Here is a 144,179-nt window from a genome sequence, read left to right as displayed (position 1 = left end):
GACCTGGCACACATCTTCTTCGCTGATTTGAATTGTAGGTGTGGGGGAGAGAGGGGTTGCTGGAGGTGTGAATGGTTGTGTGGAGGGGTGTTCTGGGCGGGTGTGGGGTGATCGTTCAAAACGACAAAAGAACTCGTTTAAGTCGTCTGCCAGGTGTTGATTCTCCAGAGTGCTGGAGAACAGCAGGGTTCATTAATGAGCATTTATGATGAACTAAAATATTCTTGAATGTAATTTCTATTAAAACATATGTGATGCATTTCGATATATGACTTAAAATGTACTTTACAATACAATTTTTAATTTGAAATTATTACAAAGTGCACATTTTACAAGTTTACTTAAGTGTGCTAAGAAACAGTCATGAAACGGGTACACTTCAGTGCCATTGATAGTATATCATCTGCAAGGACCGTTTTTAAAAAATATATACTTTTAAGACTTGAAGTGCTCTACAAGTGCACATTCAGTACATTAAGTGCAATACTTTTTCACAAAGATCAAGCCCCTGCACTGTATTTTCTGGATATTTGAGGATATGATTTAGGCATGTAAAGGTCACTTACACTTGTTTTTCCAAACCCTTTATTTACTTTCTGCCATAGAAGTTAAAAGTTTTGAAGACTGTCTTTATGACCAGGGTCTATCAAGCTCCAAGAATATTATAGCACACAAGTCCTATGGACTTCAGAGGTGCCTTTCTTTATTCATTGATTGGTGTCTGGATGAATGTTTGTGTATTGTCCTGCTCTCTGTAGAACTGGGAGGTGAGGTATCAGCAGGACACTCCAGTCGCCCCGCGGTTTGATATCAACGCCCCTGACCTGTACATTCCCGGTATGACTCCAAACCATGTGTTTCATTTCATGAATTTTGGCAAGTGATGTGCTGTTTAGCAATGCAGATGATGTTATCGCATGGGAATGTGTACAGTCATGAGCTGTTTATTAAATGCATGTGTTGTTCTGACTCCGCAGTGATGGGGTTCATTACGTATATCCTGGTAGCAGGACTGGCTCTGGGCACACAGAACCGGTAAGAGCTCTGCACGCTTCTCCAGCGCTGATACTGTGAGAATGTATGACCTCTGACCCCCCATTGCCCTGCTGTTAGTGGACAAATTCATCACACATCACACAACACTATTCTAGCCGGTAAAGATGTGCCCTGCAGCCCTTTACAAAGAATTTCAAAAACAGGGAGTTTTATCTCTGATTAAATTTTGAGATGTTTTTGGTTTCACCGTTTAACTTGTTCCAAAAATGCCTTTATGCACAGTCCTTCGATCTGACTCGCTGTAAATGCTTAAAGAATGATTTAAATGTTCCATACAGTAAAACTTTAATGTGATATTATTACAAAGTGCACTTTTTAAAAGTCTGCTTAAGTGTGTAAAGAAACCGTCATGAAATTGTCTCTCTTCAGTTGCCTTATTATATTATCTGCAAGCACAGTTTTAAAAATATACTTTTAAGATTTGAAGTAGACTACAAGTGCAAATTCAACCCAATTAAGCACACTTCTTCTGAAGAAACTGAAGGATCAAACCACTGCATTCACTGCATGTTTGTTAGAATCAAGCATTTCTCTTTTTTTATTTATTATACACAGTTACGCACAGAAACTGCCATGTGACAGTGAATACATTTCCAAAATAATACTAACTCATATTTCCTAATAATACTAATAATTTGTTTTATTTATAATACAAATTTAATTAATAACTGATTATTCAGTGGTATATTACAATAATATATTGTAAATGTGTTTTTTTTTGTGCTGAATTCTTAAAAAAAAAAAAAAAGTCTGTAAAAAGAAGTAATGTGATTTCGGCTTTGTCCTTTTAGACTTTGATTTCTAAGCAGCATCAATTTGAGCTATTAGATATGTATAATTCCCAGTTCAGATGATCAAAACAATCAATTTTTTTCAAAGTATTAATTTTTTACTTAATCGTGAATTTTTTACTTAATGGTGCATGGGTTTCACAGGAAATGGAGGAAACTCTGAGACTTCCTGCGATTGTCCAGACTGCTCTTGACCACACTGTTCTCTGTTTTTTCTTATCAATTTTCCATCCGATGGGACCAGCTTGTCTAAGCCTGCTGTAGAATAGGTCATTCCAGGACAACACATGTTTTTAATACTAGGAGAAGGTCCACCCAAACTCTTTATCCATGAAGCATGTTTTATTCGATTTTACTGGTTTTTGAAGAGATATTTAACAAAGTTAAGCCAAATACAGTTTTAGAGTTTTTAGCAAAAATAATGAAGTTTCTCACCATGAAAACAGCCACAGAAGCTGGCATGGCGTTAAACGCAAACAAACAAACTCTGTTTTTGCTTGTTAATGACTGTTTTTCTGCCTGATTTTCTCTTCTCGGTTCTTGTTTTCAGGTTTTCTCCAGAGATCTTGGGCATTCAGGCCAGCTCGGCGCTGGTGTGGCTCATTATTGAGGTTTTGGCTGTTCTTCTCAGTCTGTATCTGGTCACGGTTAACACTGACCTCACCACCATCGACCTGGTGGCCTTTTCTGGATACAAATATGTTGGGTAAGGCTTTTAGTTATTCAGTTTTTTCCCTAGACTTTTACTATTTTAACACCTGCATCGATGTTCAAACTGGTCCTGACAGTGTTTTGGACTCTAGGTGGTGCTATTGGGTAGTCTATTTTGTGTATTTTAACGAAAGATTCAAATGAAACTGAAAAATTCGGTAAAATTATTAATTCACACACTTAAAGGATTAGTTCAACCAGAAATGAAGGGCTCTGCATTATTTATGGTTATTCTATTTGTTATTAATAGAGGGCCTGTTGTTGTTTCATTCATATTGTTTCTAACTTTAAATCAGTGTATAGTTTCATAACAGAATTATCCTCCTATTACTGCAATAATATTAGTGCAAGCCTAGTTTACTCTAAAACAGTGGTTTTCCAACCTGTCCTGCACATGTTGTATGTCTCCCTTATCTCCCTTATTGCACCACTGCTCTAAAACGTATTCATTGCCAGCTGTGTGCAGGGTTCCCACACTTCTTGAAAGTACTTGTATTTCAGACATATGGATTTAAGGCCTGGAAAGTACTCGAAAACAAACATGGGTCCTTGAAAGTGCTTGAATTAAATTTGAAGTTTTGTTTATGGCTCTATTTCAGAAATTGTCCTATATGTGCTGTCAAAGACAGAACGAAACGGCACTAATGATTGGGGTGGAGATGGGTATCAATATGCGGGGTATTAAAATCAAATTTGAATGAGCACTCACAGTTCACGTTCACTTTCGTCATCACACGCACTCTGTGTAAAGTGAGCACATCTTACACCGCGTGCATAATTATTCTGATCATATGTATTTCCAAGCACATTTTACCATTACCAAACCACATCAATCTTAATAACTACTATTCATTTTGTTTAATCATTTATAAGTGAGATATAATTGTCCATGAAGGCTGGAAGTGAAACAATCCTTATATTCAAGTGTGCACAATTATTAGGCAGGTTTTCTTTTATAGATGAAAAGAGATTTAACTCAGACCGATGATTAAATCCCCATGAGAAATATTCAAAACTAATGCAATACAGCAAAGTTAAGATGATTCCTCTAGGTCAAAGATGAAAAAAAAAGGGATTTATAATAATAAGTGATTTACAAAATAATTTTGAGTTTATTTATTAATGAGTAACGTCTCTTTTGAGAGAATGTGCACATTTTTACCATATTATTACAACATGTAACCACTTTTATTAATTTAAAAGTTATGAAATTCTTTCAAATTTAAATCTTGTACAAGAACTACAGCAAAAACCAAGTTTGATGCATATTTGGTCAATATTTTAGAAGTTGTATTTAAATATTACCAGTATTGACAATGGATTTCATTAAATTCCTTTGAACACGACTACTCAAAATGGTCTAAATTTATGAAACCTACACATTCAAAACATTATTTCTCTGAAATTTTGAATGAAAATGTTAAGTGTAAGTGAAATGCTTAGGTCTTTCATGAGACTACATATGCTGGGGTGTGAATTTGATAGGTGCTTGATATAAAATAAATGGTGCTTTAAAAAGTCCTTGAATCTGGTGTTCATGAAAGAGTGGGAACCCTGTGTGTGTTTTTAAAGGTATTCAAACAAAGTCCTTGATCGAGACAAAAAACCCTTACACGCTTTGTGTGTTTAATGAATTGCATATATTGTATTTTCTTTAAAGCAGACATCACTGTGTGAATTCCTGCTGTGTTTGTTTGCTCAGGATGATCGTGGGTGTGATAGCAGGACTTCTGTTCGGCCGGATGGGATATTACCTCTCGCTGCTTTGGTGCTGCGTCTCTATTTTTGTTTTTACGGTGCGTATTGAGAGATACAGTGCTGTCATTTCAAAGTGAAGCGTTATATGCTTCAGGTTGCTGTTCATACTACTTTCATTTAGACTCTCTGATTTGAATGTGCATTACACACTGCCGTAGCAATTTTCTATTTCGATAAAGCAGGAAGCAGAAAGCCTTTTGAATATTTATTTCTTGCAAGAAATGTGTCAACAGTCATACAGATTGGCTGTAGAGTGTGACAAAGAGAAAATACGTTGACTCAGCATTTATACCCTAATCAAATCAGGATGCTTCTACCTCGTCCAATCATAATGCATATTCAACGTGTCCATTTAAGGCAGGGGTCACCAAACTTGTTCCTGGAGGGCAGGTGTCCTGCAGAGTTTAGCTCCAACCCTCATCAAATACACCTCAACCAGCTAATCAAGGTCTTGCTTGGTATACTTGAAACTTCAAGGCGGGTGGGTTGAGGCGAGTTGGATCTAAATCGGTGGGCGTGGCTAAACAGACAGTGATGTCGAAGCAGGCGTTGATCATCATCTGTGGAGGCGGAGTTTAGCCACACTATTACATCATAGAGTAGAACATTCCACAAGCTGTCGTTTTTGCAGACTGCCTTCAGTATAAGCAGTTTTTAGATGAACGACAAAGTTTTGAGTTCTGAAACTTACAGGATGTTTTTAAAGAGCAATTAATATCTATAATCAAAAAACTACCCTTACACCACACACTATAAATTCTCAAGGAATTCACTGTTTATGTATCTCTCTTTATATATTTTTTTTAAATTTATTGAAAAAAAAAATGACATGTGGAAGTAAATAAATGTCCAAAATAATGATATCTGATTTTGTTTAGTTAAAAATAATATAAAAAAATAAAATTAAAAATAGTTTAGTTGTTTTTTTTTATCTGTTGTTTTTAGCAAATTGTAAATTAAAAACAAGGAAATTGGAAATTATACTAGCCTGATCCAAACCATATTTATATGTGGACTGTAATCTGATTCATTATTATTATTATGTTATATTTTTATCAGGGTTACATTACATTTATCAAAAGTAACAGTAAAGGCATTTATAATGTTACTTTTTTTTTTTTCAAATAGATGCTGTTCTTTTTTGCCATTCTTTCTTCTAGTTCCCACAAAAATATTCGGCAGCACAACTGTTTCTTGTGACACTAAAGACTGGAGTAATTATGCTGAAAATTCAGCTTTGATCACAGGAATAAATTACATTTTATAGTATATTGACATAGGAAACAGTTATTTCAAATTCTATTTTATAACTATAATTAATTGTATAGTATCTAAATAGTGCAGCAGATTTCAGTTTGAATCTGAAACTGATTCAGATGTGACGGATCTTCTCTGTGTTTGGGTGACAGATTCGGACTCTGCGGTTAAAGATCCTGTCTGAAGCGGCCGCAGAGGGTCGGTTAGTGCAAGGAGCCAAAAACCAGCTGCGAATGTACCTGACTATGGCCATCGCTGCGGTGCAGCCCATCTTCATGTACTGGCTGACCTTCCATCTGGTCAGATAAGAGCCGCAGGTGTCTAGAGGATCAGCCATATCGTTTGTACCGCAGCAGTCACAAACGTCTCTAGAGACATGAGCCTATTTGCACACACGTAATAAACCAATGGACACACATTGTGCAGCTTCACAGCACAATACGAATGATCTGAACTGTAATTGCCCAGCCGTCTTTTGTATGTCTTTGGTTTGGACATTTCTAAGAGTTTCTGTTGGCTTTTGTTTTGTATAATGTACAGTGTAATTGTATTTTTTTAATGTAAAACTGTGTTTATGTTTGCAAACAAAGGTCGTTGTCTAGATGCTATGGCTTGAGAAACATGTATGTGACTGTTTGGTGGCCGCAAACCAATGAAACGGGCTCTGTGTGATATCTGTTGTGTATGCGTGTTGATTTCTTTTAAACCAGTAAAGCAATCTGTCCTTGTCACACTAACAGATACATAAAGATACGGTCTTAAGGTTAGACGGCTTCCATGTCTCGTTTTTTTTTTTTTTTTTTTCCTCATACATTTCAGGGTCAATTGCAGTTTTATTCTTTCATAATTTGTAAATGAAATAAATGCTTATTCCCAAAGCTAATTTGTATATTACTCTGAGTTACTACTATTGAAGTTATTTAATATTAAATAATTGTAGATATAGTGTTTAAAGTTATAATCAATTTAAGAATGCTAATCTACTAACTCTTAAATACTAGCTGAAAACACCTTAGGAAAAAAATCCTTAGCCCCCCTGAAAACCCGCAGTCTTATTTACTAGGTCTTCTCCATTGGACACCCCTGAACTTTGACAGATGAAAATGATGGGTCGACGTCTGGAGAGACGTCAGGAAAAAAACTGGTCTATTTATTTATCATGTATACAGATCATCTTTTTTCATATAAAAGTGCCCTGACTGCTGCTAAGTCCTCCTATTCTGTTATTATTAGTATTAACGAAAATAACACTTAGACTCCATTCTCTACTATCAACAAACTATTGAAGCCTGCGGAAACTGCAAATCAACTTACCTCCATCACTCAGTGCAACACATTTAGAATTTTTAGTTCCAAATATCACAATATTCATCAACAGCTGAATTCTTCAGTTTCTGCACATAACTGTTCACCCTGGACTACCACACTGGACACATCATTCTCCACTTTATTGACTTTTCAGCCTCTATTAGTCAAATAAATCACTAGACCTCATTCTAAGTCCAATAACTCTGTTTACTTGATCCCATCCCTACTGCTCTGGTTAAAACCTGTTTGCCCTCTATTGCACCTATCATAACATCCATTATCAATACTTCCTTACTTACTGCCACCGTTCCTACATCTCTCAAAACTGCTTCTGTTACACCAGTTCTTAAGAAACCTCATTTGGATCCCAAACGACCCAATGACCCAAATAATTACCATCCCATTTCCAACTCCTATTGATTACTAAACTTTCAGAACAGACTATTGCAACTCAACTTCAAGCTTACCTTCTAAACAATAACCTCTACAAACCTTTTCAGTCAGGTTTTTGCCAGTATCATAGCACGGAAACAGCTCTGGTTAAAATTACTAATGATCTTCTGCTTGCAGCTGACAATGGCCTTTTATACATCCTGGTCCTTCTCTACCTTACCGTAGACTGACACTGGTAAGGTAGAGGCCATTAGTATCAAGATCTTTATATCTTCAATAGCAGCCAAATGTTCCAATGTTGGGATCACTAATAATGCACTAGCCTGGTTCAGGTCGTATCTACACAATATAAAATATTTCATTCAGGCAAAAAATGTTGCAGCAAAAATTGCTACAGTTACTCATGGTGTTCCTCAGGGTTCAGTGCTGGGAACATTGCTTTTTTATCATCTACATATTACCTCTGGGCAATATCTCCATCATTTTGGGATAAATTCTCACTGCTACGCCAATGACACAATTCTACCTTTCCACAAATCCGAACACTTCTCTTCCTCCCTATGCTCTCACTTCTTGTCTACAAGCTATCAGCAAATGGATGGCAATCAACCTTCACAAACTCAATGGAAATAAAAGTGACGTTCAAATTTCTCAATAGCGTGGTGGTAGCATCACTGTTTTCTGAACGAAATTGCTTCAGTAGTGAAATTCTTTTGTTGATCAAGTAGTGCGGTAGCATCCAAACCATCTACATTTTCCTGAAATCGGAAACAATTGCTACTATCATTGATCCTGGATCAGTAAGTGATGCCACCCCCATACAAGGACCTGCGTAGCGGACAGAAGTACTTCCGTATAAAGGTAGGGCTGCCAACTTCAGAAAAGGAAAATAAGGGGCAATCATGTTTTTACATAGAAAAATAAGGGACAGAAAATGGGATATAATGGGACTTATTGATCACGCCTTTCATCAGCTAGATATTTCCTTGTGTGGCTGGATTTTGGACTAATGAAAAATAATTGCGTTGTTTGCATTGATCCAGGACAAAGACTATATAAATACAAAGACAGTTCACTCCCATAATTATGAATGGGAGAAACTGCACCATGCAATATGGAGGAATAGTCCCGCCTTCTAAATGAAAGAGCCAACTGCTGATTGGCAGTCATAACAGCAGCCGTTCCATAGAAACCTGAGGCTAGAATAGCCAATGAGCACGCACAGTGCATTATGTGCATCTTAAGTGCATTATGACTGCGCATGCACATTGGATGGGCTAGCCTGAAAAACAATCCTTTTAAATACTATTTGAGCATTAGAAACAACATTCATGGGGCTGTTTATTTCAGGTTTTGTTGCTGATTTGAAATACATAATTTAATTGCGAGTTCAGCTAGCAGTTTTTGAGATTTGAGGATTCCCCCATTCATTTAGATAGGTCTTGGTCTTGTTTGAGCTGCCCAGATTTGTATATTAAATGTACCTCATGTAGAATTTTAAATCTACATATATTGTTAAGTCAAGTCTGCTTTATTGTCAATTCTTCCACATGTACGGCACATACATACAGAGAATTGCAATTGCGTTACTCTCCAACCCTTGGTGCATACAGTTAACATTAAACACTGACAGTAGATGTTCAAATAGGGGGGGGGGGGGGGGGGGGGGGTCGTAGTGTCAGTGTTCAGTGTTGCATGGGGTAAAAGAGGGGAGGGGGGGCAAGGACGGGAGGGAGTTCAGCTTCCTGACAGCCTGATGTATGAAGCTGTCCTTCAGTCTGCTGGTCCTCGCCTGGAGACTCCGCAGTCTCCTCCCTTATGGCAGCAGACTGAAGAAGCTGTGTGTCGGATGGGTGGGATCACCTGCAATGCGGAGGGCTTTGCGGGTGAGACGGGTGCTGTAAATGTCCTGGAGGGAGGGGAGAGAGACACCAACGATCTTCTCAGCTGCTCTCACTATTGTGTATTTTTATGATAGCAGTAACTGTAAAGAGCTATTGTAATGGTAAATCAAATGTAAGCTAATAGTCCCAATTAGGCTACTAACCTCAAATGAGTTAATGTGTGTTCCTCTTACCAGTTAAAATGTTTTTTATCATTTATTTTAATTTAGTGATTTTAACTTTTAGTGATTTTAACTTTTAATTTAGTGATTTTAATTCTTTAAAGATCAATTTTACATTGTAATGTTTTAATGCTCCACTTTTACCCACATAAGGTACAGCTGTCATAAAACCATAAAACAATGTTATTAAATCTTGGGTACAATACATGAAATACAGTCAGTTGTAGTCTATATTTATTTATTTGATTTATTATTTAAGTTGCATTTTCTGCATACTTTTCTTTTTGGACTGATAGTGGTTAATAAAGTCAAATAATGGTATGTAAGAGAGTCAGTGGTAATATCATTGTGTTCAGTGTTGGCTTTACGGCATTGCATCGGTGGTCACGGTCGCACGGGAGATAAGGAAAAAAAGATTGTCTTTGTGCAGACGTCCACACCAGGAGTGCGCGGTGGCCAGCTCCCCTGCATGCTTCAGCACTAAAAGAGCGACACGGCTGGTTGCGTCTTTTTAAAGATGTCTTATCACCCGTGCGTTTCTGGGTGTGGTCGTTTCCTGGCGCCTCAGGACGGTCACAGTCGCTGCCTCACGTGTCTGGGCATTCAGCACGGCCATGCTTTCCCGGGCCACTGAGAATGTCGGGCTCATGTGGAATCCTCCACCACATCCCGATCCTTCGAGGCTGGATGAATGGTTTCTCGTGGGGATTCGTGCTCGTTCTCAGCGCCCCCCCCCCGGTGCCATTCTTTCTGGAAATGCATAAGGAGCTTACAAGATCGTGGAAGGTACCTTTCACTGCCCGAAACAAATCTTGTGGCTCCTCCGTCCTCACCACCCTCGATGGTGGGGCCACTTTGGGGTACGTGGGCATCCCCTCGGTGGACCGGTGTGGCCATGCAACTGTGTCCAACAGCTGCTACCACCCTGCGGGGTGACCCGTGTCTCCCCTTACGTGCCTGTAAGTATTCATGGCAGTACTTATAGAGCCTGTGGGGAGGCGGGCTGAGCCCTGAAAAACCTGCACGAGGGTGGTCACGACCTGGCGGTTCTACATGAGCTGCATGCTGCAACGGACCTCGCGCTTCGAGCGACGAAGGTGACCGCACAGTCTCTGGGTCGTTCAATGTCCACGCTAGTGATCCAGGAGTGCCATTTCTGGCTGTGTTTTGCTGACATGAAGGAGAAGGAGAAGGTGTAGTTCATGAATGCTCCCGTACAGTTCCTACCATGCTTGCCCAAGAGCAGCCCATTCTTGGAACCAGGTAAGGGCGTTAGCACTCGAGTCCCCGCTTCAAGTCGGCACACGCCGGGCTGTCACAAGCCTCATGCCAGGTTCCTGTGTTTCCTCCCACACGAGGAGGAATCAGGTGAGTGTTACACTGCATACCCAGACCCCGCCCCCTGCCGTCACAGGCCCCAGGCCGGGTCCCTGTGTTCCACCTCGCTGCCCCACCATGGGTACGTGACTACTTTGCAGTCAGTCGAGTTGAAGTTTCTCTCTATGAAAACCCTACTCCTGACTGCGTTGGCCTCAATCAAGAGGGTGGGCAACCTGCAGGCATTTTCGGTCGATGAATCATGCCTTGAGTTTGGGCCGGCTGACTCCAGTGCAACACTGAGGCCCTGGCCTGGCTATGTGCCAGAGGTTCCTACCACTCCCTTCAGGCACCAGGTAGTGAACCTGCAAGTGTTGCCTCTGGAGGAGGCAGACCCAGCCCTAGCTTTTCTCTGTCCTGTATCCGCACTGTGACAGTACGTGAATAGAACTCAGAGCTTCAGTAAAATCTTCTCTGATGAACAAATCTCAGATTAGCTGCACAAATTAATCTGTGTGGCGAAGCAGTCATATTAAAACTGGGCAACGAAGAAATCTTGCTACAGTATATTTAGTTAAATGGTTATTTGAGCGATGTTCCTCATCTTCCCAGAGTTAAGGCCTTCTTGTAACCTTTGCGTATCATTGTAGGCACTGAAGTGATGCAATTGAATAGCGAATTAATTGTGTAATTCTAGCCTAGCTAACTAGTAATTGCCATTGTCTGTGTAGTGAATGTGCTGTTTTGATTTGTGAAAAAAGTTGTATGCGATGTCATAACTGACTGCGTGTGAGTTCCCATACATGTTTACAGCAGCACAAGTTCTGCTCCACTTGCGCGTGTTGTAAACTCGCATCGGTCTCTTAGAAACGTGACCTCGGGAGTTGAGAGCAGCCTCTTCCGGTTAATCTGATTACAGCACACACGTCACAGACCCTTGTGTAAACAAGCAACTGAGTGTAGCCAAAGCTAACTCTTTAGCAGCCGAGCAGGCATATAAGCTAACTAAGCACCTCAACTGTTAGCTGTTAGCATCCGACTAACTGACACTGTGTGAGTGTAAAGTGTAGCGTCTGAACCACTCCTCTCTCCCTCTCTCTCCCCTCACTCTTAGTTTCACTCTCCGTCAAAACCCATATACTTGGGTTTTATCTGGCTAGCATTCGATTTAGTCTACCTCTATTTTATCACAAGTCATTTACATATGTTTATTTAGCCTGAATATCCCTATTCAGCCACATGGAAATGAATTAAATTTGATATTTAATTGAATCAATGTGCTTATACACCTTTTGTGTATACACTCTACTTTAACTCTTCATTTTGACTTTATTCTTCTACTCTATTTTATCTCATTTATTTACCTTTGTTTCAGGCTGAATATCCCTATTCAGATAATATTAATTTAATTACATTTGAAATGTAATTAAATCAGTCTGTTACCTTTCCTTTAGTCTTCTAGAGCTATAAGGGAATTCTACCTTGACTTTTACCTTATTTTAGTAATTTTACTATCACCATCTTCCCTCTTTGTATAGAATTACAGAAGTTCTAGCAACTGTTGCTTCCTAATGTGTTGTACAGGTTATTAGTAGCCTAATCCCTGTTTCCTCTTTGCCCCTCCTCGCTCCTCAGTGACAGGCCTAGTACATTGAAGTGCAGTTACTGTTCAACACAATGTAGGCCCCAGATAGAATTAGAAACACTTCCCATTGTTTCTTTTTCTTTTTGACTTTGAGATATTTGGCGTGTCCCCTGCTAGCTTAGCTAATAGTCTAACCCTAGGTTTATGAGTCTATTGCAGCATCACCCACAAGTGACACCTGCTTAGCCAGATCTCCTAGCAAAACTAAATAGGTAAAATCCTCTTTCTTCCATTTTCCTTTTTGATTTAATTTTATTGTTCTATTTCAGTTTTGTTTTATTTGTTACATTAATAGTAACCAAACCTGTGAACCATCAGTGCCGTGAGTAATAGTTTGACCCCACGTATAGCCAGGTCATCAGCTGACCCCTGCTTACAGCCCCGTCAACGAAGATACTCAGAGTCCTTAGTTCAAATATTGTCAGGGAGGCAGATGCACACAAATGATACTGTCAGGACCATTTCTTCAGCAAATCAGATCCCAGAGCCATGCACTGTTACTAAACAAAGGCAGAAGCGCATGGAGGTTTATGTAGTGGACTCTAGTTGTGGAGCACTGAGTGACCTCATTGATGCAGAGAAGCTGAAAAGTAACCTGTTTCTACCTTGCCTTAACAGAATGGTGTCTGAGATGGAGCAACGTTTTTCATCTCTTAATGGCCAAATATTGAGAGTTGTTCAGGCCTGTAATCTTGGATCTGATGGCTTTCTTTGTGAGGAGCACCTCCGAGTTCTGGCAGATGATTGCGGTATAGATCTAAAACCGGAAGATGTTTTAGTGGTTAAAAACTATCTCACAAAAAGGAAAGCCTTTTAATTAAGGATATACAGTAAAAGCTGTGCTGGCTGTACACCTGCGGCACAACCCGAAATACTCTTTTGCTCAATAAAAAGGTTTTCCTCCTCTAATATCTGAGCTGATTCCTCTTCTGCTGTTGACATTAACACACTGTTGAAGATCAGAGGTTTTACAGCAAACTGCAGACAATAATGCACATGCGTCCCAACTCAGAGCTGGGAGTTGCAGTTCTGATCTGGATGTTTTTGTGTGTATTTTTGTTTTTATTTTCACATGTATCTGTGCCCTTGGCACACTTCCTAGATGCACTGGGAACATTTTTATTTATTTTAAATGAGAACACTTGTGTAAACTTTTCTCTCTTGCATAACCCTGCAGGTCGAGCGGGGAGAAACAACACGTGGGGCACTGGATGAACTAGTGCGAAGACTCAAACAAGAGAACTTCCTTTCTTTGAACATTTTGATTGAATCCCACTCTCCCCTACTTCCATAGAAGATAAGGCAGAAGCAGGCCTTAGAAGAGTGAGGGAGTGCCCACTCTTATAAAACATCTACAATAAAGTCTGAAATTATTACAGAGTGTGCTATCTTCTCTTTCAATTGTATATTTTTTAACAACTGGAAAATTTGTATTAAATTTGGGCCACTGCCCCTCAAAATGTCTGTGCACGGCCCTGCTTGTTATTATATTATAAGTGTTTGCAAACTAAATGTTTTTGCACTTTTCTTCATATAGCAGTACTTTTGAAAGGAAAGAAGTGCACAACACACTTCTTTTGAATTCATTCTTGAATTTTGTGCATAATGCGATTAATCACGATTAATCACAGAAAAAAATCATGCGATTAAAAAATTGGAATCGTTGCCCAGCACTAGTAATAAGTAAAGCCCCTCTTGCATATTTAAAGAAGATTTCAGAACACTTGTACTACAAAACAGTTGTCCTAATGGACTGTGATTAATCAAGTATGTCTTTCAGTTAAAGGTGTTTCCCTATTCACCTTTGGTGTCTTGACTTAAACCCTAACATTTAGTTTTTAGTTTAATTTCCATCGTCAGACAGAAATATGAAATTCATGACAAAGTATGAAAACTGATACCTTAGTGCTCTATAAAGGCCTCTTAATTTCTCTCTGTCTATATTGACATTTTACTATTATTTTAAAGCTTTAGTGTCAGTTTGAAATCTACTCAGTGCTGGAAAAAGAAAAACAGAAAGAAAAAAAAAAGCTTAAAGCAGCCAAAGGTGGTTTGTTGGTCTTCCTGGCATTATACAAATCATAGTATATATATATATATATATATATATATACACATTCAATGTCATGAAGAAATGCAGAACAAGGTAATGTTAAAGAAAAATATCACACATGCAACAACAATCTGTGCTTAACCTCTATATATTTCATATTGAGTTATTGAATTTGTCCTAATTTTGGAATGAAAAACATTTTTAATGGTAACTTATAATCATTTATAGACATACAAGGTTGTTAATTGATGGTATTTGCTTCTTTTGAAACCATCAGTCTGCATTATTTCAACTTATTTTACAGAAGAATCAGTGGTGGAAAACTACATTACCCACAATGCTGTACAGAAAATCCCACCAATCAGAGAGTCGAACAAGCAAAACATGCTGAAAGCAGGGCTCTTTATCTCCACCCACTTCCATCTATTATTACGAAAGTGGGCACGATCATTTATAAACGTAATGTGCACGGCTTCCAGTGTTCCAGTGTCTGCTTACAGTTATATTTGCTGTGGAAAACAGCTTGTTATGCTGCTTGACTTTGCAAACTGGTGTGTATTTGTTATCATATTACTTTAATGTATTATTCACGAGTTCACTCTTACATATAATAAATGGAGTAAACTTTAAGCATATTTGGCATGCTGTTCTCCGAGCTTGGAATTTTGGCCCGAACCCAGAGTAGCCTCCCCTGCAGGTTAGGACAGGAATAGTTGTAAATGTGGAGAAGGGTTGGCGGAGGGATGCTGGAAAACTGTCAAGGAACAGTGCCAAGTCTGCTTTGTATATACAGGTCCTTCTCAAAAAATTAGCATATTGTGATAAAGTTCATTATTTTCTGTAATGTACTGATAAACATTAGACTTTCATATATTTTAGATTCATTACAACACAACTGAAGTAGTTCAACCTTCAAATAATTATGTTCAGTTATGCACTCAATACTTGGTCGGGAATCCTTTTGCAGAAATGACTGCTTCAATGCGGCGTGGCATGGAGGCAATCAGCCTGTGGCACTGCTGAGGTGTTATGGGGCCCAGGATGCTTCGATAGCGGCCTTAAGCTCATCCAGAGTGTTGGGTCTTGCGTCTCTCAACTTTCTCTTCACAATATACCACAGATTCTCTATGGGGTTCAGGTCAGGAGAGTTGGCAGGCCAATTGAGCACAGTAATACCATGGTCAGTAAACCATTTACCAGTGGTTTTGGCACTGTGAGCAGGTGCCAGGTCGTGCTGAAAAATGAAATCTTCATCTCCATTGTAAGGAATGGTCTGAACGCACACACAGCTAACACCAGACTTCTTGACGCCGTATAGACGGCCCTCCCCTAAAAACCTCCTGAGACCAGAAAAACATATATTTTGGGTTTTCGAGAGCCCTTGTCATTTGGAGGAACCCCACAGAAAAACCCCCCCTGACTTCATGCAGTAAATTCAAGGACATATCGCAAAGGATGACGTTTTTACGAGCGACTCGAAATAAAGAAAATTTCCAGACTTTCCAAACCAAAGACTTTTACGACCCTGCATATCACGCACATTCCAAGGAAACGCTCCTTTTCTGTGGTGCTATCTAACAAAGAGAACCACACCTTTGAATTAGAAACGAGTTTTAAAAAGGGAACAAAGTGTACTGTGTCTGCTATTTGAAGCAAAATATACTCGAGAAAAGAAACACTATAGACAGATTATCTATACATGTATTAAGAAGTGTGTGTTTGTGACATTTATAAGCTGTTGCATTATTTTAAACCTATGAGTGTCGTAATCTTCCAGAATGTATAAGTTACCTGATCACTAGATGTTTAGTTCACCTGCTATTTGTGTCGTTTAGAATTTGAGGATCTGTTTATCAATGTATTTAACCCTGTAATATCCTCTGTGGTCACGTGTATTTTTGGTGCATATCAAAATACAAGTGTTTGGTTTCTTTAGAAAGCTAACCTTATGAAGAATATTATGGTTGAATGAAAATGATCCGCTTTATCAACCCGTGGTTACAATAACGGATAGAAACTTGCTTGCAATAATTTGTTTTATGTGATGAATAACTGACCAGATAATGTATGCGAAACACGCAGCTACGCAGGGCGGGGCTCTGCCCACAGAAACGCTTGCGATTGGACCACGCGCCCAAAAAGGCGGACCCCAAATCGGCCCGTTAAAACGGATGCTCAACCATGAAAGTTGAGTTGGAGTTGAAAACAACAGGAGGCCACGCACGCCTCGCTCGTCTCTCGTTCTGCTCACGCTGCAAGGCGCTTCTGGCCTCTAACATCACGGCGGGGGCATTGCACAGCGATCAAAGTTAAACTTCTAAGACCTGAATAGCCTTCCTGAAAGGTTCACCACGTCAGAACGAGACGACCAACCACTGAAGAGCAACCGCGTCACACGACCAATCCGCACGCGATCCGTCTCAAGCTGAGCAAAGAACGAACTTCACCTGAAGGAAAGACTTTTGAACCTACAGAAACACGAACAGTAAGGCAAATGAACTTCTCTTGAATCTACTGGAAACTGGTGATATATCTACCTGTTGTTTAAGAGTAAAGATAAAATACTTCTTTGTCTATGAGTTCCCTCAGGTTGAAAAGCTAGCATTAAAACCTAAGTCTCTCTCTCTTCAGATATAAATAACTCGCTCCCATTGCAACGTATGTGTGTGTTCATGTCTGTTTGTGTTGTCAGTAGTGTATTAGAGTTAGTGAATAAAACTTTGACTTTATTAAGAAATTTTTGTCTGTGTTATGCGATTTAACATGTCGTAACTATTTGCCAAAAAGATCGCGTTTTACCTACGCTCAGGAGCTAACTAAGTTGACTCAATTTAACTATTTGATTTATTTTAATCGTTGGCCACGAATGAAATAAACAACGTGTTAAAAGATAACTTGCTGTTATTAATGCTTGCTGGACAAGTCGTTAACAAGGCATAAGCTGTACATTCTGATTAATAACAATTAATCATATGAAGATCAACTCTTAAGAGTGATTCCCTAAAAGCTAAATAATAAAATAAATATATTTTTGTAGAATTCATTTTCTACACCATAAAGCTTTTCAGCAGATGGAAGCATGAAGTGCTCCAAAATCTCCTGATAGCTAGCTGCATTGACCCTGCCCTTGATAAAACACAGTGGACCAACACCAGCAGCTGACATGGCACCCCAGACCATCACTGACTGTGGGTACTTGACACTGGACTTCAGGCATTTTGGCATTTCCCTCTCCCCAGTCTTCCTCCAGACTCTGGCACCTTGATTTCCGAATGACATGCAAAATTTGCTTTCATCCGAAAAAAGTACTTTGGACCACTGAGCAACAGTCCAGTGCTGCTTCTCTGTAGCTCAGGTCAGGCGCTTCTGCCGCTGTTTCTGGTTCAAAAGTGGCTTGACCTGGGGAATGCGGCACCTGTAGCCCATTTCCTGCACACGCCTGTACACGGTGGCTCTAGATGTTTCTACTCCAGACTCAGTCCACTGCTTCCGCAGGTCCCCCAAGGTCTGGAATCGGTCCTTCTCCACAATCTTCCTCAGGGTCCGGTCACCTCTTCTCGTTGTGCTGCGTTTGCTGCCACACTTTTTCCTTCCCACAGACTTCCCACTGAGGTGCCTTGATACAGCACTCTGGGAACAGCCTATTCGTTCAGAAATGTCTTTCTGTGTCTTACCCTCTTGCTTGAGGGTGTCAATGATGGCCTTCTGGACAGCAGTCAGGTCGGCAGTCTTACCCATGATTGCGGTTTTGAGTAATGAACCAGGCTGGAAGTTTTTAAAAGTCTCAGGAATCTTTTGCAGGTGTTTAGAGTTAATTAGTTGATTCAGATGATTAGGTTAATAGCTCGTTTAGAGAACCTTTTCATGATATGCTAATTTTTTGAGATAGGAATTTTGGGTTTTCATGAGCTGTATGCCAAAATCATCAATATTAAAACAATAAAAGGCTTGAACTACTTCAGTTGTGTGTAATGAATCTAAAATATATGAAAGTCTAATGTTTATCAGTACATTACAGAAAATAATGAACTTTATCACAATATGCTAATTTTTTGAGAAGGACCTGTATACACGCCTCTTGTCTTGTTAACTGAGTTGATTACTGATTGTGCTCCTCTCATGTTAATTAGGTTAATTATCTGAACGTGCGCCTCCTTAACGTTGTTAATAAAACATTAATTTATTTAATTTTCATTTATTTACTTATAAAGCACAAATAAACACAACAAGAGTTGACCACTGTGCTGTACAAAGGAAGAGAGGAAAAATAAAAAAAGAAGTGATAAAAGTGATAAACTAAATATATGGTAGAGTGGGCGAACGGTGATTCATGGTGAAAACTTTTACATCACTATTGTCAACGTAGTGCATAGTTACAATAAATATTCATCTTGACTTTATCTTGTGGTTATTTTGGGGAAAACAGTAGGGGGCGTTTCCCCCACTCTGCCCTAATTAATTAAATGCAAGAGTAAAAAGACGCGACTGTAACTTAGATGCAAAGTGGTCCTAGTATGCTCTTTTGTCAAAATCAAAGACAAAGTCTTGATTTTGTTTTGGGGGTGTACTAGAACATGCTCTCATGCTTGGTGGTTCGAAAATCGTTATTTTTCACATAATTCACATTATTACAATACCTTTCTCCCCAGCCTGCCACAAACGGCTCGATTAGTTCCGGGTTTGATGAAGGCCTGCCTTCCGAAAAACAAAATGTCTGGCTGGTTGGTTGCTGTCTCAGTGCGTTGTGATTGGCGAACAGCTTAGACGGTGTTTCAGTACTGCCAAAGCAGCAAGTTCATCAATATTGCCATATCAATTCAGACCCAGAGAATATTGAACAGGAGGATCCCGCAGAACCTTTGCACGCATGGATATTACAAGACATATTATAGTGGTAGTGTTATTGTTGTTTTTTTTGGGCTAAATCACGTTTTAGACAGGATGTCAACAACAGCTTAAAAATAACTGCATTGACTATGTGTAATACCTAGTCAATGCAGTTGTGTAATATGTAATACATATGTAATATGTATTATGTTTATTGTTCTTTAATTCTAACATTATAACATCAATTGCAGTGAAACTTTTATACAGTTGAATTTAATAATACCATAGTCCCACAGACTTACAATATTCGTGGCCGCATATATATGCAAATTAATTCTCTCCTAGCAGGAGGTGCTGTTGGAGCGGGAGAGATCCAGGTTTCCCCGGTAACGCTGCACACAAAGCAGAGCTCTGCTCACATACGCTGCTTTATCAGACATTACATGCAAGATGAAATTAAAATGATATCCAAAATTGTCTGAAGACAGTCGTTTTCCATCAGAAATACAGTGATATAAAACACCTGCACCGGGTTTTGATTTTGAAACGTGCAGTGCTCAACCAAGCGTTCTCCCCACCCCCCAACCATTCAAATTTCCATCGACAGGATTTATTTTAATGATATTCTAATGGACCGCTTTGTGATACCACAAATACAAGAAAACAACTTTGTAGTCCAAACAAGCCGTTCGATCGTTGTAGTTCTTGAAAAGGGATTTTTTAAAAACGAAATATCTCCTTTTGGAGTAGACTTTGAGATTTGTAACTTTGTAGATCTTTTTATGCACAACATACACACTACACATTGATTAAAGTTCAATTTTTTTTTAAATAATATACAGAAGATGCAGATCATACATCATTAACACTAAAGCCCAGATACCAGTGACAGACAGTCCTTCATTACAATCATTTGAGCATAGAAACACGATGACTCTTTAAATCTAAGCCTCAATGAGTCCACAGGCCTGTAGCACTTTAGAAACAGCCGGTATAAGATCACTGGCATAGTCCCAGAGATGATCATCTCTTACAAGGTTTGTGTCGGGTGAATATGTAAAGTTTTTAAAGTGGTACATGCGAGCGATGGCATTATTCACCCGGAGAGTGGGCATTCTGTTCACACTGGCCAGCAAGCCATGGACTGTAGCTCTCAACACCAGCTGAGGATTTACTATAATCTTGTAATTGTTGAAAGTATTAGGGCGGTTGGGTTCTCGGTCGATATAATTTAAAATATTCACTCCCTGTAAGTTTTTCCATTTGTTTTGCTCATAATCTGCATGAGCCTTTGCTGTGAGCGGGAACTGGTTATTCTCAAACTCAAAGCCCACATCAGAACCGTACATGCGCTCAAGCTCAGGCAACATCTCCGTCCAGGTTTTCACTTTGAGAGGCAGAATGAGTTCATCCATGTCTTGTAGCGCCACATAGCGACTTTGGTACATGTAACGATGAACGCAGTCGTTAAGCGCAGGGATTTGCCCAAAGTACTGCAGCTGACCTGGCGACTTATTTATATTCCAGCCACGAGACACTTTAATGTGATTTTTAATCGTCCACGGAATGATCTCCACGAAACCAGTTCTCTCATAATAGTCCAGAACCTTCTGTGTGTCTGAATCACAGTTGGTTTTATATATCACCACCCTTTGAGCACCAAGCAGTCTGAACATCTCCATGGACTGGACTAGATTCAGCACACTCTTGTAGTCATACATGACAGAGATGCAGATTGTGAACTCATACGGGAAGGTTGTTGGAACATCTCTGTTTCTAACAGGTTGGAAGGATGTTATACTCTCTGAGACTCCACTGGCTGTGATTGCAACATGCGTCGGTGTCAAACATGTGCTTTTGATTTGGCACGTGATGGTAGCAGTGCCGTATTCAAAGTTAAAGTGGTCGTCATGAATTGAGTATTGAGCTGATAACGTAACAGTCGTCCCGTTGCAGCACATCACACAGCTGAACGTCGCCTGCTCACTTCGAAGAACAATGGCAATCGTCTTTATTTGTTTCTCATCAAAACGATGGTCCATGTAAGAGCCGATCACGTATGTGTTAAGGTGGTCAACTTTAATCACAGGCCCGTCCTTCACTTGAACACCACATGCCTTTGCAGACGGAGGACTGGTGGATGTGGAGATGTGTGGTGTTTGGAGGGTTGGTAAATGAGGGAAGGAAGGATGAGTTGGCGGGCCAGAGTATTCAGGTTTGCCTTTATAATGTGTTTTAAAGTTATCTTGTAAATAAATTAAGAAAATAAGTAAAAACACAATTAATAAGCAAAAAATAAAAAAGATCTTCAATGCACGGGTCGTCTTCTTAGAAGGCTTTGCTTCTGATTCACTCTTTAGTCGTTCATATTTCACATCGCATTTCCCTAAAGAAAGAAAAACACAAATTGTATGGTTGTTTCTATTAAAGCAACACAAATGAAAATTTGATCACAATTTAATATCATTACTTTCAATCCACTTACACGTGTGAAGGTTTACTTAATCCATTTGTGTTGGGACTGTATGAATAATTTTTATTGAATTTTTATTGCGACTAAAACTGAGCAGTGCATTTTTAATTCCAAGCATGCTTTACATAAGAAAGAATTGGAAGAGTAAATCTGCATCAGTAATCGCATACTTCCCTACTAGCCTATGTGTAGTTTCAGAGTACAGTAGGTGAAAAGTACCTGGATGACCTACAACTTCCATGTGTATTAGATGAACACTTTACTATAGAGGATTTATGTATGTCAGTGAAGTGAAGCAACTGATGTAGGTCATGTGACAGTAAAAAACTGGCGGATATAAGTATGTCCAAATTTCATATATACTAGCCGTGTTTATACGATGTAGAGCACACTTTTTTAATGGTTGTGAAGTAAATTCAAATTCAAATGTATTACCTACTCGGACAGTGTGTGATTTTGGACACACTATCTATGTTGGAATAAAGGGTTATTTTATGTTTTTAAGTAAAGGTGTGCATTTCTGTAAAGCTACGACATCACACAAAAATGATGAATAGTGTTATGAAATGTGCTTTTTTTATTTTCAGAATGATCATTTGGAAAGTAAAGAACAATCCCTGCCAGGGCCAAAGTGGGACTCATTTTCAACCCTGGAGTTTCATGCTTTAGACCGGCCCACTTTAGTTCATGACTGACTATATTAATGTAATGTAATTAAAACCTCAGTATATAAGTCTGTAATAGTGCACTGTTCTCTGCTGCCTTTGTAATTCATTGTATTTTTCTAGAGCTTTCTTTTTTTTTTATTATGACCTTTTTCAGCGCTGCCTTTGCACTTTCTATTATCCATTTTTAATCTATTATTTTTTGCTCGCACATCTCCAACAAATTACATGCTACATGTCAAACTAACGTCCACACCTACCACAACCCTAACCCTACCCTTACAGTAATGCAAATGCAGTAATTAGGTGTTATTAACATACCCCAACCCTAAACCAACCCCTTGTATTAATGCATATACATTAAATATTGTTGTTCAGCATGAGAAAAAAAAATCCATATTTCAACCCAGCGGCATGACAACACCGGCCCTCGCAGCCAAAAAAAAAAAAAAAAAAACAGACCGCCCTCACCCCAGAAAAAACAAACAAATAAATAAAAACAATAGAAACCATCACTGAAATTCTAATGGTTTACACTACAAACACCATTACAAACTTTTAACCATTAAAAAACTGTATTCTGTAGTGTGTTTTGGGACGTATTCCATTAGGATTTAGTGGTTTTAACAAGCCACCAATAGAAGGCGACCAATTACCAGCATAAACCAAAAGAGTCTATTACAGTTTCCATTAAAACCAATACAAGTCCCATTATAACCAGTAAAACCATTACAAATTGTGTGATGGTGTGTATTGTTTTATAGCAGGGATGTTATTAAGTTAAACCAAATTTCTCAGATCATATCATAGCCTAAATTACTTTATACTTTAAACCTTTTGTAAAAACAGCAACAACAAAAACACTGAAAAATAATGTTTTAAAAGCACTAAAATGTATGCATCTTTTTCTCTCTCTCTGGCAGCTAATGGTGTTATTGTGTGGTTATATGCTTGTTCACGTGGCACTGAATTAAAAAAAAAAGAAAAGAACGCAAATCTCTTCTTGCCAGATTGTGCTCTTATTTCCGTGTTTTTATTAATGTTGTGGATATTTGCGCAAACTTCGTAGATATTTCTTCCTATCTAGACAAAACCATTGAGTTGCGGGCAACTTTATCACTGCATCGATACACATTAGGCTCCGTTCTTGCTCCGTTTGTACAATAAAAGGGTGGAATCGCATAATTTTCCAGCCGCCCTTCGTGTTGTTTTGAAGTGTTTGAAGGGGGTTAGGTCTCATCTGACAGGACAGACCCCCACCACGCTTAAACATTTTTTGATATTAAAAAAATAGGATAACCAAAATAGCAAAACTAAATAAGTAAATAAAATAAAATAAAATAAAATGTTCCCACTTTTAAACAAAAGAAAACGTCAAGAGAAAGAAAACAACTTTCGCCCAGTTCAACCAAACTCAACCCTAAAGTAAATCAGTGTTTTTAAAACAGAATAGGCCTATAGCCTAGCCAGCTGTACTGTTACACACGCACTTAACGGTCCATGCAGTTCTGAGCGGTTTTGATAAGAAATATTTATGAAGTTACTGCCGCCGTATATTTTTATTTTATTTGTATTCTGTAATTGATTATTAATGCAAGAAATGGTATTAAAACAATAAGCACATAATCCGAAAATAATAAAAACTTAAACTGAAACTGAAAGTAAGCTATTTAGGCAAAGTGCAACTTATAGGCTATCTAGATCAGGACAGTTAGGCTAAAAAGGAAATGTCAGACATAAGATAACAAAGAGACATTTACAGCAGCTACCTACCTCTCGAAAACATTCCGGCAGAACTGAGAAGCGTGCATAAAATCCGTGAAGCTTGTCGGCACGAGTGGTCCGAGCTGAAGCATTTCACTACAATATCCTGCGCGAGTTTACAAACAATCTCATCTGCCGTCAGAAGTTTGCATTTGCTTCTTCTTTTGCCCTGCTATGTCCTTTTATATATTTAACGGTCTTGAAGTGGGCGCAGTTGAGAAATGTTGCTCCAGTTTGTCTGCTATGATGTGCTTGTGTTGATTGAGCTGGGTTGAGCAACACAGGTCTGACTCAATCAAATATAAAAAAAGAGAGGAAATGTACAGTAGGCTACAAAGCGCTCCATGACTTGCCCAAATGTACTGAAAGAGTTACTGATTTTAACTAGATTAAGTGTTTTAATAAATTGCCTTTTTCTCTGTGCTTATTCTGCAAAAATATATAGAGAGCCCATGTCCTGAATTAGCCTGAATTCACCCTCTGAATAAACTTAATTTGAAGATCTGTATTTTCCATTCAGATTATTTTAAAGTGTTCCAATTATTTTATTAAACCTTAACCTGCCTGTTATTAACTGGCCTTTAGAAAAGTGATTGTTATTCTATATTGTCCTATTTGGGATTAAAATGACCTAGAAAATACAATAAATAAATAAATTGATAATAATAAAAAAAATTACATAAGAGGCTGGTGGAACATTTTTCATGAAGCACATTGGAAGCATGTTATTAAGGTGTACAAATTAATTAAGGTTAATATTAAGTTTATTGAGAAAAAAAAAAAAAACATGCTAGTGACATGCAACAATTTTGTAATATTTAGAAAAAAAAGTTTGTGTAAACAATAATAAACAGCAACTTTAAATAAGAAGTTTCTATTTTTTATTGACCTTTTCATTTTCAAACATCTGCAGGTTACATCACTGAATCATTGAACGAAATGTCACGGTTTGATGGCAGGAACTAGGCTATTTCACGGGTGGAGCAAAAACAAACTTACTGTCAATATTGTGTCTAAAATGTAAATTGCTTTATATTAACTTCTTGTTCATTTAACTGTTGTGTAAAAGCAGTATCACAGTAATGTCATGATATAATTGCACTGTTTTTCTGAATAGCAGCGCGGCTGGGATCATCACCTGAGACAGCATCAGCCCTGTTGCTCATTATTGCTTTATGTGCTTCAAGTGAGGTCTTAAATATCGTAATTATGATTTTCAAGTAAATAAATGACCCAACAACGTCGTATTTACAAGTGGGAAACTCTGAGTTAATAGCTGAGTCTGAAACTGTACGTGAAAAGAGTAGTAGGCCTATGTCTGAAACATCTTGGTGACCTATGTAACCTTGGTTTCCTGAATAGGGAACGAGATGCTGCGATGACGTCATCGCTATGGGAACACCTCCAGTGTGACGAATGTCTGAAGCCCTTATACCATCACACCAATTCATTGGCCAAATAGCACTTAGCACCACCCCCCACGCGTATGTACGTAGGCTTTATCAGCGTGTTATTTTCTCTGATTTCCACATGACGAAGGATGGAATTTCCACGATGCATCTCTGTCCAGACTCCACAGACTGGGCGTCTTTGATGGACCGCCCCCAGCCTATAAGGGATGCGTCCGTCGTGATCATCTTGTGATGACAAAATGCCCCCAGCTGGACTCCTTCCCGAAGGAACTGGGGTCTCATCCACGGGCTCAGAGCATGAAAGCCTCTGCGAGTCAACGCAATTCTGCGAAGCAGATGACAATGAGGTGAACTGTTATGGCTCTTGGCCCACCACTGAAACAGCCGCATGTGGAGCAGGTCCAGTTGAACTACAGGGGATGGCGCTGCCATCAAACCCAACAGTCTGAGACACAAGCCTACGTGGACTAGGCGCCCTGTCTTGAACTGACTTAGACAGGTCTGTAATGACTGTACGCATGCGGGAGACAGACGTGCCCACATCGTGTGAGAATCCAAGTCCACCCCCAAAAAGTTTGTTTGCTGACATAGCAGCAGGACACTCTTTTGTAGGTTTGTCCGTAATCCTAGGCTCCTCAGATGATCGAGCACCACGTCTCGATGTGTCAGTGCTTGATTCTGAGATTGAGGTAACATTAGCCAATCATCCAGGTAATTCAAAATTCGGACGCCCTGGAGCCGCAACGGGGTCAGAGCTGCGTTCATACATTTTGTAAACGTTCGAGGAGCCAGAGCTAGTCTGAACGAAAGAACACCATATTGGTAAGCTTTGCCCTCGAAAGCAAACCTGACCAAATCCCCAAATAGGCCATCTTTAGAAATGGGGGCGTCAAATAGAAAAGTCCTGTCCTTTTCTTTTATGTCAGTGAGAGTGAGCCAAAGGTGGCGCTCAACTAACACCATTCCTGCCATGGACCTACCCTGCCCTATGTTTGGTAGCTCTAAGCGCCAAATCCATAGCTCTCCTGAGCTCCTTAGCATTACAGGCCTCCGGGGTAGGCCGCAAATCATCAAAGACAAAGACCAAGCATATCACGCACCTGTCATGTGCATCTCCCGCTGTGATGCCTGTCACACGGCTCGATACATCTCCTGTGACTCATCGTGTCCGCTGAGCGGAGTAAACTGCACTTTTTTCCAACGAAATAGCTGAGAACACGATGAAAGAATGCTTTCCTACAAGCAACAGATGATCTGCTTCCTGAAGGAATTAAAATCTGATGAAATAGCGTGCAGCACGCTGATATAGCATATGTACATAAGCGCTATTTGGCCAATGAATTGGCGTGATGGTATAAGGGCTTCAGACATTCGTCACACTGGAGGTGGTTCCATAGTGATGATGTCATCGCAGCATTGAAGTGAACCTATGAAAGGGAACTACACTACTCATAAAAGTGTAGGTGAGAAATCCCCAGATGTCCTACTGGTTCATCCCAAATTCTGACGTGCTCATCCAAGGTTAAAGCTAGATGGGATACAGCAAAAACTACTGCGCATGTACACATCAATGTAGCATAATTTTTCTCACACTTTACAACAATGACTGTTTTTGCATTATTGTAAGGGGTAGGTTTAGGTTTGGCGTAGGTGTAGAGGTTATTAAAAAATCTAATAAGCAAAATTTAATTTATTGTTAGCTTCCGGTTTGCGCTGCATCCCTTCTCGTCCAATGGACACTTTTCTATCCCAGGAGGCCACGGGAGAAGATATGTCATCATCGAACAGATCAGAGAAGCAATGTTGGTCAAATGTGAGTATCCTATTAGAAACCAAACCACAGTAAAGTTCCTTGTCTTAAAGAGGTCATCGGGTGCAAAATTCACTTTTCAAGTTGTTTGAACATAAATGTGTGTTGGAAGTGTGTGCACACATCCATCCTATAATGATAAAAATACACCCAGTGTTTCTTTTTTAAATCCCTATTTTAAAATCCTCTTTCTCAGATCAGGCTGTTCTGATATTCCTGTCAGAATGTGGTTGTTCTGTACAGGCCCCTCCCACGAGGGAGTGTAATGAATATAGCAGTCATCATTAATATTCATCAATAGTTGATTGACAAGACCGTCTTACCTTATATCCGCCCTGAGTGAGCTGTCATCCGCCCGCCATAGTGTCGACTCCGGTGCTGGGGAAGACAAGAATGTCTCAGATTGAGCGATTGAGGTATTTTGTTGTTGGATGTAATAATGAATATAGCAGTCATCATTTACTCCCGACATCTGAGCCGCTGAAGACGCAGAGGATTAACATTACTTTCACTTTGAAGTGAATGCTCCGATCCCTGATCTGCCTAAATGCATCTATGTTCATGCAAATCATTCGCGATCCAGCTTCATCTACAGAAGAAGTGAGCATAATGTTTTTTATGAATATTTGCAAATCGCCTTCCCTAATAACATGCTAGTTAGCCAGTTTCGTGGCTAAAGTAAACAGTATTGCTCATCACCCTAAGGAAGAGAGGGGCGGGGCGAGCAGAGCTCATTAGCATTTAGAGGAACATGCACTAAAAAAACAGCTTGATGAAAGCAGAGCTGATTTTGACAGGGTAAAGAAAGTGTTTTTTACACTAAAATTGAGAAATTTTAACCAAAGTATGTTATAGACTTTTCATTAAGACCCTAAAAAATCATATTAACTCAAAATGGGCATCCGATGACCCCTTTAAAATTCATTTGTTGAACTACTGTAGAGTAAACTGTTGAATTGTTAAAAGTGTAAAGACAGTAAAATATTTGTGTTTTTGCTGTTTTATTATGTATAGTAGGGGTGGCACGGTACATGTATCAAACCGTACGGTTCATGGGGCAAATTCCAAATGGAATTGATCATCCCTATCCCCGTGGAGTGGGGACTTTGGAGTGAACAGGGCAGGTGCTTGCTATTATTTAGTTGTTTGGAATGAACTTGGCAAAGGGAGTGATCTAATTTCCTCATCATCTTCAGCTGGGATGTTCCCATGACAACCCAGCACGGTGTGCATCAGCAGATTCGCTGACGGACACCAGCATAAAAAATATACATTTTATATTTTAAAAAGTTGTATACATATTAGTTTTTATATATTATATAACAAAAAATAAAAAATAAAAATGTTTTAAAATATAAAAGGTTTGTTAATTTGCAACAGTTATGCTAACAACAATAAAAAGACATTTTTGACATTAAAACAGCGACATCAATTAAACATCATAAAACATCAGACATTTTTTTGTGCTGGCATAGCCACGTGTGTTTCACTCTGCACACAGTGCTCTGTTGTTCTCGGGCATCCCCTCAGAGGAGCGGTGTGGCCATGCAAGTGTGTCCAACAGCCGCTACCCGTGTCTCCCCTCACGGCCCTTTAAGTATTCGTCAGGTCTAACTAGCAGTGCTTATAGAGCCTGTGGGGAGATGTCTTCTGCCCTCCACACCATGGCGTTACTGCATGTCCACCAGGCTGAGCCCTGAAAGACCTGCACGAGGGTGGTCACGACCTGGCGGTTCTACATGAGGTGTGTGCTGCAACGGACCTCGCGCTTCGAACCACGAAGGTGACCGCTCAGTCTCTGGGTCGTGCGATTTCCACGCTAGTGGTCCAGGAGTGCCATCTCTGGCTGTGTTTTGCTGACATTGAGGAGCAGGAGAAGGTACAGTTCCTGAATGCTCCCGTGTCACAGACCGGCCTCTTCGGCGACGCTGTTGAGAGCTTTGCGGCACAGAAGCAGACTGAAGCGATCAAGCACATAATTCGCTGGAGGAAACCTGCTGCTTCCACCCCGGCGGCAGCCCCTCAGCCTGCTCATCGCCGCGGGCGCCCCCCTGCGGCCGCCCCCCGCTCCCGCTCCCGCACAGCAGCCTTCCACCAGGCAGCGTTGTGGAGCCGGTCGCATGCAGAACACCCAGCCCGTCCAGGCCCCCGCCAAACCTGGCGGCAAGCGCAAGTGCAAGAGGTCCTGAGAAGGGCGACCCAGAGATGGAAGAGACTGCTCGTCGGGAGATGTTGACTGCACCACTCTCTCCCCCGGAGGAGGGCTGGGTGGAGAATCTTTTGTTTAATTTTGTTTTTGTTCCTAGCCAGCGGTACCCAAAACTTCAATAAAAGAGCGGTTTCCTCAGTCTCTGGGTCTCAAGAGGAGGAGAGTGCATCACAGGTTCGCTTCCCTTCTCCTCTCTCACCAGCGAGCAGCAGTGGGATGCCCAAGAGCACCCCTCCTGCCCATTCGTGGAACCAGGTAAGGGCGGTAGCACTAGAGTCATCACATGCCGGGCTGTCACAAGCCTCAAGCCGGGTTCCTGTGTTTCCTCCAACATGAGGAGGAATCAAGTGAGTGTTACACTGCACACCCAGACCCAGGCCCAAGAAAAGTGGTGGGTTACGACCGATTTTGGAGCTGCGAGTTTTGAACCGTGCACTTCACAAGATGCCGTTCAAGATGTTGACGTAGAAACGCATTTTCGGGTGCGTCCATCCCCTAGATTGGTTTGCAGCGATCGACCTGAAGGACGCATACTTTAATGTTTTGATTCTTCCGTGACACAGGCCATTCCTGTGATTCGCGTTCGAGGGTCGGGCATATCAGTACCCTTCGGGCTGTCCCTTTCGCCTCGCATCTTCACCAAAGTCGCAGAGGTGGCCCTTGTTCCCCTGAGAGAACGGGGTGTGCGCATCCTCAACTACCTCGATGACTGCCTCATACTTGCACAGTCTCAAGAGAAGTTGTGCGCACACAGAGACCTGGTGCTCAGGCACCTCAGCCAGTTGGGCCTTCGTGTCAATTGGGAAAAGAGCAAACTCGTGCCAAAGCAGAGGATATCTTCTCGGCATGGAGTTGGATTCGGTCACCCAGACAGCACGCCTCACCCAGAAACGTGCTCAGTTGGTGCTGAACTGCCTCAAGACTTTATCAGGCAGGACGGCGGCTCCACTGAAACTCTTTCAGAGGCTCCTGGGGCATATGGCTGTAGCTGCGGTGATAGTTCCACTTGGTCTGCTCCATATGAGACCGCTTCAGCACTGGCTCCATGGCCGAATCACAAGGCGGCTGTGGAAATGCGGTACTCACCGGGTTCAGATTACACCGGCCTGCCATAAAACCTTCAGCCCGTGGTCAGATCCCTCGTTCCTTCAGGCTGGAGTGCCCCTGGAGCAGGTATCCAGGCATGCTGTAGTATTCACGGATGCCTCGGCCACCGGCTGGGGAGCCACATACAACGGGGCACGCAGTGTCAGGGGTATGGACGGGTCCCCAACTGCGTTGGCATATCAATTGCCTCGAGCTACTGGCAGTACGCCTTGCCTTGCCACCTCAGAGGGCGCCTTCTGGGCAAGGACTTTCTGGTCCGTACGGACAACACTGCGACCGTTGCGTATATCAACAGGCAAGGCGGTTTACGCTCCCGTCGCATGTCGCAACTCGCCTGCCACCTCCTCCTCTGGAGTCAGAAGCATCTGAGGTCCCTTCCTGCCATCCACATCCCAGGAGTGTTCAATTGGGCAGCCGACGAGCTGTCTCGAGCAGCACTTCCAGGGGAGTGGAGACTCCATTCCCAGGCGATTCAGCTCATTTGGAGACGGTTCTGATCTGCTCAGGTGGACCTGTTTGCATCTCCAGAAACCACCCACTGCAAGTGGTTCTACTCCTTAACCGAGGCAACGCTCGGCACGGATGCACTGGCACACAGCTGGCCCTGTGCAAATATGCGTTCCCCCCAGTGAGCCTACTAGCACAGACACTGTGCAAGATCAGGGAGGACGAGGAGCAGGTCTTGTTATTGGCTCCATAGTGGCGCCTCGCTAGCAGACATCTGTGGAGCTGCGGGTTGGGCGACTCCCAACACGTTTGCTAGGTTTTATAGCCTACGCGTCGAACTGGTTTCCTCCTGTGTTCTCACCTCAAACGGGTAGTGGCACTGAGAGGCCCGGCTCAGAGTCGGCTAGCGGCGTTCTTATGCCTAATTCTCCAGAGAGTTCCTTAACCAGGCAAACCCTGTCGAGTCCTCCAGCACTCCAGCGTCCGGACGTGGCAGAGCGTCCGACGCCAGGCCTTCAGCCAATGACTTGAAATCTGGTGTGAGGCTAGTGCCCATATGAAAGACTCTGCCGGGATCCCATATGTGTATTCCACAGTATGCTTAATAGAGCCATGTTTCCCCTGGCACACCACGTTCTGCCATCTCTAATGGTGCAGCCTAAGCCATCTCAGAGACTAGGGCGCTACGGGGTTACTTCACATGTCTAAATGTCACTTAACCCGCTCTGGGAGGAGGTGACTCTGCAGTGTGCCTCTTCCAAGCGGAAGGGCACGCTTCCCAGTGTTATCCAAGTCCTACTGTTTGGGTTGCTCAAGGAACAACAGTAGTTGAACTTCTCTGTGTAGAGCCCGGTCCTATCGTCTGCCTTATAGGAAGGGTCAGGAGGCCTACACAGGGCACTGGAAGGGGCAGCTCCTGTGGTGCTTTTGTAGGGATCCCAATTTCGTCAGTCATCATCACCCTCGTTCCCTGATGGAGGGAACGGAGACGTCACGTCGCCACAGTCGCTGTACCACCGCTGAGCTGCCAGGTCACTGGCTCGGCTCCTCAGCGAAAGCATGAATTCATGCGGTGCACCTGCTGCCTCTTATACTCACGCTGTGATCAGCGGCAGCTGGATGCAATGATCGCATGCCAATGTCCATTGGCTCATTTAGTTACACTCGAAGTGGATTGGTCTCACTGGCGAGATCCCAATTTCGTCGGTCATCTGATGTGACGTCTCTGTTCCCTCCTTCAGGGAACGAGGGTTACATACGTAACCGAGACGTTCCTATTGGTCAGTAGAGGAATTCAGTTTAGCTTGACAGTTAGCCTGCCCCAGACAAGGTTAGTTTCCCAGCATAAGTTGCCAGAGTAACGTATCTGGAATAGGGCATCTATACATATCTATGGTTTTAACGGCAGCTGCAGTGACATGATGACTTTACTAATCAACGATTGGCTCTTACATGTAGAAGGTGGTGCTTATTCGCCAATCTCTCCCATTCGTAAGTAATACGTGTGAACTATCTTCCTATAGGCCTATATACACTCCCATCCAAAAGTATTGGGACAGTGAGGCATATTCCTTTATTTTTGCTGTAGACTGAAACCTTTTGGGTTTGACATCAAAAGATGAATATCAGACGAGATTTACATGCCGGGTGTTATTTCCAGGTATTTACATCTGGATCTGACACACAACTTAGAAGATATCACATTTTGTTTGAACCCTATTTTCCATGTGAGCAAAAGTATTGGAACATGTGACTGACAGGTGTATTTTGTTGCCCAGGTGTGTCCCATCACAATGATTATTCAAACAATAATTAGCACTGAATGTCTACGCTCAGTTTCAGATTTGGGTTTTGCCTGTTCAAACTGCATTTATAGTTAAGATGTGTAATCAACATGAAAACCAGAGAGCTGTCTATGGGTGAAAAACAAGCAATTGTGAAGCTGAGAGAAGAAGGAAAATCAATCAGAGCCATTGCACACACATTAGCCATAGCCATTTCAACCATTTGGAATGTCCTGAGGAAGAAAGAAGCCACCGGTGTACTAAGTAACAGACATCGAACAGGTAGACCAAGGAAAACAACTGCAGTTGATGAAAGAAACATTGTGAGAGCTGTCAGGAAAGACCATGCAACAACTATAAGTGAGATCAGCAAAACCTCCAGAGGGCAGTAGTGAAGGTATCACAATCTACTGTTTGCAGAAGACTTCATGATCATAAGTACAGAGGCTACACCAGAAGATGCAAACCACTCATTAGCAAGAAGAATAGGAAGGCCAGGCTGGAATTTACCAAAACGTACAGAGATGAGCCTCAAAAATTCTGGGACAAAGTTTTATGGACTGATGAGACAAAGATTAACCTTTACCAAAGTGACGGAAAGGCTAAAGTTTGGAGAAAGAAAGGATCTGCTCATGATCCCAAACATACAAACTCATCTGTGAAACACAGTGGAGGTAATGTCATGGCTTGGGCTTGCATGGCTTCTTCTGGGATGGGCTCATTAATCTTCATTGATGATATAACACATGATGGCAGCAGCAAAATGAACTCAGAAGTCTACAGAAACATTTTGTCTGCCAATTTAAAGAAAGATGCAACCAAACTTATTGGGAGATCCTTCATCATGCAGCAAGATAATGACCCAAAACACACTGCCAAGACAACAAAGGAGTTAATCAGGGGCAAGAAGTGGAAGGTTTTAGACTGGCCAAGTCAATCTTCAGACTTAAACCCTATAGAGCATGCCTTTTACCTGTTAAAGAGGAGACTGAAGGGGATAACCCCCCAAAACAAACAACAACTGAAAGAGGCTGCGCCGAAAGTCTGGAAAATCATCACAAAAGAACAATGCAAAAGTTTGGTGATGTCAATGGGCCACAGGCTTGATGCAGTTATTAAAAGCAAAGGATTTACAACTAAATATTAAGTCTTTTTCACTTTAATCTATGTTAATTCTATCTGTTCCAATACTTTTGCTCACATGAAAAAATGGGTGGGTTCAAACAAAAGGTGATATCTTCTAAGTTATGTGTCAGATCCAGATGTAAATACCTGGAAATAAAAGCCGGCATGCAAATCTCTTGTCTGATATTCATCTGTTGATGTCAAACCCAAATGTTTTCAGTCTACAGCAAAAATAAAGGAATTGGCCTCACTGTCCCAATACTTTTGGAGGGGAGTGTATATGTATGTATGTATGTATATATATATATATATATATATATATATATATATAAATATAACTTGGACCAAACTCAGACTAGTAACCAACACTTACCTAGCAACCACCTCTCTGCTCATTCTGAGACCTTTTTGTCTGAAGCGGTTTTATTTTATGACGCTCTGCTTGATGTTGAATAATGCAATTTTATAGCCCGTGACTTTACAGAGGTTTTCCTGAGAACTGGTGCCTTTTCATCTGATGTCTGTCTAAGACCCTACAGGTGGAGGAGAAGGAAGAAAGATGGAGCTGGATGAACAGTTGGAGGCAGGGCAGAGTGACAGTGAAGCACAGGCAAGAAACAAGAGAAAAACAGGAGAGGCTTGCAGAGGAAACTGAGGAAGAGATGAGCATAGTGACAGCAGAGAAAATTAGTCAGAAGGCAAGGGCAAAAACCACTGGTCAAAATATAGAGGCAAATATTAAAGCATTGTGGCCCAAAACAGGTTAAGTTGTCCCAATATCCCCAGCACAACTTTGGGTTAAAATAAATTATCTTTTAATCTGAACTGGTTTGGAAGCTTTCCTTGGTTGGAATATGCTGTCCCTAAAGATGCAGCTTTTTGTTTTTCATGTAGGATGTTTGGTAAAAATATGAAACATGACACCTTTGTTACCACTGGCCTAAGAAAAAAAAAAAAAAAAAAAAAAGATCTAGATCTCTTTAGGGAGCATGAGAAAACACCTGCCCATAAAGCAAGCATGCTTTCACAGCTTTAAAGCCAGTGCTGCTTATGGCTGTGCAATTGAACAACTACACACAGCAAATGAGGCAGAAATAAAAGACAAACGGGAGTACCTCACTTGTATTGTGGCTATGACACAATTCGTGGCCAAACAAAACATTCCCTTCCGTGGCCATGATGAGGGATGCTCCAGCCAAAACCAAGGGAACAGTTTGACCCTTTTTTGCAATCCTATTCAGCCACATCACGCAGTACTTACACAGTTTTGCTTTATACACTGCACAGTTTTGTGCAGTGTATAAAGTGAGTATAAAGCAAAACTGCACTCTATCTATTCTGCCATGTGCCTTTATCTCTTTTTTTATTTTTCTACAATGTCCTCAGATTGATAAGCTCTTTTTGCACTACACATATATCTGCACAGTTTTGTTTTTATTTAACTGGTTTGCACTCAATCTATTCTGCCATGCGCCTTATGCCACTTTATCTATTTCTTTATTTTTCTACAATGTCCTCATTTGTATAGCTGTATAGTTGTATGTACATATGTTTAAACTGTATTATCTGTATTTGAACGTGTTTAATGTTAACTGTATGCACCAAGGGTCTGAGAGTAACGCAATTTCAATTATCTGTATGTATGTGCCGTACATATGGAAGAATTGACAATAAAGCAGACTTGACTTGACTTAATTATCACCTGCATCTCAAAATGAGTTAACTGAGTGTTGTGCTGAAGAGGTTACAGAAAATATTGTCAGGGAGGCAGGGATGTTTTCGTTTATGGCAGATGCAGCCAGAGATGGCAGTACTGAACAGTTGGCCATATGTGTTCACTATATTGCAGAGGATAGTGAAGGAGTATTTGATTACAATGACAACACTAAAAGAGTTTGATGCAGAATCCATCACTGCTGCTATGGAAGAGCAGCTAATGCGTCATGGTATTGATGAGCTTAAGTGCGTAGCACAATCATATGATGGCACGGCAGTTATAAGTAGGGCTATAGGTGGTGTAGAAACCAGATTTAAAACAAAGCATGCAGAGACCATTTGTGTGCAATGCTACGCACATCAGCTCAGCCTAGTTTTATGTCACACCTGAGAAGCTGGTCAAGACAGTTGCAGTCTGTAAATGCCATCTTAGAAAATTTGTCTGCAGTTCTTCAGCGTCTCTCTGGCATCAACAACTCCATGGCAGAAGGACTTCATGCCAAACTCAGCAGATTCTCCACAGTATACCTTATGATAATGCTCAAGACTTTTCTGTCTGTAACTGAGAACCTGCAGAAATATCTGCAAAGTGAAACAATAGACCTTGCTAAGGCTCCTTGCTGAATCCCACTCTCCCCTACTTCCATAGAAGATAAGGCAGAAGCAGGCCTTAGAAGAGTGAGGGAGTGCCCACTCTTATAAAACATCTACAATAAAGTCTGAAATTATTACAGAGTGTGCTATCTTCTCTTTCAATTGTATATTTTTTAACAACTGGAAAATTTGTATTAATTTTTTTTTTTGGTTTGGGCCACTGCCCCTCAAAATGTCTGTGCACGGCCCTGCTTGTTATTATATTATAAGTGTTTGCAAACTAAATGTTTTTGCACTTTTGTTCATATAGCAGTACTTTTGAAAGGAAAAAAGTGCACAACACACTTCTTTTGAATTCATTCTTGAATTTTGTGCATAATGCGATTAATCATGTTTAATCACAGAAAAAAATTGTGCGATTAAAAAATTTTAATCGTTGCCCAGCACTAGTAATAAGTAAAGCCCCTCTTGCATATTTAAAGAAGATTTCAGAACACTTGTACTACAAAACAGTTGTCCTAATGGACTGTGATTAATCAAGTATGTCTTTCAGTTAAAGGTGTTTCCCTATTCACCTTTGGTGTCTTGACTTAAACCCTAAAATATTGTTTTTAGTTTAATTTCCATCGTCAGACAGAAATATGAAATTCATGACAAAGTATGAAAACTGATACCTTAGTGCTCTATAAAGGTCTCTTAATTTCTCTCTGTCTATATTGACATTTTACTCTTATTTTAAAGCTTTAGTGTCAGTTTGAAATCTACTCAGTGCTGGAAAAAGAAAAACAGAAAGAAAAAAAAAAGCTTAAAGCAGCCAAAGGTGGTTTGTTGGTCTTCCCGGCGTTATACAAACCACACAGTGTATATGAATGTTATACACATTCAATGTCATGAAGAAATGCAGAAAAAGGTAATGTTAAAGAAAAATATCACATGCAAAAACAATCTGTGCTTAACCTCTATATATTTTATATTGAGTTATTGAATTTGTCCTAATTTTGGAATGAAAAACATTTTTAATGATAACTTATAATCATTTGTGTACATACAAGGTTGTTAATTGATGGTTTTTGCTTCTTTTGAAACCATCAGTCTGCATTATTTCAACTTATTTTTAAAATACTCATTTTACAGAAGAATCAGTGGTGGAAAACTACATTATCCACAATGCTGTACAGCAAATCCCACCAATCAGAGAGTCGAACAAGCAAAACATGCTGAAAGCAGGGCTCTTTATCTCCACCCACTTCCATCTATTATTACGAAAGTGGGCACGATCATTTATAAACGTAATGTGCACGGCTTCCAGTATTCCAGTGTCTGCTTACAGTTATATTTGCTGTGGAAAACAGCTTGTTATGCTGCTTGACTTTGCAAACTGGTGTGTATTTGTTATCATATTACTTTAATGTATTATTCACGAGTTCACTCTTACATATAATAAATGGAGTAAACTTTAAGCATATTTGGCATGCTGTTCTCCGAGCTTGGAATTTTGGCCCGAACCCAGAGTAGCCTCCCCTGCAGGTTAGGACAGGAATAGTTGTAAATGTGGAGAAGGGTTGGCGGAGGGATGCTGGAAAATGGTCAAGGAACAGTGCCAAGTCTGCTTTGTATATATACACGCCTCTTGTCTTGTTAACTGAGTTGATTACTGATTGTGCTCCTCTCATGTTAATTAGGTTAATTATCTGAACGTGCTCCTCATTAACTTTGTTAATAAAAAAATTAATTGTGTTGTGATTGGTTGCTGTCTCAGTGCGTTGTGATTGGCAAACAGCTTAGATGGTGTTTCAGTACTGCCCCGCCACTTGCCAAAGCAGCAAGTTCGCCAATATTGCCATATCAATTCAGACCCAGAGAATATTGAGGATCATGCAGAACCTTTGCATGCACAGATATTGCGAGACATATTAAAGTGGTAACTTTGTTGTTGTTTTTTTTGACTAAATCACGTTTTAGACAGGATGTCAACAACAGCTTAAAGATAACAGCATTGACTACAGATAAGTGCAATGGTAATATGTATTATGTTTATTGTTCTTTAAATCTAACATTAACAGTTGAATGTATTTATACCATAGTCCTACAGACATACAATATTTGTGGCGGCATATATATGCAAATTAATTCTCTCCCAGCAGGAGGTGCTGTTGGAGCGGGAGAGATCCAGGTTTCCCCGGTAACGCTGCACACAAAGCAGAGCTCTGCTCACATACGCTGCTTTATCAGACATTACATGCAAGATGAAATGAAAATGATATCCAAAATTGTCTGAAGACAGTCGTTTTCCATCAGAAATACAGTGATATAAAACACCTGCACCGGGTTTTGATTTTGAAACGTGCAGTGCTCAACCAAGCGTTCTCTCCACCCCCCAACCATTCAAATTTCCATCGACAGGATTTATTTTAATGATATTCTAATGGACCGCTTTGTGATACCACAAATACAAGAAAACAACTTTGTAGTCCAAACAAGCCGTTCGATCGTTGTAGTTCTTGAAAAGGGATTTTTTAAAAACGAAATATCTCCTTTTGGAGTGGACTTTGATATTTGTAACTTTTGTAGATCTTTTTATGCCCAACATACACACTACACATTGACTAAAATTCAAAAAGTGAAAAAGCATAATAGGACGCCTTTAAAATAATATACAGAAGATGCAGATCTTACATCATTAAACCCTAAAGCCCTGAGACCAGTGACAGACATTACAATCATTTGAGCAAACGCTATGAATCTTTAAATCTAAGCCTCAATGAGTCCACAGGCCTGTAGCACTTTAGAAACAGCCGGTATAAGATCACTGGCATAGTCCCAGAGATGATCATCTCTTACAAGGTTTGTGTCGGGTGAGTATGTATAGTTTTTAAAGTGGTACATGCGAGCGATGGCATTATTCACCCGGAGAGTGGGCATTCTGTTCACACTGGCCAGCAAGCCATGGACTGTAGCTCTCAACACCAGCTGAGGATTTACTATAATCTTGTAATTGTTGAAAGTATTAGGGAGGTTGGGTTCTCGATCGATATAATTTAAAATATTCACTCCCTGTAAGTTTTTCCATTTGTTTTGCTCATAATCTGCATGAGCCTTTGCTGTGAACGGGAACTGGTTATTCTCAAACTCAAAGCCCACATCAGAACCGTACATGCGCTCAAGCTCAGGCAACATCTCCGTCCAGGTTTTCACTTTGAGAGGCAGAATGAGTTCATCCATGTCTTGTAGCGCCACATAGCGACTTTGGTACATGTAACGATAAACACAGTCGTTAAGCGCAGGGATTTGCCCAAAGTAGTGCAGCTGACCTGGCGACTTATTTATATTCCAGCCACGAGACATTTTAATGTGATTTTTAATCGTCCACGGAATGATCTCCACGAAACCAGTTCTCTCATAATAGTCCAGAACCTTCTGTGTGTCTGAATCACAGTTGGTTTTATATATCACCACCCTTTGAGCACCAAGCAGTCTGAACATCTCCATGGACTGGACTAGATTCAGCACACTCTTGTAGTCATACATGACAGAGATGCAGATTGTGAACTCATACGGGAAGGTTGTTGGAACATCTCTGTTTCTAACAGGTTGGAAGGATGTTATACTCTCTGAGACTCCACTGGCTGTGATTGCAACATGCGTCGGTGTCAAACATGTGCTTTTGATTTGGCACGTGATGGTAGCAGTGCCGTATTCAAAGTTAAAGTGGTCGTCATGAATTGAGTATTGAGCTGATAACGTCACAGTCGTCCCGTTGCAGCACATCACACAGCTGAACGTCGCCTGCTCACTTCGAAGAACAATGGCAATCGTCTTTATTTGTTTTTCATCAAAACGATGGTCCATGTAAGAGCCGATCACGTATGTGTTAAGGTGGTCAACTTTAATCACAGGCCCGTCCTTCACTTGAACACCACATGCCTTTGCAGACGGAGGACTGGTGGATGTGGAGATGTGTGGTGTTTGGAGGGTTGGTAAATGAGGGAAGGAAGGATGAGTTGGCGGGCCAGAGTATTCAGGTTTGCCTTTATAATGTATTTTAAAGTAATCTTGTAAATAAATTAAGAAAATAAGTAAAACCGCAAATAATAAACAAAAAATAAAAAATATCTTCAATGCACGGGTCGTCTTCTTAGAAGGCTTTGCTTCTGATTCACTCTTTAGTCGTTCATATTTCACATCGCATTTCCCTAAAGAAAGAAAAACACAAATTGTAAGGTTGTTTCTATTAAAGCAACACAAATGAAAATTTGATCACAATTTAATATCATTACTTTCAATCCACTTACACGTGTGAAGGTTTACTTAATCCATTTGTGTTGGGACTGTATGAATAATTTTTATTGCGACTAAAACTGAGCAGTGCATTTTTAATTCCAAGCATGCTTTGCATAAGAAAGAATTGGGAGAGTAAATCTGCATCAGTAATCGCATACTTCCCTACTAGCCTATGTGTAGTTTCAGAGTACAGTAGGTGAAAAGTACCTGGATGACCTACAACTTCCGTGTGTATTAGATGAACACTTTACTATAGAGGGTTTATGAATGTCAGTGAAGTGAAGCAACTGATGTAGGTCATGTGACAGTAAAAAACTGGCGGATATAAGTATGTCCAAATTTCATATATACTAGCCGTGTTTATATGATGTAGAGCACACTTTTTTAATGGTTGTGAAGTAAATTCTAATTCAAATGTATTACCTACTCGGACAGTGTGTGATTTTGGACACACTATCTATGTTGGAATAAAGGGTTATTTTATGTGTTTTTAAGTAAAGGTGTGCATTTCTGTAAAGCTACGACATCACACAAAAATGATGAATAGTGTTATGAAATGTGCTTTTTTTATTTTCAGAATGATCATTTGGAAAGTAAAGAACAATCCCTGCCAGGGCCAAAGTGGGACTCATTTTCAACCCTGGAGTTTCATGCTTTAGACCGGCCCACTTTAGTTCATGACTGACTATATTAATGTAATTAAAACCTCAGTATATAAGTTTGTAATAGTGCACTGTTCTCTGCTGCCTTTGTAATTCATTTTATTTTTCTAGAGCTTTCTTTTTTTTTATTATGACCTTTTTCAGCGCTGCCTTTGCACTTTCTATTATCCATTTTTAATCTATTATTTTTTGCTCGCACATCTCCAACAAATTACGTTACATGCTACATGTCAAACTAACGTCCACAACCCTAACCCTACCCTTACAGTAATGCAAATACAGTAATTAGGTGTTATTCGCGGTTGTGGCTAGAAGGGATACAGCTACAGCCAGAAACCAACAATAAATATTTTTTTCTACCTATTAGATTGTGTTTTATTAACATACCCCAACCCTAAACCAATCCCTTACATTAATGCATATACATTAAATATTGTTGTTCAGCATGAGAAAAGCCCATTGGCATGACAACACTGGCCCTCGTGGCCAAAAAACAACAAATAGAAACCATCACTGAAATTCTAATGGTTTACACTACAAACACCATTACAAACTTTTAACCATTAAAAAACTGTATTCTGTAGTGTGTTTTGGGACGTATTCCATTAGGATTTAGTGGTTTTAACAAGCCACCAATAGAAGGCGACCAATTACCAGCATAAACCAAAAGAGTCTATTACAGTTTCCATTAAAACCAATACAAGTCCCATTATAACCAGTAAAACCATTACAAATTGTGTGATGGTGTGTATTGTTTTATAGCAGGGATGTTATTAAGTTAAACCAAATTTCTCAGATCATATCATAGCCTAAATTACTTTATACTTTAAACCTTTTGTAAAAACAGCAACAACAAAAACACTGAAAAATAATGTTTTAAAAGCACTAAAATGTATGCATCTTTTTCTCTCTCTCTGGCAGCTAATGGTGTTATTGTGTGGTTATATGCTTGTTCACGTGGCACTGAATTAAAAAAAAAAGAAAAGAACGCAAATCTCTTCTTGACAGATTGTGCTCTTATTTCCGTGTTTTTGTTAATGTTGTGGATATTTGAGCAAACTTCGTAGATATTTCTTCGTAGCTAGACAAAACCATTGAGTTGCGGGCAACTTTATCACTGCATCGATACACATTAGGCTCCGTTCTTGCTCCGTTTGTGCAATAAAAGGGTGGAATCGCATAATTTTCCAGCCGCCCTTCGTGTTGTTTTGAAGTGTTTGAAGGGGGTTAGGTCTCATCTGACAGGACAGACCCCCACCACGCTTAAACATTTTTTGATATTAAAAAAATAAGATAACCAAAATAGCAAAACTAACTAAATAAGTAAACAAAATAAAATAAAATGGTCCCACTTTTAAACAAAAGAAAACGTCAAGAAAACGTCACCAAACTTTCGCCCAGTTCAACCAAACTCAACCCTAAAGTAAATCAGTGCTTTTAAAACAGAATAGGCCTATAGCCTAGCCAGCTGTACAGTTAGCTACACACGCACTTAACGGTCCATGCCCTGCAGTTCTGATAAGAAATATTTACTGCCGCCGTATATTTTTATTTTTATTCTGTAATTGATTATTAATGCAAGAAATGGTATTAAAACAATAAGCACATAAACCGAAAAGAACAAAAACTGAAACTGAAACTGAAAGTAAGCTATTTAGGCAAAGTGCAACTTTATAGGCTATCTAGATCAGGACAGTTAGGCTAAAAAAGGAAATGTCAGACATTTACAGCAGCTACCTACCTCTCGAAAACATTCCGGCAGAACTGAGAAGCATGCATCAAAAAAAAAAAAAAAAACACAATGCTTAAAATCCGTGAAGCTTGTCGGCACGAGTGGTCCGAGCTGAAGCATTTCACTACAATATCCTGCGCGAGTTTACAAACAGTCTCATCTGCCGTCAGAAGTTTGCATTTGCTTCTTCTTTTGCCCTGCTATGTCCTTTTATATATTTAACGGTCTTGAAGTGGGCGCAGTTGAGAAATGTTGCTCCAGTTTGTCTGCTATGATGCGCTTGTGTTGATTGAGCTGGGTTGAGCAACACAGGTCTGACTCAGTCAAATATTAAAAAAGAGAGGAAATGTACAGTAGGCTACAAAGCGCTCCATGACTTGCCCAAATGTACTGAAAGAGTTACTTATTTTAACTAGATTAAGTGTTTTAATAAATTGCCTTTTTCTCTGTGCTTATTCTGCAAAAATATATAGAGAGCCCATGTCCTGAATTAGCCTGAATTCACCCTCTGAATAAACTTAATTTGAAGATCTGTATTTTCCATTCAGATTATTTTAAAGTGTTCCAATTCTTTTATTAAACCTTAACCTGCCTGTTATTAACTGGCCTTTAGAAAAGTGATTGTTATTCTATATTGTCCTATTTGGGATTAAAATGACCTAGAAAATACAATAAATAAATAAAGTGATAATAATAATAATAAAAAATACATAAATAAATAAGAGGCTTGTGTATATTGCTTTGTGAACAACAAACAGAGGATGCTCTTTAAAATTCATTGCATTTTATGGTATCTAAGAAACATAAGTAATATACCATTTTTCATGGAGCACATTGTAAGTATTTTATAATGTAATTTAATTACGGTTAATATTAAGTTTATTGAGATAAAAAACAGCCTACAGTTTACTCTAGTGACTCTAGTCTTCCAACTATTTTGTAATATTTAGAAAGAAAATTGTGTAAGCAATAATAAACAGCAAACTTAAAAAAGAAATGTCTATTTTTCCTATTCATTTTCAAATATGTATCAGGTTACATCATTGTTTGCCAGTAGGTGGCGACGAGTGAATGTCTTTATGAGTGAGTCATTGAATCATTAATTTAAACGATTAATTTATTCAGGAACAACTGAATGAATCATTGAACGAAATGCTACCGTTTGACGAGACGGCAGGAACTATTTCACTGGCGAAGCAAAAACAGCCAAGCTAACTAGCAATGTGTTAAAAATGTAAGTTGCTCTATGTTAACTTCTTGTTCATTTAACTGTTAGGCCTATCACAGCTATGTCATGATCGCACCGTTTTTTGGGATCCTCACCTGAGACAGCATCAGCCGTTCAGCCCTGTTGCTCGTTATTGCTTTATGTGCTTCAAGCGAGGTCTTAAATATCGTAATTACGATTTTCAAGTAAATGAATGACCAAACAACGTCGTATTTACAAGTGGAAAACTCTTGAGTTCAACGCTGAGCCTGAAATTGTACGTGAAAAGAGTAGTAGGCCTATGTCGAAACCTCACGATTTATAAAAGAGTAGGTGAGAAATCCCCAGATGTCCTACTGCTTCAGCACAAATTCTGAAGTGCTCAAGGCTAAGGCTAGAAGGGATACACCAAAAATTACTGGGCATGTACACATCAATATAATGTAATTATTCTCACACAGTACAACAGTTAGAATTACTATAATAAATTGTTTTTGCATTATTGTTAGCGGTAGGTTTAGGTTTGAGAGCGTGAGAACAGCACCAGTTGTGTGAGTCTCAAGCTGAATGTGTGAGAGTTGTCAGCTCTGTTCAAATACACACTCAGCCCAGATATTAAAGGGATACTCCGCCCCAAAATGAAAATGAAAACTACCATGTCGTTCCAAACCCATAAAAGCTTTGCTCGTCTTCGGAACACAATTTACGATATTTTATTTGAAAACCAGGAGTCTTGTGACTGTCCCATTGACTGCATAGTAAATTGCACTATCAAGGTCCATAAAAGTATGAAAAGCATGTTCAGAATAGTCCATCTGCCATAAGTGGTTCAATCTGAATTGAATGAAGTGACGAGAACACTTTTTCTGCGCAAAAAAAACAAAACAACGATTTTATTGAACAGTTCGTCTCCTCTGTTCCTTCTGGCGCAGAAGGAACAGAGTCAAACACACTCAAACACACTCAGAGTCAAACACACTCAAATCTGGCTCGTGAGATCCACTTTCCTGCAGAGTTTAGCTCTGACCCTAATCAAACACACCTGAGCATGCTAATCAATGTCTTCAGTATCATTAGAAAATCACCAGTAGGTGAGTTTGATCAGGGTTGGAGCTAAACTCTGCAGGAAAGTGGTTCTCGCGAGCCAGATTTGAGTATCACTGCTATGACTGGGCAGGATTGTTACGCGTTCTCAGTGATTTGCTGGCCTGCGCGTGATTACATTACATCATTACATGAAAATTACATTTGTTTGATGCAAAACTAACTCGACGAAATCATATGAAATAAACATCATAATTGTATATTTTCATGCTTTCTCAAGCAAAGCAAATTTTGAAAGTCCACTAAAACAATGTTGAAGACGCTATTGTCAACATGCCTAAGTAGGCTAGTAAATAATAATAATAATAAAAAAAAAAGTTGATAAAAATTTATATGAAATTTTAAATAATAAACATCAGGAAAAAATAGGAAACAACGTTACTTGGCAATATTTTAAAGATATTATTATTATTATTATTATTGTAGTATTAGTGTCAGTCCTCTGTCGTGTGTGTCATGTGTTCCCGACCTCATGTTTCCATATTTGGTTTGTTTCCTGTCCTTGTTAAATGTGATCATTAGTTAATTCTTGTCCAGCTGTGTTTGTCTTGTTATCTATGATTATCCTGTGTATTTATAGTCCTGTCTGTTCAGTTTGATTTGGGCTGGTCTACTCGTTACTCCCCCGTGTTCCTGTCTGTATCAACCTTGCCTGGATGTCTTCAGTAAAGACTGTTATTTTGAGTTACACCCTCGTCTGTCCTCGTTCCTCCCTGCTGTGTGCACCGTGACAGAAGACCAGACCTAACAGTAAGCGGCGCCCCTTCACTCCGTTTTGTTTTTTAGTTTTTTTTTTTGTTCCTCTCTCTTTGTCCCGAGGCATGGAAGTCACCAGTGAAATTTTCAAGTAAATGAATGACCCAATAACGTTGTATTTACAAGTGGGAAACTCTGAGTTAATAGCTGAGTATGAAACTGTACATGAAGAGAGTAGTAGGCCTATGTCTGAAACATCTCGGTTACGTATGTAACCTTGGTTCCCTGAATAGGGAACGAGATGCTGCGTGTGACGAATGTCTGAAGCCCTTATACCATCACACCAATTCATTGGCCAAATAGCGTTTAGCACCGCCCCCCCACGCGTATGTACATAGGCTTTATCAGCGTGTTATTTCATCAGATTTCCACATGACGAAGGATGGAATGGCCCGCATCGCAGCATCTCGTTCCCTATTCAGGGAACCAAGGTTACATACGTAACCGAGATGATCCCTTTCATAGGTTCACTTCAATGCTGCGATGACGTCATCACTATGGGAACGCTATATCATAAACATCTCACATTAAACATGAAATAACAAAACAGCACAGGACTGCAGACACCAGGAGAATAAATAGGGAGACAAACGAGGAGGACACAGGTGAAGTCACTGAAACAATAATGAGATAACAAGGAGGGCGGGGTCAGACAATAGACAGGAGAGCACATGGCACAAACCACAAACAACAAGCCATGTGCTCAAACAAACACACAGTGACATCTGGTGGCCAATAAGGGCACACCAGCAGGACATGACAACCCCCTCTCTAAGGAGCAGATTCCAGATGCTCCACAGTAAAACTGAAATAAAAAATGTCTGGGAGGGAGGTGGTCCAGAGGTGGATCAGGGGGAGGGATGGTGGGCCAGGCCCGTGTAGCGGCAGAGGGCCTGGAGACACCTCTGTGCCAGGGTGGTCCCGGCAGAGCAGGAGGCCAAGGCGGGGCAGGCAGAGCAGGAGGATCATGAGCAGACACTGCCGCTGCCTTGGAAGCGCTGTGAGCGTGCACCGCCACCCCGGAAGGATCGTGAGTGGGCACCGCCGCCTCGGAAGGCTTGTGAAAGGGGCAACGCTGCCTCGGAAGCCTTGTGAGCGGGTAACGCGGCCTCGGAAGCCTTGTGAGCGGGCAATGCCGCCTCGGAAGCCTTGTGAGCGTGCAACGCCGCCTCGGAAGCATTGTGAGTGTGCAACGCCGCCTCGGAAGCCTTGTGAGCGTGCACCGCCCCTTCAGGAGGATCGTGAGCGTGCACCGCCGCCTCGGAAGCCTTGTGAGCATGTACCGCCGCCTCGGAAGCCTTGTGAGCGTGCATCGCCGCCTCGGAAGCCTTGTGAGCGTGCACCGCCCCTTCAGGAGGATCGTGAGTGGGCACCGCCGCCTCGGAAGCCTTGTGAGCATGCACCGCCGCCTCGGAAGCCTTGTGAGTGTGCATTGCCGCCTCGGAAGCCTTGTGAGCGTGCACCGCCGCCTCGGAAGCCTTGTGAGCGGGCACCACAGCCTCGGAAGCCTTGTGAGCGAGCACCGCCCCTTCAGGAGGATTGTGAGCGGACACCGCCGCTTCGAAAGCCTTGTGAGCGGGCACTGCCGCCCCGGAAGGATCGTGAGCGGGCACCGCCGCCTCGGAAGCCTTGTGAGTGGGCAACGCCGCCTCAGAAGCCTTGTGAGCTGGCAATGCCACCTCGGAAGCCTTGTGAGCTGGCAATGCCGCCTCGGAAGCCTTGTGAGCGTGCACCGCCCCTTCAGGAAGATCGTGAGCATGCACCGCCGCCTCGGAAGCCTTTTGAGTATGCACCGCCGCCTCGGAAGCCTTGTGAGCGGGCACCGCCGCCTCGGAAGCCTTGTGAGCGGGCACCGCCCCTTCAGGAGGATTGTGAGCAGGCACCGCCACTTCAAAAGCCTTGTGAGCGGGCACCGCCGCTTCGGAAGCCTTGTGAGCGGGCAGGAGGCCAATGCGGGGCAGACAGAGCAGGAGGATCATGAGCAGACACTGCCGCCTCGGAAGCCTTGTGAGCATGCACCGCCCCTTCAGGAGGATCGTGAGCGTGCACTGCCGCCTCGGAAGCCTTGTGAGTGTGCACCGCCGCCTCGGAAGCCTTGTGAGCGTGCACCGCTGCCTCGGAAGCCTTGTGAGCGGACACCGCCGCCTCGGAAGCCTTGAGAGCGGGCACCGCCTTGGAAAGACCACGAGCAGACCACGCTGCTCGCACCGACATCAGCGGGGGATCCTGCATGCTGTGCATCAGCCTGAGACGCTCTGGAAATGCACGCAAATTACTGGGTGCGGCAGATGAGGTCTCTGACACCCCTTGGCTCGCAGCTTTGTCAGCCCTCACAGGGTGTGCTGCAGCTTCGGCAGGCACTGCCTGAGGCACCCCAGCCACCCTATCTGGGGAACGTGCCAGGCATTCAACAAATTCACCAAACGTCAGGTGGTCCAGCCCCCTCATCCTCCACCTGTTGAGGGGCTCCTCAAGGGCACTATTGAAGAGGTCCTTGAGGGCTGCATCATTGTACCCCAAACCCTCTGCTGCACCACCGAACCACAGGGCAAACTTCCTCATGTCAGTGCCCTGCTGACGGAGGGAGCTCAGGGCCTGGAACTGGAGGATGCGTTGGTAGAGGGGGCTGCTGACGTTAGAGGCTGGTGGATGGTGTGAGCCCATTCTCCGCTGAGTCCTCATTTGGCTGTTTCATTCTGTCACGGATTTTGGAAGAGACAAGAGGCGAGGACTCAAGTGCAGGAGAATGGTGAGTTCTTTAATAATAAAATGAAATAAAAACTGAACAAAAACCACCCCGAGGGGGAAAAACAGGCAGGCAGGCCGAGACTGCAAACACACACACAACGTCAAACATCTCACATTAAACATGAAATAACGAAACAGCACAGGACTGCAGACACCAGGAGAATAAATAGGGAGACAAACGAGGAGGACACAGGTGAAGTCACTGAAACAATAATGAGATAACAAGGAGGGCGGGGTCAGACAATAGACAGGAGAGCACATGGCACAAACCACAAACAACAAGCCATGTGCTCAAACAAACACACAGTGACATCTGGTGGCCAATAAGGGCACACCAGCAGGACATGACAGAAGCTCTTTCAAAAAGGCACTTTGGAAAACAAACGCGTGATACTTACTTTGTCTGGAGCTGACATTTATGCATGAAGCGTTGGTATTGATTCCTAAACATTTAGGGGATGTTACCAGTTTTTTAAAGCTCAGGTGAGGGGAGATTATGACTCCTATGTATGTCCTAACAGAGGGAGAATATGAAACAGCTCGTTTGGAGAGACTGTTCATGATTTATTGGTTTTATAAATATACCGAATTGCTGACTTTTCATCATCATTAATCCAGTCTTCTGTGTCACCTGATCCTTCAATGTATTGTCAACTTCAGAAACAATTGTGCTGCTTAATATTTTGTATTAATATTTTAAAATATTAATATTTTAATATAATCTGAGATATTTTTATAGGATTGATTGACTGAATGCTGGCAGATTATTATTCAAAATATAGAAATATCTTTTCATTTTAACATTATTGCTGAATAAAAGTTTTTGTTTTTTTTTTTCAAAAAAGAAAGGAAAAAATAAATGAGTAATAAAATAAGTGCTGTTCTTTTATTCTTCAAAAATCTTAATATTATCTTTTAAACGTAAAATAAAGTAAAGAACAGAGGAGCTTGAAAAACTGAACGTTAATCAGGCATAATGTTGTTACGTGTTTGTGTCTGTTTAGTTGCCTGTTTGCCCTTTTTTGATTCTGTTCCTGTTCACGTTAGTTCATTTGTCTCCTGTGGAGACGTTCCATTACAAATGGATTTTACTATTATTTTATTATTATTTTACAGCAACAGTCTCAGATCTAACAGACAGATCAGTGATGTGCTGTAGGCTACATTAAAAATGTAAAAGATAAAAACACAATAACCCCCAAATGTAAAAAAAAAATAAAAAATGTTTTCATAAAACTAAATGACATGATTATACCAATAAGCAACACAAACTTCACTAAAGGATTCCTTTCGGAGACATTTGTTATTTATATGTTAGAGACTTTTTATACTTTATCTTTTTACTTTTACAAAGAGTGTGATGACAAAATTGTCTAAAAAATATGTCTAAATTATTATATTTATATTTTATGTGCACATAATGCATATTGTATAAGTTAGCCGGGAAAAAGACAGACGCACTAAAAACTGCACCAAAAAAAAGGCAGATGCAGATGTCATGTCTAATGAGAAGAGTGAATGAAGGTCAAGTAAATTGAGCATTCGTTCACACACTGCACTGGGCCTTGTGAGTAGCGTGTTATGATACGTGTTAGCAAAAAAAAGAAAGGAAAAATAAATTCACTGCTACACGTGAATCACACGTGACGTATGGCTGGACACTTCACTGCCACGCGTGATTTACATGATGTCTGCGTGACATCTACATCACGTCTACACCTCGTCTGTGTCTTAAATTGACTGGATTGAATAGCAAAACAAATGTCAGTGAGACCTTCAGTGAGACGAGTGCATGTTACAACGTCATATTAAAGAGCCGGACAGAACGTCATAGTTGGGATGCTTTCACACTAAAGCCTCACGTGTGACCCACATCTCTGAGTTTAACCGGTGTTGGTGTGTTCGACTAGCTATAGAGAGCAGACTGCTCCGTACGCTTTCAAATCGCTCTCGCAGATGTCAAACACTGATTGATCTGCAGCACGTCGCTTCAAGTTGAACACACCTAGTGCTGTAGGCATATTGGCTCACTGACGTTGACAAGATTAACACCTTAGGTATCGAATTTTGGTGCCTAAAAAGTACCGAACTTGATACCCAGCCCTAACGCACAGTATGGCTGAATTAAAATCCCATGACAGGCCTTCCTTTGGTCTTCCCTTTCAGCTGAAACAAAGATAAATATATACACATATACAATATAATGTGTTCAACAAAACCTCTGAAGGGTTAAACCTTTGAAGGACTTGTTCAGCCTCTTTGGCAGCTTCTTCAAGACCAGCATTGGGAGCTTCGAGTTCAAGTTCCCTGTTAATTCTAGCAGTTTTCTGACAGAATAGGTCAAAATTTGATTCTGAGTTTTCAAAATATGCCATGATGAACCACAGAAAGAGAGGCTACTATGTGTAAATGAATTACGGATTACAGTTTGGGAAAATAAGAAAGGAAAAGCTGAGAGAGAGACAAACTTTAAAAGAGATTGCTTCTTAAAAGAGCTGCTGGAGTATGTGATCTGATGTTACTGCAAGACAGGAAAAAAATATATATATGGTTACTGAGGTAAACTCATAGTAAGTATTGTGCTTTATCTACAAATACCACAGTACACTTATGGTGGGAGAAAGGGGGTAAGGTTGGGGTAATTTGACCCGAGTAGAGCCAATAGTTAAGATGCAACATCTGGATGTAAAATGACCATCTGCGAAATAAAATAATAATTTAAAAACTAATTTAATAATTTCCTTTTATATAACATATCTTTTCATTAATTTAACTTTAACAACATAAAACCAACCAAATGAAGTTTACATTTCAATATTTAATTGTTTGCATTTTATTTGCATTTTTGCAGAGAGTTTATTGGCTATTAGCAACTACAGGTGGAAATATACATCTGATTATAATTTGATGAAAAGCATTGTCTGGTTCTAATCAGAGAAGGATTTGGCGCACTTGTACACTGTCCCTATCAAATAAACTACAACTAACATGTATACATGATAAACTAACTCACTAAATATCACTTTTAAATACCAGTTTATAATTCAGAGATTTAATTTAACTACAGTGCCTTATGGTGGGGTAAGTTATAGTTCTGGCTCAATTTACCCCACAACATGTGGCTTATTTTGCCCCATAGATGCTATTTTGGAAAAAATAAGATTTCAGGCTAATATTTAGCTAAACAATTTGCATGGTTTTATATGTTGCTAAATCACCTATATGTATCATGACTATTTTAGACCTGGATAAATTTGCTTTGATTTAACAACCATTACATCTGTTATGAAAAAATTACTTTGACAAGCCAAAAACAGTTTTTAAAGTAATTGGGTGCCTTTCATTCCCCCCATGTGTTTCTCCTTTTCACAGTCTGGCAGAAATGATGGGTGGTTCCAAATTACATGGTCACATGACAGTAAAAGTGTACAGTTGCCAAGATAACGTGGGTGGGTCAACTTACCCCACTCTCCCCTACTTCCATAGAAGATAAGGCAGAAGCAGGCTCAGAGAGTGAGGGAGTGCCCACTCTTATAAAACATCTTAAATAAATAAATAAATAAACCTCTTAAAGCAGCCAAAGGTGGTTTGTTGGTCTTCCCGGCGTTATACAAACCACACAGTGTATATGAATGTTATACACATTCAATGTCATGAAGAAATGCAGAAAAACGAAAAAAATAGATATCAAACAATCTGTGCTTAACCTCTATATGTATATTTCATACTGAGTTATTGAATTTTTCCTAATTTTGGAATGAAAAACTTTTTTAATGATGACTTATAATCATTTATAGACATACAAGGTTGTTAATTGATGGTATTTGCTTCTTTTGAAACCATCAGTCTGCATTATTTCAACTTATTTTTAAAATACTCATTTTACAGAAGAATCAGTGGTGGAAAACTACATTACCCACAATGCTGTACAGCAAATTCCACCAATCAGAGAGTCGAACAAGCCAAACATGCTGAAAGCAGGGCTCTTTATCTCCACCCACTTCCATCTATTATTACAAAAGTGGGAACCATCATTTATAAACGTAAAGTGCACGGCTTCCAGTATTCCAGTGTCTGCTTACAGTTATATTTGCTGTGGAAAACAGCTTGTTATGCTGCTTGACTTTGCAAACTGGTGTGCATTTGTTATCATATTACTTTAATGTATTATTATAAACCCTAAAGCCCTGAGACCAGTGACAGACAGTCCTTCATTACAATCATTTGAGCAAACGCTATGAATCTTTAAATCTAAGCCTCAATGAGTCCACAGGCCTGTAGCACTTTAGAAACGGCCGGTATAAGATCACTGGCATAGTCCCAGAGATGATCATCTCTTACAAGGTTTGTGTCGGGTGAGTATGTATAGTTTTTAAAGTGGTACATGCGAGCGATGTCATTATTCACCCGGAGAGTGGGCATTCTGTTCACACTGGCCAGCAAGCCATGGACTGTAGCCCTCAACACCAGCTGAGGATTTACTATAATCTTGTAATTGTTGAAAGTATTAGGGCGGTTGGGTTCTCGGTCGATATAATTTAAAATATTCACTCCCTGTAAGTTTTTCCATTTGTTTTGCTCATAATCTGCGTGAGCCTTTGCTGTGAACGGGAACTGGTTATTCTCAAACTCAAAGCCCACATCAGAACCGTACATGCGCTCAAGCTCAGGCAACATCTCCGTCCAGGTTTTCACTTTGAGAGGCAGAATGAGTTCATCCATGTCTTGTAGCGCCACATAGCGACTTTGGTACATGTAACGATAAACACAGTCGTTAAGCGCAGGGATTTGCCCAAAGTACTGCAGCTGACCTGGCGACTTATTTATATTCCAGCCACGAGACACTTTAATGTGATTTTTAATCGTCCACGGAATGATCTCCACGAAACCAGTTCTCTCATAATAGTCCAGAACCTTCTGTGTGTCTGAATCACAGTTGGTTTTATATATCACCACCCTTTGAGCACCAAGCAGTCTGAACATCTCTATGGACTGGACTAGATTCAGCACACTCTTGTAGTCATACATGACAGAGATGCAGATTGTGAACTCATACGGGAAGGTTGTTGGAACATCTCTGTTTCTAACAGGTTGGAAGGATGTTATACTCTCTGAGACTCCACTGGCTGTGATTGCAACATGCGTCGGTGTCAAACATGTGCTTTTGATTGGACACGTGATGGTAGCAGTGCCGTATTCAAAGTTAAAGTGGTCTTCATGAATTGAGTATTGAGCTGATAACGTCACAGTTGTCCCGTTGCAGCACATCACACAGCTGAACGTCGCCTGCTCACTTCGAAGAACAATGGCAATCGTCTTTATTTGTTTCTCATCAAAACGATGGTCCATGTAAGAGCCGATCACGTATGTGTTAAGGTGGCCAACTTTAATCACAGGCCCGTCCTTCACTTGAACACCACATGCCTTTGCAGACGGAGGACTGGTGGATGTGGAGATGTGTGGTGTTTGGAGGGTTGGTAAATGAGGGAAGGAAGGATGAGTTGGCGGGCCAGAGTATTCAGGTTTGCCTTTATAATGTGTTTTAAAGTAATCTTGTAAATAAATTAAGAAAATAAGTAAAACCGCAAATAATAAGCAAAAAATAAAAAAGATCTTCAATGCACGGGTCGTCTTCTTAGAAGGCTTTGCTTCTGATTCACTCTTTAGTCGTTCATATTTCACATCGCATTTCCCTAAAGAAAGAAAAACACAAATTGTAAGGTTGTTTCTATTAAAGCAACAAAATTGAACATTTGAATTTAATATCATTACTTTCAATCCACTTACACGTGTGAATGCTTACTTAAAGGGTTAGTTCACCCCAAAATGCAAATTCTGTCATTATTTACTCACCCTCGTGTCGTTCCAAACCCGTAAGACCTTCGTTCATCTTTGGAACACAAATTAAGATATTTTGATGAAATCGGAGAGCTATCTGACCCTCCATGGACAGCAACGCTACTGAAATGTTCCCAGGTCCAGAAACGTAGTAAATACACCGGAAAAACAGTCCATGTGAAATCAGTGGCTCAACTTCAGTTTTGCGATGCTATGAGAATACTTTTTTTGCACAAAGAAAAGAAAAATAACAATATACTCAACCATTATCCTCCCCCGAGTTATGTCTTCCGCCATTTAGGAGAGTACCCAAGAACGTATTTGATGTAATCAGCGTTGTTTACGTTCAGGGGGAAAGTGTGCGCATGAACGAAAGCTGCATAATAAGTGTTGTTTACGCTTAGGCAAAAGCGTGCGTATGCATTGTGATTCTCTCTAAAATGACGACATAACTCGGGGGAGAAGAAGGGTAACTTTTCTGGACCTGGGAACATTTCAGTAGTGTTGCTGTCCATGGAGGGTCAGATAGCTCTCCGATTTCATCAAAAATACCTTAATTTGTGTTCCAAAGATGAACGAAGGTCTTACGGGTTTGGAACGACATGAGGGTGAGTAATTAACATAATTTTAATTTTGGGGTGAACTAACCCTTCAATCCATTTGTGTTGGAACTGTATGAATAAATTTTATTTAATTGACTAAAACTGAGCAGTCCATTTTTTAGTTCCAAGCATGCTTTGCCTAAGAATGAATTGCGAGAATAAAGGTCACTTCATACTGAGTCCAAAATTTTCACACGTTAAAAAAGAAATGCTACCTCACATTGTGTTAATCACGTTTGCACACTGCCTCCGAAACTTCCATCCATCAAAAAAAAAATAGGATCAGGTTTGATTTTCTGCATTTTCACATCCGTAGCCTGCATTTGGATAGGAAAGGATGGGGAATACGAAAGAAACACCTCGGAAAAAGCGCATTAAAAAATTTTGGACTGCAATGACCTTAAAGCTGCATCCGTAATCGCATACTTCCCTACTAGCCTATATATAGTTTGCGAAAAACAGTGTGCAAGGCAAGTAGTATATCCGAGTTCATAATATTCAAAGTACAGTAGGTGAAAAGTACCTGGATGACCTACAACTTCCGTGTGTACTCGATGAACACTTTACTATAGAGGATTTGGGGAACAAGTGGTCTAATGGTTAGAGAGTCGGACTCGTAATCCAAAGGTTGCGGGTTTGAGTCTCGGGCCGGCAGGGATTGTACTTGGACAGTACGCGATTTTGGACACACTATGTTGGAATAAAGGGTTAATAGGGACTCATTTTCAACCCTGGAGTTTCATGCTTTAAACCGGCCCACTTTAGTTGATGACTGACTGTATTTACATTTATGCATTTAGCAGACGCTTTTATCCAAAGCGACTTACATTTGCATTCAAGTTACAGTTTTTACATTTAAACCTCTGCATTAGCTTTCTTTTTTTTATTATGGCATTTCATCACTGCCTTTGCGCTTTCTATTATACATTTTTATCTATAATTTTTTGTAAAAATCGCCGGCCGAATTACCTACTGTTTTTTTTGACAAACACCAATGATCGTGTGGCAATTTAATTTCTGTCCGAATCCACATCTCTGAGTTTACAAGAAGACATAGATTCAAAATTCAGTCTTTTTGAGCACTCCAGAACACCTTGTAAGGTAACATTGTACTTCGGTGTAATTTGCATGTATATTTAGTTCTGAAATGCTGGAAAGTATTTAAAAGAACAATACTTAATTACTGCTCCACCACAGCAACTTGGAGCAGAAAGAGAAGAAAGAGCACATCAACATTCGAAATGGGTCTTTATTATGGCAGCTGCAGTATATATATATATATATATATATATATATATATATATATATATATATATATACACACACACACGCGCACACACACACACACACACACACATATATATATATATATATATATACACGCGCACGCACACACACATATATATATATATATATATATATACATATACACACACACACACACACAACTATAGCGCGTCAATTTTCCTATTTTTAAACATATATAAATAATCAAATAACAAATTGAATTATTTATATGTTCAAACATATATGTTTTATTACTGAGGTGATATGTAAATTAATTTTTTACAGACATCCATATGAGAAACAATTACCATCCGAATCGGCCTTCTGTCCCTTCTCTACAGTATCTCTCTTGTGGGTAAGCAGTAACTGAGTACTGATAACGCCTAGTAAAATAGAAGTAATTCAAATTCAAAATACATTTATTTCATACTAAGTATAGTTCAGCTCTGTTAATATCCTTACTGACATATTGCTCAAGACTTACTGATATAAAAATTATAATTAAACTTTATTTGGACTACTGCTTGTGCATTATGCACATTTCTCAATATTATGCCTAAAATGTTTTAATGTCACTATTAATGAGGATTGTATGATCTTTCAATAATATCGGTCTTTAAATGCAATATATTTAAAGTGTGTATATTTCAGTATATTTTTATTTGGACTTCAGCACAATTAAAGTGCATTAAGCAAAATTTAAAATTGTTCCAATTTTAAGTATACCAGTTTAGTATACTAAAAGTACATTTTCAGGGTATTTTCATTAAGTACATAAACATATAAATAGCATGAAAAATACATTTTAGTATATTTATTTTTCATTAGGGACATACCATTAGAATGTAAGGTATTGGCAAACCCACTAGCTAGCTACACCTCACTGACCATGAATTCTGGATATGTCCTTTTCTCCCTCATCATCCAGCTCTTTGTCACAAAATAAGATTAATAGTACATCTTCAGCAGTAAAAACCGTTTTCTTCTCATGGTGTCAGCCATTTTGACTCAATTGCTATCCACAGGCTTTAGACACAATACATTTCTCAGTTCCCTGTACTTGCGAACTGGCTTATGTTCAGTGTTAAGTATTTTGGTTTCTAATGAATACGTCCAAAATTATTAAGAATTCACTTGTGTCCTTTTGGCAGTAGAAAGAGCTCGTCAAGAGCTTGAATTTATAGACTATAGCCTATAACCAGTTCACCCAAAATGTCATTTAAGGGTTTCTCACCGCTAGAAAAAAAAAAAAAAAAAAACACGTCAAGAGAAAGAAAACGATAGCAACTTTCGCCCAGTTCAACCAAACTCAACCCTAAATTAAATCCTTAAAAAATGACATAACAATAAAAAAGAATATAGCCTGCTGTAGCGTAAGTTCTGCAAGAAGGCACACACTTAACGGTATGTGCTTCCTGTTCTCAGAGGGTTTATAAGAGATATTTATAAAGTTACTGCCGCCATATAGCAAGCATATATATATATATATATATATATATATATATATATATATATATATATTAATTTGAATTCTGTAATTGATTATTAGTGCAAGAATTGGTTTTAAAACAATAAGCAAATAAACTAAAAAAAAGAATGAAACTGAAAGTAAGCTATTTAGGCAAAGTGCAACTTTATAGGCTATCTAGATCAGGACAGTTAGGCTAAAAAGGAAATGTCAGACAAAAGATAACAAAGAAACATTTACAGCAGCTACCTACCTCTCGAAAACATTCCGGCAGAACTGAGAAGCATGCATCAAAAAAAAACACAATGCTTAAAATCCATGAAGCATTTCACTACAATATCCTGCGCGAGTTTACAAACAGTCTCATCTGCCGTCAGAAGTTTGCATTTGCTTCTTCTTTTGCCCTGCTATGTCCTTTTATATATTTAACGGTCTTGAAGTGGGCGCAGTTGAGAAATGTTGCTCCAGTTTGTCTGCTATGATGTGCTCGTGTTGATTGAGCTGGGTTGAGCAACACAGGTCTGACTCAGTCAAATATTTTAAAAAAAAAGAAAAAAAGAGAGGAAATGTACAGGAGGCTACAAAGCGCTCCAGGACTTGCCCAAATGTACTGAAAGAGTTACTGATTTTAACTAGATTAAGTGTTTTAATAAGTTACCTTTTTCTCTGTGCTTATTCTGCAAAAATAAATAGAGAACCAATGTCCTGAATTAGCCTGAATTCACCCTCTGAATAAACTTAATTTGAAGATCTGTATTTTCCATTCAGATTATTTTAAAGTGTTCCAATGATTTTATTAAACATTAACCTGCCTGTTATTAACTGGCCTTTAGAAAAGTGATTGTTATTCTATATTGTCCTATTTGGGATTAAAATTACATAGAAAATACAATAAATTGGATTGGATTGGATTGGATTCAATTTATTGTCATTGCACATGTAGGTACAAGGCAACGAAATGCAATAGAGAAGAAGAATACAGCACAACATGAGGAAAGAAAGGAGAAAAAAAAAATCCTCACACTATGCTCCTAAACGGCAGTACAGTGTGAGAACAGACAAAAACCAAAGCATAGAGCACAATCAATACAGGAACACACAACTTGCAGTAGGGTGAGAGTAATCCAGTTCAGACGAACAGCCATCCGGTCTGCAGCCATTACAGCGCCAACACAGACCCGTTTATCAGACTGACGGGAAGAAGCGGCAAAGGAGTTGGATGGGGGTAATGGGAGGTGAATGAATATCTGTATGTATGAGCGTATGAGTGTGTGTATGTGTAAGTTCGTGTGCCAAGAGATCCGCCGCGCTGGCATTCCAAACAAGTTGTCTCAGTCCGCAGATTTTTGGTGCGACATAGCAATTGCCATGGAAACGACCTTGGCCGGAACCCAAACGCTCGACAATCACAAGGTGTCTGTTGAGGGGGGAGGGAAGAAAGAGCATCTCCCTGCAGCATTCATCCGGGGAGTTAGATTCCAGAGCAACCTTGCCAAGCTGTTCTGTTGTTTTGGGAAGCCGAAAAGAGATAAGATTATTTGGTCTTTGGGCGAACAGCTGCCTTCAAATTTCACAGCTATTCTCATTGTCCATTCTGGTCTCCTTGTCCATCAATTTTCCTTTCCAAAGCCGAGAGCTTAGCCGTGATCGAATCCATATTGCTGTTAATAGTCTCTGTCTCAGAGCCGACCGCTCTGCCCACTGCTTCAATCATGACGGGCAGCCTTGTGAGGTTTTGGACAGCTGTTCCCATCTCCTGAATTCTCCGATAACAGGGCAAAGCCTAATCCAATCAGCAGAAACCCAGTTATCATGGTTCCGAATAGGTAGATGCCTTCAATGTCCTCCACGGAAAGAGCCACCAGACACACGACCCGTCACCTCTCCCATGCGTCCATCGTGTAGCCAGCTGCGAAAGTCCCAGCAGGACACTTGGGTTCTCCCGATCCCAAACTTCTAGTCGAGAAGATGGTGTCAATTGCGTTAAGAGACCAGTTGATCAGATCCATAATTTCGGTTTTGTAGAATAGTGCAGAGAGAGTCTCTTACGTGTTAGACAAGGACAAGACGAGAGAGCAAGCAGGGGAGATAAGCGTAGGGAGAGGAAGAAAATGTGACCGCCTTCGCTGAGAGCCAAACGAGAGTAAATAAATAAAATGATAATAATAATAAAAAAAAAAATACATAAATAAGAGGCTGGTGTATATTGCTTTGTGAACAACAAACAGAGGATGCTCTTTAAAATTCATTGCATTTTATGGTATCTAAGAAACATAAGTAATATACCATTTTTCATGGAGCACATTGTAAGTATTTTATAATGTAATTTAATTACGGTTAATATTAAGTTTATTGAGAAAAAAAACAGCCTACAGTTTACTCTAGTGACTCTAGTCTTCCAACTATTTTGTAATATTTAGAAAGAAAATTGTGTAAGCAATTATAAACAGCAAACTTAAAAAAGAAATGTCTATTTTTCCTATTCATTTTCAAATATGTATCAGGTTACATCATTGTTTGCCAGTAGGTGGCGACGAGTGAATGTCTTTATGAGTGAGTCATTGAATCATTAATTTAAACGATTAATTTATTCAGGAACAACTGAATGAATCATTGAACGAAATGCTACGGTTTGACGAGACGGCAGGAACTATTTCACTGGCGAAGCAAAAACAGCCAAGCTAACTAGCAATGTGTTAAAAATGTAAGTTGCTCTATGTTAACTTCTTGTTCATTTAACTGTTAGGCCTATCACAGCTATGTCATGATCACACTGTTTTTTTAGGATCATCACCTGAGACAGCATCAGCCCTGTTGCTTGTTATTGCTTTATGTGCTTCAAGCGAGGTCTTGAATATCGTAATTACGATTTTCAAGTAAATGAATGACCAAACAACGTCGTATTTACAAGTGGAAAACTCTTGAGTTCATCGCTGAGCCTGAAATTGTACGTGAAAAGAGTAGTAGGCCTATGTCGAAACCTCACGATTTATAAAAGTGTAGGTGAGAAATCCCCAGATGTCCTACTGCTTCAGCCCAAATTCTGAAGTGCTCAAGGCTAAGGGATACACCAAAAATTACTGGGCATGTACACATCAATATAATGTAATTATTCTCACACAGTACAACAGTTGTAATTACTATAATGAATTGTTTTTGCATTATTGTTAGCGGTAGGTTTAGGTTTGAGAGCGTGAGAACAGTACCAGTTGTGTGAGTCTCAAGCTGAATGTGTGAAAGTTGTCAACTCTGTTGAAATGAAAAATGAAAATTTTGCCATTAATCATTTACCCCCATGTCGTTCCAAACCCGTAAAAGCTTTGCTCCTCTTCGGAACACAATTTAAGATATTTTAGTTGAAAACCAGGAGTCTTGTGACTGTCCCATTGACTGCATAGTAAATTGCACTATCAAGGTCCATAAAAGTATGAAAAGCATGTTCAGAATAGTGGCGTTCTGTCCATATAAACTCCGAATACTCGGCATACCCAAGCGTCTGAGAGATAAAACTGGAGCTAAACTCTGCAGGAAAGTGGTTGCGCGTTCTCAGTGATTTGCTGGCCTGCGCGTGATTTCCTGCACGAGGTAAGCGCTCGCCCAAGCGGAAAAATGTCAGAGTCTGGAGGAAGAGTGGAGAGGTACAGAATCCATGTTGCTTGAAGTCCAGAGTGAAGTTTCCACAGTCAGTGATGATTTGGGCTGCCATGTCATCTGCTGGTGTTGGTCCACTGTGTTTTCTGAAGTCCACAGTCAACACTGCCATCTACCAGGAAATTTTATAGCACGTCATGCTTCCTTCTGCTGACAAGCTTTATGGAGATGCTGATTTCATTTTCCAGCAGGACTTGGCACCTGCCCACACTGCCAAAGGTACCAAAAGCTGGTTCAATGACGTTGATGGTTCATGGTATTAAGCTGGTTCATGGTATTACTGTGCTTGATTGGCCAGCAAACTCGCCTGACCTGAACCCCATAGAGAATCTATGGGGTATTGTCAAGAGGAAGATGAGAGACACCAGACCCAACAATGCAGATGACCTGAATGCTGCTATCAAAGCAACTTGGGCTTCCATACCACCTCAGCAGTGCCACAAACTGATCACCTCCATGCCACGCCACATTGAGGCAGTAATTAAAGCAAAAGGATCCCCTACCAAGTATTGAGTACATATACAGTAAATGAACATACTTTCCAGAAGGCCAACAATTCACTAAAAATGTTTTTTTTTTTTTATTGGTCTTATGAAGTATTCTAATTTGTTGAGAGAGTGAATTGGTGGGTTTTTGTTAAATGTGAGCCTAAATCATTACAATTAAAAGAACCAAAGACTTAAACTTCAGTCTGTGTGCATTGAATTTATTTAATACACGAGTTTCACAATTTGAGTTGAATTACTGAAATAAATGAACTTTTCCACGACATTCTAATTTGAGATGCACCTGTATAATCAGCATTATAACCACCATTAATATTCAATATATCAGCCACCTCTAGAAATAATGTTGTTTATTTTTGCTTCTGAAGAGAAAGATGTTCCATCACTGGTTGTGTTTGTAATATGTAATATTTTTGTACTTATCTGGAGTTCTTCATTTTGCAGGATCAGTGCAGATTTGTTACTGGAGATACAGTGTGGAAACACGTGATGTTAAAAGTAAGTCAGATCACCCTGATCAAACATGACAAGCTAAAAGTGCTATATTAAGTCACTATCCCTATGGATTTTAAATGCTTTGAATCTTTTCCATTTGCAAGTAATATATTCCCACCTGTGCATTTACAGATCCCCTCTAATCATCATACAGGTAACAAACCAAAGGAGGAGGACAGAAGCCTTGCTGTGTCAGTCGTGGTAAATACAGGAATATTCTTCATGAAGATGTGTGAGAGAACAATTAAGGTACCTTTCTTCATTTTCATAGATTTTGGGATATTTATCTATATTTGGGTAAATGATAAAGTTATGTTTTATTCCCTGTAAAGTAGGGATTTATAAAAAATGTTTGTAAAAATTATATTTATTTTAAAGCCCAGTGTCAGTGAAGATGGTGTGGTCCGGAAATCTGAAGGAACATCTCCCAGCATTCTTCTACGATGTTGCCCTGATGATTGAGGTAATTCACCTCTTAGGTGATGCAGGTGTGGTTAAAAGTTGACATACACCTTGCAGAATAAACTGCTTCATCAGAGCAGAAATTGCTATGTGTTAATGATTTGTTTAACCCCTCTACCCTCTCACTGCTTAAATTATTAACATTTAGCAGATACTGCAAGGTGTATATGAACTTTGGACCTCAACTGTGTCTATTGCTTTCACTCAACTGAACCATTTATAATGACTGGATATGTTTTATAACAATTGTTCTTTCTTTCCTCAAGGAATTTTTTTCTGACTTTCCTGCCTCTTTGGAACATTTCCGTTCACAGAGACTGTGGAGAGATGGTGTGCAGCTTCACGAAAATATTATATTTAATTCATGATTAAGTGTATTGTTAATTCACATTAATTGCTTGTTAGTACATTAATGTACACTTTAACTATATTTTAATGACACTAGAAACAATTATGAAAGTACATATAAATATGTACTAAATAGTACCACTTAAGTGTTTAAAAAAAAAAACAATCACTCAATTTCAACTTATTGCATTTAATATCTCTTTAAAATGTGATACATTTGAAGTTAATTACAATAACATTGTATTCAAGCATGAAAATAACATTTAATTTGCACTTATGTGTGTTCTTTTAAAGTATATTATTTCTGCAATAAGTACACTTTATAAAAGTATACTTAAGTGCACTTTTTCACAAGGGCAAGCCTCCCGGTTTTCATCCAAAATATCTTAAATTGTGTTCCGAAGATGAGCGAAACTTTTACAAGTTTGGAACAACAAGTGGGTAAGTGATTAATGACAACATTTTCATGTTGGGGTGGAGTAACCCTTTAATCAGTAGCTAAACCAAGAAACTATATTCCGAAAAACAATATCCAAATCGCATCGAGAACTGTATGCTGTATCATAATTCAGAGCTATTTCATGCAGACAGTCATTTCAACATTAAAAAGATGACTCAAAAATGACTTATTTTATTAATTTTAATTTTTAATAATATTATTTATTTTTTAATAACTTATTGACTGCTATTTGTACATTAATACAGAGCGAGGAAAATGTGCCTTGTCAATATTTGGTGCATGTCTGTTCTAGTCTGTGGTGGGTTTTATAGTTTGAACAGATTGTAGTTTTCTGGGACCAGACAAATTCAAAATAAAATAAAATAAAATGTAAATAAAAACATAACTTAAAAAAGAAGGAAAATTACATTACACACATACAGGGTGATCAAGCATTTAGACTAAATATTACACCACATCACACAAAAGCAGATAATCTCTTTGGGTAATCTCGCTCTGGGTTGTTCTTCGTTGCATTGTTTTAAACAGACATCCGCTTGTGTTGGTTTTGCGAGGTCATTGTCATGGAACTTCCTGTAGTTTATCACTGTTAGAGCTGTGTGCAGTACAGGGTACAGTAAATAACAACATAGACTTCTTAAGTATGCAGTGGTGATCACCAGACAAATATGCCTCCCAAGACATTCAGGGTATAATATGTTGCAAGGGTTGCACTCTAGCATGAATTTCCACATAAACTGTTCATAAAATGTAATCTGATCTTCAACTAGGTGACAATAACAGACAAACAATACACAAACATTAATGTTTTCATGTTTTTTTTTTGTTTTGTTTTGCATACCAAACATTTGCAATGCCCTGCAGAAAAAAAAAAAAAAACAATGAGTCCAAGACTTACAGTCATTTCTGAGAAATGCTAACGCCTCTGTTAGTGTGCCTGTGATTTGTAAAATACTAAAAGAGAAGAGTGGTGATTTCCAGACTAGGGATGGGTATCGTTAAGGTTTTAACGGTATTACTACTCTTATCGATACTGCTTATCGATCCGGTACTTTAACGGTATTCTTATCGGTACTTTTTGTTTTACTTTGTTTCTTTGTTCATATTCTTACAGTATCTTATCTTATGTATATAAAACACTAAAAATGCCTGCACTTCATCAATTTGTAAATGCACCAGTGTGCAGGTATTTTTAGTGTTTTATATACATAAGATAAGATACAGTAACAACATGAACAAAGAAACAAAGTAAAACAAACTGACAAATACAATAAAACAAACACACAAACGAAATGAAATAAACAGTGCTTTCATTTTTCCATGAAGGTCTACTAATATTAATGTTCAGGTAAGTAATAGTTACAAAAGCAATGAGCACTGCATAGTTTTCACTGTATGTACTGATAGATTTATGTTTATTAAAGCTATAACGTTGTTCAGATTAAGAGCTGTGGGTGATTTTCTCTTTGCATTTTGTTCTTTGATTAACATTGATGGCTCAAGCTCCAGTCTGACACTTTAAGACAATATACTGACACGCATCGGATTTTCTCCCAACTGTTCTCGTCCACTTAAAACATAAAAGTGAAGACTCTCATAACCGGCCATTTTGACACATTGTGTGTGTATTTTTTGGCATATTTTTGTGTGTTATTTCGACGCGCCGAAGCTCAAAGTGTGCTTGTCCGTTTTGGAGCACGCCGCCGCGCAGGCACACGCGCGCACACACATTTCAGCCTGGGGAACAGCAGATTGTACTTTCAACGTTTTACTATCAAATATGTCCTGCAATGTAGCAACAGTAAAGACGGCATTTTATAACAATCACTGATTGAGCTGATTCAGATGTTAAGTTTTGATTCGGAGGAACGAATCCGCGCCGCTATGAAGGGAAGGGAGTTGTGCTAGAAGAAATGCGGCTATAATCCTTGGAAGCCAAAATCGAAAAAAAAAAAAAAATACTTAGCTTAATATAACAGCCACAGGCCTAAAGTGTGAGCAGATGTTTGAATAGTTGCTTCTCTCTTCTATCATAATTAAACAGGACTTTCATGTTGCGTGTGCTGAAGCTCCGCGTGAGCGCGATCTGGCTTCTGAATTGCGCATAGCAAAAATGCATCATAGACAAATGTTTGAATATTATTGCACATAAAAACAGCTGGCGACATATATATATGTATATATATAGAGAGAGAGAGAGAAAGAGAGAAACAATAAATGTATGTGTGTTTTCTTAATTTCTCCAATACCGACAGAAGTACCGATAACGTCAGAGCTTATCGATACTCCGGTCTTTCATAATTTAGCCCCGAGACCGATTTAATACCGAGTTTCGGTACCCATCCCTATTCCAGACATCCCAAGAATATGGCTGAACTGAAACAGACCATGCAAGTGCATTAGTAATGGTAATGTTTGGTCAATTAAAGGGGTCATATGATGCTATTTCAAGTTTTCCTTCCTCTTTGGAGTGTTGCAAGCTGTTTGTGCATAGATAAGATCCCTGAAGTTGCAAAGACTAAAGTCTCAAAACCAAAGAGATATTCTTTATAAAAGTTAAGACTCTGCCCCGCCCCCTAAAACGGCTCATTCAAACACGCCCCACAGGTCTACGTCACGATGTGGAAATATTTGCATAACGCCGCCCAAATGTTCACGCATAGAAAGAAGGCGTGGTTTCAGTAACCGGACCACTGTAGTGTTGATGTAGCCATTACAGGGAGAAGATGTGTGTTTCTAGGCCAAAGTAAAAGCACTTTATTTGGCTTTCTGAAAGTAGTAGTCTTAACGATATAGGAATCATCAATATTACTTAAAACAGAACAGCAACGCATTTTATGGACGACCGTTTCATGAACCTAGGAGAGGAGGTAATTCTGACTTTGCTATGACAATCGGGCGCTTTCGATTCAGCGACTGTATTTGATATTGACTGTTCAATTGCAGAGTTGAGAGCGCGAGCGGGTCACATCACAGTGGAGCCAGCTTTCTTAATCGTGACTTGTGTGCAAACACATAACATTACGAGCTTCACTGTCGATCGCGCAACTCTGTTCCCCTTTTGGGCTTGAGTTGATGGTAAAACTAAGGACATTATTAACTGTCTTTTACTTTTATTTTGAAAGATGAAGCTCGCGATTATGGAAAGGGGCGTTACATTTCCGACGAGTGCTTCCGGTGTTCGGCCAATCATAATGCACTGTCAGTTGGCCAATCAGAGCAGACTGTGCTTGTCTGAAGGAGGGACTTTGTAGAAAACGAAGTGTTTGAGAGAGGCGGGGCATAGAGGAACTACAATAATGTACAGTATTTGAAAAATAATGTGTTTTTTGAACATTAAAGCATGTCAACATATTCTGACTGTTACACCAAATACACAATAATAAAAAAGCATCATATGACCCCTTTAAGGTCCGTTTTTCCACCCTGCACAGTGAAGACATGAAAGCATCATTGTGTGTTATTTATTTTAACAGACTGCATTGTTTTTGTGACCGATTTTATGTAGACATTAGATTATTTATGAAAATAGATACATTAATGTTTACTAAATTTACATGTTTGGCTATAACACCTCAGACTTGCTGAAAAAATTAGAAGTGTTTCTTCTTCTATGGCAGCCATATTGACAGAGCATAGGAAAAAAATAATAAAAATAAATTAATACATAAATGTAAGAAAAAAAGAAAAGTTACATTACACATATACAGGGTGATCAAGCATTTACACTAAATATTATACCACATCACACAAAAGCAGATAATCTTCTGTTTGGGTAATCTTGTTCTGGGTTGTTCTTCGTTGCATTACTTTAAACAACATCCTCTTGTGTTGGTTTTGCAAGGTCATTGTCATGGAACTTCCTGTAGTTTATCACTGTTAGAGTCACACTGAAAGCTCTCCTCGGCAGCCTGTTGTATGTACGTCGACTGAATGTCACACCATGTTAAACCACTAAACACTGAACTTATCATGTCATAGATTTGAATCCAGTGTAGCACATGCCCAGACCGCAAGAGGTACTGCACCTATTAAACGCTTCCGTTCCAGACATTGCATTTTCAGCGTGCATTCATCCTCTTGAATCAGAAATGTGTTTTATGTTCATTCTCACCTGTACTTCTGAACCACTTTGTTTTTGCAATTCTGGCTCTGCATTACGTTTGCTGTATCTTTGACTTAGTTCACACTGCAGGCTAAAGTGGCCCAAATCCGACTTTTTTGCCCAAATGTGACCCATATCTGATTTTCTTATGACAGTCTGAACAGCACAAATCCGATTTTTTCAAATCAGGCCCAGGCCACTTTCATATGTGGTCCTAAATCGGACACATATCCGATGTTTTGCAATGCGACTTCAGTCTGAACGGCCATGTCGCATTTCATGCAATTTTTACGTCATTGAAATGTGACAGATGTCACAATTCTGCACTGGAGGAGGCAGGAAGATTAAAATCATAATGGCAGACAATATATAGACAATAATATCACTTCGTTATTTAGGCTCCGATTGCACATTAAATTAGCTAAACACACGCTAACACGAGCAGCATCCATTTTTATTTCTGCAAACAGTGCGCTGCGTCTGACATCACGTCTTCTTCTGCGCATGAGGTTCATTTCAGGGCAGTATACGGTTCACACGAGACTGATGGCAGTCGCATTTAAATGACAATGTGAACAACAGTGCAAAAAAAAATTAATAATCTGATTTCAGCAAAAAATCCGATCTGAGCATTAAGACCTGCAGTGTGAACTTAGCCTTAGGCACATTTATACTGTCAGCTATTCTTAATTTTTGTTTTTGTATAGAGAGTTCATCTCTGGAATGATTTGGCTGTTTAGACTTGAACGTCTTTCCAGCTATTTTGCCATGCATCAAAATAACTCCTCTGATGTGGGTCAGATCCAAGCGTCTTGCACAATCCTGTTGTGTGATAAACCTGTTTTTTTAACCAGCTGCTCATAATGTAAAATTTTGCAAGGGTATCTCACTAAATGTCATTGCCCTGATTTAGGAGTTTACAGGAATGTTTCTGTAAGGAGGAGACAATGACATAATGGTCATAAAAACATAATGGTCAACTGCTTGAATAATATTCACTTCCTGTTAGTTATATAATGGCCCTTATTTGACAGTCAGTCAAATTCTCTTATAAAGTGATTTCCCAATATAGCTAATTATTAATTCAGCATAGATTTATATCAAAATAAATCCAGAATATCTCATGTAAGCATAAACAGGAAGTCAGTTTATGTAAGTTTACAGAGTACTGAGTCATGTCCTCATTTAACATCCATTCAAACAGAACATCTTCTGATCTTGATCCCCTGCATACTAGAGTGCACACACACACACACACAGGAAAACAGAATCGAAACTCTCCACACCCCTTCCTTCCTCTTTTTCTTTTGCATTTTTAGGAGCTTGTTTTTCTGCTACAGATATAATACAGATAAACAAATGATAGATTTTGGCTTATTGAATATCAGGTCCCTTTCTAAAAAAGCACTTTTTGTAAATGATCACTGACCATAAACTAGATGTGCTTTGTTTGACAGAAAGCTGGTTAAAACCAGACGACTTCATTACTTTAAACGAGTCTACCCACAAAGATTACAGTTATAAACTTGAGCCGCATAAAGAGAGCAGCTGGAGGAAAACTAAATGAAGCCCTATTCGGACGAGACTAGTTTTATAAATTACGTTTGCGTTTCGATTCTTATCACCTGACGCCTGCTGTTACCAATATTCAGATGAGACTAACATCTCCGCGTTTGTTACAGAGGTGGAGGGTCTGTTTTGGACATCTGGGTGCTCTGTTTGTCATTCGGATTGATTACCAGAAATCACACAAATACCATGTTTATGTATGGTTACTTTACTTTTACTTTAGTTCTTTATTTGTAGTAAACCCGTGTTTAATTTTCATAAAGGTACATATGTGATTATGTAATTGAGTGCAGAAATGAACCCGAATAATTTTACTTGACGCTGATATTACAATAGCCAGTCTTAACAGTGATCTGGCTCTTGATTTTATTATTGTTTGCATTATGATTTATTTATTTCCCAGCATGCAAATAAATCAAACATGAGCACAGTAAAACACACAAGGAAACGCGTTGTGAGAAAAATAAGATAAATAAAGGCACCGGCAATCACAGACATGGCAGATTGAGACGGGATTAAAATCACCAAGCAGGTCTGTGAAATACAAATTTCTCTAACGACCCCCTGTAAACCTAGTCCCGTCCGAACCGAGCTTAGCCTCTTAAGACCCCCGAAATAAATTTTATGAAAATGTTTTTTTTCTTACTTTATGTCTTTAAATTGTTTAGAGCATTTAGCATAATGTGTGTATATATATATATATAATTTATAAGTTATGTCCTCGGGACTCAATTTATTTGAAAGAGTAAAAAGACATGAATGAACATGCATGGGCAAAAACAACTGACTTTTTTTTTTTTTTTACCAAACTTTGTATAAAGATGATTCTCAACTATAATAATAACTGTAATAATTGACCGGATGTTTATAATAATATATAATATTTCATAGAATATAGAGGGAGTGGTCGTGGAGAGGGAGTGGTCGTGGAGAGGGAGTGGTCGTGGAGAGGGCGTGATCAAGGAGAGGGAGTGGTCGTGGAGAGGGAGTGGTTGTGGAGAGGGAGTGGTCATGGAGAGGGAGTGATCAAGGAGAGGGAGTGGTCGTGGAGAGGGAGTGGTCATGGAGAGGGCGTGATCAAGGAGAGGGAGTGGTCATGGTGAAACATCCAATCATTTAGTATCTCTGAAAAGCTCAGAATGTGCTCTGTACATGACATCCAGACTTAGAACTGTGGCATGTATAGTCTCAGAGAAATTCACTAAAATATAATGTCCTCATATGAGGCCACAGGGTCTCAAGAGGTTATTTTGTATTGCTTGGTGGGAAAATGCTCTCTCCTGCAGGAAATCCTTAAAAAACTGCTAGATCTGCTTACTATACGTCCCTTTTAGAAGGAACAAGCACAACCCCAAGTATTTATTCAATACAGTGGCTAAATTAACAAAAAAATATGCCATCATCATGTGCAGACATTACCCAACAGTAGCGCAGTAATGACTTTATGAACTACTTTACTTCCAAGATCGAAACGGTTACATCCGAGGATGTATTTGATGTATTTTGTAATTGTGTATATGTGTGTGTGTCAGACGTGGTTTTGTTTGCTTTCTCTTTTTCTCTCTCTCTCCCTTGTCACGAGATAGGAATTCCAAGGAGCTGTGTTCAATCTGTGATGCCTGGGGTGATTGGATGATGACGGGAGGAAGTGGAAATATAAGAAGTGGTGGATCTGTGGAGAAGCTGCGAGAGACTTTTCGGCAGGGTCACTCTTCCTCCTTGTTGCCCAGATTCATTTGTTGTTTTGATTTCATTTGAAGCTTTTACGAGTTTGGAACAACATGTGGGTAAGTGATTAATGACAACATTTTCATTTTGGGGCCCATGCATGTTTCATTGTAATCAGTAGCTAAACCAAGAAACTATATTCCGAAAGCCAATGTCCAAATCGCATCGAAAACTGTATGCTGTATCATTATTCAGAGCTATTTCATGCAGACAGTCATTTCAACATGAAAAAGATCACTCAAAAATGACTTATTTTATTCATGTTCATTTTTAATAATATTTATTTTTTTAATAACTTACTGACTGCTATTTGTACATTAATACAGACAGAGTGAGGAAAATATGCCTTGTCAATATTTGGTGCATGTCTGTTCTAGTCTGTGGTGGGTTTTATAGTTTGAACACAAATTGTAGTTTTCTGGGGACCAGACAAATTCAAAATAAAATAAAATGTAAATAAGTACAAATAAATTAAACAGACATCCGCTTGTGTTGGTTTTGCGAGGTCATTGTCATGGAACTTCCTGTAGTTTATCACTGTTAGAGCTTTTTATTTTTATTTTATTTTAGGGAACGTAGGGGGAGGGTGCCATTTTTTGTTTGTACTTCTCTTCTTTTCTCCTGGTTATGGGTAGATAAGACATAAGATGAAATCAGTGGCGTAGCGTCTGGGTGCACGGTATGCAGGTGCATATGGGCCCGGGCAGATTGGGGGCCCGCCGAGCCGAGGGGGGGCTTTTCATTGAAACAAGAGAACGACTATAGAGCCTTGCGCGGGCCAGGCCCTTGTCTGACAGCTTATCAGACTTCTCCTCCCAGAGCCCGTGTCTTCTCTCTCTCTCTTCCCTTTTACACAGATGCTATTGCAGCCATTAAAAAAAGTTCAAGTTTATTTAAGTTAATTTAGAAACATGATTGGAACCTTTTATGTTTGTTCAATTCAAGTTGTATTTATTTATTTATATTTAAATACCAAGCGGCCAGCACCATGCGTTGAGCATGTGTTTGATCAGTTTAGCCTGAAAATAAACACGATTTGAGACACAAAAAAACTTCACAATACACAATTAAAAATGTAAGATAAATGTGTGATAAATATAAAATAGTTTGTGCTAAAAGTGGCACGCTTTGAAGGACATGGAGGCACTAAGATCACTTGAATTTTTTTTGTTAAGAGTGGAAAATTAAAATACGTAATTACGCCATAACTGTTCTTCATAAAGGTAGAGTATACATCATTCGAAGCTGCAAATAGTTTTATTTCTGCACTCACAGTGTCATCAGTCTTGATCTTGGGCAGGAACACTTAACAAAAACTGAACAGAAACTCAGCAAATACTTGCCTCACTGATATAATAAATGCATTTATAGAATGCAATAAAATACTACTTTGCAATGAAATAATTAAAATCAAATATTAAAAACTCTTTCATTATCCTATGTAATCCATAAAGATGCATTTCTCTCTAAAGTCGCTTCCAATGAGGAGATATGGGGAGTCAGGATCGTCAAATTTAATACCATTTTATTTTTATTTATTTTATTTATTCATTTAGTTTTGTTTTTTGGGTCCCTGTGCCATGATTGTGTTTGCAGTGCATGCAGTGCAAATACCCTACAGCCGTATTTTAGTGTCACACTGAAAAATAACTTTATTAAATTAGTATGGCGTTAATCTTATTTAAGTCCAAATTATGATAGTAAAATCATAATATTGCGGGAAATTAATGTGAAAATTACACTCCGCAAAAAAAAAAAAAAGTCTGTGGCATCTAACCTGTTGTTCTTAACACACACACACACAAAAAACAGCAATAACATGTGGCTTATATATTTTCTTAAACTCTAATTGATCGATTTCGTGAGACATTCATTTGTATAAATTGTTCTAATTTTTATTTTTTTTCAAAATGCATTCAAATATTTATTCATGTTTATTTCGTGATGCAAATATTAAAGAGGAAAATATAATTGATTCACATGCCGCTTGAACTGAGTCCAATATAGTCACCTCACTACGAATAAAAGAGAAAAACACATTTATGGTTTGCATTTGATCTTAAAATTTACAGAAAGATGAGACTGTGTTGTAATAAAATAAAAAAAAAACACAAAGCTTATTGCGATTATTGGTTGGCTTGCAATGAATGGACATGAAAACGATCAATATTATTTCCAAGCATTTATACCGTAAGTAATAAATAAATAATGTTAAATGAAAGACGCTAATTTTCAGGAATGCAAACTGTTACTGGCTTTTTCAAATTTCTCAGATTTTAATGCCATTTACGTTATTCGTCACAAGGTAGCCTACAGTTTTCAGCAGACATGAGATAAGAGTTCATGTATATCTCTGGCTTTCTTCCTTGATTTCATGTGTCTAAGAAAATGTTTAAAAAGTTATAAAACAAATACTCAATCTTACTGTAGAACATTGTAAATCTGAAAACTTTTGCTTTAGAGTGATGTGCATTGGAAAGTGATGTATATTATAGGCTTAATAAAAATATAATTTGCTTATTAATTCACACATGCATTATTTTAGGTGGTTAAAAGTATGAAATAAAGGTTTTTTATTTATTTATTTGAAAGAAAATTTAATTTATTTGATCAAAAATACAGTAAAACATTACACTTAAATATTGGTTTTCTATTTAGGATATTTTAAAATGTAATTTATTTCTGTGATCAAAGTGGAATTTTCATCATTACTCCAATCTTCAATGTCCCTTCAGAAATAATTGTAATGCTGCTTAATTTGCTGCTTAATTATTATCAGTTATGATTTGTGATCAATTATTAATAATGGTTTTTATTATTGGTATAATGGTTCTCAGTTAAAAATCAGCATTTATTTGAAATATAAGTACTTCGTAATAAGTGTAAATATATTTACTGTCACTTAAATCAATTTAATGCAACCTAGTTGAAATAAAATAAAATAAATAATCTTACCCAAGACTAAATGCGATCACATTTTCCACAACAATATTGTGCAGCACAACAGTTTTCAACATTCATATTTATCAGAAATGTTTGTTGAGCAGTAAATCAGTATATTAGAATGATTTCTGAAGGATCATGTGACACTGAAGACTGGAGTGATGCTGAAAATACAGCTGCGCATCACAGAAATAAATAATTGTACTATATATTCACATAAAAGACAGCTATTTTAAATTGTAACATTATATTTTTCACAGTACTGTTTACTGTATTTTTCATTATCAAAATAATTTGTATACTCTTTTCCACAATTGGAGCTCTATTCCTTAAAATGATAGATGTCAAGGTCCTGCAAAAGGAAAAAAAAAAACAACAACTGTATATGACCAATAGAAAGGTCCATAAAACAGTCTGCGTTCTGTAATGTAAAGAAGTATGCCAGTCATTTACTGAGTGGTGCGGTGTGTTGCAGTCCGGGTTTGGTGGGCCGCTCTGTGCCAAAAAGTCCAGGGCCACCTTTTGGCCCCAGTCCACCCCTGATAACACGCCAGTTGTCTCGGCTCCTGAATCTTTTCAGCGAGTGCTGTTGGAGCTGGTGGAGTGCTGATGCAGGAGGATGACTCGGGTATTGAGCACCCTGTGAGTTATTTTTCTAAGAAATTTTCAAAGTGTCAGCGTAACTACAGCACAATTGAGAAGGAGGCGCTGGCCTTGGTACTGGCGTTTCGACATTTTGAAGTGTATCTGGGGAGCCCCATTAAAGTGTACACCTATCGCAATCCATTAGTGTTTTCGTCACAAATGTCTAAGTCAAACCAGTGTTTGATGTGGTGGTCTCTCGTTTTGCAGGAGTACAACCTTGATATTAAACATCGGAAGGGTTCAGACAATGTAGTTGATGATGTGTTGTCCCGAGTGTGCGGAGCGGATGGGTGACGCAGATTTTTATTTTTTGTATGGGGAAAAAAAAATAGTGATGGGGGTGTTTTTTTTTTTTTGTAATTGTGTATAAATATGTGTGTGTGTCGGATGTGGTTTTGTTTGCTTTCTTCCCATCTCTTTTTCCCTCTCTTTCCCTCGTCATGAGATAGGAATTCCAATCAGCTGTGTTCAATCTGTGATGCCTGGGCTGATTGGATGATGACGGGACGAAGTGGAAATATAAGAAGTGGTGGATCTGTGGAGGAGTTGAGAGAGACTTATTTTCGCCAGGGCCGTTCTTCCTCCTGGTTGCCCAGATTCATTTGTTGTTTGATTTTGATTTAATTCTGAGTAACTGAACTCAGGACTTTGTGTTCTTAAGCAGAAAGAGAACTGAAGTTGTTTGAACCCATTTGATTAATAGTGTTTAATGTTAACTGTTTAATATTTTTGTTTCTTTTTATTATTGTTTTTTTATTTTATTTTAGGGAACGTAGGGGGACTTGTTTGTACTTCTCTTTTCTCCTGGTTACACTCTTAAAAATAAAGGTGCTTCACAATGCCATTTGAAGAACCTTTTTGTCTAAATGGTTCCATAAAGATCCTTTAACATCCGAAGAACCTTTCGGTTTCAAAAATGGTTCTTAGTGGGGAAAGAAGGTTCTTCAGATTATAAAAAAAAGAAAAAATGGTTCTTTAAAGCACCTCTGACTGAATGGTTCTTTGTGGAACCAAAACTGGTTCTTCTATGGCATCGCTTGAAGAACCTTTTGAAGCATCTTTATTTTTAAGAGTCTATTGGTAGATAGGAAGAGAGGGAAGTTTTGTGTACTTTATTTCTGGGTTATCTCTTTCTAGGTCATTTATAAATATCATCGGGTTAGTTAGTTTGGTTTTGTTTGTTATTTTGGCCTAGCTCTCCCCTGAAGTTTTTGTTCACTATATGTTTGATAACATTTTCTGGGAGATTGTTTCTGTTTGTTTTTCTTTATTCAAATTAAAAAGATATTAATTTGAATTGGTGTTCGTGTTGATTCTGGGACAGGAGGTTGGATGCCCTGGTTCTCTCTCCAGGGTTTCATGTACTTTTGTTTTGTTACTGGCTCCCCAGCCCTAGATGGGATGTAAAAAAAACTATTAGAGAGAAAATTGCAACCATGCAGCTGTCAGCCAAAGTATCTCATCAGATAGTACGCTATAGATCCCCTGAGGAACAATTCCACTCATTTTCCTCTTGTATAAACTTATGTTGGCATTAGAGGAAGTGCACTGGCATGGTTCAAATCTCACTTATCTGACCGGTCTCAATTTGTGGCAGTAAATGAAGAGGTATCATACCAATCACAAGTGCAGTATGGAGTACCTCATGGCTCAGTACTAGGCCCCTTACTTTTCATGCTTTACATGTTACACTTGGGAGATATCATTAGGAAACATGGTGTTAGCTTTCACTGTTATGCTGATGATACCCAGCTCTATATTGCTTCATGGCCCGATGAAACCCCCCCAAAAAACAGGTGTTAATTATTGGACCAAAATCTTTTGCATGTAATAACCTAGATCACTGTCTAATACTTGATGGCTGCCCTGTCAATTCTTCGTCATCAGTTAAGAACCTAGGCATACTTCTTGATAGCAATCTCTCCTTCGAAAAACATGTTTCTAGCATTTGTAAAACCTATATCTTAAACCTATATCTAAATTACGACCTATGCTCTCAATGTCAAATGCAGAAACATTAATTCATGCGTTCATGATCTCGAGGCTAGATAATTGTAATGCTTTATTGGCTGGTTGCTCTGCATGTCTAACAAACTCCAGCTGGTTCACAATACAGCAGCTAGAGTTCTTACTAGAACCAGGAAGTATGACCACATTAACCCGGTTCTGTCAACACTGCACTGGCTCCATATACATTTTGAGATCTTGCTAATTACCTATAAGGCCCTGAATGGTTTGGCACCTCAGTATTTGAGTGAGCTCTTATCACACTATAGTCCTTCACGTCTGCTGCGATCTCAAAACTCTGGCCATTTGATAATACCTAGAATATCAAAATCAACTGCGGGTGGGAGATCGTTTTCCTATTTAGTGCCCAAACTCTTGAACGATCTATCTAATGTTGTTCGGGAAGCAGACACACTCTGTCAGTTTAAATCTAGATTAAAGACCCATCTCTTTAACCTGGCTTACACAATACACTGTTGCGTTTCTGTAATTCAAATCCGTTAAACTTTTGTAGAAATTAAATGTCAAAATATGGGTGAAATGATTTGCATCATCATTCAGTGTAACATATATATTCATGCAAAAAGGAAATAATACCTACTCTGACCTGTACTTACTAAAATATATAAAAGAATAAGTGATCGTACTGAATTTTATTATATTTTAAATTACTATATAATAATAATAATTTATATAAATATAATTATTTAAAACCTAATGTGAAGGATAGTGTTGAAGATTGGTTAAGATTTAAAATCAAAAAGTTTTTGGGGGCTTCACCGTGATCTTTAAATAGTCTTTAAATGTCATCTAATGATCTTATAAATATTTCTGTCATGATTTTTTTTTTTTATATATATAAATATTTTTATACTTAATGGCATTTTAGTGGATTTCCTCTGTAAATCATGGTACAAATGTACGATAGTCATCATTTTTTGCTCAGTCAAAAATACAATTAAACAGAGCACATTACGTACAGAAGAAAAATAAAATGTGTATTTAACTTGTGTTGATGCTTGAAAACCCCTTTTCACCTTAAGGGGTCATGCGACGTTGCTAAAAAACACATTATTTTCCACATACTGTACATTATTGTTGCTCCTCTATGCTCTCTGCCTTTCTGAAATGCATCAATTTTTACAAAGCTCATCATTCTGAGAATCGAGGCGGGCTCTGATTGGCCAGCTATCCAGTGTGTTGTGTTTGGCCGAATACCTCAAGCTTGAGACGGAAATGTTACACCCCTTACTGTATTGAGATGGCCTTTCCTGGCGAGACGAATACAATAAAACCCATTATAAACGAGGCATTTGTTGTTTGGCATCCAGTGGGGACATAATTACTGATTATAATGACTTATAGGGGGAAGTCGTGGCCTAATGGTTAGAGAGTCGGACTCGTAATCCAAAGGTTGTGGGTTCGAGACTCCGGCCGGCAGGGATTGTAGTTGGGGGGAGTGAATGTCCAGCGCTCTCTCCACCCTCAATACCACGACTGAGGTGCCCTTGAGCAAGGCACCGAACCCCCAACTGATACAATTTATATACATATATACATATACAGTGGTGTGAAAAAGTGTTAGCCCTTTCCTGATTTTTTTTTTTTTTTTGCATGTCACACTCATGATTTGAGATCATCAAACAAATTTAAATATTAATCAAAGTTTTAATCAAATATTAATCAATATTGATTACATTAATCAAATGTAAATATTATCTTTGATTAATATTTACATTTGTTTGATTATCTGAAACATTAAAGTGTGACAAACACGCAAAAAAATAAAAAATCAGGAAGGGGGCTAACACTTTTTCACACTGTGTGTGTGTGTGTATATATATATATATATATATATATATATATATTCAGTGCATTTCTTTTTCACAATGATTTTTAGTTACATTATACAAAAGTGACTGCACTCATTGATGTTTCCCCTTTTAAGTCATGATTTACTCACGGTCATGTACATATTCTGATGAAATTGTGATTAAAGTACTTTTACTTTAAGTCATTTAATAATAATAATAATTAATTACATTTATATAGCGCTTTTCTGCTTTTTCTAAGCACTCAAAGCGCTCTACATTGTGAGGGGTGGTGTCTCTTCGTCCACCACCAGTGTGCAGCATCCACCTGGATGATGCGACGGCAGCCATAGTGCGCCAGAACGCCCACCACACACCAGCTTACTGGTGGAGAGGAGACAGAGTGATGAAGCCAATCAGTGTAAGGGGATGATTAGGAGGCCATGATGGTCAGAGACCAATGGGGAAATTTGGCCAGAATGCCGAGGTCACACCTCTACTCTTTTCGAAAGACATCCTGGGATTTTTAATGACCACAGAGAGTCAGGACCTCGGTTTAACGTCTCATCCGAAAGACGGTGCTTTTTTTGACAGTATAGTGTCCCCGTCACTATACTGGGGCGTTAGGACCCACACAGACCACAGGGTGAGCACCCCCTGCTGGCCTCACTAACACCTCTTCCAACAGCAACCTAGTTTTCCCAGGAGGTCTCCCATCCAGGTACTGACCAGCTCAACCCTGCTTAGCTTCAGTGGGCAACCAGTCTTGGGCTGCAGGGTGATATGGCTGTCTATTTAGCAGATGCTTTTATCCCAAGGGACTTACAAATAAGAAAAAGTAACTAAAACTACAAGTTATAAATACTATATATAGACATTTATGAAAATAAAGAAATTAAATAAAAATGACAAAGGTATACAACAACATTTCAAAGCTAAACATTTAAATGAAAACAAAAAATAAAGCTAAAAACAATTCAAATATTAAAACAACAAAAGGTATGAGTATAATAATGATTTTAACATAACTAAGCCAAACACCCATTTTATTTTATATATATATAGTTTCCATGTATGTTGAAGTACTAAAATAACTCAAATTAAATAAAACTAAAACTTAAAAAAAAGAAAGAAAAAAATCTATACAGACATAATAATACAAATCAAACTACATTAGTTTATCAGTAATCCTAAGAAATAAAACTGAGTCAAACATACATGCAAAAAAAAACCCCACAACTTACGCATAGTAAGAAATGGTTATAAAAAACTGAAACAGAAGTGAAACAAGTTGTAGAAAGAGGTAAAATAAAAAGTGATACTTGTATCCTTCGCCGGTGTCCCTGCCCGGTGTCTTTACTCTTCGGTCTTCACGCGAAGAGTGCCACGGTAGCCTACGCTTTTATACCCATCTAACAAAATACTCATCTAATTCAGCTGAACACATGTTCCTGTTAATCACAACACATGGCCAAGAAAGCGCCCAACACAGGGACGAGATACAGTACTTAAAGGAATAGTTCACCTAAAATAAAATAAAATTCACCTAAATTTCTTCTTGATGGGGAAAAAAGAAGTCATGCAGCTTTGGAGTAAATAGACGACAGCAAAATCTTCAGGCTGACTTATCGTTAGTGGAAAAACTTGGGGGATAAATGCTGTTTGCCAGTAGCTGTTTCCTATATATATATATATATAGTTGTGCAGGGTTATCATTTGAGGATGTTTGTCTTAATGTCTTACACTCGTTAGTATTCTTCTGACCACACCTTGCATCTGCACTCTTTTTAAGATGGACTGTGTACGTCATTATCCATCCATACTCATTATCTTTATGCATTGAACATTGTCTTACTGTATCAAATAAGGTAATATTTATTCAGTCATGCATTTCGGTGCCAGGGCCGGAAATGCTCCCCCTGCTGTCAGTGTTCTTCCTGTCACAGTTGATTTTGGCAAGAAGGAACACTTGAGACTTTAAGGCACATTTTGGATAGAGCTGCTTTGAAAACATATTACGAAAAGCTATACAAATGAAATGCACAATATCCATATCATGCATTAACATACATATTTTACTTAATGTGTGTTAAATTGTGCATAATGCAAGAGTCCTTTAATAGCTCCCAGTGGAATATCAGTCAAATGAACCAGGAACGGCTCCGAATTTAATGGATCTATTCGTTTTAAACTTTTAGTGAAAGCACTGGAATCTTAAAGGGACTTAATGGGCAAGTGAGCCTCCAGAAGAAGACAGATTTAATCTGGCAGGAAACTGTCATTAGCCAGCAGCTTGTTAAACCAGTGGAGAACTGTCTCTGATTGAAATTCTGCTGTCCTCGTGTGGTCAGAAAGGAGAGCTGCATCATTTGCAAGATGGATGTAAGATGTCCTAAGTACTACGGAAATATATATATATTTTTTTAAATATATTGTCTGCTGTTACTCCTTTTGTTTTGAAAAAAAATATATTTAATTCAGTTCATTTTTTTAAATATTCTTTTACTTCTAGAATTAAGGCAAGACACAACTGATGCAAAGGGTAAACATTTTAAATATAAATTGCCATATTTACACGAGTTGATTAATCGCAGTACATTAAGACAAGTTATTTTGTATTGCACATTTTCTGAAATTGTATATTTAATATATATGCATTAACTAATTAAATATGCACTATTTTCCAAGCATTTCCAGAAGAAAAGTCTTGTTTCATTTTGTTGACACTAAAATAAAAAATACATTTTTTGCAGAGAGGATTTTGGATTTCTATTTGTATAATTTGTATCACTCCAAAAATAAAATAAAAACAGCAGCCAAAAAAATAAAATAAACTTTTTTTTGGGGGGGGGGTATATTACAAAATATTGTAAATCTGAACAAACCCCTCTGTAAAACCCTTCGTAATATATATAGGAACTGATTTTGAGAAAATTACCTTTAAAGGTATTGGAATTGGAATCTATAGATACAAATAGATAAAGTGCAATAACACTTTATTGGGATCTTTAATTTTCACTTGTGTGAATGAAGACAATTATGGAAGTAAAATAGCCCAAAACTGGCCAATGCATGGGGGAAAAAGGATTTGTCTTTTATGTCTTGCTTTAATTAAGTTCAAAAGGAATATTATAACTTTCCCTATACCTTGTGCATGTACTACACAGAGCCATTTTTGAATATTAACCACAAGGTGGCAGTAGCTCCAAACTAAGTGTGTGGCATGAGTTGCCCTTGAAAGACCTTTTACTGAGACAGAGTAGATATTACAGTTTAAAAACAGAACAAGAACTGAAAGCAAACGTCAGAGTGTTTCTGGGTGTTAAAATGCAGGGATTGCTGTAGTGGTTGTCCGACTGTGGTGATCTGAGCTAGCAGCATAAACAGTGAAATCATGTAATGGTTGTCAGGTTTTAGCATAAGTGATTCAAGTGTCTAGATGAATACCCCATGTTCCCAGGCCTCTCAGCTGCATGTGTGGAGCCAGCAGTGTCTGGTAAGCTGCTCGAAGACCTACCGCTCTGCAATAGACTTGCAAATCACTCCTCCCTTCTGCCACTACATTAGCATACAGATGTTGTTAAGAAAAGGAGAGTGGCCTCACAAAGGAGCCCTGATGTGAGAAATGCCCCTGCATTTCATTTACTGCCCAGCCTTATCTCAATAAAAGGCAGCGAGGCCTTTGGCTATTGTCCATGACCGTGTGTGACAGTGGGATGTTTCTTAGTCTTCCATGCACAAATGCTGGAACAATGAGCAAAGCAACACACAAAAGCCTTCATCTGTTCCCTTGTCCTTTGTGTGTGTTTTCAGCTTGAATAATTAAAAGAGCTGTCAAGTATGCATTTTTCTTTCTTTCTAGAAGGCAGATGGAAGGAGTAGCATTCAACCATGTTTGTGTTGTGTTTAAAATTAAATGCGAGCGGAGGGCTTCACATGCAACTTCTTGTAATAAGCAATACTTGAGAAGTTTCACCAGAAGTGAGTAAATAGCCACACACTGACATTCAGTAGCACTTTAGAAGAGAAGCAAAGGAATGAGGCAAAAGATCTTTTTTCTTCCCTTCAAACTTTATTTTAAAACAATATATTATAATGAAAATGGGCATTGCCATCCCATGGAATGTAAACAGTTTATTTAAATTATATATAAACAAACATGAAACGAAAGCACAACACAATATACTGTTTTCCCACTTCGAAAAACAAAATAAATAAGTTTTAAGTTAACAAAAGGCAAAAGCGTGTCTTGTCACAAGGCAAAAAGATGAGAAACATCAACGATAAAATACAACCTACGAACATCAGAACTCACAGTTCATGCCATTACTTGCAAATGACAAGTTTCGCCTCTTAGAGTGCAAAAGACGAAGGCCGTGGTATATCTTCACTACTTTCTGGTACATTGTCACTTTCACATTCACGCTGGCTTGCATATGAACATCTTTGACTCTTCCTTGTGGATATCTGACTGCTATTACTTACAAAGAACGTGGAGTGTGTCGATAGCACTTTAAAAGGATCCTGAGATTCCAACTTTGAGACTGTCCAGCTGGGTTTCATTAATTAAAGCTAAGAGATATAGCTTGTGCAAAGCAGACAAGCGGACTCAAAGAAACAAACAAAAAGCCTTATCTACATTGTTCCTTCTTCGAAATGCATATAAACCGAAAACAACCAATGCATATTACAACAAAAGCAATAAATAGGTTTTTAGAAAGGACTATGTTTAAAACTACTCAGTAATACTGTCCATATAAAAATGCCTTTACTAAAGGCTACAGTATGTTCAGGGAGCGGGTTAGACATTACACTAGAAGTATATACTCTAAGTTGCTCGGCTTTGGTTAGACTACAGATGGGTGGCTTGGGAAGGTTGATCCTGAAGAAAAAACATCACAGAGCAATTCCCAAAACAAATAAACCTAAAGTTAAGTTCCCACTGCAGCTTCAGACTGGTATACAACAGTATACATTGAGTTCATCACATTTGCAGAGAAACGTCTGCTTTGGCGAGCATGCAATATGCACAGGTAATGGTTTCTAGTCATCTGAGACAGACAGGCGGCTGAAGATGGGCAGTCGGCGGCCCTCGATTCCAGGAGAGTCGCAGCCGCTCAGACTGCTGGAGCTGGTGTAGCTGTCCTGATCGGAGAGAGAGTCTGCCGAGGCGCTTCGCTGCAGGCCCGTGAGCGCATACGCCAGGTTCTGCATGCTCTCCGAGTCGCTGATGGCGTAGAAGCTCCCGCTGGCACCCAGATCTGCAAAGTGGTGGCTGTGCTTCAAAGTCCCCGGTTCGGGGAACAAAGGGGACAGCAGGTCGGGACTTCCGGTGGACGGCGGTGGAGACACGGACGAAGATCTGGAGAAGGCTAGGGCATCCGGAACGGCATGGAAACCGCTGAGGGTTTGAGTTTGCGAGGAGAAGCCGCTGAAGCTGACGCTCTGGCGGAGCTGCGGTCGCTCTCGGATGCCCTTTGTGTTCTCTGAAAGCCCGTTCTGCTCGTCTGCGTTGTGTATGAAGTGACACCGAGCGCCGTAGGGGCAGAAGCCGATGGTGTGAAAGGTGCGACATGGCTCGGTCTTGTACTTTGGGTGTCTGTTGAGGCCTCTCAGCTCCTCCATCCCGTGAGCGAACTGGCATTTGGTGCCGTATTTGCAAGTGCCGCTTTCCTCGTAGGTCCGGCAGAGCTCCGTCTTGTAGCGGGTGGACAGCGGTGCTGTAGAGGTCGTTCCGAGTGCCTTTGGACAGGTCAAGAAGCTGTTGCTGATGCTGAGACCCGGTGGCGGTGGAAGAGGGCTGGCCATCAGGCTCTCGCAGGCCACATGACCCTCGATCATGCTCACGGACCGGTCTACTCTGAAGGGGATCTGGTTCAGGGTGGAAAGCGGCAGCTGCTGCTTCTTCTCGTGGCTCCAGTGCTGGTTGATGGCCGGCAGAGGCCAGGGGCTGCTGTCGTTGCTGTTGAATTTAGAGTTGGGAAGAGTCACGGGGCACAGGGAATGCCTGCGCTGGAATCCCACCACACGCTGATTCTGTGTGGCTTCTGTCAGATCAATACCGCAGAAACTCTGGGAACGGAGAAAGAGAGAGACCTCAGTATACTGTGTGGTGCACAAGTTTCAATGAAGCAAGAAAGCAACAATAGAAATGAATGTGAAACACAAATACACTCTTAAAAATAAATGTTCTTTATTGACATCAATGAACCGTGAACATCCATGGTACCTTTCAAATGCACAAAATGTTCTTTATAGTCGAAAAAAGATTCTTTATATTTTTAGAATATTCTTCAAAATGGTTATTTTTGGAACTGTTCACTGAAAGGTTCTTCTATGGCATCACAGCAAAAATACCCTTTTGGAGCCTTTATTTTTAAGAGTGTAGTAAAAACAAAAGTATTCTGAAATTAGTGGGATCCAAAACAACAGTTTATTTAGACTCCATTGGGATACATTGCATGTACAAAAAAGAATGTTTAAAGAAAGTCACAAAGGATTGAAACAATGTTGACTGGGTTTCCATTTTTTGAGTGTGCTGTTCCTTTAAATTGATTTGATTCTTGTTTAAATGCATGAGCAAGTTCTAGAAAGTTTCAAAAAACAAAACTCATGTTCTTACCTTGCAGAATTCATCATCCACCTCGAGGAAGGGCGTGAGGAAATTTGATGGCATTTTTAAGATGCCTGGCTGTGATTCTTTATGTGCAGTTAATGATGTGTTGCACTGCTCAACAGCTGATGTCAAGCTCTGCTTCTGTTACGACCCCACTGTTGGAATCTCATTTTATAAGCAGAAACTTCTAACCCCGCCCACCTTTTGAAGAGGCGTGTTTTAGTGCAGGGTTCACACCTCTTCAAGAGTGAGGAAAGTTTGCTTGGGTCCTGTCTAGAGTTTCACAAAGAGCAAGCACAAACGTTAATACAACTTGAATCATCTCAGATGAACTGTAAACCATTATAAAATAGCTCTAAACAGGGCTAACTGCAAGTGTGTGTATTTTGTATTTTTTTTGGATACTTATTTTTATTTCAGCATTTCCCATTTTCTTTTAAAGTTGATGAACTAAAATAAATAAACCTGAAACAAAAAAAATAACTGTATCAATATAAAAAAAAAACGAATAAACATGACAAAATCACTAAATAATTACAAAAAAAATGTAATTATACATTAAAACTGGTACAGAAATAACATAAGCAAGTTATAATTACTTTTTCGACCCATACTTACATAACCATTTGTATCAGAGCTATAGTTTTGAGAAAAAAAATGCTTTATTAGCCTTGAATGAACTCAAACTAGCCATTAATTTGAGCCCTCTCAAAAACTAGAAGCTCCTTCATTGTTTTGCCCTATATCACAACTTGATCATTAATGCAAATAGTTGAACTCATATAATGGTAAATCTCACAGAAAAGGCTTTGCTTCTCAGGTTAATGTAAGGTTCTGTGTGTGACACATTAAAAGGAATATTAGTAAACACAGTTATCTCTCCTCTGTTTGTGGTATTCAGCTGTAAATGACTCCTAACCTGAGGCCATTTTCACTACAGTCATTGTGTCATTGTGAGAAACCTCACCATACTTGATGGGTCAAATCAAGTGGCCAATCGTAGCCCAAAATCACCTTTACAGGATGTGGAGTGCCTGGGAGACCCCTGAGAGGAATGGAAACGAGGCAGTGTCGTAATTAATTACAGAGATCCAAGAGCGTTCAGCTGCATTAAATGGATTAGTCATCTGTACATAATAGTCCATTATCACCAATTTTGAGTCAGTGATTTACAGTAGCAAGGTTTAGTTGTACAGCACACTTGAATCAGTTGGGTTTCTTTGGTTTAGGAGATTGTAAGTCTGATCCTGCCATCAGAAGATCCAAGTAAATGATTTCTCAAACCTGCAGATTTTTTTTTTTTTTAAGTCATTGGGGCCAGGGCTGTTTTGGACCCCATTAACTTTCATTGCAAGGACAAAGACTGTGGAGGACATGAACAACCTAAGGTTGAGATCTGAAATGCATAAACATTTATACATTTTAATTAGTTATCCAGTCTAGTATTGTGTCCTTAGTTGGACATTTTCAGGTGGCTTTATCGTCTTCATCATTCTTACATTTAAACTGGACCATGCAAAGAAACCAACAGCAGTTCTCAACACATCAACTCCTGTGAAACAAGACACTTCAAATATTAGCAAAGCTGAGGTCTGGTCAAAAGACACTACTGTCCCTTTAACACACAATGAAGTCTTATCACAGAGTGGAGCGTCAACACCTCATACAATCCAGCTATGAGAATGATAGTGCAATGCAAACAGGCCGCTATCCCTGAGAGCACTTGTTCTTTTGTGACTGATAAAGACTGGAGAAGTTAAATTTGGGCAGGGAGAAGCACAACTGAAAGCAAAGGTTTTATTTGTTTGCGATAAAGTGCAAGTAAGCCAGATTAAAGCCCAGTGTGAAAATGGATGGATGGACTTTGAAAGCACCGTTTTAGACACCAGGCACTAATGCAACACATTCGCTTGTGTTTTTTATTAAAAACTCAAACTCTCAGTGTTTGTGCCGATTTAATTGCATGTATTGTGCTCAGCAGGCCTTAATAACTTATTTTAAGACTCAAGTCAAAAGGCAAAAAAAGAGAAGATAGAGGAGATCGCACAACGATGGGCTTCTGGGTAGAAAAGGAACTTAGAAAAGGACAATTTCACTCCATAAAGGCCTCCTGGAGACCTGGGATGTGTGATGTGTTCTTTCTTGGGTGAGCAATGCTGGCTCGGTCTGCATGGAGATCATATGTATATAGATAGACTACCATTTAAAAGTTTGGAATTTTTAAAAATGTTTTTGGGAGAATGTCTTATGTTCATCAAGCCTGCGTTTATTTGATTAAAAATTTAATAAAATCTGTTAAAATGTGAAATATTATTAGAATTTAAAATAAGTGTTCTCTATGTGAATAGATAGTAAAATGTAATTGATTGCTGTGACCAAACCTGAATTTTCAGCATCATTACTCAAGTCTTCAGTGTGGCATGATCCTTCAGAAATCAGTCTAATATACAGATGTGCTACTCAAGAAACATTTCTGATTATTATCTTGTGTTGAAAACAGTTGCGCTGCCAAATATTTTTGTAGAAACCATGTTACATTTTCTTTTCATTATTTTATTTATTTGTTTATGAACAGAAAGAACAGCATTGATTTGGATAAAAACAAAAACAAACATCATAAATGTTAGAATATAACATTTTAGAATGATTTCTGAAGGATCATGTAACGCCAAAGACTGAAGTCTTATATTTATATATGCCAATAGCTCATATTTTATTTCCTTTTAATTAGTTTTCTTATAGATATTAATGAGGCCTAAGTGAATTAGCGACAGCATCTGTGAAGTGCTGAAACCTTGCCAGACACAAGGGTGAAACCTGCTCAGTTTTTTTCTCCTTAGACAGGAAGGAATGTGCAAGTTGCTGGGCTACTTATAGACAGCTTGCATAACGCAGAAAAACAAGTGGGCTATCGCCACCCACCCTCCAGCCGTTTAGGAGGTTAAACTGTAGCTGTAAGGTTTTGACCAGCTCTCTACTGCCGTGTTAACGAACTGTTTGATATGAAATGCTGCTTCTCTGAGCCCCATTAACGATCTGAGAACAGACGCACAAAGTCATCGTGATAATTGTCTGTGGATGAGAACAGATAATGGCCCTCTCAGACATGTGGTTTTGAAATAACATGTTTTAGGAGACCCTTCTTGTAAACATGTCCATTGAGCTCCTCAGAAACTATTAAATTATAATTCAGAGATTATATGCTACAGGGAGACGAGGATATTTGTCACACGTTTTACTACAGTGAATATTTATCAAGGTGGGGTTGTTTTTAAGTCAGTTTCTTTTTAGACACCTTAAAGTCTGATAAAAAAAATGTTACAGTGGGGTAAGCTGTCACAGTGCAATAGTTTGAAACGAATATACTTTGTGAAAAAGAAATGTGCACTTAGGGTGTATTTCATATCTTAAACGTATACTTTTAAAACTGTACTTGCAGATAATAAAAGGTCACTTAAGTGATTTAAAGAGAGACGCTTTCATGACTGTTTCTTAACACACTTAAGTAGACATAAAATTTACCTTTGAAATTAAAAAAAAAAAAGTTTTAATAATCTTTTTGTTGTGCTTTAAAAACGTGATATGGTTTCCAGGGGTTTTGGATGGCTAAAGTTTTACCATTATGTTTTAATAATATTTTGGCATGCTTTAAGTAAGTACACTTATTTTGATGTGTTGACTGACATACTAAAGCACATGTAAAGTACCTGATTATTTGACCTGTTTTTTATGTTACATTTAGAGTTAATGTATTTTAAATGTGTAATTACAAATGTATTTTTGACATATATGATGACATAAACATGATGGACTGAAGTCCTACTTAAGTGGGTCATAAAACCACTCATAAGTTCAACTAAATGTTTTAAATATAGATTCAAACTATAATACATTTTCATTTAATTGGAAATAATATTTAATCAGGTGTCTGAAATCATTACTCAGTTCGTACTTAAGAGGTCATCGGATGCAAAATTCACTTTTCAAGTTGTTTGAACATAAATGTGTGTAGAGATAGTAGAGCATGCCGCTAGCAACGCCAAGGTCATGGGTTCGATTCCCAGGGAAAGCAAGAGCTGATAAAATGTAAAAACTGTAACTTGAATGCAATGTAAGTCGCTTTGGATAAATGCATAAATGTAAATCCTATAATGATACAAATCCACCCAGTGTTTTATTTTTTTAAATCCCCTTTCTCAAATCAGGCTGTTCTGAGATTCCTGTCAGATTGATGTAGTCATTTACTCCTGACATCTGAGCCGCTGAAGACGCAGAGGATTAACGTTACTTTCATTTGAAGTGAATGCTATGATCCCCGATCTGCCTAAATGCGTCTATGTTCGCGCGAATCCTTCATGATCCAGCTTCATCTACAGAAGGAGTATAACGTATTTTATGAATCTTTCCGAATCGCCTTTCCTAATATGTGCTAGTTAGAAAGTTTTGCGGCTAAAGTAAACAGTACTGCTTCCACGGAAAAGAGGGGCGGGGTCAGCAGAGCTCGTTAGCATTTAAAGCAACATGGACTAAAAACAGCTTGATGAAAGCAGAGCTGATTCTGACAGGGTAAAGATGATGTTTTTTCACACTACCTTTGAGAAATTTTAACCAAAGTATGTTATAGACTTTTCATAAAAACCCTAAAGTATCATATAAATTAGTGGAAAATGGGCATCCGATGGCCCCTTTAAGTATATTCTTTAAAAGTGTATTATATTATTTCTTAATAGTAATATTCTTCACAAATGTCTCCAAAATATTCTGATGTTTCTCTCATACTTAATTGTTGAATGTGCACTTGTTGTGTACTTCAAATCTTTATAAATTAAAAACTGTACTTACAGATAATGTAATATTGATATAAAAGGCCCCTTAAGTGACTTAAATAGAGACACTTTCATGACCATGTTTCTTAACACACTTAGGTATGCTTTTAAAATGTGCACTTTGTAATACTGTCAAAATAAAAGTTATATTAAAAAGTAAATTTTTAATTCAAAATCAAACTTATTTTAACTAATGTAGGTATATTTTAATTTAATTGTAAATAACATGCAATTAAGTGTCACATTCAGTTCACACTTAAGTATATTCTTGCAAAGTATATTAGAAGTGTATTTCTTTTTCATAAGGGATGTTGGGACTTTTGAGTGAAAATGTGCATCTTGTGACAACTTGCCCTGATCTCCCCAGAAGCAAAATGCTATTTAAAATTCATATGCATCACTTCATAATGCTGAATATGCAAAACAGCTTGTTCCCAAACATCTGCATCTCAGCAGTATCTCGACGTTTCTCTCATACATATTTGAACACACATGTATTTTTAAAACGTGCTTGCTCATCCACGCACGAGCAGCAGATCTCTTTGATCGATTTTCGGATGTATGGATAACTGGTTTCAGTACGTTTTCCTGTCAGTCAGCACGTGGTTTCATCAGAAGAGAAGTTCCTTCCCCCTCAAACTATCTGACTTCACCCCCTCTGGAAATGGACCGGCCTGCTTTGTGTTTTCTCTACAAGGGCCCTTTTGTTGCAGGGCTCCATATGCCAGACAAGGGGCTCAAAGACTTGTAGCCCCAGCTCTGGCTGTAAACACGTCTGGCCTGGAGTGGGGGAAGGAAGGTTATGGAGGGAGTGGACGCTTTCTTGCCGAGTTGCGGTGGTGTGAATGGGGTGTGGGTCAGTTGTGGGTCCAAACGTTGCTAAATCAATAGGAGAATCAGAGGGTCTATAAAGAGCCCTGTGTGAGTGTGTACATCCTCTGTCCTGAACACGGTCCACGGAGCAGTTCCCACACACACACACACACACACACACACGCGCACTCACGCACACTGACCACAGGGACATACAACACCCTTTGTAAAGTGGAAAGACTGGAAGCAGATTGAATGATCAGTTCCCAGCTAGAAAGGCAGAGCAGCAGAGTATTACTGCATATGTGAGTATATTTACTGTAAGAAATGTAAGAACATTTGCATAGCAAAAATATTAAAATATAATATATAAATATATACAAATAATATTTAACAACTTTCTCTCACACACACATGCCTGTGTAAAATCTGTTAAATATAATGCATTCTTTATTATTCAATTTTTGTTACATTATTAAAATTTATGTAAATTAAATTAATTAAATATTACTAACATAATAATGTACAATATATTATTATAATCTAAAATTTTACAAAATTATTAGCAAAATCCAATATTACTTAAAAATACAACATACATATATATATATATATATATATATATATATATATAGTTTCTTATTTAATTGTTATTTATCTTTATTATGTGTTATCATATAATTATTTTGGGTAAGAAAAATTTGTATGCTTTATTAAATTGTTGCAAAATTAAAATTCTAAAATATTTTTGTAAATAAAACCTAAATTTAAAATCTAAATCTAAAACATTTTAAATGCTACAAGTGAGTTTTCACATCATCATGTAATGTATATTTACAAAAAAAAAAAAGCATTTAAGTCTTTTTAAAGATGACCTTTATGTGATTGCTAGATGACGGTGTTGGTAATCTAAATGGAAAAAATTGGGGTAATTAACATTCACAATAAAATCGCACATTTAATGTTAATTTCTCAAATTTTTACAGTTGTATTGCAATTACACATTTATTACGTCATTATTATGTTGCAATATTAAAATTCTAAACTATTTTGTTTAAATTAAATTAAATATTACTATTATATAATATATTATTATATTATCATAATCTAAAATTTTACAAAATTATTACTTAAATCGAATATTACTTAAATATACAACATTATATAAAAATTATATATTTATATGGGCTAGATTAAATGCTAAAAGTGCTTTTAATAACATAATGCAATTTAGATTCACTAAAAATTGCATTTAATATTCTTATCTAATTATTAGTGTTTTATATTAAAGAGTAGCTTTATGTGATTTACGGCGATGGTAATCTAAATGGAAAAATAGTGGAAATTAACATGCACAATTAGATTGCACATTTAATGTTAATTTCTCCTATTTTCACAGTTATATTGCATTTACCTAAAAATTATGCAATGGAAAAAAACAAAAACAAAACTGATATGGTACAAATGCATAGTAAACATTAAATATTGGTGTCATTATACGTTTATTACATATTTGCATCAGTTATTTTGTTATTTTGTAGATTAATACTGTGAGGCTGCTTTGAAACAATATCTATTGTATAAAGCACTATAAAAAAAATAGGTAACTTGACTTGAAAAAGCTAATAAATATAAAACAGGTAACTCTTAAAAAAAAAAAAAAAGAACTCTTGTAAAATATTTCAGAATTTTTCCGAGGTTCACTGTGTTTCAACATCAATTTGAGAAGTCCAGCACGCTCAGTATTTATCACCCGAATAATAAAGAGGGTTTCCTGCTCGTCCCATTAGAAAGTGATTGTAAACCCGCCGAATAAAAGGCATCTCAAGCCATCTGGGCTTTGACTGGATCCACACATATGTAAATGTGTGTGTGTAGTTGCAAACACTGATGGCTGGTCTTAACACACATTTCCTGAGCTTCCTCTTACCTGCCCATTCACACCCTCTTTATTTCTAGTAGCACATGCATTTTCATGTGTGAAGTGACTTGAATGGCTGTGAATGCTTTAGTGTTTACAGAGATGCTGCTCATTGTTGTGCTGCTGTTTTGGGACAGTGGTTTGGGTGGGGAATCGGCATGTCCTCGCTAACTCGTCTAAACTGTAACTTTTAGCAGCATCGGTGAGGGATTTGAACTAATGTTAATGTTAGAAATGAACAGTAGCTCGGCTCTAAATCTTTTCAGTAAATTTTTAATGGTGTCATATTTTAAGATGCAATTTTTGGCATTTTATTAGGTGTTGGGAAAATGTATAGGGAAGGTTGTTTCTGCCACTGAATTAGAAAAAATAGGTAATTGTGAATTTTCATCTCACAATTCTGACTTTTTTTCTCACAGTTGCAAGATATAAACTTACAATTGTGAGTTATAAAGTCAGAATTACAAGTTATAGACATAATTTTAAGATATAAACATGCAATTGTGAGAAAATTGTCTCTTTTTCCGTTTATAACTCATAACTGCTTGTCCATAGCTCACAATTATGAGAAAAAAGTCGGAATTGTGAGACGTAAACTTGAAAAAAGTCTGAATTGTGAGTTTCTTGAGTTTTCTCGAGTGATTTAAACTCGCAATTGTAAGTCAGAATTATGATATATAAACTCTCAATTGTGAGAAAATTGTTGATGCAGCGGTTGATACGGGAGAAAGATGCAGCTGGTCAGGATGGTCATGTTGACCAGTGAAAAGATGGACTTATTACGCTGCACAGAGTCCAAACAAAAGCTCCAGCAAACCCCCTTCATCCTTCCTCTGCTCTCAGCTCATTATCCTCTCTTCTCCAATGTTTTCAGCCGCCTGTAACCAACTGATGCCCAAAATCCATGCATGGATGTTGAGCAAGATGCTGGGAAGCACGCAGGAATCTCTTGGGATTTCCTACATGTTTAGTGTTTCCACACTGACATACACTAAGAGACTTTATGGACCTGCAATTGTAAGGACGGCTGGCAGTTCAATGTCTAAAACAGACTCTGCAAATACCAGCAGTGATATCCAATTAATCCACTTAGTTTTAATCTAATTCCTTGAAATTATCACTACTAAAATAATCATGCAGGTCTAATTAAACATTACTTGAATGTCACATTATATAGCTAAACTTCAGCTTCCTTAATGTTAAAATGCATACGTTTTAATAACTCAGAATGAACAATTAAAGATGAAAGCTGTGTGGCTTTCCCATAAGCTTTTTGAATAAGAGTTTTGAATGATGTATGGTCCGTCAAAGCATAGCGTGCTTTTATGGGGATTAGCCATTTATCTTCATGCAAATGTAAATATTACACAAAAGTGCACTTTACACGTTTAATTTGCGTTCATTTTTGGGAATCATCAAATGTGTTCACTGGTTTACTAAATTCACAAATACCTTATGGCATGTGAAATAAACGATTGATTGAATGAATGAATGAATGAATAAATAAATACTGCCATTGAGATCAAATAATAATAATAAAAACTATGCTTTTACCACAAATCAGAGTTCAGTCTACTTGTAACTAGTTTAAGTAAATAAATACAATCAGAGACAATTAAGTTTAGATAGTTAAATGAAAAACAACAACAGTGGTTTTATCATAGATCTGAGGTGAGCCTACTTGCATCTAGTTTATGTGACTGACAAACAAACAAACAAACAAACAAACAAATAAATAAAATAACTGTGTTTGGAACAACATGAGGTTAAGTAAGCAATGACTCAAATTCTATTAATCATAACTGTACATAAGAGTAAAGTAGAGAGAGAAATAACTTTTTAATTTGTTTATTACAAACAAGTCCCTCCTCACTTCCCTGAAACCCACGTCACTCTCTGGACACTGAAGCGGTTGTGCTCTATTTTAAGGTTGTGACTGATGTAATGAAACGAGGATGCTCTTAATAATACGTGATTTCCAGCATATGATCACCAGCAGAAGGATTCAGTCAAGCACCTCTCCGTTCACAGGAGTTTATGTGCTGTTGACACACAGAAACGTGATTAGCCATTTGGTGAGATGAACACAATGATCTCAAGACCAAAACTGGACTCCCAGAAAAGATCTTGTTTTATGTCTCTGGCCATCTGCTGCACTAGAGGTGCAGTGTAGTGAGGTGTCGTCTGTAACACACACACACACACACATTCGCCGCATGTGTCTTTTGGCGGGTCTGGCTGGTGAGGTGTTTTGTTGTGCTGTTACAGACAGTCTTGACAGCTGGTACAGTGTTTTTTTAAGGATAGAGGTGTGTGTGTATTTGTGTGCATTGGGCAATACCACTTCCTTTTTGCCTCCGTACACAGGAGGAAGATGTAATGGACATCAAATGGTCACATCCTGTTTCTAAGGTCAGGGAAAAAAAAAAAAAAAAAGTCTGCCTAGCACAAAGATAATTAGTACATTCATTTCTTCATATATGGAAGAAAAAACAAAAAACAAACAAAAAAATATATATGTAAAGAGTTTATTTGCAAAAACAGATAACTCATTTAAACCCAAAAGTTATGTTTTTTATTGTGCTATGTTTTTATTGTGTTTTATTTTGTTACTTAGATGTTTTTTTATTTTTAGTTATTTTTTAACCTAGTCAAAATAACCCAACTGCAGTTTGACTGAGATTAATTGGAATGCACAATGAATAAAAATGATTTCTGAGAATTGTTAAAAACTGTGTTATCTGTTTTTGCAAATGAACACTTCATATATATATATATATATATATATATATATATATATATATATATATATATATATATATAGCATATTATACAGTATATATGAGGTGACACTATATTACTAAAAATCCGGTATCAACAAAATAAATAAAATTATATAATATATTGTATTATATATGCACCACTAACTGGTACAGATGCTATTGATTTTCTTGAATTTTGATTTTCTATATACAGTCACGGTCAAATTTTTACATACACTTTGCAGTATCTGCAAAATGTTTATTATTTTAACAAAATAAGAGGGATCATACAAAATTGTATTTTTTATTTATGTATTTTTAATTTATAGTACTGAGCTGAATAGGCTCTTAATGCATTGTTTTTCCTTCTGGAGCATCAGTGAGCGTTTGAACCCTCTGTTATAGCTGTGTATGAGTCCCTCAGTTGTCCTCAGTGTGAAAAGATGGATCTCAAAATCATACAGTCACTGTTCGGAAGGGTTCAAATATGCAAAAGATGCTGTAAAACCAAATCATTTGTGGGGCCTGAAGGATTTTTCTGACGAACAGCCGGCAGTTAAGCTGTTCAGGACAAACAAGGGACTCATGAACAACTATCACTAAAGAAAAAACACAGCTGTGGATCATTCAGGTAACAACACAGTATTAAGAATCAAGGGGATGCAAACTTTTGAATGGGTTCATTTTTATAAATTCAACTATTATTTACTCTTGTGGACTATATGTAAACATCTTTTATGTGAAATATTTTGCTCAGGTCAGAACTAAATAAAGCAAAAAGCATGTATTTTGTATGATCCTTCTTATTTTGGTAAAATAATTAACATTTTGCAGATTCTGCAAAGTGAATGGGAAATTTGGACCATGACATATTAATAGAAATATGTTAAAATGAATTTGTGAAACCTGTGGAGCTCTGGAAGAACGTTTTTTTGGAGTGATGACACCCAACTGGAACAGACCCAAGGATCAGCCGTATGCCTGGTGCAAAATAGGCAGATTTTATGTATTGTTATGTCCTGTTATGGATGTGTTTTGCTGTTGCAGGAAGTGGAAATCTTGACTGTATGGACTCTTTGAAGTATCAGGCCACTTTGGTAAAGATTGTGATGCCTTCGGTGCAGAGACTGAAGCTAATGATCAATGGACTTTTTTTTTTTTCAGGACAGCAGTCCCAAAGGACACATATAAATCTCCTTATGCTTGGTTTAGGGATCGGTCATAGAATGTTCTTGAGTGGCCTGATAAGCCTTCATATTTATATCCGATTTAAATTATTAGATGGAATTTGAAGAAAGCAGTGGCGACATGAAACCCAAAGATTATCAGTGATCTGGAAGCTTTTTCAAGCGAGGAATGGGCTGTTTTTGTGCCTGATTAATTGAGATTAGTTAATCGGCTACATGGTTGAATAACAGTGTTGGAATGGAACGTTTTGACCTTTTTACTAGAATGAGTAATGCCTGGACAAGAATGAATGAAGATAAATCCAGTCAGCTGAGTACATACAGTGCCTATCTTGGCCTTCTCATAACGTGGCTTGAGGAACTGGGGACACTTGTTGACTGATCTGATAAAGGGAATAAATGTGATGCACAAAAAGCTATATATCTCAGAAAGATAAGGCTCAATCAGTTCCTGTGTGACTGTGACGAATGAAAGCAGGATAAGTAGATCTGTGTGTATTTGTATGTACAACAGAAAAAGTGAAAGCAAGTGAGAGAGAGTTGTGAAAGTGCGTCTGACCTCCCAAACCCTATAAATGGCACGGTTTGAATGCTGTGTGTGATGATAAGTGCACACCAAACGTGTGTGATAAACTCCAGCACGCTCACAGCACATGACTTCCGTTAGAAACACTAGCTGAAGCCTCCAGCTAGTTTCTCTTGTTAAACACTCATGTATTTTGCACATGCTTTTTAGGAGACTGCATAAATTCCCAGCCATTGTTTTCTAATCACTTGTTTCCATTCATCTCCTGTTCAGACAGTCCTCTTATTATTGTCTCATGTTCAGATTTCCATCTCCACACCACAAAATGTAAGACAAACAGAATAAGACAATAGATCTGCGGACAGTATTGCATGAGAATTGCAAACCAACACTCTCGCATTACAACATTTACATTTCTTCATTTGCAGTGGTCTTTATGCTAAGCAACCTAAAAAATAAGGGAAAACACAAGCACTGCATCATAAGGAGACAAGTTGCAGTGCTGTAAAACACAAATGTAAAAGTAGACCATCAAAGTACAAATTGTAAGTTAAGTACTCGAAAGGGTAAGATTGGTGCAGCTCTGACTTTTTTTATCTCACAATTCTGACTTTTGTTTCTCAGAATTTTGAATTGTGAGATAAAAAGTCAAAATTCTGAAATACAAACTAGCAATTTTGAAGAAAAAGTCTGAATTGCAAGATATAAACTAACAATTATGAGTATTCAGTTAAAAATTCTGAGGAAAAAAATCAGAATTGCAAGTAAATTTCATAATTGTGAGACAATTTAACAATTTTGAAAAGACAGAATTGTGAGATACAAAGTAAGAATTGGAGGATATTAGGTCAGAATTGTGAGATATACCAGTTCTCAGAATTGCAAGACATTAACTAGCAATTCTGAAAGAAGTCGGAAATCTGATAAAAAAGTCAGAATTAGAATATGTATCAAGTCAGAATTGTGAGAGATAAACTCGGATTGCGAGACATTTACTATCAATTTATTTATTGTGATATTGTGCATAATTGTGAGATATAAACTAACAGTTCTGGAAAAAAAGTCACAACACAACACAACACAATTGTAGGATATGAAGTCAGAATTGTGAGACATGAATTAAGAATGGTGAAATGTTGACTAGCAATTTAAAAAAAAAGTCGAAATCGTAAGATATAAACTCCCAATTGAAAAAAAAAAATCTGAATTGTGAGATATAAACTTGCAATTCTGAAAAAAAAAGAAAAAAAAATGGATGGTGAGAATGTCAGACTTGTGTTCCTGTCTGTTGTGGTTTTCTGTCTCATGTGCTCCCCTTGACTGAGTTCTCCCTTGTGTTTCCTTATGCCCATATCTGGTTCTGTTCCTGTCCTCATTATTTCATTATTAGTTCATTAGTCTCCACCTGTGTTTGTTTAATTATCTCGTTTAGTTTGCATATTTAAGCCCTGTGTTTTCCTGTGTCTAGTGTTATACGTCGATGTTGTGTTTCTTGTGTGTCTCTGCCTGCCTTGTGTTACCCCGTTTTGAAGGATTAAAGACTGTTTATTTTGAGTTTCCCATGTCTCCTTGCTCTTCGTTTTGCCACAGAAGGCAACCGTGACAGAAAGCTGACCTAAAACAGTAAGCTGCGCCCCTTCTCCTCATTTTGTTTTTTCCTCCGAGGCATGGAAGTCGCCGCTCGGTTCTCTGCTCTAGCCCGCAGAGATCTCCAGTTTGTGGAGTAACTGGAAATTCGGCAGGATCGTCGCGAATACTGCGAGTCCTCCGGCGGCTCATCAATCAAGACTGCTGGTCGTTCATCAGTCAAGTCCGTTGGTTGCTTGTTAGTCAAGCCCGCCGGCCGCTGCTCACTCAAGTCCACTGGCCGCTGTACCCCTAAGCCCTCAGCTGAACGCTGCTGTCACCCTCACCCCTAACTAAGGAAGGAAACTGAGGAGGAAAAGCCCGTCATCTCCAGCCCCTGACCAGAGTCCAGTGCAGGCTCTAACACCTGAGTCGAGTCATATCCCCTAAAGCCGTGCTTATAGTTCTTGTCTAGTCCAGAGAGAGAAACCTGAGGTTCTCCCCAAGTAATTTTTTTTCTTTAGATTATGGCCGGAGGGGCCGGGTCGTTAGCCAAGGCCTGCTTTGCCATGGCCTCCCAGAATGGGTCCCAGTTGGGATGCACCTTCCGCGAGGGCGGAGTTAATGTGAGACTTGTGTTCCTGTCTTGTGTTGTATTTTTCCGTCTCATGTGCTCCCCTTGAGTTGGTTATCCCTTCTGTTTCCTTATGCCCATATTTGGTGCTGTTCCTATTCTTGTCTTCATTGTTTCATTTTTAGGAGTCTCATAAACAGTCAAAATTACCTTTTGTGTAATTTATTCTGTGCATTTTAAAAGCGTCTCTCACATAAGTAGCCTTTTTTATTATTCTCTCTCTCTCTCTCTCTCTCTCTCTCTCTCTCTCTCTCTCTATATATATATATATATATATATATATATATATATATATATATATATATAAATAATAAAAAAGGCTACTTATGTGAGAGACGCTTTTAAAATGCATATATATATATATATATATATATATATATATATATATATATATATATATACACAAACACACACACTTTGAAGTATATTACAGTAAAGTGCAAATTTATTTTTCACAAGGGCTGTCATGGCAGATCGACAGTTCAAAAGAGTCTTGCGGAGAACTTTTATCAGTTTATACCACCTGAATAACAAATTTGTTTTATTTTGTTTGTACAAACATTTAATGGGATCTTTATTGCCTCAAACTAAAGCTTATTATCATTTGCCTCTACATTTGCATACTAGAGTATATTTCAGATCTCAGTTGGAGGGAAAAACAGGGGGGAGAAGGTGTTATTCCAGTTGTAAAATATAATTGTATGTGACATGTTTGAACTTTCTTCCTAAGAGTTAAATCTATTAATTTGTGTGGTTTTGAAAGTGTAATAGTCATGCCGCTGTAGTGTTTAATCGCAGTAAGGCACACACAGCGACTGTTCTCTCTGATTTCAGCTGCAGTCTCCTACAGCGAGGTCTTGGGCTAATATCAACATCGATGGTAAATATTACATACCTTAAACAGCCACCTGAGACCGGCATGAGTAAGTAATGTATATTCACCTGGGCTTACGTCTGTGAATCCACGCTATAAAAACAAACAGCAGTGGATTGGCTCTGAGATTTCCGCTCTGCTCACTGGAGTGACCTCATGTTTGTGTTTAAATATATCCTCTAATATGTATTTTATTTTTATTCCCTGGCTGCAGAGTTCATTGCGCAGCTAGTTTCCGCAGTCTGTAATATCCAAACACCGCTTAGATGAGAAATCTATGGGTCAGAGAGACAGTTAGTGGAGAGACCAGTCATTTTGTTAGATAGACTCTGAGTGAGATGGGTGGCTATTAGACCTTGTTCAAATTAATTTTCTAAAGTCTGAACAGGAAATACATTTCAAAGTGGTTTGGAATGTGATTAAAAGCAGATTCTTTTCTACGTGTGCCTGAATTATCAGGTTTGATTTAATATACATGTTTCGTCATTCATTATGCAACAAATTGGGTCAGATGCTGCATCTAAAACATTGCATTTGCAATAAAATCAAATTATATGATATTTTTATATCATTTTTTTTTTTTTTCTGGACTCTCTTTTAATGGTTTAATTACATTTTTATAATCAAAAAGCATGTATAATTAGCTAAATTAATAAAATTACCCAATTTCACAATAACTAATAATATTTATTAATGTAACAAATTAAAATTTTAGGGCCCCATGAAATTTTTTATTTTTTTTTCTCTAATTTTATTTTGAACTTTTCTTAAAGGGGTCACATAATACGATTTCAAGTTTTCCTTTCTCTTTGGAGTGTTACAAGCTGTTTGTGCATAGATAAGATCCCTGAAGTTGCAAAGACTAAAGTCTCAAAACCAAAGAGATATTCTTTATAAAAGTTAAGACTCGACGGCCTCCTAAAACGGCTCATTCAAACATGGCCCACGTCTACGTCACGGTGTGGGAAGATTTGCAAAACACCACCCAAATGTTTATGAACTATTATTCTCGCTGTAGCATTGTTGCTGCCGCTGGCGCCATGTCGAGGAGATGCAGTGTTTCGTTGTGAAAGCGAAACTACTGTGTTTGGGCTTCCAAAAGAGGACACAACTAGAAATCAGTGGTTAAGTTGTATTTACAACACTGTTCCAGAACAGTTCAACCCAAATATTAGAGTGTGTGCAGCGCATTTCACGGAGGGCTATTTCCTGAACCTGGAAAAGTAGCCTACAATGCTGGCTTGCACAAAGACTGTTTCTATAAAGTGGAGCAATTCCAACTTTGCAAGGACAGTCTGACGCTTCTGACTCACAGCCTGTAAGTATGTTTCTGCTACTGATGATTCAAATGCAAGTTTTGAGCAGTGCAGAGTGTTGTTTGTCGTTTCTCCGATCACAAATGTAGACATGATAATGTTTACATGGCGTGATGCTAAAAGACAGTATAAGTCATTATTATCAGTAATTATGTCCCTGCTGGATGCAACAAATGCCTCATTTATAATGTGTTTTATTGTTTTTGTGTGGTCACACCAGGACACGGCATCACAATATGGTGACATTTCCATCTCACACTTGAGGTATTCAGCCAATCACAACGCACTGCCACAACCTTGTGCCACAATCATGTGCCAAAACCTGTTAGAAACACAGCGGAAATGTGCTGGCAACATTCTGAAAATGATAGCAAACATGTAAACATGGTAGAAAGATGCTAACAAAGTTATAAATCTGTTAGCAACTTTTTTAACATGCCAAACATACTGAAAACATGCTAACAATGTGCTGCAACATGTTAGAAAACATGTCAGGAACACTACAAATGTGCTAGCAACATGCTGAAAATGATAGAAAACATTTAAACATGTCAGGATCATGCTGACAATGTGCTAAACATGCCAACAGCATTTTAAGCATGACAAGCATACTAATAAGCATACGATGCTAACAATGTGCATTAGAAACACTGTGAAAATGTGCTAGCAACATGCTGAAAATGACAAGAAACATGCAGGCTAAACATGGTAGGACAATGCTAATGTGTTAAACATGGGATTCTAGCAACATTCCTGAAAATGATAGAAAACATGCAGGCTAAACATGGTAGGAACATGCTAATAATGTGCTAAGTCATGCTAAAACATCTTAACAACATTATAAACCATGCTAGCTTTTAAAATAGCCTTAAACTTAAAATTGGTTAAATCTCGAAAATACTTCAATTGCTCGACCTTTTAAAGCCATAACGATTATCTTGACAAACTTTTTCTTTTGTCTATTATTTAAGTTAAACTTAGTGGTGAAGCTGGAAGAGTTATTTGTGCTAAAATGTGAAAGTGGCACAACCATTTAGGGCCCATACACTGTAAAACAAATATTTCTATGTTGTAAATAAAATGATTTTTGGAGTACATTTAACTTTAAAATTTCATGTTTAATTCAATGGGTTACCTGTTGTTTCTTTGTAATTAAGTGTGAAATTCACTAGCCAAATTGTTTCTACACCAGTGCAAAGTACAAAACACTCAACGTGTTGAACTCTCGCTGGATGTTGCTGCTAGAAGAGCCAAGTTCAAGAAATGCACTCAGAGTCTGAGTTTGTCCATGTGGGCCTGAGTCCAACTTCATTCACCTTTAATATTATTGCTACCTACAGCTCATAAGTCAAGCTCGGAGCTTTAAAGAGCCGGGCACTTCAGGATGGCTGTAGTTAATGGATCAGGAGGGGTGCTGGGAAATGTTGTGTCTGAGTCGTTTTGCCACACGTGTCGACTGTCAGCAGGTCTTTTTAAGAAGACTGGAGGCCCCTGGAGAGACGACTAGAGAAGCAGAGAGGGTTTGTGTGCTGTTTTCAGGCAGTCCGAACACACACACACAGAAATATAATATAAACAAGACTGCTAGATATTTCTTAGTTTGTCTACCCCTGTGAAAAAGAAGTACCTGTTACCAAACTTAAAAAAAAAAACTTTTACACTTTACATTAAGTATATTCTTTTAAGGTATTCAGCAGAGTTATATTAACTAAAACTGAAGAAAAAAAAAAAAAAAAAAACTTGTGTTAAATGAAATAACAATAAATAAATAATTATCATTTTAATTTAGTTTAACTAAATTAGTTAAACTTAATTAAAATGAGAAAAAGATAAATAAAGAAAACTAAAACTGAAATAAGAATTACATGGACATAAAAATAAAAAATGATTAAAAATATTAATACAAAACTATAATAGCATCTTAAGTGATAGTAAAATGTTGATTGCAATAGAAATAAAACATTATAGTTTACATTTAAATGCAATTATTTGAACTTAAGAGTGTTTTTGACCCACTTAAGAAAGACTTCAGTACATCTTTATATAATCTCATAATTACGTAATTTCATAATTAAATATGGTTAAAGTTACTGCCAAATGTACTGACAAGCATTTATGATAAACTAAATATTCTGTAACTACTGAAACTAGTATCAGTACATTTAAAATATATTAAAAGTACTTTACATGCGCTTTAGTATGTTATTTAACACCAGCATACGTGTACTTAGAGCATGAAAAAACTGTATTAACACTTTTAATTTGACATTTATACAAAGTGCACTTTTAAACATCTGCTTAAGTGCAACATAGTCAAGCAAGCGCCCCTCTTTAAGTGCACTTAAGTGGCCTTTTATTTCCTTAAATTAACACTTTTAAGATTGGAAGCACACTACAAGTGCACGTTCTTTTACTACTTTTCCTCAACAGTTTTCGTTACTTGATGATATATGTCATTTACCTCTGGAGGTTTGAAGTGTTTTGCATATTTCAAATGTGCTTATCTAATGTCAGTGGCCAATGAAAACAGTGACCACACACACAATAGCACACAATAATTCATAGCAGCCATGAATAATGCATACAGTTGGTAAATCCTGCCAGACAGTAGCGGTTGGTTGGCAAGGGGAGGTGCAGTGTGGCTTACTGTTGCTCCTGGTTGTTGATAAGCCCAGCCCTGCAGTCATGAGGTCTTCCTCATACCCACTTCCACCCTGAGCAGATCCATAACCACCATGCAAGATGTTGCGGTTAGTTTGAGCTGGGTTTGAACAGGCGAGCACATCAGAAGCTAACGACCTAAACCACTGTCAGTTAACTCGGTCATGACTTCTGAACTCGAGGTTTTGTAACTGCTGCTCAAGGAGCAAAGAACATCAAAGCCCAGATGAACTGTGTTATGTAAGCTCAGTGAGGCAGCCATCTACAGTTACACCACTACATGAAAATAATTCACGCAGCCAACCGTTGCATTGTTGGTTCATTGACATTTGAGGAATAAAAAACATACAAAGAAAATAATGAAAAATACTTTTGGTTTGAGATCATTACTGGATTTTATTATTATTTAAATTAGAAATATTTAATCAGAATCAGAAAGAGCTTTATTGCCAAGTGTATTTGCACACACAAGGAATTTGTCTTGGTGTTATGAGCTTCCAGTACAGAAAGTACAAACATAGTGCAGACAACATATAATTAAGGTGATAAAGAACACTAATGAAGAGAATATACAATAATTAAGAATAACAATAGTAATAAAAATAAAAATATACAGAAAAGAGACATGACCATAGACAGAACTGTGAATGTGCATGTGTCCTATGTACAGATGAAGGTTTGATGAGTTATTTACAGATGTACAGTACCGGGGTGTGTTATGTGTTGTTCAGGTGGGATACGGCCTGGGGGAAAAAACTGTTCTTGTGTCTGGCTGTTCTGGTGCTCAGTGATCTGTAGCGCCGGCCAGAGGGCAACAGTACAAAGAGAGAGTGAGCTGGGTGTGAGGGGTCCAGAGTGACTTTCTTAGCCCTTTTCCTCACTCTGGAGGTGTAAAGTTCTTGGAGGCTGGGCAGAGGGGCACCGATAATTCTCTCAGCAGTCCTAACTGTCCATTGTAGTCTTCTGATGTCTGTTTTGGTAGCTGAACCAAACCAAACAGTTATAGAAGAACATAGGACAGACTCGATGATTGCAGAGTAGAACTGTTTCAGCAGCTCCTGAGGCAGGTTGAACTTCCTTAGCTGGCGGAGGAAATACAGCCTCTGCTGGGCCTTTTTCGCAATAGAGTCAATGTGAATATCCCACTTCAGGTCCTGGGAGATGGTGGTTCCCAGGAATCTGAATGACTCTACTGAAGTCACAGTGCTGTTCATGATGGTGAGTGGGGGGAGAGCAGGGGGGTTTCTCCTGAAGTCCACTATCATCTCCACAGTTTTGAGCGTGTTAAGCTCCAGGTTGTTAAGACTGCACCAGACAGCCAGCTGCTCAACTTCCTGTCTGTAAGCAGACTCGTCACCGTCCTTGATGAGGCCTATGACTGTAGTGTCGTCCGCAAACTTCAGGAGCTTGACAGAGGGGTCCTTTGATGTGCAGTCATTCGTGTAGAGGGAGAAGAGCAGTGGGGAGAGAACACAACCCTGAGGGGCGCCAGTGCTGATGGTGAGAGTCCTGGATGTGAGTTTGCCCAGCCTCACTAGCTGCTGCCTGTCTGACAGGAAGCTGGTGATCCACTGACAGATGGAGGAGGGCACAGAGAGCTGTCTCAGTTTGTCTGAGAGAAGGTCAGGTATGATGGTATTGAAGGCCGAGCTGAAGTCCACAAATAAGATCCTTGCATAATACAGTTGCATACATTTTAAGAGCTACACACGTCTGTATGTATGTATGCACATATATTAGTTATTTATTATATAATTTATTTGAGCATCATTGAGGTACTCCTAGTTTAATTACAAGTTTATTTTTTTATTTTAATGTTTAAAGCATACTAATTATACTTGAAGTTGTTCCAATTTAGCATATACACACATATATATATATATATATATATATATATATATATATATATATATACAACATATAAAGTACACTAAACACACTTAAAGTTATACTTAACTATAATTTAATTACAACTAAAATAGACTTAGTACAAAAAAATTGTTCCAAAATAGCACACTTCAAGTAGTTTTAGTACAACGTATATTTTGTTTATTTTTATATTAATTTCATTTTAATTTTAATGTTGTGTTGTTTGTTTCATTTTTATATATAAAAAATATTTATTATATTATAGTCTGTATACATTTTTAGTTTTAGTACAAGTTAAACTAAATAAAAATGAGAAATAATTCTATGTAACTAGCTAATTTTTTTCAAATGTATTTTTATTATAATAATTTTTATTGTTAATATAATGTATTGTTTTTATATGACTTTTATATAATAGTTCTATAATAAAATATTATTTATTGTTTGTTTTTTTTGTGAGCTTTATACTGTTAATACATTTCAAAATGTAGAAAAACAGTTCTATTAATTTTCAAAATGGTTCAAAAAAGAATATACGTTAAATCACTGAATGAATAAACCATCTAATCATTATGACTGTGCTGGTTTAACAGTGGTGTGGTTTCAGTTACAGTTGGTTAAGGCAGAATTCATCCATTGTCATCAGTCGGCCTGAACTTCCTCTCCTGCAGGTATTTTGATGCTTTTGTTTAAATAAATCACCAGTCTGATCTGAGAATATGTACTTTTCTTTGTTGACTGATCTTCTTTAAAGTTCAGGAATGTTGGTTGATTTCAGGCGTTGATTAATCCTCTATAGTGACAAATTCAGTGTTATTGTTCATACAAGGAAATGCCAGCGTTTTCACTTCTCATTTTTGCTGAGATCAAATGGCCTTGAATGTTGCATTGGTGCGGTGAGCATTAAAAGCTTTGATCGTTGTGTTTGTCTTATTGCATAGTTTAAGAGCTATGAAATATCTCCTTAAAGCATTGTTGGTTGGACTACTTAAGTGCTCCAGAATTTCCTTTTTCTTTTGAGGAAATAAGAAAGCTCAAGATGGCACTAATTTTGGATGCTTAAACTCAAGATGCATTTGAGAAGCACATTTCCATCTCGGCTCGCAATGCTGATGACGGCCAAAGAATCAAGAAAAGGACAGCAGCAGAAGAAAGCTCTCATTCACACATTCATTTCAATGAAGTTAATTATCTGTTGCCTAATTGCCCCAAGGGCCCTTTGGACATTACCATGTGTCCTGGGAAAAAAGGGGGCTTCACATAAATCTTTTAAACCAACCACCCCCAGAACAAGTTAGCCTGTCTGCCGTCGAGCGGCTGAATGCTGAAAAGCAGCATTTAGGCCGGTCCCTGTGGGAGCCCACACAATGATGCCTTTTGCGTTGCTCGGAGAGAATACGGTTGCCTAGTCAAAGTGTAGTGTTTGTGGTAATCAGCTACCCCACCCTGAGCATTTCACCTTTCTCAGCTCCAAACTCTCTGCCCTGACTAAGCAGTAGCACTGTCCACCTGAGCGCATGCAAACAGAGGGACACTGGCCGCTTGTTCAGTGAGGATTGTTCAGGTGTTGGAACCGCAGCGCACCTGCAGGATTCAGGTTTTCCGTGCATACTCTCCTGATGTTGTTTTAGCCTCTTCTGTTACAGCGCTCAGAGGTGTTTCACACCGTGGTCCAGACTGCATATGGAACGATTTCACCGATTGCTTTTACTGCTACAACTGACTGATATTTTTAAGCATGCTGTCATTAATTATTTTTCACCACACGATGCAACTGCTAAATTATGGACGGAGGAGGTACAAGAGATGAAGAGATTTTTACTGAGTCAAGAGATTCAGGGTTCCCACACCTGTGCTGACGAACAAGGATTTGTATCATTTTCTGGATGTTATTTTTATAGTCAGTGTGTTATTCATAGATACTGTTTGTTTTTTAATACAGGGAGCCTTGAGGCCACAAAGGGGTGCAAAAGGAGGTCTCTTCCCATGGCATTATCATACTTTAAAAAGTTTGAAAACCCTTGGCTTAAAGTAACAGCGCATCTCTCCTTTAAAAGCATGCGCAATTAAAGCTATCATTAATATCTGTAGCATAATTGTAAATACCAAAATGTAATACTTCGATTCATGGGCTGGTTCAGATTCCTAATGCTAAGTATGAGCAATAATGAGACTGATCATCTGTTTTTTCATTTGGGTCGGTTTTATCTGGTTCCTCTGCACGTCCGGCATGAACATCTCATTAATATGTCAGTGGCATTCTTTAGTTTTCTGGAGAACATCTGCAGGCCACAACAAAGGAGGTGATGTAAGCAAAACACACACTGCTTGTTGGTGTTTGTGTCTGTGTGTTTCATGCTCCAGTGGCACACTGAGTCGGCGGCACAAAACCTGCGGCCCATGGCAACCCCGCAGCCTGAACAGAGGAAGAGGCCATGACCTCTGACAGCTGCCCCTCCGGATCCCTGAACGCGTCCCAGCCCCGTAATCCCCTACTCTCTCTGCCCCGCTCTGGCTTTCAGTGTGAGACTGTTCTGCCAAATCCCACCGGCTTCAGAGCAGATCCAAACCCTGCATTCATTCCCTCTGAGGTTCACTCTCCTTTAAAGACACACACAACTCGCTGGGCACTTTAACATTTTATTTCATGTTCGTGTGTGTGTGTGTGTGCTCAAAAGAAAATAGAAGGAATATTTTTAGACTTTAATGAACTAAAAAAATATGAATTTTGCACACATACAAAACAATGATTGCCACTGAAATTAGTTTTGAGGATTTTGCCTCATGCTTCTGTCACGTAAAGCCATGACAGGCAGAACATTACAGTGATTTTATCACAAATGATGGGTGTTTCTAGGCATCACATAATGAAAAATAACCCTTGACTGTAACACACAATCTTGAATGGATGATTACATTTAAAATCAAGAAAATTGATACATAAATTAAAAAAACAAATGTCCAATTTGTTAACATAATTTGAAGTATTAGGTACCATGAACAATTTTACGGTATTTATAAATTTACATTAATGTTGTTTATAAATAATTAACATTTGTTCCTTTATTAACTGTTAATTAACTAAACTAAATGCATTACTATGTTATGCAAGTTATATAGATTTAATTAATGCTGCATAAAAAAAATATAATTTCATGTTTAATTCAATCTGTAATTGCCATTACTTTGTAATTGTAAATTTGACTAGCAAATTCTGAAAATTTTGAAGAAAATACTATTTCAGTCTTTCTACTAAAAATCATGTTTGATTCTTTCTCAAAAATTGCCATGTATTTGTGATTACATTGAAGAAAATGATTTTTACTCAGTTTCACAATGTAATGTTCTACCATAATAGTAATTCATCAGGCTGATAACAGCCCACTATATCCACATTAACTGGTGAACAAAGCTCTGAAACCAACACAGTTCCCCAACCGGTATTTATTCAATTTTCTAGATTGTCCTCCCTTGTGTCTCTCTAATTCTCGGCTAATGAATTTCAGCTGCCTGTGTTGAAATGTGACTTTTCCTCCAGTCTGATTGAACAGCTAACGTGATGCATCTTCAAGGCTAATTAGGGAGAGAAAGGAGCTCGTCATTAATATTGATCCTGTTCAGCCTTGCCCCTTTAGATCAGTTCACCTGCTTTCCCACGGTTTTGCCCATTAAGCATTCGGGAGGCTGCATGAAATAAGACGCTGGAAATCCAAGTATAGTGCATCTGGGTTAATCTCCAGCATTTAGGGCAGAACTGCACCAGGCACGGAGCAAGAGAGAGAGATGGGGAAATGGGTCAAATTGTTTTAACGAGCTTGATTAATTGCCATTTCCGCTTTGTAAAGAGAGGAAGGGTAAACTGCACAGCCAAACAAAGGGAGCTATTTTATTGGAGGGCAGATCTAAGTTATTATGAGTGCCTGGCCAGGTTATATAATGGATTTCATCATTTCCAAAATGCAATTATTATGTTTCACAGTCTGAGCAGAGCATGTGGGAGAGTAAAGTTCAAGTTCAAGTTCAAGTTTATTTGTATAGCTCTTTTTACGATACAAATCATTGCAAAGCAGCTCTACAGGAAATTAAGTTTCCACAATAAATTTATATATTGCAGAAACTTAATGCATTTAACTTATGGCAAAATTTGGTAATTCTGTATGTTGTCTGAGCTTTGGCAGCCTCTGAGGGGTTGGCATCATCTTTTATCAGGTGTTCAGTCATCTCAGATCATTTAAGGGTTGGATCCAGAATGAAGTTTCTGTAATTCCTAGTTACCATGGGATGTTAATCCCGTGACAGAAACAGAGAAACAAATAGAGACACAATTAGCGTAGCTGCTGTTCCATCTAAGCAAAAAATGATTTGTTCAACCCAAGCTAAAGAATAATAATAATGTACATTTGATCAGATATAACTGCAGTACAAGATTATAAGATGCATTATGTGAATACTTGGCTAAAGAGATGTGTCTTTAATCTAGATTTAAACAGAGAGAGTGTGTCTGAACCCCGAACGTTATCAGGAAGGCTATTCCAGAGTTTGGGAGCCAAATGTGAAAAAGCTCTACCTCCTTTAGTGGACTTTGCTATCCTAGGTACTACCAAAAGTCCAGAGTTTTGCGACCTTAGGGAGCGGGTTGGATTGTAGCGTGGTAGAAGACGAGTTAGGTACGCAGGAGCTAAACCATTTAGGGCCTTATAGGCAAGTAATAATAATTTGTAAATGATACGGAACTGAATAGGTAGCCAGTGCAGAGACTGTAAAATTGGGGTAATATGATCATACTTTCTTGACCTGGTAAGAACTCTAGCCGCTGCATTTTGGACTATCTGTAGCTTGTTTATTGAAGATGCAGGACAAGCAGCTAGCAGTGCATTACAATAGTCCAGTCTAGAGGTCATGAATGCATGAACTAGCTTTTCTGCATTAGAAACAGGGAGCATGTTTCGAAGCTTGGCAATGTTTCTAAGATGGAAGAATGCTGTTTTTGTAACATGGGAAATATGATTTTCAAAGGACAAGTTGCTGTCTAACATAACACCCAGATTTTTTACTTTAGAGGATGTAACTGTACATCCGTCTAGTTGCAAATTATAATCCACGAGATTCTGTGTACTGTTTTTTGGTCCAATAACTAATATCTGTCTTATCTAAATTTAATAGGAGGAAATTATTGGTCATCCAATCTTTTCCATTTTTTACACAGTCTATTAGCTTAAATGGTTTAGAAGTTTCATCTGGTCATGTTGATATATATAGTTGAGTATCATCAGCATAACAATGAAAACAAATCCTGTATTTTCTAATAATATTACCAAGGGGCAACATGTATATTGAAAATAGCAGAGGACCTAGGACAGATCCTTGTGGTACTCCATACTTTACTGGTGATAATTGAGATGACTCCCCATTTAAATGAACAAAGTGGTAGCGATCTGACAGGTAGGATCTAAACCATCTTAAAGCCTGCCCTTGAATACCAATATAGTTTTGTAATCGATCTATGAGTATATTATGGTCTATAGTGTCGAACGCAGCACTAAGATCAAGTAATACTAGCAATGAGATGCAGCCTTGATCTGAAGCAAGAAGCAAGTCATTTGTAATTTTAACAAGTGCAGTTTCTGTACTATGGTGAGGCCTGACACCTGGCTGAAATTCTTCATAGAGATCTTGTTTTGCAAGAAGGAGCACAATTGAGCAGACACAACAAAAATTTTAGACATAAACGTAAGATTTGAAATGGGTCTGTAATTTGCAAGTTCATTAGAATCTAGTTGTGGTTTCTTAATAAGAGGCTTAATAACCGCCAGCTTGAATGGTTTTGGGATGTGACCTAAAGATAACAATGAGTTAATAATATTGAGAAGCGGTTCTTCTGCTACAGGTAACATCATCACTTTGAGGTACGATATCTATATCGGTAAGATCAATTCCATGCGATATAATTAAACCGGGCCCACTCATCGCTTTAATCATACGCTAGGTGACGTTTTGCTTGACTCCAAAAGAGTTTATTAGGTCAGTAAACGCAAGTCCTAACGCATCATTTGTATTATCAACGTGAATGTTAAAATCTCCGACAATTAGCAGTTTATCAACATTAACCAATAGATCTGAGAGGAAATCAGCAAATTCTTTTAGGAAATCTGAATATGGCCCTGGCGGTCCATACACAGTAGCCAGAGCAAGAGATAGGAGAGATTTCTTTTGCATATCTAACAGTGTAACATTAAGCAGAAGTATTTCGAATTAGTTAAACCTCCTGTATCCTGTTTTCTGAGTAAGTGATATTGAGAATATCACTATATATTGTTGCAACACCGCCACCACGACCAGTCTGACGGGGCTCATGTTTAACAGTAGCTTGGTGGAGTAGACTCATTTAGACCAAAATATTAATTTGGTTTCAGCCAGGTTTCAGTCAGGCAGAGTACATCAAAATTATTATCTGTGATCATTTCATTTACAATAACTGCTTTGGGTGCGAGTGATCTAATGTTTAGGAGCCCAAGCTTTAAAAATAGTTTTTCTTCATTTATTTTGCGTTTTTCTGGTTTAATCACGATCAGATTTTTTCTAGATCCTGCATTAAATTTATATTTTGACATCGCTATTCGGGGAACAGACACAGTCTGTATAGATTGGACAACGCAAGTACTTCTATCATTTAAGTGGGTAGAACAAAAGTCATCATAGTAGTTATTTGAGAATTGGCTTACTAGTCAGATGGAGCGTAGCGTCCTGGAGATGTTGTCTGACAGGAGTTCCGCTCCGAATCTGCTGGGGTGCAGGCCATCAGCACGAAAAAGCCTAGGACGCTCCCAGAAAAGATTCTAATTAATAACAAAGAGCAGTTTCTGTTCTTTACACCATGACAATTACCATTCGTTTATAGCAAACAGTCTACTGAACCTTTCGTGTCCTCGTCGATACGTGGGAAGCGGTCCCGACACGATGATCGTCGTCAGAGTGAAGGACATCTGGGAAGATCGCGTCCTGGGTGCACAGGGCCTGTGCAGAGAAACACACAGAGTAGAGGTGGTGGGAGTGTTAGCAGCGTGCTGTATACTTACCCCGGACTTGTGACCCGAGAAATCAAAATAAAACTAGTGATAACAAGGCGCACTGATTGGTTTTGTTTTAGAATGCTATAGGGGATATATTCACATGTTATAGAAACGAAAATGATAGTGTATAAAATTGTTTTTAAGATAGAAAATAGACAATAAAGAATCAATTTGATGGAGCTCAAACTCAAAACACGCAGTCACAAATCAGCGCATGCGTAGATTCTCACAGCCAGTAAGGATGAAAAAAATACATCTATATTACGCTGTATAATAAGCAATTCTTCTGCATAGTCGTCTAACAGAAACAAATTAATTACCTGAAAAAAGGGCAATTACTGCATTAAACAAAATTTGGAAGTAGAAAAACAAATAGTTTAAAAAGTAGACATAGTATATGCAAAATGCCATAAGGGCAAAATGCTGTGAAAAGTTATAACATGATGACATATTAAAATGGAAATGTACTGAAATCGTGTTCAGTTTTATCTGAAATAGAACTTGTACATATTGTGGCCATTTGCTCTAGTTAATGCTCTATAATAATGAACCACCTACCCTAAATTTATCCCATTTGTTAACAAAAGCAAAATAGGTCAAATTGTTTTAATGAGCTTGATTAATTGGCATTTCCACTTTATTACAAAGAGCAAAAGTAAATTGCCAGGTTACATAAAGGATTTCATAATTTCCTAAATGCAATTAATGTTTCACAGTCTGAATAGAGCATGAAAGAGAAGTGCATTATATAACCACAATTGCCGAAAAAAAAAAAATAAGTTTCAGTCTTTCTGACAATAACATTGTGTTTATTCCCCCACCATGTTTCATAAGTTTCTGAAAACTGTTCAGTGCTTCACTAGGTCTCTCTCTGTCTCGCTCTTCATCCTTTCACTCTTTTGTCAATATATCTCTATCACTTTAACTCTGTGTTTTTGTGCGCTGCTACTCTGGGTTCCTCCACACTGTCCCCTCCTCGCCGTCCCGTGGGAGCAGCACAATGCCGAGTGGCGTTTGTCACAGTGTAGCCGGCCAGGCTCTCGTCCCCCTCCTCATCTCATCTACAGCACAAAGCAGGGTCACAGCATTCTCACGCTGCTCTCTCTCTCTCTCTCTCACACACACACACACACACACACACATACATCCATCCATCCATAACCTCCTTCTGTTCTTGGCCCGGGTATTTCCAGAGCCAGTGTGAGGAGTCTATATATCATAGTAATAGTTTTAAATTTTGTACCCAACAAAATAAGCATCTGTAATGGCTCATCTTTAAATATCAAAGACAAATTTTGTTGTGTGGAATCCAAACCCAAATATCAGTTTGTGTATTGTTATAGTGTGCACTTAGGATTTTGCATTACGGTGATTTTATCATGGAATAAACACAATGCAAGGCCTACAACTCCCTTAATCGTACTTTCACTGTCATGCATGATTTTGAGTTGGATATTGGTTTTATAACATGGTGACAAATGCAGTATGATAAAATAAACCTGTTCAATATAAAAGCACTTGAGAATAAGCAGTTCTGTAATGAGAATGAGCATAATGAGAATAAGCAGTTCTGGCAAGTAACGTAGTTCAAGTCTAACCGTGTATAGGCTGTTTGTGGTTGAAAATATTATTATCCAACCCAAGTTTACTGCGAAAACATGCCTGTGTGGTGACTTTTGTGCAAAATGATTTAAAAGTATGTTCAATAGAATCCAGACAGACAAATGTGAATCTGGTGATGGTTAATTTTGCATTAACCATTCACTTAAAGGTTAATGCTCTATTACATTTGAAAGTAACAAACCTAAACCTAACCAATATTGTCAACAAAAGATAGAACACATTTGCTGAAGCAACCATGCCATTTTAGATACTTTCTACAAGTCTTTGGGCTTTTTTATCGTGACTCGTGTTTCACAGGAATTGTACCATAGCGCTTCACATCATGAATGTAATGTTGTACCGGGTGCACTATCGAGTGAGTTTACTATTTCAGAAAAGCCAAACATATGGAACTGCTTATGCGATGCAAACCTCAAAACATATCTGTTTACATGTCATGCACTATAAGTGTTTTGAGCTCATAATATAGTATGGTGCAAAGAACCACACAAAAATACGTTTTTATTAATGTATGCCACTAGTGTTCATTTCAGCTGGAAACTAGAGTGAATTGTTTATATAGGTAATTTGTTTTGTAGTTAAATGCACGGTTTACCAGTGCATCTAAAAGTGCCATTTAAAATGGCCTTAAACATGGAACCATCCATTTTATACATATTTTGTATTTCAAACACGATTAAATGTCAAATTCATGTTATACAAACATCACAAGGACAGGAGAGTATCATAAGAGTCCAAAATGATCTAGATATTATCACTTGCTGGATTTAGCTGAATACGCTCTAAGCCAAAGATCTGCTGTCTCAGCGATTATTATAGTTTCATAATTAATTCGGCAAACTATTCCTTCATAAAATATGAATAATGTTTGTAATGAGATCCAGTGTTGCTAATGCTATCATCACTATATTGACACACTAATGCAGACCAAACATTTAATATCACATTCCTACATTCTCAGGTGTACAGACGGCATTAGGTCTGCTAGCGTTCCTCATCTCCATAAGCTTCATTACATACACAGACTCTACATATTTTTTTTATAATGTTCTGCCCTGCTATTCACATAGTGATGTTAATGTGGATTCTGTCCGAGCTTGTGCTTTTCTGTGCAATGCTGGATCTAGTTTCTAGAAGTGTTACTCTAAGGAATAACACTTCTCATGTTAACTCCTTAACAAGTACACTGTAGCTTACTTTTAAAAAGACAAAAATGACATATTTAAAGAATATTGGTTACACTTTATTTGACGTTGTCCTTGTTACAGTATAATTTAAATATTGTGTAATAGTAATTCACAAGATGTACTTACAATAGGGTTAGGGTTTGGTTTAGTTGCATGTTATGTATGCATAATTTATTATTATTACTACAGTACATATAAAGTGTTACAAGGAAACTGTAACTTAAATGTAAACTGAATGTAATATTTTCAGACAGTTAATTGCATGCTATTAAAATTTTATAAATGTGCATTATAGCTTAAATTGATATGAAATGCAGTTTTTTGCAATGTTTTATTTTTTTTATCCACTTAAGTAGGACTTAAGTATATGTCATTTTATTCCATTACTTCTATTGTCTTTGAAATATGGTTAAAGTTACTGCTGAATGGATCAACAAACATTTATGATAAAGTAAAATATACTTTAATGCATTTCGGTTGAAACTTGTATGTACTTAATATATTTGTAATTACACATTAGGAATGACGTTGTGATTTAGTTATTTTAGTAATAACTAAACTAATATCACTTTTCAATGTAACATCAGATAATACACTACAGTTAAAATTATAATCAAGTACTTTACATGTGCTTAAGTATAATAGTCAACGTATCAAAATAAGTATACTTCTTTAAAGCACGACAAGATATTATTCAAATATGATTAAAAATGGGCTTTTAATTTGACATTATTACAAAGTGCACTTTTAAAAGTCTACTTAAGTGTGTTAAGAAACAGTCATGAAAGCGTCTCTCTTTAAGTCACTTAAGTGGCCTTATTTCAAGAATATTACATTATTTGCAAGTTGTTCCCCTTTTTAAAAACATTTTTAAGAAACAACTAAGCACACTTCTGCCTCAAAACATCTGCTAGATTATTGCATGTAATGCAGAAAATTTCTCATCAATGCCATCTCAGTCTACTTCCCGTGCCTTGCTGGAAAGTTGTGTCTCCATCCCTCATTCCTGATATATGAGTGTGAGTTCAAGCCAGGCACACGGTCTCTGTGTGGAGTGGAGCAGCAGGTTTTGGCCGGCATGTATCCCAGCATGTTCCTAGATGGTTGCACAATTCATTAAAATACTATTTCAGGACACAAAGAATGTGGCTGCGACTCAAAGAGCTTTCCTCACACAAAGCTGGAGAGCCACACACACAAAAAAAAGCGATCATTGTTTCATGAGCAGAGTCCTTCATTACTGCCGGTCCATGCCACTCACAAGCGCTTTGGCACAAAGGAAATCGTTTAACTCGCTCACCTCTCAGTGCGTACGGGAACCAAAACAAAGATTCTCTTATGCTTCCTGCAGTAAGAGTTCATTTACATAACTACATTTAATTTTTTTGGGTTTCTCAATCCTGAATGAAAAGGAAATTATTTATTTTTCATATGTCACTGTGTCAGCTTTATTCTAGATTATATTTTAGATTGCAGGTAAGTTTTTAATAACTAGTCAATTGATGCTCTATGAGGTTTGACAGATCACAAACACCTGTAAATTCACCCAGATGGGCTTTTGCACACACACAAACACTTTCTTTGATTTCACGCAGGCTGTTTGATCAGTATGGACAGCCTAGAGCCACTCGGGCCGTAGAGGCGGCTGAATGCGTTCGCTTGACGAACTGAAGGCCAGACAGCGCCTTTGACTCATTAAAGGGCCTCAGGATCTGCTCTTGTTAGTGGTCATTAGCCTGAGGAGTCCCTGGCAGCACATGCCCCCAAAAAATACTGTTGGTGTCAGAGCTGCTGCTCTATATAGGGGAACAATGAACCACAGAAATTGTGAAGGAATAGATGACAGGATTGATTATTTTATTATATAGCCTGGCTACAAACAGACAATGTTCACATGCATGTCAGTATTCTAATTAAAACTTGGCAGTATTCCAATTAGTACTGATTCAGTGGCCAACAATATCCCCATAATCTGATTCCCACTCTTGGATTATGCCTGTTTTAACTGGAAATTTGTAAACAGCTTATTCCGAAAATCCTCTGACTTTTTTTTTTTTTTTTGTTCCTTCACAAAGAACTTAGCATTACGATTTGCACAGCATCTCAATCACTAAAGCATGGTGACAGAAACACAAAAGTCTTGGGTTTCATTTCCATGCAAAGTAAGAATTGATCAAATGTGTACCTCAAATGCAATATGAGTTAATTTTGATAAAGATGTTTGCCAAATGCATCAAATGAATCACTGAATTTAATTTAAAGGAATATTTCAGCAAATACTGAAATATACTGAACAATCTGTTATAATCTATTTGTTTCAAATCTATATGCATTATATCTTATGTGGAACATTAAATGCATGATTGTCCTAATATATAATAATATAATATAATATAATATAAATAAAGGCCACTCAAGTGTAGTTTTAAAAAGTGCACTTTGAAATAATGTCAAACTAAAAGTTGTACTTTAAAGGACATTGTTTTAGTAACTCTAATAATATATTTATTCATTCTTAGGGCTCATTCATTCATTAAGTCATGCTTTATAGATGTACAATTAGTTTGATGTTATCTAACATACTAAAACATGTAAAATACTTGATTAGAATTTTAACTGTAGTGTTTTTTGATCATTTGTTAAAGGTTTTAATAGAAGATACATTAAAGTACATTTTGGTTTATCATAAATGCTTATCAGTCCATTCAGCAGTAACTTTAACCATATTTCAAAGACAATAGAAGTAATTATGAAATTACTTATAAAGATGTACCGAAGTCTTACTAAAACTATACAAATTTTTCATTTAATTGTAAATAACATGCAGTTTAAATGTGCAATTTATTTCACACTGAAGTGATTCTTTTAAAGTTAGGGTTGCTATTATTTTCATAAGCATTTATTTTATTTTATTTTTTTTTTAAGTATGGTAAGGTGTAATTATTTCTCACAAGGAGTAACGCACACACTGAGAACAATTACCCACAATGCTTACAGTTTAGCATCTCAACATGCAGCAATTAGTATCTGCCTCAGGACCTCTTTTGCGGTCGCTTTAGTTTTTCCCACACAGTTGGCATGAAAGTGTTTACAAAGATCTTTGTATGTTTGTGCGAGTATGTTTCTCTTTCACATTCAACAGATGAAAAGAAAACACTACAAATGACAGCACATCTGTATTTGGCTTCAAATATATGTTCGCAGGCAATCTAGAGCTCTCCCAGTTCATTACTAAACCTTTCTGACTTCTCATGAGTACCTGTGCTGGATGTAGGGATGATAATGATTTCAGTCAGGTTTCTTTACTGATAAATGTTGTGTTTGTGACACTTAGGACTGGTATTAATCTATGCATGCAAGGTTCTGAAATTTGAACAATTTTGCAATTTGCACGCCCAAGATCCGAAAATAAATGCTCACCAACTTCCTGTCACGGTGCACACACGAGGACGATACAAGAACACGTAGATGAGGACGTGAACAGTCTTTAATGTAGACATCAGGGCAAGACAAGGCACGGCTGACAGCCAGGAACACCGGGGAGTAACGAGTAGACCAGACGAAATCAAACTGAACAGACAGGACTATAAATACACAGGATAATCATAGATAGAGACAAACACAGCTGAATGGAATTAACTAATAATCACACTAGACAAGGACAGGAAACAAACCAAATATGGAAACACGAGGTGGGAACACATGACACACACGACAGAGGTCTGACACTTCCTCTGCCACTGGTGGGTAAACTCTCACAAGATGCCATCCATAAATATGTCTTTTTAATTGAAATACATTTTAGGCTCTTTCACAATGAAAATTTGCATCGTGTTTTAAGCAAAGTTTCTGAAATCTATTGGCAAAATAAAATCAAATACAATAATGTAAAGTAAAATAAAATAAATAATCTGTCAAGAAACATTGTGACTTTGTTCTTCATATTACCCCAGATAAAATGTTAAATGTTATTCACTAAAGTAAAAGTTAGATGATTGAGTTAAAAAACTGTCAACCATTGCAAATAACGTAGCACATGTAAAGTTGATCATTTTATTTTACTGTTTTGTTTTTAATATTACACTATTAACAGTAAGTTACTATATTTTATATGTTCTAACTTGCAACATCATCATTACAACTGTTTAATTGCAAATGTTATTAAATACAATGCATACGTTTCAATAGAAATAGATAAAGATTAGATTAAATAGATTAAATGCAACAATCCATTAAATTGTGCACTAAAGCCAAAGTTAGATTTTTGAGTTAATATTTGACATATTTTTACTCCCCAAAGCTACATTTTGTTCTTGGTGATCCCTGTTAAACTTTTTCATATAAAAGCTCATTTCCACAATAGTCATAATTGTGACTTTACCTCACAATTTTAATCTCGTTGTGACCTTATACTCCTCACAGTGTGCCTTCCTGTCTTACTTTGAATTTTAATACACACACATCTCTTTTTTAGGAAGGCAGAGGCTTATAGTCTGACCTCAAGGACTATATGGGCGTTTTGTTGATTGTAATGAAGTGTGAGTCATTTCTCTTATTACCGAAGATCTGTTTGCGTGCAGCAGTCAGTCAGTCACCACACACCATAAGAGACCCTTAAGCCTTCAGAGCCACAGAGAGGGGATTTAGACAGAGCCCAGATCAAAGAAGACACCTGAACACACAGAAAAAAAACACAATAGTGTTTCAAAGACAGCTCTAGATGTCTTATTCCCACACATACCAAATGAACACCATGCACCATGAATGACCTGAAAAAAACTAGGCCTTTTCTGCTCACTGACAATGACTGGAAAAAAGAGCATCAGTTCCCTGTCTGTCAGCTGCGTTCAGCAAGAAAAGATGAAAGCATAAATGATGGTTAAAAAGATGTGATGCTATTCATTATTCCTTTTTTCAGGCATTCACTGTATTAAAAGAAAAAAAGTCCACCTACTTCAACTTAACTTTAGCTGCTGCCTTATCAAATGGGCTGTACAAGTAATTTCAACTTAAAATATACTAAAATGACTTGAGATTGAGATGAATCTTGAGTTGAAAATTGAGTTGAATCTTTTATAACTTAAAAAGAAAATGATAGTGAAATTGGTCAAATTGCTTTGATGAGTTAAAGTAATAAAAAACATATATTACTGAAAATTATTTATTTATTTATTTTAGTGAAATTGGTTAAATTACTTTTTTATTACTTTAACTCAAACATATGCATTTATTTTTATTACTGTCCTTTTATTTTGTATTTATCTATTTTTATATTTGTATTATTATTAGTAGTAGTAGTAATATTTATTCACTTATTTATATATATATATATATATATATATATATATATATATATATATATTTAACATATATTTTATTTTATTTTTTTACCTTGTCAAGCACAGTAGTTGACAAAATGTAAAAATAATGCTTTAATTTTTTTCAGACTTGTAGTTCTTGTTTTTGTTTTGAACAACTGCGTTTGATTGATTCAATGACTCACTCGTGAAAGGCAAAAAGAGCCTCGCTTGTCACCACCTATTGGTGATACTTACAGAATCATGCTGTGAATGAATCAGTTCACTGGGAAAGATTAATTTCTCTGGGAACACTGGATAAGTATACACTAATGCCAATTCAACATTGCATTTTCACGTTTAAACTACAGTTACATTACAGCTCTCCATAATACTTATGTTCACTTCCACAGCATAACATAAGAGACTATTGCCATTTCTGAGTGCAGGAAATTTGTTTCAAGGACAGAACAATTGAACGACCTAAAATACGCCAGCAGAGATGAATAAATAAAGCCGTGAGGTGGGATTGCTCCAGGCTTTGCTCAGATAGACAGCTCACCGCCGGACCTGCACTCAGCCTGTAATGGCTTTGGCATTTACTGATTGTAAAAGACCTTCAGATTGGCACCTCTAAAAGAGCACTGATTTTCACCGCGCTGAACAGAACAGAAGCAGCAGATGATGATGGGACGCAAACTTAAGCACTCAGAAGTTAATGATGGGTTGCTGTTATTCCTTTTATTATTAGAGAAAAGATTCTGTTTTAGCCTGCTTTCCTTTTAAAGGTCCTTGCACAATTAATGTTTAATGATAGTGCCTTTGTTGTAGTTGCTAAATGTTGTTTTGGCCATTTATTTTCTGTAATCTGTGAGTTTTCTAGGACTTCAGACGGCAAAATCAATTCAAGCTGAAGGCAAAATTAAACTAATTAACAATCAAATGAATATCTAATGCATCCCTTGCAGTGGCATTTATCTTCCTCTGGTTCTTGTATAGAGCATTTTCCTCAAGGTTTTAGATGGTATTTGTTTTCATAAGAGGGTTTTAACATTTTAGACACCAGATTTATTAAATGTAAGGGTTCAATGGTCAAAATATCATTGAAGTCTCACTTTTTATTATCTATGAAAATAAATTTTTTAATGTCAGTGTTTTTATTTATTTATTTTTATGGTTTTGGATTCCTATACTGTTATTATTATTATTGTTATTGTTGTTATTATTATTATTATTATTATTTTGATGTTTGCGGGTCAAACTGAACCTAACTGCTTTTAATGCAACTCATCAAAAATCTCACAATGAAAAATAGTAAACACTAATTATAGCAAATAGATCAAGAATGTATTTTCAACAAAATCATGACTTTAAAAAAAACAAAACAACATTACAATCAATCAATCAATCAATATGAATTGTGTAATTGTTAAAAATGTGATTATTGTAAATTCATTTTTTACTGAGATGTGATGGCTAAACTTCTGGGGACATTTAATGGGTTAGACCTACATCAGCATGTGTGTGGCTCTAGGTGCAGTGCATGATGGGTATTAGTCTAGATTCCTGTGCTGATAGTGAAGGGAAAGTCCCGGGCAGAAAGGGGAAACTCCACTTGATAGCCACCAGGCACGAGACAATCATGATAATGTTTTCCCTGAGGACTTTATCTGAGCCTGCGGTGACTCTGAGAGGCCTCACACTGATCATTACTGCCTGAGAAACTGACACTCAGAGAGAATGGCATATGTCTGCAAAAAACAAACCAAAAACCTAGACATCAAATTCACAAACACTTGACTGACACAAACATTGTAAATACAAGAAGACTAAAAAAGACCACTTTATTGAATTTGTACCTGAGACTGAGATCAGACTGTGCTCTAAAACCTAGCAAGCTCCCTACATGGGCAGTATTTTAAGACGTTCTTGGTATTCTTCTGAGGTTAAGGCTGTTCCACAAAGTTGGGCAGTGCAATTATGATACTTTGTACAATGAACTTATGGAAAAAAAGTGCCAAGATAGTAGACAAAGATATAGAAATATAAACTGTAATTCACCCTATTCTGAAAAGGGCTGATGAAGAATAGGTAAATGTCCTTGTGAAAAATAAGTGCATCTAACTTGTAGTATATTAAAATTATATTTTTAAAAACTGTACTTGCAGATTATATAATATTAATGAAATAAAAGGACACTTACATATTCAAAGACACTTTAACAATTCAATTATAATACATTTTCATCTACTTGTATTTAAAATGTAATCAAGTGTCCAAAACATTACATTCAGTTCATGCTTCAGTATATTCTTTTAAAGAATATAAAGAATGTTAAATATGAAGAATATTTGTCTTTTAGTATTTTACCAAATGTTTGTTTGTGTTGTTAGCTTAGCAGCATGCTAACACCAAACTTTGCTGAAATTAATTGAGAATTGAGTCTCCCACATGGTTTGCGTGAGCATTGAATATTGAGAGTTCACCAGTTCTGCCTTAGTTAATGTTATATAAACGTTAGGACAAACCTTCTTAAAGTAATGCTTATGGAACATATATTTATGGAACGTCATATTTGATATATGTTCTCATAATAGGAGAAATGTTATTTGTACTTGATGAACATTTAAGAAACATTTAAATGTAACATTTAAATAACGTTCTAATCATCACAAGAAACCTGAAACATTTTAACGTTCTTAGAATATTGAAAATAAATACCTAAATATTGTTATATTTTGGCTAAAAGTCAAATTTATAGAATAGATTTTTGTGACTTTTATATAGCATTCTAATCAGGACAAGAAACTTTTCAGGAAATCAGGAAATACTTTTTAACGTTCTTAGAATATTAAAAACAAACATTACGATAAAGTTATATTTTGGGAGAAAATAAAGTTAAGAAACGTTTTAATCACCTTTAAATGCCGTTCTAATCACAACAAGAGAACTGGACATTTAGAAACAGTTCAAAACTATGTTCTAACCTAAATAAATCAGTTTTTATAACCTAAATAAATCTGTTACCTGGACAGTTTCTAATGTCCTTTGACAGGACATGTTTCTGTATCAAAAACAGCTAGGCTTAGTGCAACTGAATAAAGAAGATCCTAACTACAGGTGCATCTCAATAAATTAGAATGTCGTGGAACAGTTCATTTATTTCAGTAATTCAACTCAAATTGTGAAACTCGTGTATTAAATAAATTCAATGCACACAGACTGAAGTTTAAGTCTTTGGTTCTTTTAATTGTGATGATTTAGGCTCACATTTAACAAAAACCCACCAATTCACTATCTCAACAAATTAGAATACTTCATAAGACCAATAATAATAATAATAAAAAAATGTTTTAGTGAATTGATGGCCTTCTGGAAAGTATGTTCATTTACTCTATATGTACTCTTGGTAAGGGCTCCTTTTGCTTTAATTACTGCCTCAATTCGGCGTGGCATGGAGGTGATCAGCCAAGTCCTGCTGGAAAATGAAATCTGCATCTCCATAAAGCTTGTCAGCAGAAGGAAGCATGAAGTGCTCTAAAATCTCCTGGTAGATGGCTGCGTTGACTGTGGACTTCAGAAAACACAGTGGACCAACACCAGCAGATGACATGGCAGCCCAAATCATCTCTGACTGTGGAAACTTCACACTGGACTTCAAGCAACATGGATTCTGTGCCTCTCCACTCTTCCTCCAGACTCTGGGACCTTGATTTCCAAAGAAATGCAAAATTTACTTTTATCTGTAAAGAGTACTTTGGAGCACTGAGCAACAGTCCAGTTCTTTTTCTCCACAGCCCAGGTAAGATGCTTCTGATGTTGTCTCTGATTCAGAAGTGGCTTGGTAGCTCTTTTCCTGAAGACGTCTGAGCGTGGAGACTCTTGATGCACTGACTCCAGCTTCAGTCCACTCCTCGTGAAGCTCTCACAAGTGTTTGAATCAGCTTTGCTTGACAGTATTCTCAAGCTTGCGGTCATCCCTGTTGCTTGTGCACCTTTTCCTACCCAAATTCTTCCTTCCAGTCAACTTTGCATTTAATATGCTTTGATACAGCACTCTGTGAACAGCCACATCTTTCAGTAATGACCCTCTGTGACTTACCCTCTTTGTGGAGGACGTCAATGTTCATCTTCTGGATCATTGCCAAGTCAGCAGTCTTCTCCATTATTGTGGTTTCAAAGAACAAGAGATACCCGGAATTTATACTGTAGAGATGGTCATTAATTGAAACTCAAATGTAAATATTCTAATATTCGGAGATACTGATTTTTGACTTTCATGAGCTGTAAGCTCTAATCATCAAAATTAAAACAAAAAAACTTTTGAAATGTTTTACTTTACATGCAATGAATCTAAATTATATTAAATTTCACTTTTTGAAATAAGTTACAAGAAAAAATGAACTTTTCCATGACATTCTAATTTATTGAGATGCACCTGTATCTCGAGATGCGTTTAAAATGCTACAGGATTTTTACTTCACACACAGCAAAAGTCAAATAAAAGAACAAATCTAAAGCAGCCTCTTTGCAGCTAAAAGTGAAGCCACTGCTTCAAAACCCATCCCCAGCTTCTCATCAATCACCGTGTGAAACTGAGAAGACACAACATGAAACGTGTTTCACTGAATATCTTTAGGCTCCTCAAAATTACAGTCTGGAGTTTAATTAACAGCAAGAGCAAACACTGCGCCAGCTGCTCGACAAAGCTTCACTAATCACGACTTTATTAGAGACGTGACACATACATGTGTGAGAAACATCACGCTGTCGTCATGTGACCTGAAGACATGTCTCTGTGAAACCGCATCAGGCACGTTGATTTGTTTGACGTTCAGAGAGGCTCATCCTCAGCTCCTTCCTTCATTCAGGCTCGTTTAGACTCTGATCAGATTACGCCGTTAGCCATGGCTGTGTGTGGGAGTCATCGCAATTATGCAGAGACAATGCAGAGAATTTAAACACAGTATACAGTCTTACAGCATATAGCTCACGGAGGCTTATTAGAAGCGACTTTGGGGCTTGCCAACATATTAAATATGGCCAGTGACAGGTTTTCCAGATTACAGCCACATATTTGGGCCTGCTTGTGCTTGGTGTGCCAATATGAAATATGACCGACCACTAATAGTGTTGTTTGTTTCGATGTTCATCCAATGTTTCTGCTCATAATTATCTGTAAAGGAATGTCTTTTTTTTGTTTTGTTTTTTTCCATAGGTGACAGGATGAGTGAGAGGGATTTATTATTTAGTTCCTACATGTTTAGTTCCTTCCTTAGGCACTTAACTTATATTTGTAAAATAATTTAATTATTAAAAGGACTTTTGCCTGAAATAAAATAAAATAAAATAAAATTGGTTTAATCATTAAAAATATTTTGCAATAAAATGAAATAACAATATTAATTTGTTCCTATGTGTATTTAGGAATTTAAATTATATTTATATAAGAATATAATTATTGACAAGACTTTTGTATGTAATAAAATAAAATAAAATAAAATAAAATAAAATAAAATAAAATAAAAAAATAGTAAAGTGACAGCAATAAGAGGAGAAATATTGCAGTCAGGCATTTAAAATACAATTGTAAAAGGGTTTAATTATTAAAAAGACCTTTGCATAAAATAAAATATTAATTTGTTCATGCGTGTTTTCAGAAATTGTAATAATTCTAAATAATATATTTTCTGACAAGACATTTGTCTGAAATAATCAAATAAAATAAATAAAATAAAATAACAGAATAAAATAAAATATACTTTTCTAGAGAGATCAGGCAACAATGATTTTACTGTACATTAGAATGATGTGCTTCTGTGAACTCACCAACAGAGGACATACAGTTTCCACACAAAGTCTCAGAGAAGTGACCGCCGTCTCTCAGAGCATCTGTCTGTGTGTTTGAAAGATTATTTGAGAAGCTGCTCTGCCCTGTAGCTGTACAAAATTAGTGTAATTTCATCATTAGGAATCATTTGCATGTTTATCAGAAGGCATCATTCTCCTGTTTATGGCCTCTGGCATCTGCATCGCACATTCGCTCTGATAAACTGCCCTATAACGACAAACGGAGGCATTGTGGGTAATAAGCAGCCACGCTATGCTGCTTTCTAACCTCTCTGTTGTGTGTGTGTTAGTCTAAAGGAATCCCGAACACTCTGATGTTTATTGATGCTATTTTAGTGTCAGCAGGGGTTTCGCATGATGACAGAAACCAGAGCAGAATTTAAATATGAACGTGTGGCTTTCGTTCGGGGATTTTATCCACAGTAAAACAAATAAACAAATAACCCCAAGAAACCCAGACAATTCCTTTCAACCAGTATTCTACTAATTCATCTATTAGTAAATAAATTAACATTAATATTACTGAATGCATAAATTCCTATACTGTCTGTATATCGCTATATAATCAAACAAACATTATCGTACGTGTTTTACAAACAAAACAAAACTATTTCACTCTTACATTTCACATTTAACTTGATGTGTTTCTTGCCATTTCTTTGTAATGATTTGCAAAATTTACTAGCAATTTCTGAGTGAAAGTGATGAATTAGTATGAATTAACATCTAATAATACATAAACATTTTAACACCTACACTGTATTTTTTTATTATTATTATTTTATATATTTGATAAATTATACAATTTTAAACAAATATTATTGGACAATGTTTTACAAGAAAATACAATTTCAGTCTGTCTAACTCTAAATTTCATGTTTAATTCAGTTTTATGTGCAGTTTCTTAGTAATTCATTGTGAAATTTACAAGTTCTGACTGGAATTTTTTTTTTTTTTTTTTAATATTTTATTTATATAACCAATATCAATACAAGGAAGATCCCTAATATGTGTGTGTGTGTGTGTGTGTGTGTGTGTAGTCCAAAAGCACTGAAGAAGGTTTAAAACTACAATAAATAAACAAAATGAATAAATAAAATACATAAATAATAAAATAAATTTATAAAATAATAATATATGATGGAATATCTAATTATTTTATGAAATTAATTTCTTAGTTATTTCTAATAACTAAAACTATTGAAAATATATTATGGAATTGATAAATATTTTGGACGCTTTTTTTTTTTAAGTTAGTGCTGATTATAAGAGTGTATGGCTTGGCTGTAATGTCTGTGGAAATCCCATGATCAGAGTTAAAACTGCATGCCATCAGTCCAGACCTGCTTGAGCACTGACATCATGTGGCGACACGAGTCATTACGGCTTCATTCGATTAGCATAAACGCCTCAGGCTACAAATAATCAATGCATTTGTAAACATTTGACACAAGATAAACATTCTCTCTGGAATATTGAGATTATGAGTAATGCACAGGACTGCAAATCACTAGCATATGATTCGGAGTATGCTTGACTTAACTTCCATTACATTACGGGCCCCAAAGACCTGCTGGAGAAACCTTTCAATATATTTCATTATGAAAATGATCACAGCAGCACGCGGCAAAGGGAAGTTAGTGTTGATCAGAAAAATAAATAAATAAATAAATAAATAACAGTTCTGGGTTTATAAAAAGTCATTTCCACAAATCTTGAAGAAAAATATTTTATTTCTTTATAAATCCACATAGAGTACCTATGAAAGCATAAAATTTCATCCCATATGTTTTTTTTTATTATTTTCTCCTTGAAATCAAATGATTAAAATCAGAGATGGCTGAAGGTGTACTTCACATACAAATACGTCCACAGTCAATCGAGGGGAAAAAGAACAGTATTTATTTCAGCAGGCCGACTGTCAAAGAGCAGTTTAGCGTGGCCTACGCTGCTTTCACACAGTCTGCCGTCAGATACAGAGTTCTCAAGAGTGTCTTACCCTCAATCCTTGTTGATACGGAAGATGAGGAAAGTTTTAGCATGTTGTGATAATCAATGTTCTCTCCTGTTTGACCTAATCTCCAGATCCCAAGAACACACTCACAATGTTTGTTAATCAGCTGAAGATCGATCCATGCGTTCATTTCCCAATGAAGAGAGAGAGAGAGAGAGAGTCATTAGCTGAGACCATACAGAGGAATCCATAATGAAGTGCTCCAGAAGGTCCACAAATGTTAACTCGATACCGACTCGTCAATGTTTGATCGAACTTTGATACCTCTGTATCCGCACAGGCCTTTGGGAGAGCATTAAAACCACGGGGTTCAGTCCTTTGGCACTGCTTCATCTGTTTAACACTGATATTTTGTCATTGTATTTCCCACCGAAAAAAAAAACAAAACATCCAGAGAGCATTTCCCTCTCTCTTCCCATTGAATGGTTTGATGGTCCTCCTCTCTCGGGGAAGTTTAACATAGAAAACATTGCTCATATGCACCGAAGAGGCACATGATATCCAGGGTCTGGGGAGAGTTTTGCATAAAGAATTGAACACGGAGAGCCTGTTGTGTTGGCCTTCCGACCGCGGCTTGTCCTACCAATAGATTGGATCCAATCCCATTTAATCTGGCGTTCTGCGTTTGGCTTCCAGATTGTGAGTTTGCCTTGAAAAACAACAGAGGCATGAGATCAGATTCAGCAGCGAACACATTTTATCATCAAACGCAAAGGACACAAATCAAAAGGAAAGACAGTGAGCTACTGCAGAAGATGTTCCACCTTTTATAAAGTGACCTTTACACGTTTTTACGCACATCCATCTCAGTAATCTGCTCTAATGCACTGCAGACAGCTACAAATGACCTGTCCATCATGCATTCTGCTAAATTCAAGAGCTTTAAGATTATAAAAATAACAGTTTGATCCAAAAATGTTTCAAAAAGATTGAAAATGTAAAATAAAATAATACATTTTATTTAAAAAAGTTAAATAAATACAGATTTTAAGTTTTAAATTTTAATTGCATTTGTTTTTGTCTTTATATTAGGTGGCTTTAACTACTTGCATCAAACAATAAGTGCAATGTACTTATTGTGTACATATTGTATTGCAAACACTTCTGCTGCTATTGAGGTGGGATACGGGTAAGGTTAGGGACAGGTTTGGTGGTTTAAGTTTCATTTATTTATTTATTTTTTAAATATGAGAACAATATAAAAACATGTATGTACATAATAAGTGCATTGTACCAAATTATAAATTTAAATGTAAGTACATAGTAACCCCTTATATTAACGTTAACAATTATTCAAAATTATAGACAAATTAAAATGTAAACTTCATGCATTTTTCGTGTAAAAACAAAACAAAACTTACATGAAACCTAAAAAGCATAACATGATGCAAGCAACACTAAGGTCATGGGATCGATTCCCAGGGAACACTGACACTGTAAGTGGCTCCTACTGAAATCTGATCACAAGTGGTCACAGAAGATGCACTTGAGATTAATAAACCACGATCTGTCTCTACTGACCCCTTAAGATGTGATACCAGGAATAAACTGGGCCTAGGAGAATCACTGAGTGTTTGTATATACGTACTGTAAAAGTAAAACTGAGGTTCGTGAATTGGAGAAAAGCTAATAATTAATTAAATCATTACATTATTTATAAAAAAAAAAAAATTCACATTACAAAAAATGAAAAAAAAAAGTAAAATAAAAGTAAAACACTAAAATAAATAAATTAACTAGATAGCTAGCTAAATAAATAAATTCCTGCATATCAAACACTAGATTATGGTGCTGGCAATGAACTGATCACATGCATAGCTTGCTGAAATACAATGCAAGTCAGTTTAAGTAAGAATAAATAAATATAAAACATTTGCTGAATGCATACATTTAAAGGTAAACTAAACAAATGCATCATGTAAAATAAATGATGCAACTTCATAATGCAGGTGTAGCTCAGCTTTGTCCAGCATGCATACAGGTAACCAGTGTCATCTCAACACACATTATCACTTCGTATCAGAGCAAACAGCAGCCGAGGATACACAAACAACATCAGCTGAGTTTGCATAAACAGACAGCGCGGGTGACTATACATAGCGCGTGCTAATTGGACATTTAACGACTTCATTAACTTCAACCATCATCAGTTTACTGAGACTTTCCTCCCAGATTTAATGCCGATCAACTAACTCTTCAGCAGCAGCAGCAAGGACAAGGCCTGATATGTTCTAGCGGCTAGTTATCTGCAGAGAGCCGCTAATGCTAGGCCTTCTTCAGAGGGCTATTTTTAGCGCAGCGTGTCCTGCTGCAGTCTGGAGGGATTCTGGTTCCAAACGGCTGTCGAAGAGAGGTTGCGGCCCATTTCTATAGCGCACAACAAACCGTAATTACTTTCTACTATGGCTGTGCTGGTATTCCACAACATCCCACCCCTCAGATTAGCCCATTTGTCTCAATATATGAGACACTAGGCCTTTAACCTTTTATCTCAATCTCTAAACCCCATCACAATACTCATATCTGCCCTCTTTTCTTCCATCAAAGCGCCTTTCCCTATCTCTGCAGCTCTTTACCAGGCCTTGTATCTCTATTCCCATGTCCTAATCTCTCCCATTTCATGCTGAGCTCTGGAGCTAATAGAAGAACGAGCTCTAATTGTGCACTAATTTTATATAACCGAATCCATTGTGATCCATTAAAACATTAAATCATGAATCAGCACTCGGTAGAGCTACAGGCAGGGTTTGAAATCAGCATCCCCAAACCTGGGGATCATTTCGGCTGGAAATTACCCGTGGCAGGTAATGCATATAAACTCACTATATAGGCAGTTTGGTGGGTTATGATTCATAAATGTTTTCTTTTTTATGTTTTTTACATATGACAGGACATGTTAGGAGAATATATAGACGCACAATACCATTAAAAACAATACAATTAATTAATAACAATATAAACGCTGTTTTAAAAGTCAATGAAAATATAGTTTATTATTATTATTGTTACTATTGTATTCACAAACAATTATTGACATAAAGTGAAAGCTTTGAATTCCATGATTTAAAAAATGTATATTAATAATAAATATATTAACATCTAAGCAGTGATTTATGGTCTTCCACAATATATCACAATAACTATGCTATGCAACTATCTTAATAACCTATTTTTTTTTAGTTGGAAATACTTAAATTATACTACAACAGATAAAGGTTTTTTTCCCCTTCACAAAAAAGAGATTGGTATTAGACTAACAAGTAGATAATGTTTTTTAAAATACAAATATTGTTTTAAATATATTTGTTTAATATAATATATTTCTATATACTTAATATTGTTCTTAAATTTAGATTAAAATATCTGAGAATTGAGAAATTATACTGATCAGTTATTATTTATGTCAAATACAGTTTATTCATCTTAAACAAAAACATAGGTAGGTAAGCTGGACACAACTCAAACAATTCCTGGCAGTTCAACTAAATGCAGGTACATCTAATTGATTTCACTGCTTTAAAATGTACTCATTATTGTTATGTGCAAAAATCAATCAATCAATCAATCAATCAATCAATCAATCAATCAATCAATCAATTAAATTGATAATAGCCAAATCATAAATACATTGCCAAATAAATAATAGCCAAATAATAATAATAATAAAATAAAATAAATAAATAAAATCAAACTCTAGCCACAGGCAAATAAAGTGAAACATCAAACACCTCCACACTGTATGATCCAGAGGTACTGACAGGAGCTTTGGGGCATTTCAAAATCAAATCAAGCTTTGGAATAAAAGATGGACATTTTTCCAGGTCCGAGAAGGTGATTTAACTCAAAAGTCTTCATCTTGATCAGACACTAACTCTATGTTCACCTAATTGTACAGGCAGAGCATGGTGTCTACAGAAGCCTTTTGAAGTGGTTCCTGACAGTGACCCTGACAGACACCTCTGCCCTTCATTCAGTCATTCAGTGTCAGATTTCTGTACGCTGGAGGCGCTGTTTCCCACTGAACAGAGAACAGCTTCAACCTGCGCTTTCATCCTGGCCCATTCAGGGCTGCTCTGAGGCTCCTCAATAGAAGGCAACCGTGACCAATTGACTGAGATGGCTCTCCCCTGGTTATGTTAAATGGCCTCCCCTCTCGGAGCTGAGAGCCGAGGTGGTCCACTGCTGGATATTATCCACACTGCTCTAAACGCGAGGTACCTGGCCAACCTAGATTGCGCCTACAAGGGCATTCAGGCTTTAACTGGAATACAAACCGATGCCTCTAGCGCTGCCGGTGTGCTGCTGGATGGTTTAGCAAGAAGGAAATAGCAGGAAGTTTGACTGAAAATGTTGCTTTTTTGCTGAAACGAGCTGGGAAATGTTGTGTTTTATATGCTGGTGTGCTGATGTTCTCACCATGCTTCGTACTCAATGCTTATAGCTTGACAAAGTAGTTGTTCTGGCTAACCAACATTGGGATGCATGATATATCAGCACATCGGCCAGTATTAGAGATGTTTAATTTATTGGTATCAGTTGATAACAATTTTTTAAATATTCATGCACATTTTCCAAATTGTTACATTTTGGTTTCCATGATCCACTGTTAATTGTAACCTTTAGTCTTCAAATGCAAATCCATTTTCTGTAGCTCAAACATTAGAGTAGGTCTGGGTTTGATTCCTGGGGAATGCATTAATTGGTCAAATTTAAATATTGAATGCAATGTAAGTAAATGTAAGCAAGCTGGATAAAGGCGTTTACCAAATAAATGTATGTAAATGTCATTTTTTCCTCCAGCAATTTATAAAGTTGTGATGCCTAAATTCACTTGAACCATGATTGATTTTGGTCTTTTTATTTCTTAATATTCCCATAAAATTGTAGAATTTAATATCTAGCATTTATAGGTTATCAGCCACTACTTTAAAATAATTAATGGCTTGTGGATTGATTTTGTGCTTGCTGACAGTTACTGGAGATCGCAGACAAAAGCCCAAGATCTGAGGCAAATTGGTGCTTGTTTTCATGAGTAATGATCCTGATATTTGAATGATTGTTAAAACAACAATTATGATATTATTATAGATGATAAATATCACACACCCCTAAATATAAATGTAACTCGACTTGACTTGCCTAAGAAATATTTATCAGGTTAAATATCTAGATGGTGTAGAGTGACACGCTATTTGACTGGAACTGACATTGACGATAACAGACAGTTGTTTAGCATGAAAACAACAGCGAACCGGTGACGACTCTGAAAGTTGTGTAGTTTATGGTTGACATAACCAGCACTAACCGACATCAAAATTCATAGGGATCATTCTGATTATTTTACTTGTTGACAAGCTGACAAAGAACACTAAAGTATGGGACAAACTACTTTGTACAGTCAGATTAAAGTCTGGATGGATCAGTGGTAGTTGCCAAAAGTCAGAGTCAGTCTGCAGATTTTGGGCAATCAGAGGAAACAGATTTCACAGAAAATCCCTTGAGGAAAATCAGACTGAGACTGATTCCATCCTGTAGGAGGAGATCAAACATGTTTGATTTTAGAGCACATTGTTAACATCTCTTAGAAAAAGGTGCATGTTTGTGAATTTGTTGTTTTTTGGAACAATTTGAAAGTTTGGAAGTGTAAAAAATATGATAAAACAGTAATTTTGTGAAAAATCATTACCATTTCAATAAAATATATTTATAAATATTTTAAATATATTGTCTTTCTGTGATCTTCAGCTGAATTTTCATTGTTACTACAAATTATAAAGTAGCAAAAACTGTTTTGCCCTGTACTTCTTTTAGCAATAAATCAGCATATTAGATTGATTTCTGTGTGATGCCTAAGTCATTTAGTGTGCGATGCCCAGTTTTTCCAAGTCGGCAAATATATGATGCCTTGAGTAAGTTGTGTATTGTATTCCATCATTAAAGTGATAGTTTACCTCAAAAATTCAACTTCTGTCACTATTTCATTACTGTCCACTTGTTCCAAACCTCTATTAATTAGCTTTTTCTGTTGAACACAAAAAATATACAGTATATTTTAAAGAATGGGGTAAATGTACAGTTGACGCTATCCATTGACTTCCTAGCATTTTCTTTTTTCCATACTGTGGAAGTCAGTGGCTACCGTTAACTGTTTGGTTACCAACATTCTTCAAAATATCTTCTTTTGTGTCCATCCGAGGAAAGAAACTCATACAGGTTTGGAATGACATGAGGGTGAGTAAATGACAGAATTGTCATTTTCGGGTGAATTATCCCTTTCAATCTCTCCTGGACTCATAATACCGTGTTGAAGTGGTAATTTAAACACAACCCTGCAAAATAGAAATATATAGAGGCATGACCTGCTCCTCACAAAGGACAACAGTAATATGTGCTATTCCATACTCAGCAGGGATATTCATAACATACACACGAGCCTAATGTACTAAAATGTGCAAACCGTAGGATTCATCTCATTTTCGTAGCAAACATCTAAAACCAGGCATCATAGAGTTTCAATTTTATGCTTTTGTAATTCAAATGCCTCCTATTGAACAAAACTACTGTCAGGCTATCAATTTAAATAGCGATCTCAAGTGCGCCGTACCGTTGGGGAAATCTTTTTAGGCCCGTTACCCCGACACAGACCGACAGCAGAGCCGCTATGCCTGTAATTTATCCATTAAAGGAGGTCTAATTAACAGAACTGGAACATCTCTGCATCAGCAGCACTGTAGCATGGGGCGATTCTATCACACTGGCAACCCGCTGCCTAGCAACAAACCTTAAAGGGATAGTTCACCCCCAAAAAATTTAATTCTGATATTAATTGCTCACCCGTATGTTGTTACAAACCCGTAAGACCTTCGTTCATCTTCGGAACAAAAATTAAGATATTTTTGATGGAATCGGAGAGCTCTCAAACCCTGCATAAACAGCAACACAACTGAAATGTTCCCAGATCCAGAAACATAGCAAGAATATCAATGAAATAGTCCATCAGTGGCTCAACTTCAATTTTGCGAAGCTATGAGAATATTTTTAGTGCGCAAAGAAAACAAAAATAACGACTTTATTCAACAATATAAATAAAAGTGCAAATAAATAAAAATAAAAAAAATATTCTACAGGGTTTGAGAGCTCTCAGATTTCATAAAAAATATCTTAATTTGTGTTCTGAAGACAAACGAAGGTCTTATGGGTTTGGAATGACATATGGGTGCGTAATTAATGACATAATTTTCATTTTTGGATGAACTATCCCTTTAACAGATTAAAAGCATCCTCACCTCGGACAGGAGAAAACCCTCGGTAAGGCCGCAGGACACCGGCAACAGAAAAGAAACAGAATGGGTTGAGGTGTGGAGAGAATGGGAAGGGAGGCGGGATCGAACCCTGTGTTATTGCGATATGGAGTCGTCCTCTTTGAACGATTTCCCGTATTCCGGGTTCAAGTCCACCACCGTGGTTCCCTTAAGCGCTCCGTAACCCCCCTCCAGGCCGTGGGACCCTTCTTGTCTGTCCAACCCGAGCGGGACAGAAGGCTTGCTGGAGGATCCCGAGGACGAGGACGAGCGCGGCGGAGGGCCCGATGCCGCCCCTTGCTGGCCACCGTTGGTCTGAGAACAAACGTTACTGACACGGGCCGCCTTCTGCTTGTAGTGCTGGCTGTGAAGCTTGTACTTCATCAGCAGGATGAAGATGAAGACGAGGACTGACGCCACGATGATCCCGCCGATAACGATGATCATGGTGCCACCAAGGAACTGGTCGTGGATGGAGCGGCAGTGACGAAACTCGCGCTCTGTGGAGAAGGAGACGCAGCCCACCAGTCGCGTCGCGGTCAGAGCCGTGATGCCGTCGTCGTAGACGGCCAGGACACAGAGCTCGTAGTCTCGAGATGAGGCCAGATCGCTCAGTAAGAACAGCTTATGGGAGGCAGGAATCATTCTGAGAGAAAGAGAGAGAGAATCAGGCCTTGAGCATTTTTGAAAGAAGACTCTTGTGCTCACCAAAGCTGCATTTATTTTAGAAAAAATATGGTAAAACCAGCAATATTATGAAAAATTATTTCGATTTAAAGAACTGTTTTCTATGTTACTCTCTTAAAAATAAAGGTGATTAAAAGCTTCTTCACAGAGATGTCATAGAATAACCATTTTTGGTTCCACAAAGAACCATTCAGTCAAAGGTTCTATAAAGAACCATCTCTTTCTTACCCATTTATAATCTGAAGAACCTTCTTTCACCACAAAGAAGCTTTTGTGAAACAGAAAGGTTCTTCAGATGTTAAAGGTTCTTTATGAAACCAATTAGACAAAAAGCTTCTTCTATGGCATCTTGAAGCACCTTTATTTTTAAGAGCGTTCCTTATGCTCAACAAGGCTGCATTTATTTCATGAAAATATACGTCAAATAAGTTATTGTAAATAATATTGTTAAATATTATTACAATCTACATAGCTGTTTTCTACTTGAATATATTTTAAAATGTAATTATGATCACCAAGGCTGCATTTATTTGATTAAAAATATGGTAAAATCAACAATATTGTGAAAAATGATTTCAATTTAAAATAACTGTTTTCTATGTGGATATATTGTAAAACGTAGGCCAATTTATAAATGTAATTTAGCATCATTACTCCAGTCTTCAGTGTCACGTGATCTTCAGAAATCATTGTAATATGCTGATTTGCTGCTCAAGAATCATTTCTGATTATTATCAACAATTGTGCTGCCCAATATTTTTCTGGAAAAAGTGATACACTACAATATAAAAAGTTTGGGGTAAGATTTTTTGAAGGAAATTTACACATTCATTCGACAAAGAAACAATAAATGGATCAAAAGTGAGAGTAAAGTCATTTATAATGTTACAAAAGATTTCTGTTTCAAATAAATGCTGATCAGCGAATTCTATTCATCAAAGAATCCTGAAAAAGAAGTATCATGGTTTCCACAAAGTATAAAGTAGCAGAAATATGTTCAACATCTTCCTTGAGCAGCAAATCAGCAATGCTTTCATGTGACACTGAAGACTAGAGTTATGATGCTGACAATTCAGCTTTGATCACAGCAATCAATTACATGTTAACATATATTCATATAGAAAACAGTTATTTACATTTACATTTATTCATTTAGCTGACGCTTTTATCCAAAGCGACTTACAATTGCTATATATGTCAGAGGTCGCACGCCTCTGGAGCAACTAGGGGTTAAGTGTCTTGCTCAGGGACACATTGGTGTCTCACAGTGGATTCGAACCCGGGTCTCTCACACCACAGGCATGTGTCTTATCCACTGCGCCATCAACACCCCGTTATTTTAAATTGTAATAATATTTCACAATATTACTGTTTTTATTGTATTTTTATCAAATAAGCATTGGTGAGCATAAAATATAAAATACATTTTAAAATATATTCAAGTAGAAAACAGTTATTTCGATTGTAAAAATATTTCACAATATTATTTAAAATGACTTATTTTACTGTATTTTTCATTAAATAAATGCAGCCTTGTTGAGCATAATAGACTTAAGGTAACATCGAAAACAAGTATTTCAATTGAAATAATATTTCACAGTATTATTGTTTTATTGTATAATTAAAGCATAAAAAAAAAAAAAAAAACATTGAAAACTCCAACCTTTTGCCTTATAGTGTATATGCTTGTATATTGTCTATAAACAAAAGTAAAGTGAACACAGGCTCTGGAAGCTTTAGTTTAAACTCCAAAAAATTCAATTCAGGGCAGATGGTTGTCATGAACACACAGAGTTTACAATATTGCCCATGCTGTCCAAAGGGAGGCGTGTGTCAGAGTAGATTTAAGCATAACATGTGCCCTGTGCCATCTGCAGCAGAGAGATTGTGTGCCCCGGGACGCCGCTCTCTTCTGGATTTACTCGTGACCTTTCTCTCTACAGGACACAGTAAGAAAGTGCTACAGTTTTGGGGGACTTCATCTGTCTTCATTAGGGGTCAGCGAGTTCGCAGAAGGTTGAATATTGGTACATAAGCAATGACTTATGACTTTTTATATGGTTTTATATGAATTTTATTGTAGCTGTGAGAGTCCAAAGTTAACCCTCATCAAGCAGCATATGCAATGTAAATATAGGCTGTATAGTAAGTAAAAATCATGCATGGCTTTTTGTTTGAACTTACTTTATATAGTGTACTATAAATATAGGCCTACTGTTTTATGCTGCATGTAAATAAAAAATGTCACTTCATGTTAAAAACATACCTGCATAGCCTACGGGAAACTGATTGTACGGGTCACTGAGCGACTATATGAAAACACAACGCAAGTGACCAGACTACAGGTAGATTTTTTTTCTTTTTAAAAAATGCAGGTGTTTTAAATATTTTAAGATGGTCTGATTTTATTGAAATTTAGCTGTTTTATTTTTCTTTCCCAAAGCAAGCACCAGAAGAAACTGCATAACTTTTTCAAAGATTAAAATAGTTGGAAAATATTTTATTTGAACGATGTATATGCATTATAAAGTATACTTAACGGATAAAAGGGTATGTTTGCAGATTTTCAACTAAATGCTCTACCACAGTGTTGGTGGTATAAGTGCATTCTCTGGAAAAAAAAAAGGTACAAAAGCTTTCACTGGGACGAGTCCCTTTCAAAAGGTACTAAATTGCACTAAATTACTGCTTACAGATAGTATGATCGAGCCCAGTGCATTATGGGTGCAGGTTTTCATACATATATATTTTTTCTTTGTTTTCTCTAGTCATGTACCACCAATTAAAAAAAAAAAAAAAAGCATTTCTACTGCATAGACAGCTATCTTTTATTAAAACACCATCTTTGCAGTGATGAATTACTCATCATGCATTAAAATACATGATGATGTAACAAGGAATCTGCAAATATTATGATGCATTTTACTTTGTTTACAATTATTTATGAGATGCAATGCCTTTATGCATACATTTGTAATGCATTATATGTGAAGACATCAAGCAAAATGTTCTGAAATATTATTCTTGCCAGATCCCTCTCTGAAGCCGTGAGCAGGAGTATCATGTTTTCTGCAGGTCTGCTGATGCGATGCATTATTGAGCGCTGCACTGAGGTGAGCAGATGAAGCCCTGAGTCACGCCGCGCAGCTTGCCTTGTGTTTGCGTGTTTGTGACCATGAGCATTACCACATATTTTTGCATTTGACCCCGTGGGTAATTGGCCGAGCTCCTCCGGCGAGTGCGCGTTGACTGTGAGGGTAATGGTGTGTGAGTGTGTGAGTGTAAGTGTGCATACTGCTAACTGCTCAGACACTGTGGGAAGCACGCTGCTCTTTTTGATTGTTATTGACAAACAGCCACATATGAAATTACTTTACATTGTCAGCAGTGAATTGCTCCAGTGTTTTCTTTTTGATGGGGCAGCACATTTATCAGTGATCGTAATACATGCCAGTGTTAGCAAACACTATGTATAGTGTTATAATCAAGAATCAGAGCATGTCAAATCTTCAGTTCAATCTCAATATTATTACATCAGCTTGTAAAGACATTTAAAAAAAATTATGTAAAATATATAAAATACTACATTCAATAAATTAAATTAATTATTTCTAATAATAATAATAACAATAAATGATTTAAAATAAATTTATTTGACTCAGTAATTTCATATATACTGTATATCAAAATATATAAATTCAATATAAATATTATAGTAACAGCTGACTAATGACATTTAAATTATTGTAAAATGCAAACATAATGCAAATGATATTTTAAATAAAATATTTAAAATCCATTTATTTTATTACATTATTTAATAAAAAAATAATATATTGAAAACTTTATTATTATAACAATTTATTTTAATGTAATATTCTGAAAATATAGATTTCTTTTCAAAATATTATAATATTATAATAATATTAATATTATTTAATATTATTAAATTAAATTAATATTTATTAAATTAATACATACATATATACATACATAACCAGAGCATTATATAACATTATGAATATAAAAATGAATATATAAAACATCTAAATAATTAAATAAAATACAATTGAAGTAAAATAACATTACTGTGAATGTGTCTGTTTTTACAGTGAAGACTGATCAGCTGTTTTATTATTTTTGAATTCTATTTGCATGTTCTTCCACACACATTGTTTTATGTCTCATAAGCGTTAAATGCTGTTAACAGCGCTGTCAATGAGATTTAATACGTGCTGGGTTTGCTAGCTGCTGTAGTGTCATGCGCTAATGAGTAGATACAGGAATCTCCCTTCAGTCTGCTCCTCTGGATCCTCTCACAGAGCATTTGATGGATATATATTGAGAAAATTCCTCTCACTTCTGGCAGCCATTGGTCCTTTTAAGCTGCCGAGGGTCAGGCTGGCTGAACCGGTGTCTCTGAGCTGTCACTGTAAATAGAGAAGGGGCTTCGAGCTCTTCTGAAGATGTGTCACTTGGCACAGAAACCCTGTCATCTCACTGTCTTCTGAAGGAGCTAGTACTGCTTAATTACCCACTTAAAAACGGCTTAAATGAAAGATGAAAACATGCAAATAACGAGGGAGCGAGAGAGATGATAATGTGAAAAAGATGAGGTAAGATAATGACAGTGACATTCTCAAAAAAGAAACCCTTGGCACCTAGAGCGCTCTTAAAGAAACAGGTCACCAAAAACGATGGTGATTCAAACCCATTTGAAATAACTTCTGTAAAAACAAATATATATATATATATATATATATATATATATATATATTAACTTACAAACAAAAATGCAATAAAAGTCAATGGAAACTGTTTGTTCTTCAAAACATCTTCTTTTCGTCTACAGCAGAAGAAACACATTCTTACAGGTTTGGAACGACATAAGGGCGAATAATTACAGAATTTTCAATTTTGGCTGAACGATTCCTGCAATTATAATTGCAGATAATAGGTGCACTTTGTAATAATACCAGTTAATTTATATTATTTTTAAATGAATTTATAATTAATAAATTGTCCTTATTAGAAATAATCCTAATTCTAATTTAAATAATAATACAAATAATTATTTATTTCTCACTTTTATTTGATATTACATTTGATTTTGATATATTTTGTAATATAATGCAGTTACAATTTCATTTAAATACATGACATTAGTTTCAATAGAAATGAGATTAAAGTATATTTTAGTTTACCATAAATGCCTTTCACTTTATTCAGCAGTAACTTTCACCATATTTCAAAGACAACAGAATTATGAAATTGCAAATACATATGTACTGAAATCACCAATTTAGTGGGTCAAAAAACACTCTTAAAGTGATAGTTCACCCAAAAATGTAAATTATGTTTAAAAGTGTATTATTATTGTTACAAACCTGCTTGAGTTTGTTTCATCTGTTGAACATAAAAGAAGATATTTTGATGAATGTTGGGAAACAAAGAGTTGCCGGTAGCCATTTACTTCCATAGTATGAAAAAAAAAAAAAAAGAATGTTGTTTCCAACATTCTTCAAAATATCTTATTTCGTGTTTAGCAGAAGAAACAAACTCATGCAGATTTTGAACAACTTGAGGGTGAGTAGATGATGACAGAATTTGCATTATTGGGTGAGCTATCCATTTAAGTTCAGCTAATTAAAAAAAATTATAAATAAATTATAATACAGGCGACTGTCCATTTCTGAGAAAATAAAATCTGGTGATAATGTTATAAAGTTAATTGCACATACCAATGGTTTCACTTCGCAAGACCTCAATATATCATCAGGAGCCACAGGGATTAATTCTGTGTTGCCTGTATGTACTTTTTTGACTCTCAAAGTGCCGGTAGCCATTGACTTGCATTTTATGAATCACCAAGGAGCGCGGTTTGAGCTAAAAATCTTCTTTTTGCATGGCTTGAGGGTGAGAAAATTAACAGCCAGTTTACATTTTTTGGGCGAACTATCCCTTTAAGAGAGCGTTTGCCAAGAGAATGCATGCTGATATAAATATACTCCATCTGACACCACACCTTGCACTTCATTCAGGTTTTCATTTGGCACCATGCACACTGTGCCTCCAGCGCTCTTTCACCCAGACATCACTTCAAATTTAACCTGTCTTTTCGACTCAAAGTTTACACTCTATATTCTCACTCAGGTCTCCGTTTCTCAGCCACCATCTCCAAGTCATCTGTACTCCAACCCGGGCCGCTGTCAAGCGAGAGTCTGGCGCATGCATTCTTAATTGATTCTGAAAGACTGTTAGATTACTCTGCAGCTCTATAAACCAGAGAACTCCCCTTGCCTTTTCCATAATTAATAGCAAATTGCTTTCTGTATGTATCTTTTCTTCTCTCTTAATCTATCCAGAGGGATTATTGCAGAGTTAATTACATCCTTACAGATCCCTTCAATGAGAAATCATGGGCGGTGGGGCCACGTCTGAATGCTAAAAAGGAACTTTAATGTAGTCGTTTCTGCGTAAGGGGCGTCGACAATAATACGCAACCCAAAAATATAGGGCATATCCGCACAAAGATTTGCTTGTCCTCTCTATATTTTACAAAGCAAAAGATCGGGTTTTGAATTCGAGACGTGCTTCAACATCAATGCAAATACGTCTTCATTGTATTCTTCATTGGAGCATCTGAAACGAGGGCAAGCACTCGACACGCAGCTTCTATTGTTATTCTGTTATTATTGTCTTTCTCATTGCACCTCGAGCTCTGTGATTTATTGAAGGGTGTCAATGTGTCGGCTCATGGTTCCTGCTTTGCGAAATTCAGTTTGAATTGCATCAGGCCGAAACTATTACCGTGGAAGCCAATCTGTCCGTGTGCTAATGAAAATCCTTCAAGAGCTTTTCTGACATATATCCTAAA

General features: G+C 37.7%; 6 protein-coding genes across 7 annotated transcripts in view; 1 reads left to right on the top strand and 5 right to left on the bottom strand.

The window, feature by feature from the left end:
- Window positions 1-6,466, top strand: part of yif1b (Yip1 interacting factor homolog B) — a 10,084-nt gene extending 3,618 nt beyond the window's left edge. The window contains exons 4-8 of one of the 2 annotated variants that reach the window (XM_079373456.1): window positions 759-837; window positions 978-1,035; window positions 2,398-2,553; window positions 4,261-4,354; window positions 5,726-6,466. In XM_079373456.1, the coding sequence (XP_079229582.1) occupies window positions 759-837; window positions 978-1,035; window positions 2,398-2,553; window positions 4,261-4,354; window positions 5,726-5,881 (543 nt within the window). In that variant the 3' untranslated portion in view covers window positions 5,882-6,466. The remainder of the gene's footprint in view (window positions 1-758; window positions 838-977; window positions 1,036-2,397; window positions 2,554-4,260; window positions 4,355-5,725) is intronic. The other variant, XM_079373455.1, reaches the window with a different exon arrangement.
- Window positions 6,467-19,378: 12,912 nt separating this feature from the next.
- LOC306842612 (uncharacterized protein) lies at window positions 19,379-24,457 on the bottom strand. The gene is made up of 2 exons (XM_079373576.1): window positions 24,093-24,457; window positions 19,379-21,567 (listed from the first exon to the last, which is right to left on the bottom strand). Exons 1-2 carry the CDS (start codon window positions 24,103-24,105, stop codon window positions 20,126-20,128), a joined length of 1,455 nt encoding a protein of 484 aa, XP_079229702.1. The 5' UTR covers window positions 24,106-24,457; the 3' UTR covers window positions 19,379-20,125.
- A 12,830-nt stretch (window positions 24,458-37,287) lies between these two features.
- LOC306843124 (uncharacterized protein) lies at window positions 37,288-43,287 on the bottom strand. Its single transcript, XM_079374410.1, has 2 exons — window positions 42,972-43,287; window positions 37,288-40,480 (listed from the first exon to the last, which is right to left on the bottom strand). Exons 1-2 carry the CDS (start codon window positions 43,003-43,005, stop codon window positions 39,039-39,041), a joined length of 1,476 nt encoding a protein of 491 aa, XP_079230536.1. The 5' UTR covers window positions 43,006-43,287; the 3' UTR covers window positions 37,288-39,038.
- Window positions 43,288-49,620: 6,333 nt separating this feature from the next.
- LOC306843348 (uncharacterized protein) lies at window positions 49,621-58,495 on the bottom strand. Its single transcript, XM_079374779.1, has 2 exons — window positions 58,226-58,495; window positions 49,621-54,470 (listed from the first exon to the last, which is right to left on the bottom strand). Exons 1-2 carry the CDS (start codon window positions 58,257-58,259, stop codon window positions 53,029-53,031), a joined length of 1,476 nt encoding a protein of 491 aa, XP_079230905.1. The 5' UTR covers window positions 58,260-58,495; the 3' UTR covers window positions 49,621-53,028.
- A 24,268-nt stretch (window positions 58,496-82,763) lies between these two features.
- Window positions 82,764-85,460, bottom strand: LOC306842875 (mRNA decay activator protein ZFP36L1). The gene is made up of 2 exons (XM_079374026.1): window positions 85,325-85,460; window positions 82,764-84,774 (listed from the first exon to the last, which is right to left on the bottom strand). Exons 1-2 carry the CDS (start codon window positions 85,376-85,378, stop codon window positions 83,746-83,748), a joined length of 1,083 nt encoding a protein of 360 aa, XP_079230152.1. The 5' UTR covers window positions 85,379-85,460; the 3' UTR covers window positions 82,764-83,745.
- A 51,251-nt stretch (window positions 85,461-136,711) lies between these two features.
- Window positions 136,712-144,179, bottom strand: part of LOC306842750 (leucine-rich repeat and fibronectin type III domain-containing protein 1-like protein) — a gene marked incomplete at both ends in the record, with an annotated part of 10,722 nt that continues 3,254 nt past the window's right edge. The window contains one exon of the mRNA XM_079373806.1: window positions 136,712-137,261. Within this exon, the coding sequence (XP_079229932.1) occupies window positions 136,712-137,261 (550 nt within the window). The remainder of the gene's footprint in view (window positions 137,262-144,179) is intronic.

This window comes from Barbus barbus (assembly GCF_936440315.1).
Source record: "Barbus barbus genome assembly, chromosome: 23".
Taxonomy (NCBI): Eukaryota; Metazoa; Chordata; class Actinopteri; order Cypriniformes; family Cyprinidae; genus Barbus; species Barbus barbus.
The sequence above is the reverse complement of the archived record's forward strand: the minus strand, read 5'-3'. Positions and strand labels throughout refer to the sequence as shown.

Coding starts and splice junctions, on each gene's coding strand:
- LOC306842875 (XM_079374026.1), bottom strand. CDS start 85,378: ATGCCATCAAATTTCCTCACGCCCTTCCTCGAGGTGGATGATGAATTC. Junction 84,775..85,324: donor TGGATGATGAATTCTGCAAG/GTAAGAACATGA, acceptor CTCCGTTCCCAG/AGTTTCTGCGGTATTGATCT.
- LOC306843124 (XM_079374410.1), bottom strand. CDS start 43,005: ATGCTTCTCAGTTCTGCCGGAATGTTTTCGAGAG. Junction 40,481..42,971: donor TGCCGGAATGTTTTCGAGAG/GTAGGTAGCTGC, acceptor TTCTTTCTTTAG/GGAAATGCGATGTGAAATAT.
- LOC306843348 (XM_079374779.1), bottom strand. CDS start 58,259: ATGCTTCTCAGTTCTGCCGGAATGTTTTCGAGAG. Junction 54,471..58,225: donor TGCCGGAATGTTTTCGAGAG/GTAGGTAGCTGC, acceptor TTCTTTCTTTAG/GGAAATGCGATGTGAAATAT.